We start from the raw sequence: 144,179 nt of genomic DNA on the forward strand, positions 1-144,179 counted from the left end.
ACTGTTTGATCTACTATATTAAACCATGCTTTTCATATATGAAGGTAACCTGATCCTGAGACAGACAGGATAAATCACCCTTATATTTCTAGGATTTGAACTAGAGATGGAGACTAAAAATCATAAAGACAGGTTTCAGAGTAGCAGCCGTGTTAGTCTGTATCCGCAAAAAGAAAAGGAGGACTTGTGGCACCTTAGAGACTAACCAATTTATTTGAGCATAAGCTTTCGTGAGCTACAGCTCACTGCATCCGATGCATGCAGTGGAAAATACAGTGGAGAGATTTTATATACATAGAGAACATGAAACAATGGGTGTTACCATACACACTGTAACGAGAGTGATCAGCCCCCACTTCAGCCCCTGCTCTCCTGCTGGTAATAGCTCACCTTACCTGATCACTCTCGTTACAGTGTGTATGGTAACACCCATTGTTTCATGTTCTCTATGTATATAAATCTCCCCACTGTATTTTTCACTACATGCATCTGATGAAGTAAGCTGTAGCTCACGAAAGCTTATGCTCAAATAAATTTGTTAGTCTCTAAGGTGCTACAAGTACTCCTTTTCTTTTTTAAAAATCATAAAGGGCATGATCAGTGCTTACAGCAGATCAGAATAGCTCACCTGTTTTGATGGCCATTGTGAAAGATCTAGAGCTTATGTTGTGATATGAATTCTTTTTAAAGAGAAAAATCATATTAAATAACAATGGCTGAATCAGGCTAAAAGAGAATCTCCACAAGCTGTGAATAGCGTGACCAATAATCTCAGTCAGTCATGAACAATTTTGTGGTCACAGACAGAAGGGCAACATAATCACAAATACCTAGCTAGATCTGAAATTCAATCCAGCAGAAGGCATTGTTTTAGGAAAATGTCTTTAGAAGTTCTTGAATGTTTATACCACTGCTCGCAGTTTTATGAATTTATGACAGCTTTTAAGAACTGGTATGTTTCTTAAGGTGCCATGGTTACAGAAAAACCCATGTTTATTAGTGCCAACTCACTGTGACTATCCAGGGCCAGATTCATCAGTTGGCTGTGGATACTTTATGTTGCAGTGCAAATCAGCCATAAAGATAGCTTAGCTAGTTGGTTAAACTGTAGTGGCACAAAGTAATCGGAGTGTACTAGTGAATCTCGGCCCCGGTGTCAAATTCTACTCTTGTCAGAGGTTAGGTGACCAAGTGCTTGCACATTCAGTTACACAATACTTTTTTTAATCATTAACCCAATAACTTTAATCAAACTTTCAAGCTTGGAAAATTTCTGCAGAATTTAGTCTTCATGTAGGTTTTTCATTTTTAAAATCACACACATGTTTGGGAAGAGCAGAGATTTCACACCTGCAGGATGAGGCATGAACATCTGCAGGGGAGGAGGGAATTCCTGGGCCAGTGCCCAGCTCTTGTAAAGGACTGGAATTGGGGAATTTCTAAAGGAGTTGGCGCACTCTTGGACAGTGCCTCACACTGGACAGTCTTTGGGATCTTTTATGAGGTTACCTGCAGTGGAAGCCTCTATGCTATAGCAGAAGTGAATGGAAGATCCTGAAGTAGAATGTATGTACATCCACACGGTCTCCTGTGCCTCAGTGATTGTCTCTCTGATATCTCCATGATTCTACAGATTAGGCCTCAGTTGGTTCAGAAAGGGGCAAAAACTGTTCCTCCAAGAAAATCAAGTTTGTCTGCAAAGAGTTCTCCAACCATCCACCTTAGAGATGCAATACTCAGAAGAATCGAAAGAACCTTCTACAAGGGACAGATGGACAACAGGACAGTGTGCTGCCTTCCTGGAGCCAAGACACAAGACACCACTGTAAGACTGGTTAGGATTCTGAAGTTGATAGGTGAGGATCCACTGGCGGTTGTTCGTATCGGCACTAATGACAGTGTATTGCGGGATATCTTGCAGATAGTAGATGACTTCAAGGAACTTGGAAGCATGCTGAAGAAGAATAATTTTGAAATGATCGTCTCTGAGATTCTTCATGTTCTACAAGTGGAGGAAGACAGTCAGCAGAAGATTGTTAGCTAGGTAAGTTGTGTAGAGTTCTGGTTTTGTGGAACATTGGCCCACCTTCTCTGGGGAGAGGAGGAGGTATAGTTTGGATGGCCTCCACTTCAGTAGAAGGGGAACCAATCTTCTTGGGGACAGGCTGACTAGAGTAGTCAGGAGAGGCTTGAACTAATATCAAAAAGGGAGGGTAAAAAAAGGGAAGATATTAGTACTCCGCACAAAACTGAGATGTTGAGAACAAAATTAATCAAGGAACCAAAGGACACAAAGAGAAGTAATTCTTGAATTGCCTATACACAATGCTAGGAGCCTGGGAAATAAGAGGAATTGGAATTGCTCATTTATTAGCATAAATTTGATCTAGTTGGTTTTACTCAAACCTGGTGGGATGAGTCTCACAACTGGAATGTTAAAATCAGTGGTTACAATCTATTTAGGAAGGATCAAGTGGGCAAAAGTGGGCGTAGTGGCACTTTATGTCAAAAATAGCATTTTCTCTTTCCAAGTCACTGGTAGCTCAGAAGAAAATGATCTTGAATGCTTAGGAATCAACGTCCTAACAGATAAAGCACAGGATGGATACTAGTTGATGTCTGCAACAGACTACCAAATCACATTAGGGAAGAGGATGACTGGCTTCTTATGCACCTATCTATGAAGGATAGGGAAAAAAGCTGCCTGATCACAGGGGACTTTTGAATGACACATGCTGGAGGTCTCATACTGCCATACTACAACGTCCTTGGAATTTCTAAATGTAATAGATGACAACATCCTAACTCAAAAAATGTTGCTGCCAACATGGGGGAATTATTGTTAGACCTTGTCCTAGCAGATAAAAAGGAACGGTTCGCAGAACTAAAAATTAATGGTAGTTTAGGTACAAGTGATCATGACTTGATCACATTTATAATGTGCAAGCAGAATAAAGTCCAGATCAGTATTTAATATATTTGGTGCTTTAATTGGGCCAGTTTCACAAAGCTGAAAACAATTATGAGCCAAATCATCTGGGAGGAAGAATTTAATCAGAAAAATTTAAACGATAATTGGGAATCATTTAAGAACTCCTTACTAGATGCTCCAAAAGCCACAATGGAGGAAGAAGGTCATGCTGGTTAAAAAATTGGCCTGGTTTAGAGGGGAAGTGAGGGCAGGTATTAAAAATTAAAAGAAAACTGTAACAAATGGAAGAGAGGGGAAGTTGACAGTAATGAATATAAATCAGAAGTTAGGAATAGTATAAAATTGCTCAGGTACGCCCAACTGGCACAAGGAGAAATCTATAGCAGCAGAATTAAGGACAATAATGAATTTTTTAAGTATATTAGGAACAAAAAGAATCCTGACAATGATATATTCATTCAATACTAAATGGAAATGTAGAATTATCAATAATGATGCAGAAAAGGCAGAAGTGTTCAATAATTTTTTCTATTTTGTATTTTGGAGGGGAAAAGGTGATATAGTCTCATTATACTGTGATGATAACACTTTTTCCATTCCATTAGTATCTCTAGAGGATGTTAAACAGAAGTTGCTAAAGTTAGACATTTTAAAATCAGCAGGTATAGATAACTTGCATCCAAGAGTTGGAAAAGTGCTGGTTGAAGAGCTTCCTGGACCAATAATGTTAATTTTCAAAAAGTCTTGGAGCACTATTTTAAAAAGGGTAAACAGAATGACCTGGGTCATTATAGGTTTCTCAGCCTGACATCAATCCCTGGCAACAAAGAATGTCAGCTGTACTTACAGGACAGAGGACTCTTATCCTGGTACTCAGTGGCTCTGAAAAAGATTTGGGGGTTGTGGTGGATAATCAGCTGAACATGAGCTCCCAATATAATGCTGTGGTGAACAGAGCTAATGTGATCCTGGGATTCATAAACATGGGAAACTCTAGTAGAAGCAGAGAAGTTATTTTACTTCTAGATTTGGCATTGGTGCAACCACAGCTGGAATACTGTGGCCAGTTCTGGTGCCCACAATTCAAGAAAGATACTGATAAATTGGAGAGGGTTCAGAAAAGCCATAAGAATGATTAAAAGATTAGAAAACATGCCTTATAGTTATAGACTCGAAGAGATCAATCTATTTAACTTCACAAAGAGAAGGCTAAGGGGTGACTAGATTGCAGTCTATAAGTCTACATGGGGAACAAATATTTAATAATGAACTTTTCAATCTAGCAGAGAAAAGTGTAACATGATCCAATGGCTGGAGATTGAAGCTAGACAAATTCAGACTGGAAATAAGGTGTACATTTTTAAGGAAGAGTAATTAGCCATTGGAACAATCTACTCAGGGTTGTGTTTGACAATTTTTAAATCAAGATTGGATGTTTTTTCTAAAAGATATGCCCAGGAATTATTTAGGGGAAGTTCTGTGGCCTGAGGTATACAGGAAATTAGTCTAGGTGATCACAGTGGTCCCTTCTGACCTGGGAATCTATGAATCTATACCAATTTGACAACATAAGGACCAACTCTTCCCTTCTGTGGAGAAAACGACAAGAGAGATTCCTGAGGGACAGGAATATTCTGAGATTTACCTCACAGTGTTTACTGTAATTCATGCTTTCCAGGGAATTTGGAGTTCCTAGAATGGGAAGGGGATGCACCATGTCTCTGACTTCTATGTTGCTCCACTAGTGCCCTTTTCCCTGGCAGTATGACTTCTTCAGGAAGCATGTAACAATTGGCCAGAGGATGATCAGTAGCAGAAATGAAAAAGACAAAGTGGTTAATACAGCTCTGAGCTGTACCAACTCTCTCCTGGAATTCCATACAGAAATTTGTGAGGGTTTTGCAGGTGAGAATGCCATGACCAGTCCCATGCTTCTCCCTTCCACCTCCAAACCTCTGGGAACCCCTTCCACAGGGAGAAATGGAGGGGGATGTGCTACAGAGGTGACATTGCATTCCTCACCACCTTCGGGGAAGGGAGAGGAAGATGGAATGATGATATAAGACCCCATACACCTTCAGATCCCAGGGAGATGGACCATTCCAATGTCAGTAAAATTGTGTATTTTTCAAAATGTACTACATTGGCCATATTATCTCATCCAGTGTGCAAACCCGCATTTTCTAGATGTAACAACTACCTCATTTTCCCTGCACTAGAGACTTTTTACTGAGAAAGAATTGACTAAGTAGAGGAGAACCCATTGTCACTTTGGGTCACAATGGGAATCCAACATTTAGAAATAATAAACCAAATTCTGTTAACTTTTGTACTACACACAACTATTTCTTTATAAAACATGAAAATTTTGGATCAAACACCATACTTGATTAGATGAGAAAGTGGGTTCCTAAGTTTTGATATGTTAGCTATGAAACAAGTTTTCCAAAAGACACATGTGAAATAGAGTACATGTTTTCTGGTCATCAAGGACAGTTGTAGGGGGAGGAAAGGAGACTTAATGCCAAATTTCTCATCAAATAATGATGGAGAATGTGTGACCTTCTCAATAATGTATAGCAGCTATATTGTGAAGACTGGTGGCAGAGTATGCTCCAGCTGGCATTATTTCAAAACCTACCCATAGACTATTCTTCATCAACATCTGCCTGAAAGCCAGCTAAATTAACTCAGCTTCCTCGCATATTCTCACCTTAACAGAAAGGGCTGAATACTGCTAAATTTTGAAGGCTAGAAACATTTGCATTTCATAGAATGTTAAATATGATATTAAATCTTGACTAGTAAAGAGATTGTTATGGCATTTTTATCCATGGATTTGCTATGACTAAATATAGTAAAGTATGTTTTTAGGGAGAAATGGGTAATGAGATACTATGAAACAATATAGACAAGGAATATTCAAATATTACAGTTCTTAAGGGGCAAAATGATTAAACAGTGAACATTTGACGTTACGTAGAGATCCAATCCTACAATTCTTTCATCTTGTGAATAGGCATTCCGCACAGCTGGGGTCCAATTGAATTCAGTGAAATCGCAGGATCTGGCTTTAAAAGTATAAGCACATGGCCAGTTTGTTGAATGCTCTTTGTTTTCTGCACAGATGCAGTGGATAACCCAGAGAATGGTAACAAAGGAATAGCAATGCACATTAATTTTTATTGACACTGGTAATTCCACAAAAAGATGATTTTTCTAATTGGAAAAATCAAAATTTAGAAACTTGGAGAAATAACTTCATGTTAAACAGGCAAAGCATGTACTGAAACCTTTTCATCATCATTATCTTCTTCAGGTAATCCTGAAACTTGGAAAATCACAAAAGAAACGTGAGTGCCAGAGGAGAAGCACACAAAGATGAATATAGATAAGTATTTTTATAATCTACTGCGCAACTATTACAGCTTTTGAAAATGTAAATATACTTTTCACACACGCAAATATTTACATGTGTTTTGTCCACACTCTTTGAAAATGGAGCCTTAGAGACCTAGATTAAATCCATTGTAACAGAACTGTGACTAACCAGGATTACAATAATCACTGTACCGTCCACTATGGCCAAGTCTTAAAATCATGACTTCAAAAGTATAGCCCCTTGCCAGTCAAACTAAATGAGACGACTCTTTCTCAAAAAGGTGCATAATACCCGTGAACTGGTCTGATCTTCCATCCAATTAGAGGTAGCTAGAACCCACCTGGCTGAAAGGAGAGGTAGGCGTTGGCAGGACATTCTCCATGAAGAGTCCACAGCTATGGAATTTGCTTCACCACCAGAGCTCAGATTTGTTAACGCCAGGATGTGCTGTATGACCCATCTTTTCTTGGGCATAGGGGAACAAGCAGATTAAGATGTTGGGATATATTGTGTTTGTTTTTGGGTGGTTATTGGGGGGAGAGGCTAGTTTGATTTTACTATATGTATGGGAAGCTCAATGAGTGTTAGATTATTAAAATGTTGTGCTCAATAATATTGTTTTAAAAATTGTGAAGTCCCAGACTTTGACATAGATGCTGCTAAATAAATTAGGACAACCTTTTCTCACATTAAGTAGTATCTTATTCTGGGCCAGCTATTGCCACATTTACTCATGCTTACTCTAGAGAAGTCCCACTGACTTCAGTAGACTGACTTGCAGAGTAAGGTAATACTCCGCATGAGGACAGGTATCAGTATCTGGACCCCCCTGAGTAACTCTCCTGTTCTTGGATATTATGTTATTTTGCTGACTTTTTGCTTTATTTGCCATGTTTGTTACATTGGAAGAGATACTCTGGGGAAGACACTGTGCTGCGCTTCTCAGGCTTTAAGCCATCTCTGTTCCCTTCCTATCCTGGGCTGCTCCAGGGGCTGAACTTTGACAGTGGAGGCTGTAGTTATATGGCAACATCCATGGGCTGCTCTCTGGGTTGTGGTACTGCCTGGAATCTCCATAACACAGCATGGGGCAGCCCAGCCTCTGACACATCCTTCCACCCCAGCATGTCCCCTATGCCAGGACTTCCGAAGGGGTCCTCAGAAGGCAGTTTTATAGCTGGGAAATTCTCCCTCAGCTCAGACTGAGGTTTTTAAAGCCAATTTACTCTACTCTAACCCTTTTACCAGGTGTACAGGGTCCCTTGTGAGGGTGAGGATCTTACCTTCTGTTTCATTGTACTGAGTTGTAATACTTGATCATCACAATTATACTATGTCCATCACAGGGGTCTCTGCATTTCCCCACCTGGTTTCTGGGGACTCAACTCATATATATAACGATATTTCAGCCACATTATTGTTAGTTTGGGTTCTTCTCAGAGAATACATTTATTCCATTACTGTTATTTTGCCTCCTGTTCTTCATTGCTGAAGACTCTAAATGCTGGGATATGAAATTAAATATAATTTTTTATATTTTTAATTATTTTATAATTAATCTTTTGTAGTTAGAGCAGCTGAAAAATAAAACATCTGAAACCACTGCATAAATAAACCATATGACACCTTTAAAAGCTTTAACTTACACTATTTTTAGAATAAAACTAGCATCTGGGCTGACAGCTTGAAAGCCAAGTTTCAGCTTGATGTAAATTTAAAATGTCCATGATGAAAACTGCCGAATAACTGGAAGTTTATAATGAAAACCTGATCTTAAGTGACATTCAAAATATACAATAGTTAAGCCACAGTATTTATGATACTATACATCACACATTTGTAAGATGTAATCTTCTTTAGAATGGGTTTACCAAGATCACGTCTCAGTCACGTGAAATGTTATTATAAATAGAACTACTTAACTTGGTTGAATAAAATTACATAATAACTTGGCAACACCACTGACTTTGAAGGGACCTGGAAAAACACTGATTGCTATATTCCTACCTCATGGTGCACATGTAATACCACGATGTTTTGTAATATTAGCTGAAAATAATGGAGACTTTGTAGCATATATACAGGCCGCCAGATTGTGGTTAGCTCTTCTTGGGTGAGCAAGTAGAATGGAGAGAAGAGGGGTCCAGGACCCTTCAATGGCCCCTTGCAGCCTGGAACCTCTGTGATAGTGTCCCCATTTCTAACATATACAAAAATAATACTGACCTCAGATTTAGGGGGTTTGCCTGGGTTAATTAGTTAATCTAAATGCCCTATTCTGAAGATCTAAAGCATGATGGCCCAAATTCACCCCATGCTACAGCAAGCTAACACAAAATCAGTGCACCATTTAAATCCCACATAAGCTTGCAAAATAGGTGTAAAGTTGGATTTAACTAGGGCACAGGCCTGGGCCGACCCTCTTCACTGTTGTAAATTTTGTCCTTCATTAGTTCAAAGTATCAGACTACTTTGCAAAGGCACTCATACAATGTCCTACTTCTAATGGAGAAACTGGTGTATCACAAAAAGGTCTGAGTTTGGGTCCAGAAGCCTACCTGAACTGTATGACTCTTTACTTCTGTAGAGTCCTCTCTACAGTTTTTACTAAGTAGCCAGAAAGAATCTAAGCTTATCTGAATTGTATGAATGTTAACTCTTGGAGAGTCCTCTCCACACCTATTACTAAGAAGCCAAAAGGTGACTCAGCCAATGATCAGATGGATTGTTGGAATCATATTGCTGGGGAGAGGCGCAGCTATCATCAATGAAGGAGCTGTTTCAACAGATCTAGGAGTGCCCTTTCCTGCCAGTTGCTGGGGATCTGTGGGAGCTGAAGGCTTAATGGATAACCTTTTCCACATTACTCTATGTCCCACCACCTCGAGAGCATGATTCAATGAAAGTTCTACAAGAAGTTTTCTCTCCTTTTTGGCTTTTTCCTTCAAGGTCAGGTGTGGTAGAGTGGAGGAACAATCTGAGTTTAGCTTTTCACTAACTATCTTTAAAAAGTTATGTTCTATCCACCCAGCTAGAATCAGCCAACAAAATTTTGTGCGACCGCAAAACGTTTCCAAGAACAAAATCTAAAAGGTAGTTTGGTTTGGTTTGGGTTTTTTTAGGATCAGGGAATTTTCTGTTTCAGGATTGGTAATAATTGTGACAGAGGCCTTTGAACAGCCATTAGTTTTAATGTCTGGGTTCAATTACAAGTATTTTATAACCCAAACTAAATTCCTCATTTAGATAAACAGTGGAAAAGTCCAGGGAGTGTATCACTGTCAGATATTATTTCAAAGACTGGGGAAGCTGGAGATTTTTTATGTGAAACATTTGACCTCTGGGGGGGGGAGAATGTTGCTTTTAAAGAGAAATTACTCAGGAATAAACCAGTTAGATAAACAGATTTAATATTCACCAGTGATATACTTAACAGGTATTTGTGATTGGTGTAACACATAATTGTTAAAAAACAAGAATTCTGTGAGGACAAATGAGAAAAAATGTAATGAAATGGTAAAGAGGATGCAATACAACATGGATTTATCAAAGGTAGATCATGCCAGACTAACTTAGTTTCCTTCTTTGAGAAAATTACCGATTTTTTTATTTTTTTTTTTAGATAAGGGAAATGCAGAAGAACTAATAGACATAGACGTCAGTAAAGCATTGATATTGTGCCACACTAGAAATTATTAATTAAATTAGGGAAGAGGGGAATCAATACAAGCCTTGTAAGGTGGATAAGGAATTGGCTAGAGGGGAGAAGGCAGTGGGTTGCGCTGAAAGCTGAATAATCTGAGCGGAGGGAGGTTACTAGGGAGTTCTTCAAGGATTCGTCTTGTGACAAACCTTATTCAATATTTTTATTAATGACCATGGCACAAAAAGTAGGAGTGGGCTAATGAGTCATCAGCAAATTTCTAAGTTGGGAGACATTGTCAATACAGAGGAGGATCAGAGGAAGATCTGGATGACCTTGAAGACTGAAGTGACAGAAATGGGATGAAATTCAATAGTACAAAGTGCAAGGTTACTTAGGTTCTAATAACAAGAATTTCTGTTACAAGATGGGAGGGGGACGTCATCAGTTGGAAGTGCAGAAGAGGAGAGAGACCTGGATGTGCGAGTCAGCAAGATGTCTATGAACCACCAATGTGATGCAAGTGTGAAAAAGGCAAATGTGATTCTAGGATGTATTAGTTGAGGCATTTTTAATACCATTGTATAGGGCACTAGTAAGACCTCACGTGGAGTACTGTGTACAGTTCTGGTCACCCATGTTCAAGAAAAATGAATTTAAACTGGAATGGGTACAGAGAAGAGCTACTAAGATGATCGGGGAATGGAAGGCCTATTTTACTAGAGGAGACAAAGAGCTTAGATTGTTTAGTCTAGCAGAAAGAATGCTGAGGGGGGATATGATTGCTCTCTATAAATACATTAGGGGGGATATATAGTAGGGAGGGCAATGATCTTTTAGGCTAAAGGACAATGTTGACACAAGAAGGACAAACTGGTCAAGAACAAATTCAGGCCGGAAATTAGAACTTAATTAGTTGTCAGGGAGAGCTGGACTAATTTATAAGTGTAATTGTAAGACAGGTTTGTGTATGATGGTGTGGGGCAGGGCTCAACAGCCCTGGGACTCCTCTGGTTTATGTCTTCTGTTCCTAAAGCTCATGCTTCAGGGTTTCAGCCAGCCACCAGAAGGGGTCAGGATCCCCTCCCTTCTAATGTAGTCTGAGTTGGGTTTTTTTAGTCTCCTTCCTCTGAAACATAAGGAGAGGACCACAGCTGGAGATGGAACACTGGGATGGTAGGCCAGTGCTCTGAGGTGGCAGTGAGCTTTCTCTCTCAGGTGCGTGGCTGGCTGGCTCATGCTCAAGGTCTAACAGATCACCATATGTGGGGTTGGGAAGGAATTTTTCTCCAGGTCAGATTTTCAGTGTCCTTGGGGGGTTTGTGCCTTCCTCTGCAGCATGTGGGTTTAGATAATCACTTGCCAGGATTATCTGGTTGTATCTCACTTAATCATTTCCTTGCCATTGCAGGGGCCTTGGGCACTGGTGTACCTCAGTCCCTCCTATCCTCTGCCAGTGGCACATAATAGTCTAGTCTCCTGTGGGTTGTAATACTTTGATCTCATTTTGGTTGTTGGGTTAGTGTGTGAGTGCTGGGTGGTGCTAGTGGTGGCGTGTGCTACACAGGAGGTCAGACTAGATGATATAGTGGTCCCTTCTGGTCTCTGATTCTATAATTCTTTAAAAAACAAGAACTCTGCGAGGAGAAATGGCAGAAAATGTAATGAAGAACTATTGGGTTAACAATTCCTCAGGAAAAGATGGCTGTGGTAATGCACGTACATACAGGGTATTAAATATAGTCTGGCTAATAATGGACAAAGGTATTTGACAATATATGACATTTTTTCACAAATATTTGGGTGACAACTTTATTTGTATAAATGTTTGAAGAAGAGGTTTTATTAGTGTGAATACTGGTATTTGTGTATGAATGAGCATGTTCATGTGTGTTGATGGGTATTTCTGTCAAAAGTGCTAGCATGTTATTCACCTTGGCTGAGCTGTCTCTACACTAGACTTCTTTTCTGAGGCATGGTCTACACTAGTGGGGGGACTGATCTAAGTTACACAACTTCAGCTATGTGAATAATGTAGCTAAAGTCGACGTACTTAGATCTACTCACCGTGGTGTCTTCACAGCGGTAAGTCAATGGCTGACGCTCTCCCGTCGACTCCGCCTGCGCCTCTCGCTCTGGTGGAGTACTGGAGTCAACGGGAGAGCGCTCAGTGGTCGATTTATCGCGTGTAGACTAGATGCGATAAATTGACACCCACTGAATTGATCGCTGCCCGTCGATCCAGCAGGTAATGTAGACAAGCCCTGAGTTTTCTCTGATGCTACCACTGGTACAGCCTGAGCCTGTGCTAGGCATAAGCGGACTAAGCAATTGCTTAAGGCCCTGAGTAGCTCAAGGGGGCCCCCTATTAATTATTAGTATGTGTCATGCGAGGGGGGGGGGAATATTCCTGTTTAGAACCCACAGCGAGCTGGTGCCAGCACTGGTACAGCTCAGTCAGTGGGAGTAGTGTTGATTATTCACTGTGTAGTCTAATTGTGCTCAGAGCACTTCTAAGCCATTTGTTTTAAACATGGCCAGCTGGTCTACTGTAATACTCCTTGTAGAGCTCCACTGCTGACAGCAAAGGTGGGAAACCTTAAGGAAGTCTAGTGTAAACAGACCCTGTGTGTTTGGGTTTGGGTGTTAGGAGGCAGTGAGAGATTCGGAACAGATTTTAAAATAATTGACTTTTTCAAGCAAACAAAATAAATACATTATCATGAGCTTCAGTGAGGAGGAGATGGCAAGACAGGCATAACAGGTGATGGTTAAGCATCAGAAAAGTCTGTTATCTTCTAGAGGCACTTTGCACGTAGTCTAGACCCAGTGCATGATGCAAGATATCTGCAGTCTATTCAGAAGCAGGGATGGGAGATAGATCAGGACCTGAGACCAAAATGCCCTATATTCTATATGTATATGGACCTGTGACCACCATTGCAACATAAAAGGTGGGCTAACTGGGGTGAGAGTAATCAGACCCATGTTGCCATTGTTGGAGAGAAATGTGAGGTCAGCCAACAGCAGCAGTCAGAGGGAGGGAGGTCACAGATAAAGTGGGGCACTCCGTATATATACCTGAAGTATTCAAAACCCTTATGATTTGTTCAGGCATCCCTCCTGTTTATAAAGGTTAGAAGGCCACCTGTTCAGGAAGCAGAACCCATACCACATAACTTAGGTGACCAGTCAGACTCACAAAATACCAAAGTCTGAACACCAAAAGGAAAACTTTACCCCAGGGTTGGCAAATCCCCATGTAGATTTATATACGTTCCTTTTTTAAAGTTTGTTGAACAATTACAAACAAGGATCAATTTTGAGAAAATCCTCATCATTTTGAAGATAATTTGAGAGCAGGGCTAAATAATTTTTATCTAAACAAATTTAGAGCAATTTGGTCTTAACAAATAGTTCAATCAGCTCTAGTAATAAAGCCTCCCTCCAAAATGTGAAGGATTTGATTAAACGTGAACTGAATCCAAAGTAGTACGCGTGAAAGTTGCCAGTTGCAGCTGCATTGGAGTGGCACAAAAAGCCTATAAAATAAACCCGTAAGACTCACAGAGCTCACTGAAGTCAATAGAAAGGCTCCCATCTAAGTCTTCCTATACGACTCAGTAGGTGTTAGATCAGATCCATATTACCATAGACTGTATGCTGTTCCATCTTAAATGCTTCCAGGCAGCCTACATTCATCCCAGTCAATAACCAAGGATAAAATTGTTGAAAGTTCTGACTTGGCTGGGTGAGTAATAGTTTGTGATAAGCTAGTTCAGTATCTCAGTGTTTTTATGGTGTCACTAAAATCTGTCTTTCTGCTGCCAAGGTGTCTGGCCCACTTCAGTTAAGGCTGATCTGAAAACTGCTTTTGCTTTTCTCTTATGGTCTCTACATTTATCTAAAAGAAAACACTCTTTTCAGAACTTTGTTAGCAGCACAGGACATTATATCCATTGATAATATGGAATTTCCTTCTACAATATTAATGACTGGCTATATTCAAATTAATAATCAGTAATATGATTCATTGTTTATTTTCTTTTGAAACTGCCAACGTTTTCAAATGTGTTTATGAAAATGTGTTTATGAAAAGCACATACCCCATGCATATTATGAAAAAGGATTCACTGTGACAAAATTATTTCCCCATATGTAAAATCAGGATAATATTTATCCACTTTTGTAAATTGCTTTAGGATCTATGGCTAAAAAGTGCTATACAAGAGCTAAGTATAATCATTATTTATTTCTTATTTACTGGAGTGTTTCATTAAATGGCAACCAAGATACATGGAAAGGTGAAGTATTGTACCTTTAATGTTTAGACACCACGTAGGATGTAAATGCTATGAAATTCTCAACACTTTAACAGTTTCAAGGCGCCAGTGCTGCAAAGATTTACATATGTGTTTAAATTATTCATGAGACTACTCTCATTGATTTCAAAGATATTAGTCATACAAATAAAAACAAGCACAAACATGATCTGACCGTAAATAAATAATTATTAAAAAGGGCCCAACGTTTGGGAACTCTTATATTTGTCATCATGCCTACGAAGTACGGAAGAATTCAAAAAATAGTCAGGAAATAAGACTATAGCAGTTTGTAATGCTACTTTTATGAAAGATGCTATATTAAAACGTTTACGTTGTTACTATTAGCATATACTGCTGGACAGCCACAAGAGGGAGCCATAGCCACAGTTACATTATATGAACAACTACAATACAAATACTTTGTTTTCTTCCCTCCATATGTACAGATTAGCTTTGTATAGTCACCCCTTTCTCCTTAGCAGCTTAGACAATAATAATGGTAATACAAATAGTGTTTCACTGACACCATGACTAGCACGTTTTGTTTGTAATTCCTATCACTAAGACTGTGCTAATAATTCAGTTTAGGACTCCTTTAAAGTAATAGAGAGAGTTTATTAATGACTTTCTCTTTTTCTCATTTTATTGTGTAGTAACATCAGTTTAAACATTTTTGCTTCCTAAAACAAAAATCAGGTAATTTTACTAATCTGTAAATAAATGAAGATTAGGCAGTCCTCCATATCCTAATAAGCCTTTACCCACCTTTATAATGCTTTGTAGGGAGAATTTAGAAAACCGAAGCAAACTCCTTAATACAAAACAATTAAGTGACTTGATGTCCTGCCTCAGACTATTATAGACCAGCACTGTCTGGTATGTTCCTCATTACGGTAAACTTGTTTTTTACATGCTTCTCAAGTAGGAATTGGCCTGAAAGACCATGCATAAAATCTTTTACAAGGAAATAAAATAGATTCAGGGTCAGATTCACCAAAGCTGGCACCATCTTTCCTCCTGCACTTTAGTGAGGGATTTACCCTGGGGACAAGTAGGCTGTGATATGGCTGTCACTCTCCCTGAGACTTTTCATTGCTGAAGGCTGATGGAGAATTTACTGAGTGAGCACATATCCAAACCATGCCCGACCCTGAGACAGCATCAGCTTTCTGGGAACAGTTGGCCTTTTGTGAGCCCTCTATTGGAGGAAAGACTGACCACTTTCTACCACTTCACTGTCTCTTTTTGATGGATTTTATCTTGTCATGGGCCTTCTTCAGGGTCCACATGAACAGAAGCAAGCATAGTCCTTGGATTAATATGGTCTATTATTTATTAATAGCCTCTATCCCTTTAATTTTTTTTACTAGGAGACTGGGGAAAGTAATTATCAAATACTTAATAGTGCAGAAGAGAATTAATTGGATGTTTCCATCTTGCAGCTGTATGTAAACCACCAGAACAAAAAAGAAGGAATTGGTTTGAAAGCTTGAACTGAAGACAGCTTAAACAACAAGTAGTCCTTGTGGCACCTTAGAGACCAACAAATTTATTTGGGCATAAGCTTTTGTGGGCTAAAACCCACTTCATCAGATGCATCTGAAGTGGGTTTTAGCCCACAAAAGTGTCTGCCCGAATAAATGTATTAGTCTCTAAGGTGCCACAAGGACTCCTCGTTGTTTTGGCTGATACAGACTAACTCGGCTACCAGTCTGAAACCTGAAGACAGCTTGTAACTCAAAGGAGAGAAAGGCAAGCCACAAATAATCATGCAGCAGTAAGATGCTTTGAAAACAACTTACAAAGTATTATATAGCTTTATGCAGAATAAAGAGGAACAGAGCTTTCTGAAGAATGCACTCTTTTCCTGTTTCACCTAGTCTGCTTCTACCCTCTCTTCTCCCTACCCTTCCCAGGGGCCACCTCACTAAGTCCACATCTATTATTTAAGCCTCCATTTTCTGTACTGGGAACTGTAAGATACCTAGCCGTATACTCAATCAATATATGAGGAATAAGAAAAAGTATCATGGAGAGAGAGAGAGAAACACAGGAAATAATCAGATCAAAAGGTCGACCCCCCCCACACACACCTCCAGCTGGCCAATGATGCCTGCTTCCATCATCCACTTGTTAAATTTTCAGACAAGTACCTTTTTGCTTTCTTCCATCATGCCACATACGCTTGGGAGAAGCTCCCTGTAAACATCAACAAAGCTACCTCATTGTCCACCTTCAAATCCCTCCTCAAAACTCTCCTTTGACAATGACAAGTCTGCTGGTGTGCTGTGACCACAGCCTCTGATGCTGACCGGTATTGTCTCATTGTTTCTTTGTACGCTTGCATCAGTCTCTCTGAATCCATCTGTTGTCTTTTATCTTATACTTAGATTATAAACTCTTTGGGGTAGGGATTGTCTTTTTTATTCTGTGTTTGTACAACTCCTAGCATACCGGGGTCTGGGTCCATGACTGGGCTTCAGAGTACTACAATAATCCAAAAAATAAAATAAGAATACATCAGTAATGGAACAGAAGACCCAGACTAACACTTCTGAGGGCAGAGTCCACATCAACTACCAAGATGCATGGTGATGCTCCAGTTTGCATCAGGATCTGCAGCATCACTGCAACTAGTAGCAAAGCAAATGAGGGAAAGCAAAAGTACAAAATTGGTCAAATCCATCCTTAGACTTATTCCACCAGCATTAATGGAGTTGAATTAGGGGTGAATTGGACCCTATTTGATTTTCAGTTTATGCCTGTCAGGGAATTTATTATCAGAATTGGCTGAATTATAAATTTGAATAAATCATCCAGTGAATTTAGCTTTTTTTTCGCCATTCATGAATCTTAAATACATACTGGCTTCTACTAACTAATATATTTATTTGCAAGCATTTGATAAATACTTTTGTGAACATATTTCAGTCCATTGGTTGTTTGCAAACAGCTCACTTGCATAGTTTGCTGTTGGTAGTGTATGACTGGTCACCTATATTATGTGGAATGGTTTCTTTTCCCTTATTGGATGACTGAAACTTTTTAAACAGGAGAAGAATATTTGTGAATTATTTTTTGAATTATTCAAGCATCTCTTTGTCTAACTGAAAGGAACTGGAAATAACACTCCAAATCAGGTAGGATTGTCCTGTTATGAAACTGGGGAACATTTTCTAGGACACTTATTGTATTGCAAATATTCATAGTTGGATTGCAGATATACATTATGTTCAGTTTAAAAAGTGTTTTTATAACTTTGTTAGGAATGGGGGAAATGTTTGTTTTGCCTTAAGTAAGATAATCTTTTTTTCCCTCTGGTAACAGAAAAAACAAAAGTTGGGATAAAGTTTTGTGTCTGTTGCCACAGATATAATGGATGAGATCCTCAACTGGTGTAAATCAGGATTGCTTTATTTACATCAATGGAGCTACGCCAGTTTACACCAGCTGAGGATCTGGGTCAAATTGTTTATGGAGAATAGGAAAGGAATTTTCATTTTAATATTGCATTGGATTTTTGTGAACATGAGATTGGTAGGAAATTATTTCAGTGCTTTTGAAGGAGTCTAAACTTGAATATTTATATCTCAATAGAGATGAAGTAAATAGTGTGAATTCACTTGAATACTCTCCTTTCTGTGTTTGTTTCTTTTTGCTTCATTTTATTAGGATTTTCTATACTTTGCAGTTCTGGGGCAGGGGTGGGGGATGGGGGCAGAGCCCCCAGCTAACGTAAATTGGGAAAGGTCCACAATGCATCTGTGCCATCTTACTCCAGCTGAGTCCCTCTCATAGGAGCATAAACTCCAGTACTGAAGTTGTTATAATTAGGGTTGTCAACCCTCCAGGATTGGCCTAGAATCTTCCAGAATCAGCATTGATCTCCCAGTGACTATGGAAAGCAATCTGGAAGATTTTAATAGGATATTTTAAGAAAATGACATTACGTCATGTTGGGGGGGGAAATCTCCTGGAATAGCTTCAGTCAGAGTTGGTAACCCTAGTTGTAATGCCCATGATTATGTGATTTCTTGATAACAAAAGGGAAAAGATAAGCACGTGAATGCTTGGTGTTTGTGCAACTGTGCTTGATTATTTATATTTGTACAAACTACTGGGAACCAAACATGGTGAGAAATCGAACCTGAAAGTTAAACAAGTTATCTTTTAGTAAAGCCAGCTCTTAAATGAAATTTCAATTTAACTTAGTAAGAAAGAGAGGGGAAAAGCACATTCTTAATTAAATTTAATAAATTTAAGTTTTGAGTTAACTGCCTGTTAACTCAAAAAAAGCAAGCAAAAACTTAATTAAATGTTATTCTACCACTTCAGTATCTATTGCAAATTTAATTCAAAGTCTCTGCTCACTGAATCCTTACATGGAGCCTATATAACTCTTTACATCCACCACACACCCCATCCCACTCACTGGGATAATTACTGGGGTAATTTGAGTATTGCCAGTGTTCACAAAAAGTATATGCTCTGTCTTCATCTGAAAAAATCACACATTGGAAAGATTTCAAAAAAGTGACACATAGCTCATCTTTGCGCTCCCTGATATGGCTGCTATGTTGGGCCATTCTCCAGGCATAGAGTAGCCTGAGGGCAATTCTAATTTAGACTGGCTGCTAATAGCTTCAAAGAGCCAAAACCAATCCATGCTGCTGCATGACATGGCAGCCATAGTTCCCTTCTGACTCTGAATGATTCCCACCCCCTTGTGCTGCCACCACCTTTACAGGCAGAATCTGCCAGCACTGTATTGAAAAGTGGCTGCATTGCATCAGAGGATCTAGCCCAGAGGTGAGCAAACTATGGCCCACGGGCCACATCCGGCCCGTGGGACTGTCCTGCCCAGCCCTTGAGCTCCCGGCCAGGGAGGCTAGCCCCCAGTCCCTCCCCTCCCCTGTTGGTACACCGCCATGCAGGCAGCATGGCTGGCTCTGTCTGGGCAGCAGGGCTGCGAGCTCCTGCTGCTCTGGGCGGCATGGTAAGTGGGTGGGGGGCAGGGAGCAGGGGTGGTTGGATAAGGGGCAGGGAGTTCCGGGGGGCAGTCAGGGGACAGGGAGCAGTTGGATGGGGTGGAGGTTCTCAGGGTGGGCGGTCAGGGGACGAGGAACGGGGGGGTTGGATAGGGCGTGGGAGTCCCGGGGGGCCTGTCAGGGAAAAGGGAGGATAGGGGTTAGGGGGCAGACAGGGAACAGGGAGTGGGGGAGGTGGATAGGGGGTGGGGTCGCGGGGGGAGCGGTTTGGGGTGGGGGGTCCTTGGAGGGGGCGGTCAGGGGACAAGGAGCAGGGGGGGTTGGATGGGTCGGAGGTTCTGAGGGGGGCAGTCAGGGAGCAGGAAGTGGGAGGGGGCGGATGGGGGCAGGGGCTGTTTGGGGAGGCACAGCCTTCCCTACCCGGCCCTCCATACAGTTTCGCACCCTGATGTGGCCCTTAGGCCAAAAAGTTTGCCCACCCCTGATCTAGTCCAACCAGTGTGTCCTGTGTCATGAAGATGAATTCACATTTTCTCATAGTGTAGCATTGCCAGCAACTATGCAAAGGCTGTGGAATAGTTACTAACACACTTCCAGTTTGTTGGTTAAATGGACTGAAGATGAGAAAGTGCCTGCCAAAAGGCAATATTATGTTCTCATTTGGCAATTAAACATTGTATGTATAATTGGGGTTATGTTTCCCAATGTGCATTACTTTGCATTTATCTACATTGAATTTCATCGACCATTTTGTTGCCAAGTCACCCAGTTTTGTGAGATCCCTTTGTGACACTTTGTCGTCAGTTTTGAACAGAACTATCTTGAGTAATTTTGTTTCCTTTGAAAACTTTTCCCCCTCACTGTTTACCCCTTTTTTTCTAGATCATTTATGAATATGTTGAACAATATTGGTCCCAGTACAGACCCCTGAGGGACACCACTATTTATCTCTCTCCATTCTGAAAACTGACCATTTATTCCTATCTATTGTTTCCTATCTTTTAACCGGTTACTAATCCATTACAATATCTTCCCTCTTATCCCATGACTCCTTACTTTGCTTAAAAGCCTTTGGTGATGGACCTTGTCAAGGCTTTCTGAAAGTCCAAGTATACTATATCCACTGAATCACCCTTGTCCACAAGTTTGTTGACACCCTCAAAGAATTCTAATAGATTGGTGACGCATGATTTCCCATTACAAAAGCAATGTTGATTCTTACCCAACATATTATGTCCTCTGTGAGTCTGATAATTCTGTTCTTTACTATAGTTTCAACAAGTTTGCCTGGTACTTTACGTAGGCTTACTGGCTTGTAAATGCCAGGGTCACCTCTGAACTCTTTTTTAAAAATCGGCATTACGTTCGCTATCCTTCAGTCACCTTCTACAGAAGCTGATTTAAACGATAGATTACGTGCCAGTTAGTAGTGCTGCAATTTCATATTTAAATTCCTTAAGAATTCTTGGATGAATACCATCTGGTCCTGATGACTTATTACTGTTTATCAATTTGTTCTATAACCTCCTCTATTGACGCCTCAATCTCGAAAAATTCCTCAGATATGTCACTTAAAAAGAATGGTTCAGGTGTGGAAACCTCCCTCTGCCGTGAAGACAGAGGCAAAGAATTCATTTAGTTTCTCCACAACAGCCTTGCCTTCCTTGATTGCTCCTTTAGCACCTCAGTTGTCCAGTGGCCCCACTGATTGTTTGGCAGACTTCCTGCTTCTGATGTACTTAAACATTTTATTTTTGCTGTTAGTTTTTGTGTCCTTTGCTAATTGCTCTTCAAATTCTTTTTTGGCCTGTCTAATTATATTTTACACTTTATTTGCCAGAGTTTATGTTCCTTTCTATTTTTCTCTGTAGGATTTGACTTCCAATTCTTAAAAGATGTCTTTTTGTCTCTAACCTCCTCTTTTACTCTGTTGTTTAGCCATGGTGGCCTTTTTTTGTCCTCTTACTGTTTTGTTTTTTTTTTTATTTGGGATATGCAGGTAGTTTGAGACTCTATTATGGAGTTTTTAAATCGTTTCCATGCAGCTTGCAGGCATTTCACTCTTCTGACTGTTCCTTTTAATTTCTATTTAACTATCCACCTCATTTTTCTGTAGTTCCCTTTTTTGAAGTTAAATGCTACTGTAATGGGTTTCTATAGTAGGTTCCCTCATTACAAGGGTGTTAAATTTAATTACATTATGATTGTTATTACCAAGTGGTTCAGTTATATTGATCTCTTGGACCAGATCCTGTGTGACTCTTAGGACTAAATCAATAATTGCATCTCCCGTTGGGTTTCCAGAACTAGCTGCTCCAAAAATCAGTCATTAATGGTGTCTAGAAATGTTATCTCTCCATCCCATCCTGAGGTGACATGTTACCTAATCAATATGGAGATAGCTGAAATTCCCGCATCATCAATGGATTTTCTGTTTTTGTAGCCTCTCTAATCTCCCTGAGCATTTAATAGTCACCATCACCATCCTGGTCAGGTGGTCGGCAGTATATTCCTACTGCTATATTCTTCTTGTTCAATCCTGGAAATTCCCTTGAGATTTTACTCTATTTGATTGTATGCTTTATTTCACATATAATGCCACTCTCCCACCAGCATGACCAACTGTCATTCCTATATATTTTATACTCTGATAGTACCATTGGTTATCATCGCTTCACCAAGTTTCTGTGATGCCTATTATATCAATATCCTCATTTAATACCAGGTACTCAAGTTCACCAACCTTAGTATTTAGACTTCTTGCATTTGTAAACAAGCACTTATAAAATTTGTCAATATTTTGTTGTCTGGCTTCACGTGATGTAACTGAATCAGACTCTCTTTCATTTGACTGTTTCTCTTCAGTTCCTGTACTTTGTAACTTCTATCATGTCCTCTTTATTAGGATATAGAGTATCCCCTTTAAAAATTCCTTACCTAATGGATGTGTCAGAACCATGTGCTTCACACGTGTCGGCTTTCCCCTTTCTCTTACTTTAAAAACTTCTCTAAGACTTTTTAAATTTTACCTGCCAGTAATCTGGTTCCGTTTTGGTTTAGGTGGCGCCTTCCTCCTTTCCCAAAATGTTCCCCAGTTCCTAATAAACCTAAATCTCTCCTCCAAACACCATTGTCTCCTCCACACAGTGAGACACTGCAGTTCTGCCTGTCTAACTGGCCCTGTGCTTGGAGATAGTTGCATTTCAGAAAATGCTACCATGGATGTCCTGGACTTTAATCTCTTACCTAGCAACCTAAATTTGGCATCCAGAACCTCTCTCCTACCTTTTCCTTTGTCATTGGTTCCTACAGCTTCCATGACCACCATCTCTTCCCCAACAATGCACATAAGCCTTGGTAGACGTTTCAAGAGGTCTGCAATCTTTGCACCCTTCAGGCAATTCACTATGCAGGTCTCCTGGTCATCACAAATCCAACTATCGATATTTCTAATGAACGAAACCCCTTTTACTATTACCATCTCTCTTCCTAACAGCAGTGGTCCCCTCCCTTGGAGAGGTGTCGTCAGTGTGAGAGGATACCAGGAAATCATCTGGAAGGAGGGTCCCAACTATGGGATCATTTCCCTCACTCCAAATTCTCCTTCCCCAAGACTTTCACACTCCTCAACAGCACAGAGGCTGTCATATGGGGGATGGGACTGTGCTGTGTCCTGAAAAGTCTTATCTATGTACTTCTCTGTCTCCCTTAGCTTCTCCAGGTCAGCCACTCTGGTCTCAAGAGCCCAAACTCTTGTCTCAGAGGGCCATGAACTGCCTGGACCGAATGCACACATACACCAACCATACATGCTGCATTCAGTGCAATAAATTGGATAGCCCCCATTCTGCTGCTGGACTTCTGCCTGTCTTATTTTTACTTTTTTGTTTGTTCTTTATGTGTATGTGTGTTTTTCTTTTACATGTGACTGTAAGTTTTGAGAAACAACACTCTAAAGAAAAATTGCAATTCCTGCTAACTATATAATACCGAATAATAACAAGCAGGAGTAAGACTGAGTTTGTATTAGTGGTGTTGTATCAACATTTTTCTTTGAGGTCCCATAAGTTTGTGAAGGATTTAAGATCCTGCTTTTTAAAAAAATAAGTTTCTAACTCTCCCCTGCATTTTGCTCTGGGATTTTATTTTTTATCTATTAGTCTGTGGCTAATGGGTGTCTGGTCTAAATTTGAATTCCTCCTCCGCCTCTTTGGCTGCTGACAGAAGTTACTCTCTGTGTTAATTTTGATATAATAAATGGGCCTAGAGCATCAAACATCTCCCTCTTTTGTCTCCTGTCTCCACAACAGCTGCCAGACTGTTGAGGAGGTTGTCCTACTAGATCCCTTCCCATCAACAAAAAAAGTAACAGAACGCCACTAGCCATCACCTTCAGCCCCCAACTAAAACCTCTCCAGCGCACAATCAAGGATCTACAACCTATACTGAAGGACGATCCCTCACTCTCACAGATCTTGGGAGACAGGCCAGTCCTTGCTTACAGACAGCCCCCCAACCTGAAGCAAATACTCACCAGCAACTACACACCACACAACAAAAACACTACCCCAGGAACCTATCCTTGCAACAAAGCCCGTTGCCAACTCTGTCCACATATCTATTCAGGGGACACCATTACAGGACCTAATCACATCAGCCACACTATCAGAGGCTCCTTTACCTGCACATCTACCAATGTGATATATGCCATCACGTGCCAGCAATGCCCCTGTGCCACGTACATTGGCCAAACCGGACAGTCTCTACGTAAAAGAATAAATGGACACAAATCAGATGTCAAGAAGTAGAAAATTCAAAAACCAGTCAGAGAACACTTCAATCTCCCTGGTCCCTTGATTACAGACCTAAAAGTCACAATATTACAACAAAAAAACTTCAAAAACAGACTTCAATGAGAGAGAGTTGAATTGCAATTAATTTGCATACTGGACACTATTAAATTAGGCTTGAATAAAGACTGGGAGTGGATGGGTCATTACATAAAGTAAAACTATTTCCCCATGCTTATTTCTCCCCCTCCCTCCACCACTGTTACTCACACCTTCTTATCAACTGTTGGAAATGGGCCATCCTGATTATCACTACAAACGGCTTTTTTCTCCTGCTGATAATAACTCACCTTAATTGATCACTCTTGTTATAGTGTGTATGGCAACACCCATTTTTTCATGTTCTCTGTGTGTGTGTGTGTATATCTTCCTACTGTATTTTCCATGCATGCATCCAATGAAGTGGGTTTTAGCTCACAAAAGCTTATGCTCAAATAAATTTGTTAGTCTCTAAGGTGCCGCAAGTCCTCCTCATTCTTCCCAACACTGTGACTGTCTCCAGAACTACAGGGACTGCTACTCTGTCCCTGTCTGCAGGAAGACCTAGCCTCTGTCTGCCTCTGCTGCTGTTCATAGTTTCCCCAACCAGTCGCAAAGTGAACTTGACAGTTTCACAGATACCCTTAATCAATATGAATGAAACTGACCAGTCTCATCAACTTCAAGCTGCTAGAAAACCTATGTGCAACTGTAGCTGTCAGAGAACAGTGCATTGTTCACATTTGGAGTGGAAGCTCTACAACCACAAGGGCTAGAACTTTTCTCCTTAAATGAAAGCTTAAATATGACAGAAATTGATGACTTAGCTCCCTGAAACCCTCCTCCCAATTTTTTAAAAACAACCCTATGGGGCTCTTTATAATAAAACTAGTGCTTTATGTTAGTTTCAGTATAATCAGCCATCTGTCCGACCTCTCTGCACCTGACAGTCCATAGTTCCATTCCAAGTTCCCACCCCAAAACTGAACCTGAGATAGCTGTGTTGATGATGGGCTCTGGGCACCTCTCTATTGAACTGTGGTGAATTTTAGAATGCCACTGAATCTGTGGTGCTCCAAATCCTGGTCTTGTGTTTTCTGGACCATGCAAGAATCAGTGATGTAGTGCAATGGCAGTGTGGGCCTAGAACATAAATAAGCAGGCTCCACGTTAAAACTGAAAAGCATGTGGTGGGGTCACTCTAGGCAGTAGGAGGTTTTAGGCTTCAGAGCCTGGTACAGCTGGTTAACAAGGAAAAGAGGGGGAAAGAATTAGGTACTTTGTTTGAAGTGACACGTGCTCCCAGTTTCCAAACCATCCAATCTTCATTTGACAATATTAAGAACTATGTCCTGGTTTTTAGTTTTTAAAAAAATGCTGTCTATTCTGATGGGAAAAGAGAAGCTGGCAATCATGCAGCAGCTATTTGGTAACACATTTTAGATTGATTGATAAGGAAATATTATTGAGTCACCTGGAAATAAATTAATAGGCTGGGGAGAATGTATGGAAATTGGGGACAAACCTACCCTCCCCACTGTTTATTGTGCTCAGAAAATTAAAATATTGTAGCAAGCTAAAACAGAGTCAATTATGGACACCTCTCTCCCTCCATTCTACCTTATTCATTTACCTAACTGTTTTATACTGCCACCCATCACCACAGTATCTAAGTAGCTTCCATGAAAAATCAATCTCAATAGTGAAGTCTCCAGTGGACTTCCTCATCTGTGGTACTTTCCCCTTTTCAGCATAAAAACTCTGCATGGTTAGGGTTTGTTTAGATTTTATTTATTTCCCCTTTTTTTGGTGGGTTCGTCAGGATTTATTGGGTATAAGAGGGTGCATCCATGTTGTATCACTTTTAAGGTGGACAGGGTTTTTGGAAAAGGAGGAAAGCTTTGCACTATTTCCTGAAGATGGTCATTTAGGGTTGCCAGGTATCCACTTTTTGACCGGAACATCAGGTCAAAAACCGCTGACCAAGCGGTTGAAAGTCAGGTTGGCGGCGCAGGCAGGCTCCCTACCCGTTCCACGTGACTCCTGGGAAGTTGCCAGCATCTCCTTCTGGCTCCTAGGCGGAGGGACGGCCAGGGGGGCTTTGTGAGTTGTGCCCCTGCCGCCAGCTCAGCAGCTCCCACTAGCCAGGAACCATGGCTGAGGGGACAGCGCCTGCAGGGCTCAGAGCCATGTAATCACGCCTCTGCCTAGGAGCCGGAGAGAGACATTGCTGCTTCTCAGGAGGCACCTGAGGTAAGCGTCGCCCTGAGCCCACACCCCCTCCTGTGCTCCAACCCCTGAGCCCCCTCCTGCACCCCAAACCCTGGCACCACCCCAGAGCCCTCACCCCACACACACACACCCAGCCCCTTGCCTGGAGCCCTCTCCTGCACCCCAAACTCATCTCTGGCTGGCCCCACCCTAGAGTCCACACCCCAAGCTGGAGCCTTCACACCTTCCTGCACCTCAACCCCCAGTCTCCTCCTGCACACCAAACCCCTCATCTCCAGCCCCACCCAGAGCCCGCAGCTGGGGCCTTCACCCCTCTCACATCCCAACGCCAGCCTGGTGAAAGTGAGCAAGGGTGAGGGAGAGCGAGCAACAGAGGGAGGGGAGTGGAGTGAGTGGGGATGTTGGCCTCAGAGAAGGGGTGGGGCAAGGGTGTTGGGTTTTCTTCAGATAGAAAGTTGGCAATCCGATGGTTATTGGTGAGGGCTCTGGCTTCACCTGTCTCCCTGGGAAATTCGTTGCCTAGCCCCATGCCGCTGATGGGGCATGCCTTGTCCCCAGCCCTCATACGCTTCAGCGTGGGCTTTGTGAGCTGCAGTCCCCGAAGGGCAGCTATCGCGGTGGTTCGTGGCCGGAAACTGACTGGGGTTTGATCCCCAAATTGCTTTGAAATGCGGGGGAGACTTAACCTCCATCTGGGCAAACGCGGGTGCGACAGAGGAAAGGCTGGTTTGATTATGGGGGCGGAGGAGAAATCCCCTCTCCGGGGAGAACGAGGGATTCCGCGGCCTTGTGAGGAAGGGTAAAGGGAGGGATTCTCTGTCTGCGGGGAGGGGCACACGGCTGGGGAGAGACCGACGAGGCTCCCTTCCGAGTCAGAGCGCTCTGCTGACAGGGTGCTGCTGAGGGAACGCCCCACGGGTGCCTCGGAGAGACCCCTTCGCAGGCCCCGCCCGGGCGGGGGAGGGTGTTGCAGAGTCCCTGGGCGGGCTGTACGCCCATGACGTAAGGTGTTGGTTCCCCCTCTGCCCCGGAGCGCTCGAGCCTGCGGCTGCGCAGAGCAAACGGGCAGTCCCTGCAACGTGACCGGGGCACCGCGGCATTTCTTACGCTGCGGAGTTTCCGTAGCCGTGTCCTCCGCTGCCTCCACGCCGCGCTCGTGTGTCGCCAAGCGCGTTTCTATGAGCAGCCCGTAAACAACATGGCAGCTGTGCCGGCTCCTTGTCCAATTCTTGGGCTGTAGGCGGCTGTGAGGGGCGCGGGCAGCCGCGGCCGCCCGGAGCGCTAAGGGCAGCGGGCAGGGTTCCGAGAGCGGGGAGCGCGACAGGTCTGGGCGCGGGCTTCCAGTGCGGGCGGCAGGGCCGCGCTCCCCGCGCCGAGCCGTGCGGGGGTGTGTGTGTGCCCGCGAGTAGCGCCCGCTGCGGCACCGCGGCTTGTGCCCGCAGTGCGCTGGGCGCTCTGGGCAGGGGTCCTTAGGGGAGCTGGCTGGGGGGGGGGCTTGGAGGTGACTGGTTCTCTTCCCTGGGGTGTTGAGTGGTTTTGGGGAGGCGGTGGGTGTTTGGGGGCGACCCGGTTGGAGTAGGTGATCTAGGGGCTGGTGTCTGTGGGCGCGTGTGGGGAGGCCGTGGGTTGCTGGGGTGATGAGTTTGGGGGTGTGATTGGGGTGTAGGGGCTACTGGGGGGGTTAAGGGGGCGGGGGAGTTGTCGCAGACCCGGTGCGTGTTGGCTGGGCGAAGTAGCGATGTCACTGCAGACCCCGCCGGCTGCCACAGCCGGCTCAGATCTCCCCGCCGTTACCGAGAAAGGGTCCTTTCTGGGTTACAAAATGGGCGAGGACAGTTTTGTTCCCCCGTCAGTGGAGGAGGAGGAAGAGGAAGACGGGGAGAAAGAAAAGGAGAAAGAGAAATTGCCTCCTATCCTGACTGCATCTAATACTGCTGCTGGGGTATGTGGAGAGCAAGTGCCTTTTCCTGTTGCCATAAGGCTCTTGACACAGATGCTTTGTGAATCATTATGAAGGGGATTGCGTGACCTGTCACTTTTCGTTAAAGAGCATAACTCAGATTTAATCAAATTTTTTTAGAAGGGCTTTAAAACCAGAAACCAAAATGATTAATTTTTTAAAGTTTTTTTTTTTAATTTTACTTTATTTTATTCTTAGTAGATAGACATTTTTTCTTTTTTATGTTACTTGCTTTGGGGTGTTTTAAGTTTTTGTTTTTTAGAAAGTGTACCAATAATCAGTGAAGTAGCTGTGAATTTTAAATTTGCATGTGGTTGTTTGTTTTATAGTGACGCTTCCATTTTTTGTTGGACGTGAGTGAGGTCTTTGTAATATACTTATAGTAAATTTACCATCTTGAAAGTAATATAATGCTAATTATTTTCAACCCATTGCATTGTCTGCAGTATTTAAAGAATTTATTTAGAAGATTCTCTTATGTTCTTCAGTCTGCTTAAACAAAGATGACAAAATATTTTTGGTGATAAAATTACTGCTGTATGGGTTAACGTAGACCACTTTATAAATATGTGAAACAAAAATGGCCATATTGGGTGAGAACAATGGTCCATCTAGCCCAGTATCCTGTCGTCTGACAGTGGCCAGTGTCAGATGCTTCAGAACAGGGCAATTTATCAAGTGATTCATCCGCTGTCATCCAGTCTCAGGTTTTGGGGTTGTGTCCCTGACCATATGGGCTAATAACTTCATGGAGGATAGGTTCATCAATGGCTGTCTAATAAAATTGAGGATGAAGAAAGATACTTACATTGAAAAAATTCCATTTCATAAACCTTATTATTTTAGTGAAATCTCCATACTTGTTGGAATTTTAAAGTTTATTTCTGATGAATATATAACATTTCCCACCATGTAACCTTGATTTCCTGGCTATAATCTGCCATTTAACTAGCTCAAGTAACCATGGGGACTATTTTCATAGAATAAAGGAGCAAACAATTTCACTAATCCTCTAGTGTCAGAATTCTGAGGCCTTTTAGTTGAGTAGATTTAAATGATGACTGAATTATTAGAACTCATCATTTTACACAATTTAATTTTTAAATTGAGTGACTGCAATGTTTATGACACTGACAGTCTGCTTTCACTCGCTGGTCTTTAATACTATGTAAACTTCTCTGCACAATTCTGCCAGTGCACCTTGGTTTTTGTGTACAACCAAATTCACGGCCTCTGGTTTATTAAAAAGATTGTCAACTTTGTGAATCACTAATTTGCACAAATATGGACTTGGATAAGATCCCTAGTTTTATTTGTACTTGTGAACTCAAGTCAGAATTAGTAGGAGATAATCAGAGGCACAAATGCCAGTGCTAACTCCTGTTGAAAGTCAGTTGGAGTCAGACACCCAACTGCCACTTGGCCTGAACACATGAAAAGAAAGACAGAGAGCAAGGAGTGTGGCTTAGGTGAGGCCACAGCTTTATTATTTAACTCATCTGGGATCAAATTGTTACAGTGCAAGTCATGATTCCTTAAGTTACTTCTACCTGTTGGAAGGCTGCCATCAGCTCCCCACCCCTCCACAGCTAGTCTCTGCTTGTTGCGAGGATCCCCACCACCTTCCCTTCATATGAAGGTTATGGGGCTGAGGAAAGGGAATTGTCTCCTTGCTCTACCAGATGTTACCTGCCCCAGCCCATTTACCTAGTTTCTTTACATTCATTTCCATTTCATCAAGGAACTGGTCCTCCTCTGGAATGATTACCTGTATTGGATGCCAGCCTTAAGGAGACATCAGCAATTAGCTTGGCTGACTGCCCACACACCTGAAGCTGAGTTCCCAAATAGCTAACAGTTCCTTCCCCAGTGGCCAAGAAGGAGAGCAGATGTACCCCATTACCTGAATAATTCAGGTACCAAATGTATTTTGGGTGGATAATTACCAATCCTCCCAGATCCTATCTAGATGCTTCATATGACTACTGGCTTTGTCAAGCTGTACAGGAAGCTTTTCAGACAAGTCTACAGTCACACCTTGGGCAAATGTTGTGAATCTGTCCTACATCTCTTTGGGCTCCGATTAGTAAATCAATCCGCTAATGAAATCCCAAATTGTTTTCACCCAAGTGTACTAGAATCATTTTAGGTGGCTGTTTCCTCACTGCCGAAGAGTATAAGAGGATCATAAGTTGGTTCCAGAGCATGTCCCTCTTGCCATGCCAACTCAGATTCATCTCTCCACCAAGACCCACCTGTGAACCTCCTGGGCAACTGTGCTTGCTGCTTGCACAGATCCAAACATAGACTCTCATGACCCATTTCCCAGCTCTCTGTAGAGCACTCCGGCATTCATACTAACTCAGCTGCCTCACCACTGATGCTCAGCCGCATACTTCGTGGAGGAACCGGCTACCTGCCTGTGTGCCACACGTGCAATCTTATCTCTAAACATCTAGTCACTAACTCCTGTGACCCAGTCATGGGATCCTGAAGGTTTAGCACACAAACCACTGAATTATCCTCCCAATAGGAACCTCCATACTTTCATATGCATTTGGATGTCACCAAGTATAGGCATAATCTCTTAGGTTCCTATTCCTAAATTGTGCTGTGGATTAGAGCTTGGCAAATAGTTTTTTTTCAGTTTTGCCAACAAACCAAAAAATAAACTAAATTATTGTTTTTGTCCTGAAAATGTTCTGAATTTGTCAGCAGATCATGTGGGTCACCTTCAGAAAAGCACATGTCTAGCCATTCCTCTTATAACCTTTTAGCTTAGTGTTTAGGGCTCTTATGTGGAACGTGGGAGACCCAGGTTTGAATCCCTACTCTGGAGCAGGGACTTGAATTCTGGTCTCCTATGTGAATACCCTAACCCAGGGGTGGGTGCGCATCCGGCCCTTCAGATGTTTTAATCCAGCCCTCGAGCGCCTGCCGGGGAGTGGGGTAGGGGGCTTGCTCTGCGCAGCTCCTGGAAGCAGCGGCATGTCCCTGCTCCGGCTCCTACACGTAGGGGCAGCCAGGGGGCTCCGCATGCTGCCCCTGCCCCAAACACTGCCCCTGCAGCTCCCACTGGCCAGCAGACAGGGCCAATAGGAGCTGCAGGGGCAGCGCCTGTGGATGGGGCAGTGTGCAGAGCCACCTGGCCGCACCTCCGTGTAGGAGCCAGAGCAGGGACATGCCACTGCTTCTGGGAGTTGCTTGACTTAAGCGCCGCCCGGAGCCTTCACCCCTGACCCCCTCCTGCACCCCAATCCCTTGCCCCAGCCCTGATCCCCCTTCCACCCTCAGTCCCACCCTCCTGCACCTGACAGTCCACACTCCTAGCCGGAGCCCTTGTCCCCACACCTGCACCACAACCCCCTGCCCCAGGCCGGGTCCCCCTTCCGCACCCTTAACTAATTTCTGGCCCTACCCCAGAGCCTGCACCCCCAGCTGGAGCCCTCATCCCCTCCCACACCCCAACCCCCAATTTCATGAATATTCATGGCCTACCATACAATTTCCATACCCAGATGTGGTCCTCAGGTCAAAAAGTTTGCCCACCCCTGCCCTAACCCCTATGCCATAGGCCAGTGATATTAAGACCTCACTGGTTCAGGAGCCAAATTAGCAATCAGCATTACCCAAAAGAGCCACAGTAGTGTGAATTCATTGTTTCATTCATTTATTTATTCATATTAAAACAGTATGATGGGACAATATTTGATTTATTGATTAATTCACAGCAAAATGGCTGACCAAGTAATATTATTTTATCAACTACAATTATTTTATCAATTGTTTAATAACTTAGTAAAAGCATCCTGATTGGTTAATAATTAAATCACACAGTGTTTTAATATCATGTGCTGCAGAGAGCCACAGGAGACACATTAAAGAATCACTTGCGGCTCAGGAGCCTCAGTTTTAGTATCATTCCTATGGCTATTGTGCTCTTAATCTCTCCTGTTAAAAGCTGTTTCACTTTATATAAATACGTAACTATTCATTGGGCCAGAAAGCGAATCAGAACAACTTTATAGCTTATTGATTAAGGTGCTCACCTGCGAGATAGATGTGGATTCATCCAAAACGGCATTTACAAAGAATAAACAATTCATCCATAAAAATTTGCCCAGCTCTGCTTTTGATGTAACCAAAGGAAGGAAGGAATGGGATCCTACTTTATCAGGGGGAACATCAATGACATGCGCTTTGACATTGCCATAAACTGACAATCCTTTCCCAAGGTAACTCCTCTGTGAAGAAAGAGTGGCACCTTCATTAATGCTTTGATTGTGCAAATCTCAGCTTCCCCACACTCTTGAAATATTATATTTCACTTTGCCATCCTTTAATTGATTTTTGACACTTTGAAATTTGTTGTGTGAGACCCATCAGTTTGCTTCCCTCCTTCTTCCCTTTGCAGATCTCTAAATTCTGAAGACCTATCTAGATCCTTCCTTGCTGAATCCCTTAATAGCCCTGATCGAGAAATAAGTAACTTCCTCCACATCCTCAATGTACACCTGAATACTGAAGCTTTAAGTTGCACTAAGACAAAATGGTCAATCAAGAACTAAGCAGCCAGAGGTCTAGCTGCACCAGAATAGCTTCCTTATTGGCTGCCAGCACCAACTCTCAAATTCCATCTCCCTCATACTCTGAGTAACTCGAATGGCCAGTTACTAGTGTGGACTTCTTCCTGAATCACCTCTCTAGTCCCTGACTTCATTCTTGCAAGGAGTCTCTGCGACTGGAGGGAGAGAAAAAAGAAAAGGAGTACTTGTAGCACCTTAGACACTAACAAATTTATTTGAGCATAAGCTTTCATGAGCTACAGCTCACTTCATCGGATGCATACAGTGGAGCTCTGTAGGGTTATGCTCCCATCCTCCCGGATATCCAATGAGCACTGCTTGCCCGGGTGAAGATCCCAGAACGGATGCCCCCCAGTACATTCTAATCAACTTCCAGGTCCAACTGTCATCCATCCTCCCTTCATGGAAATCCTATTGCACTGACTAGGGGATTTTCCAACACTCAAAACCTCCATCTCTTTCTTTTCCCTAAATAAATAAGTTCTGGCCATAACTGAGGAAATAGCCAGCTGCTAAGTGCAAAATATCCATCCCAAGGGCACCACCCAAGGTGGAAGTTGAAGATGACCAGGCTTGTAGTTCACGCAAACTAATCTTCTTGGACGCCCCAGTCCTTCATAGCCAACTCCTACAATCCTTGTAGTTTATTAACAGCGAGTAAAGATATCTTCCTGTCTCTGATGCAGACTCCAGACAAGCCAGCCAGAGGCTCACTGTGATTTCTTTGCTGGTATTATTCAGCGGGCTTGTATCCTCTCTTGAATCCACACTTGCTGCACATAAAAGAGTATCCAAGTGACTACCACCTGCAAAGTTCGTCTTAACCAAACTGTAACATCTGTACTTCAATTACCCAATGTCAGGTCGGGAAAGGTTTCTTGTTGCCACCCCTGACCCCAAGCTGTGGCATGCTCTCTCTTGCAGGTATGTCCCTATTCTTGGACTCTGTGTTTGTGTATATGTATAAACCCTCTCTGGGCTAATCTTATGCTTCTTCCCCAGGGACAGCTTCCTCTCTCTGCCCCACCTCCATGTGGACTGCAAGTCAGGGTCCCTTGACTGAAGTGTCCCCCAATATCCATAGTCACACTCTGTAAAGGGTCTTCTGTTATAAACACGGCTACTGCATATATACTTTTCCCACCCTCAAGTAGGTATCCTATATTGTGCAGTACTCCTTAAGAGCCTCAGTTTCCCCTTTCAGCTGAGATCTTTGTCACAGCAACACTGAGCTGTGCCTCGATTTTGGCTAGGATTGTAGCCGCAGCAACACTCAGCTGTGTCTGTTTCATTGTTTTGGCTACCTCACCACTGTGCATGCTCTCACGCTGCAATGTGGGAGAACCCAGGCAGCCCTTCTACCCCCAGGAGCCATACACTCAGGGAAAGCAGCTGCTGCGCTGAATTGCACCCTCACCACACACATGTGCTCTTGCCCCACTGAGGGGGAGTGCCAGAGGCGAGCCAGCTTCCCTTTCCCCCAAGGGGCTACCCACTCACTATTCTGTGGTGTGGGGAGCCCAGCCACCCTGCTCCTGCTGGGAATCACTCGCCCTTCCTCTTCTGGCTCCAGCAGCTGCTACTGTAGGCTGCCTCTGCGTTGGCCCTTCACCCTGTCCCTTCTTCCCATATGCATGTGCTCTCCTGGCTGGCAACCACACCACACACGCTTTTGCTCTTTGCAGAATGAGGGAAGGAAAAGGCACAGCCAGGTAATCAAGGGGGCCCATTCAACCTCCTCTGGCCAAGGAAAAACCAGTGAAAGGCAAGTACACAATACCATCTATAGTTTAAAATCAAAATCATGTTATAGCAGGTGTGAAGTGTATTATGCTGAGGTTAATTGATACTGTCAGAGTGCAGATATTATAACTTAAATCTATATCTGATTTAGTGGAGGTTTTAAGAACAGGTTAGATGAACACCTGTCAGGGATGATCTAGATAATACTTTGTTCTATCTCAGTGCAGGGAACTGGACTAGATGACCTATCTAGGTCTCTTCCAGTCCTACATATCTATGATTCTATTATTCTTATGTAGTTAATTCAAGGAAGATGTCATGTCAATGTGCTGCACAAGTTTTTTAAAAAGTGAATTATTGTTTGTCCTGTTAAAACGGCATAAAACATTACAGTGAGATAGTATAGATATGTCTGCGACTTTCATACTTCATTCAGTTTTGATAGTCTTGTTTATAAAATGGTATAAAGGAGATTTAAATAGATTGATCTACAGCAATAAACCCACTTTAGTAGATGCATAAAGGACTTTTATAAATAATACATTTACTTAACACTTTTTATCTTCAATTACTTAAAACATTAATCATTACAGTAGTCTTAAGTTAGATATTTACTCATTTTGCATATGGGGAAACTGAGACAGAACAGTTAGATTGTTGAGTCACATAGTGGGAGTTGATTTCAGACCTACTCAGGAGTTCCTGACTCCTAATATTGTGCTTTCATCCACTTCATGCCTGTCTTATATGAAGAGTGACTCAGAAGGCTTGAGTTCTTCATACTAGTAAGAGAAGGTGTAATAAAAGTGTGTTAAAATAATTAACAATATAAAGAAAGTAGGCCATCGAATTCACAACTTTAGTCTTGCTTTCCTAAGAATTGTAGGGGTGGAGAGCAGGTGAAGCTATGAAGTAATGAGGAACTTTACCTCTGTGTGCAGTCAAGGGAACAATGTTGGGGATCTCACCACTGATAGGACTTTAAGCAGCAGCTCAGAGATCCATGCAAAAGGAGTCCTGGTACAAGGCCTGGTCTTCTCCATGGCCCTGGATTTCTCTTTATGTAAGCATGGAGATAAATTTTCAAGCTAAATAGACAAAATTGGTAAGGCTGCTAAGGTCATTGGTTATGAAGCAAGTACTTTATAAGCTGCTTTGATGAAGCTGATGAACCTTGGAAAATTGCTTTGCTGCACCCTAGTGCTCACTAAACCCAGATATCTGGTTCCAGGAGCTTGTATAGTGTGCTGCCAGATCCAATGCACCAAAGAAGTTCTTTTAAACCCAAATTTCTTGTTAGTGCATCAAAATCAATGTTACAAAACACAGATCAGATCTTATAAAACACTTGTAAAAGAAAAAGGAAATTCTCAGACCCAACCTTATTAAGTTACAGTGAAGGTTGCAAGTTCGTATAACAACTTAAGAAAAAAAATCCTTATTAGAACTTGTAGTTTTACTTAAAAAAAACCCCACCACTGACCTTAACATGCAAGGAATTTTTAAGTTGAAGTTTCCTTGCTTTAAAACAACAAAAAAAAACCAACCCCAAACACTGTAAATGTGAAAATGCAGTTAACTTATTCCAAACAACATTAACTTTGCTGCTGTATCCCTGTATATATGATCTGTCCAAATTTATAGGACAATCTTACAATAGCACACCTGACATCTTCTGCAATGAAATCATACTCCTTCTGCAATACTCCACTAGATTTTTCTTGTACTTGGTATATTGTGTCAGTGTGCTAGACAATCTCTATGTATTTGTACAACTAACCTGGCTATACTGTCGTGTAATTATTCTTTGATGAACCAAACAACTCCTTGGATGTACATCAACCAGTTACTGTACTAGTTATGAAAGTGCAGCAGATCCAACTTCCTGGTCTCAAAGGTTGATGAGAAAAAGTATACCTTGCTGTCTGCTACATTACCATTTTTCTCATGAAAGCTTGTTGTCAGAGGTGTCAGGGCTCAAGGGAAGGCTGTCAGCACGTAGGTAGTATATTTCGTAATCCTGAGCTGTGGCACTTAGAATCATTTGGATGAAAGGCTTACGTATACATGGCTGTAGCCCTTTGTATTGTGACCCTTCATGGCCATAGGTGAAGTGGAACTACAGAAAGAGGATTCCATCATGACTTATTCTCTTCCCTAAGAAAAATGTTGGGCGCTTAAGAAACTAGTACATGAGTGCATTGATCTGACATGCAGTCAGTTCAGACCTTTGCCATGCATCAGGGCTTCTGCCTTAGGCATGGATATCAATAGTTCTGTCTGGCTGTAGGTGTCCAGATTTCAGCAAGAGAAAGTTTAAGAACTTGCCTTTCACTAAAGAGAATTTGTTTGAGGAGCAGGTGGTGGCCTCTGCAAAGGAAACAAAGGGCACTCTGCAGTCTCTGGGGCCTGTTTCACCTTCACTTTCTTTCTTCAAGGGAGGAAAAGGAAGGGCTCTGCTTCATAAGCAGGTATTCCATTGAGTGCCTTACCCTTGCAGGGAGTTCAGCCTTGATGCCAGAAACTGAAGTGTCCTAAGCCCTCTTTCAGCAAATGTTGTTATTTATAGTACCACAGTTCAAAAAAACCTTGACAAAGGTTCAAGTGTGTTGAGTCCACCTGCCTTTACCAATAGTCTGCCAGGACCTCCTGAGTGGAGGAGGATGGGAAGCATTTTATCTTCAGTGGCGCCTGTTCACCTCAGATATGTGAGTCGTGAGCATTGTTTGGATCTGCAGAATCAGGAAGGGCGAGTGATGCCCAGCAGGAGCAGGGCGGCTGGGCTTCCCACACCACAGAAAGTTGTCAAGATCTGCCTCTCCTTCCCTGTAGTGCGGTACAGTTAGACTCAAAAGGATGCCTTTATTTGCTGCTCACAGGAGCTGGGCTATCTTCTTCACCTGTCTTAAGTCTAATTTATGCACACTTATATGCACATTGGTAACTGCTTCAGTCTATCATGAATTCCTTGAAGGTAGGCTGTCTGTCTGTCTGTCCTCTTGTCAGATTCATGCAGGGGTTTAACTCAGGGGTTCTCAAACTGGGAGTCGGGACCCCTCAGGGGATCACGAGGCTATTACATGGGGGGTCGCAAGCTGTCAGCCTCCACCCCAAACCCTGCTTTGCCTCCAGCATTTATAATGGTGTTAAATATATAAAAATATGTTCTTAATTTATAAGGGGGGGGGTCCTCATTCAGAGGCTTGCTATGTGAAAGGGGTCACCAATACAAAAATTTGAGAACCACTGGTTTAACTCTTTTGAAACTCTTCATTACTAAGCCAGTGCTATAGTGGGTTAAATGTGATCCTAACAAAGATGATGATAACCCTTTTGAATCACTTAGTTCCAGTGAGCTTAAATTTTGTACATGGAAGTCCATTTTTTTCTGATGGCAGTAAATGAGCTTTAGACCCTCGTGACTGACCACCTTACAAGTTTTTATAAGAATGAGATTTAGACTTATCCAAGACACTCTCCAAGGAAGTGTCAGTTCCTCATTAGCTCCTTTTCTGTGTTTGATGTTGAAAAGTCCTTGATGCTCTGCTTGGAGCAGATTAATGTCATTAGACTGTTCACTTAACTTTTTGTTTCATTTGATACTAGCATTCTGGGCAATGCTGTTTTCCAGAGGACACTTTCTTGTGGTTCAAAGGGATGTTTCTTGTGGTTCACATTGCTGTTCCCTGGCTAGCTTGAAATTGAGAAGGCCCTGAAAAGTGTTATACAGTCAGAGATAAGGCTGCTACCACATCCTGTTTCAGAGATGTTTCCATTGCATTTGTCTACAAAGTAGATTCATGGTTCTCTGTTGTTCATAATTGAACTCAAGTTGTCTGGCTTTGTATTCTGCATGCCGCAGGACTTGATTGCAAGGTGGCCACCCCAAAAGAGTTTTTCATTTCAACGTGTTCCTTATTTTCAGCTGACCAATTCTTACATGTTTTTTCCATCAGGTTGTAGATTTATTCTACAATCTTGTATGTTATACATGATAAGTTTTGAGAGGTATCTTAGTTTTTTGTTTTTAACCTTTAAGATAGAAAGAAAGTTTGAATGATAGCCTAGCATGTTGCATGTCAACTTTTCTGTAACCTATTTTTAACACTTCTGGCATGTCAGGGGTTTACAATAGGAAATTGAAATTCGTCAGTCTAGAGGTCTAGAGATGTCTTGTGCTGTTCTAAATTTGTTCAAATTTGGCTGAGCCATGGAAAATGGCCACTTGTGCAAGTGCAGTAGAAATTTCAAAACCATTTAAAATTTTCCAATTCCTGCCATGCTTCAGTGTGTGATTTTCTGGGCCTTTCTGAGCCCACTGTAGTATTTCAGAATGACTGTGTGTATGTATAGCTTTTCCCAGAACTCTAGCTATATAATTTTTTTATACCTTTTTTTGGTAAGGAATGAGAAAACTTGGGTTTTAAAAAATGGGTGGAATAATGCATTTTCAATATTAATTATTATTATTTATTATTATTTTTAGAATTACAGTTTTGGAGTTCTGCAGATTTATATAAAAGGTTATAATTTAATGTAGAAACGCAAAACAATTCTATATTTGTAGTGGTCAGAGCATTGGCAAGGTTTGTGGGCCAAATTCGTCATTGGATTAGTGTGAGGACCAAATTTATCACTAACAAAAGAGTAAATTCTTGAAGTGAGAAGACCTTGAATCTGCCTATGCCAAATGTGGATTGAGCCTTGAGAGTTCTAATAATCTTCACTCTGCTGCTGACTTCCTGTGTGATCTTGTGCAAATCACATAGCTTCTCTGAGCCTCACTTTATTTGTTTGTAAAATAGGAATAATATCACCTTTACACTTCTATGGAATTTTACAAAGTGTTGTTTCTCAAGGGAACAAAAATAATAATCTCCCCCTTCAAACAAGTTGACATAAATAGTCCTTTGCATGTTCCATCATACTGATTCACGTAGGCTCTCTGCTAATTTTTAAAGTTTATTTGCATACAACATTGATGGCAATGGTTTATGCAGGTTCCTCACTGGCATCAGATGTTCAAGCAGCTTCTCTTGTTGTCTAACTACAATAGCTAACCTTTTATTTGTAAGCTGAGTGGTAGCCAACATTGAAAACTCAAGTTATTGGCCTTCTGATTGGCCTGTAGATTAACATTACCAGCAGGCAGCCCACAGTTCATGGCCACATGCCTAAGTTCAGGTGCTCAGGGAACCTGCCCAGGGACCTGCTGGGGTAGGGGCGCCCCTCCCTCTGCCTGAACCCAGCCCCGGTCCGGACCTGTTGAGGGAGGGGCGCCTGACCTGTGGCCCCAGCCCTGAGCTGCCACGGTGGGGAGAAGTACCTTCCCACCCCCCCACCCAGGTGTTGCTGTGGGAAAAGCGAGCTGGGGGGGAGTCCTCTCTCCACGCCATAGCCCCGGAGCACCCTCCTGCACCCCAAACCCCTAATCCCTGACCCCACCCCAGAGCCAGCACCCCCTGCTGGAGCCCTCACACCCCTTCACCTCAACACTCCACCCCAGCCCTGAGCCCCCTCCCACACTCTAAACCCCTCAGCCCCACCCCTCCCACATGAATTTTCTTACGTGCACCAGTATAAAGGTGTCACACATCACCTCCATATTGATGGGCACATAACAAAATTCATTCCGCACATGGGTGGGGAAAATTAGAGGGAACACTGAAATTGGGAACATTTTTAAATATCAGATTTTTTTTAGGTTTCTGCTCTAAAAACAGTCAGAATACATAAAGGTATTTTGATATAGGAATGTGAGACACACTGTTGGATATGAACTCAGTTACATGCAAAAGAGAAATATGAAGGTAATTATTAATTAGGATACAGTGAGTTAGGATAATACAGTATAGTTAAATCATTTTAGTCATATCTGCTACTCCCAATTTATCTGCAGAACTCTTAAGTACATATGGGTTTTAAAACATGAGGAAAATGGGAAGGAATCTTACAGTGGCTTTTGTTACTCAATTTGAAACAAATTTGTTCAAAAATATTTAAGTATTACTCATGGATCTGTTCCTCATTCAAGAGGCATGTTGTTTAAGTGTTCCATAGAATAATTCATGAGTAAAGTTACTTTTGCAATAATAGATATTAGTGCTTTACTATTATTACTGCCTTCCTAATTACAGGGATTGGAAAGAGGAGCCAAAAGCCAATTTTCTACTTTTAGCAATTTTATTTCCACTATCAACCAAAAGAAAGAAGCAGCTGGAAGCAGCAGCTCACCTACACAACTTGTTATACCCAACATCAAAAATGGTAAGAGAATAAAATGCCTTGTTATTTAGTTAAATTATTAAATTACTCTGAGAAATGTTCAATATGCTGCAATCATTAGTTATCTGTATTACCATAGTGCCTTCAAACCTTGACTATGTTGAGTCTAAATTGTGGTAGGCACTGTACAAGCATACGTTAAACAGTCCAATGCTCTGAAGAGCTTACATTCTAAAAGACAAGACCTAACAGGTCTGTGAGACAAACAAGTGGGCTGAGGGATGGAGAACGGAGGACAAAGTAATAGTAATTAATCAGAAGGTTTAGTGTAGATTTGCTATATGCACAAATTGCAGAGCCAGTCAGTAGCATGTAATCACAGCTTGCCACCTGCCTATCCATTGTCAGATGGCAGATTTTGTAGACATCATAACTACATGGGTTTTAAAGATGAGTTTTAAAGAGGTACTTGAAGAAGAATAATGTAGATATTCTGAAGGAGAAAGTGGGCTATACCTTGCAGGATTGGGTCCTATATTACTTTAAAATGATGGTATCTGCATCCATGCTGGCTATAGTGTGAGTTCTGTACTAGGTGTATTAAAAAAAATCTAACATTAAATTTCGTAGCTGTTCTTGAGTAGACAAGTACCTCAAATCATTGATCTGCAAAAGGCAAGGCAATTACGAATCTGTAAATCACGTATTTGATCTTAAATTAGATATTTTGGACAGGATTCTCCAGTCTGCTCAGGTTATTTTGCACAATACAAACAGAGCAAAGTAGCCTGAAAGTAGTCAGAAAAGGCTAGTGGAGGATTATCCCAGTGTAGAGTTGGGAGTGGGTGCGTCAGGGACAACATGTGGGTAAAGCCAAGATGGGAGGTGTTTTATGAAGCAGGTCAGAGCTGTGCCCTCTGCTCCACTGGCGTAGGTCAATTCAGGATTTCTCTGTGCAGCCCTAGCTTAACCCAGGGTGACGGGTCCTGAAACAAGAAGCTGCAGCCAGCTTCCTGTGGCCCTCCCTCTCACCCTTATAATTGTAAATAAAACCTTCCAAATGTAAACTGAGTATAAACTGATGCAGTGCTGTTAAATCTGAAAGAGCTCTGAAAAAGGTAAAATTATTCATTCAAATCAGTGCAGTGTTAACTCTGGAAGCTAAAGATGACAATTTGTTAATATAAAAACAACAAGGAGTCCAGTGGCACCTTAAAGACTAACAGATTTATTTGAGCATAAGCTTTCGTGGGTAAAAGCCTCACTTCAGATGCATGGAGTGAAAGTTACAGATGCAGGCATAAATGTACTGACACATGAAGAGAAGGGAGTTACCTCACAAGTGGAGAACCAGTGTTGACAGGGCCAATTCGATCAGGGTGGATGTAGTCCACTCCCAACAATAGATGAGGAGGTGTCAATTCCAGAAGAGGCAAAGCTGCTTCTGTAATGAGCCAGCCACTCCCAGTCCCTATTCAAGCCCAAATTAATGGTGTTAAATTTGCAAATGAATTTTAGTTCTGCTGTTTCTCTTTGAAGTCTGTTTCTGAAGTTTTTTTGTTCAAGTATAGCTACTTTCAAATCTGTTATAGAACGTTCAGGAAGATTGAAGTGTTCTCCCACTGGCTTCTGTGTGTTACCATTCCTGATGTCTGATTTGTGTCCATTTATTCTTTTAAATAGGGACTGTCCGGTTTGGCCAATGTACATGGCAGAGGGGCATTGCTGGCACAGGATGACATATATAACATAAGTAGACATGCAGGTGAATGAGTCTCTGATGGTGTGGCTGATGTGGTTGGGTCCTCTGATGGTGTCACTAGAATAGATAGGGGAACAGAGTAGGCAACAAGGTTTGCTACAGGGATTGGTTCCTGGGTTAATGTTTCTGTGGTGTGGTGTATAGTTGCAGGTGAGTATTTGCTTCAGGTTGGGGGGGTGTCTGTAAGGAAGGACTGGTCTGAAAGTAGCTATACTTGAACAAAAAAACTTCAGAAACAGACTTCAAAGAGAAACAGCAGAACTAAAATTCATTTGCAAATTTAACACCATTAATTTGGGCTTGAATAGAGACTGGGAGTGGCTGGCTCATTACAGAAGCAGCTTTGCCTCTCCTGGAATTGACACCTCCTCATCTATTATTGGGAGTGCACTATATCCACTCTGATCGAATTGGCTCTGTCAACACTGGTTCCCCACTTGTAAGGAAACTCCCTTCTCTTCATGTGTCAGTACATTTATGTCTGCATCTGTAACTTTCACTCCATGCATCTGAAGAAGTGAGGTTTTTACCAACGAAAGCTTATGCTCAAATAAATCTGTTAGTCTTTAAGGTGCCGCCAGACTCCTTGTTGTTTTTGTGGATACAGACTAACATGGCTACCCCCTGATACTTGACACTAATTTGTTAATATTAAATTCGCTGCTAATCATTTTTAACAGAAATGTGCAATTAATGTGCTTATTTCACAATCCCAAACCATTTCCTTTGTCTTGCTGGTGCCACAACCCCCAGTTGTTTCCTTTTCAGCTATAAAACTCCAGCATTGTGAAAAACTGTACAATGCAATCTTCATAGAATCATAGAATATCAGGGTTGGAAGGGACCTCAGGAGATCATCTAGTCCAACCCCCTGCTCAAATCCCTAAATGGCCCCCTCAAGGATTGGAATGACCCCCTCACAACCCTGGGTTTAGCAGGCCAATGCTCAAACCACTGAGCTGTCCCTCCCCTTGTGTTGTCAATACAAAAATCTCCAGCACATTGAAAGTTGGAAGAGTAAAATAAATGTAATATTGAAATAAGTAACACAATGGATATAGTACCTTTTCTGGAATTCACGTCCATATTTAAATTTTTAAAAAATCTCAAAATTTCAATTTATCTGTAATTGACAGAGAATATCTTGTCCTTCACTTGAGTGCCAGAAGAATTTAGGTCCAGCTTTTTGAAGGGAACATAGACGCCTGGTTATAGTTATTACCCCAGCAATAGTGATTTTTTTTAACTTGTATGTATTCATTCAGAAAAACACTTATTTTGATTATGACTATATTTTCTCCTTATTATACAATCAATCCTGCAAACACTTGAGTAGACTCACAGAATTTGCTAGAACTCACATATTCGCAGAATCAGGACCTAATTTCATAATATTCTGTTATGATGAGGGTAGGAATTTTTTCAAAACTTGTTTGATTGTGTCTTTCATAGATTGTACCAGATACTGATATATAACTTTATGCTTTGGAAATCGCTCATTGATATAAACCCAACATTTTTAAAAGCTTTTCCTTGGTATTCCTTTATTTTAATGAGAATTATGGTATTTGTTTAAAAAAAATACAAGTGAATGAATACATTAAAACACCTTAATAAATTAGTTAGTGGTATGTAATATATACCATGAAAAAGATGTGATAAGGCAAGTACTGTTGATAACACAAATTATGTTTAAGTACAATTGGTATAATAGCAGCTACAAAGATTTAATTGATATAACAATACGATACAATAAATATCTATAATGAAAAGTCTTTTTAATCAGGCTGTTTTTTCTAGTTTTACTGTGTAGTTAAAATATAGATAGGGTTTTTTCACTTTGGCTGACTGGAAAGGCTGATTGCTCAATGGTTGTCAAGTTATTTCAGAAATGCCACTGTTCTAGATCTTTCATTTTTAATATCTTTGTAATAATCACTCCCCCTATACCAGTAAGGTTTTGTTCCTCAGAGTTTTCACATTGCTTGTTGCATATTGGTTAAGGTTTTACCTAATGTAACTAAGCAACCAGCTAAAAATGGTTACACAATATTATAAGAAAAGAAAACATTATTGCTGCTTATCAATTCAGCACATAAAGTTCCAAGTATTAGCTGAATGGAACTCAACTACCAGGTTTTTAATTCTGAATATTTTTGTACCTTTACAGAGCATTATGATATTGTGGAGCAACTGTGCATTCTTTGTGCATGGTGAGGGTGTTTAGAATATCAGTTTGAGATTAATTTAATATCTCACTGTCCTCTTTGTTGCTGATTACTGCTTTTGCCTTCAGATTGTTTACAAGTTCAGCTGTGAGAACAGGCAAGAAACACTCTCGAAAATCAGTGCTACTGATACTCAGGGGTCTGAGAACAGGTCTCATCTGTTATCGTCTCATGAGTGGTATCTGAATAAGTCACATCAGTAGTTTGGCTCTACCGTTACTGTGAGTGAAAAGAACCGACATTCTTTCTTCAGCTTCAGCTTCCTGCTGAGATTAGTGGAATTGGCAGCAGACTAGGAATAATACTTTGGTGTTTGGTTAATTAGAAAAAATGTAAACTCACAAACAAGTTTTAGTGAAAATGGATACCTATTGGATTGCAGATAAAAGATTTAGATGAGCTTAGGTTTAACATGCATTTATTGTACATGACATCTTTTTGTATAGCATCTTTCATCCAAACAATACCTCAAAATCCTTATACATAATTTAATAATAAAAAGAGAAAAAAATTAGTAGTATAAATAAGGGAGAAACAAGATATTTGAAAAGAGCGAGAGGGTCAATGAAATGTGTTTTAAGTATGATGTGTTATAGTTTGTTTGATCTAACTAAGCTTAGCAAAGGCAGGGCAGATTGAAAAATCAAGATAAAATGTGGAGTTAGAGTAAAAGACCTCAATGAAACCCTTTTTCTTCTATTTGGAGAAGATGTTCTAACATCATAGTGACTAAAAGTTGGAAGGTAGAGTAGACACAGTAAAAATGATCTGCAAAGAAGTTAGAGTTGAATTTGTAGACTTTGATTACCTCTGCGTCCTATTTAATTCAGTAGAAGGATTCTTAAAGAAGGATGACCTCCCTTTGTCCTGTGCTTTATTGTAGACTAATGGAACCTTGGTGCTGCAGTCCTGATGATTCAATAGGTGACATTCTTCTCTCCAAGTCAATGACAAACCAGTGATTGAGTGCCAGATCACGGAGTTGCTAAGATGCCATCTTTTTAGAGAGAACAAAAATGAAAGTTTTGATTACACATGATCATTCTAAAATTCTTCTTTGAGTAGTGTCCCTGTGGGTGCTCTGCTTCAGGTGCACATGTGCCTCTGGAGCCATTGATTAGAGATTTTCCGTTAGTAGCATCCATGCAACCTGCTCATGTGTTCTGTACAACCTTATGGCGTATATAGGGCTGCATGGGCTGAGGGTATATAGGGCTGCATGGGCGAACCACCTTCAGTTCCTTCTCTACTACCTTGGACTCAGATGGAGCTCTAGCATGTCTACGTCATGTGTACCTGAGTGTGTTTACAGTTGTTATTTAGTTAGTGTTAGTTGTTATTAGTATAGGAATAGTTAGATAGCTTTGAAAGATATCAGTTTTTCCTCTCCCCCTTTTTTTCTGAGGAATTGATCTGCCATGCCTGGCTCACCAGGTTTCAAATGCTGCCTCTCTAGTTGGGAGGCTGTCCCGGTCAGTGATGGCCACTCCAAGTGCATGCATTGCTTGGGATGTAATTTTTGCCTGGCTCTCAAATCTAGAACATAAGAGAATCAGGAGACCAAATTGAAGCAGCTATTGATCGCCTCCAAGTCAGGTCAGGAGACCGCCCTCAAACATATGTGTCTGAGCAGATCCAGTGCTCCTTTATCTTCAGCTAAGGTATCTCCTAGGAAGGGAAAGAACTCAGAGGACTCAGGGAAGACTCCAAAAAAGAAGAGTTCTGTCTCTCATCACAAGGAGTCAGCTCCCAAGAAGCCCTGATCTCCCACTAGGTCTATGGTGTTGGAAACCTTGACCTTTCAACTTGGTACAAATTGGTTTCAACTTGGTGGCAAACTCTTCCTCCAGAACCAGTGAAATAGGGAGAGCCCAGAGCACTTCAGAGAAACAAAGCTTCAGCAGGGCCCCAGTACTGACCATGAAGGACAGGGAGGTACAAGACATGCATTCCTCCAGAATGGCACTGTCTACCTCAGCCTTACCAACAGTACCTTCACACTCGGTTCCATCATTATCAACAAAATTGAAGCCTTTGGCACCAGTGCCTACAAGCTCCAAACCAACAGTTTTATGTGCTGTCTTAGTACTGACCCACTTGGTACCTCAGAAATTCTGCTACAGCAGGGACTTGTCAGTGTTAGACAAGCAGGAGTCCCCACTGCTCATAGGGACCGAACAACTCTCAGTGCTGTGACCCCAGTCTCCAGATTACCATTGCTTCCCAATACTGCAGAATTCTCTGCCCTTTTCTGTTGGGGCCCTCCCAGTGGATAACATTGAGGATGCTGAAGGAAACATTCAATCAGACTCCTCCTTTTCAGTGGAGAATTCACCTCAACATCATTCCAGGACCCCATATTTTGACAAAAACCCTCATCCATATCAGGAATGGTGGAATCAGCCCTGAGTAATATCCCTTCTCCTCCATGGGCTTTCCCAGTTGCTATACTGGGATCCTTGGGTGATGTATCGGCGGAAATTTACCAGATCTCCATCTCCGTTTCAAAGGGACATTAGGGCCACGCAGTCCCCTATACTAAGCCACCACCATGAAGAGACCTTAGAGGAATAGGAGGTTAGGGTGGACAAGGAGGCTACCCCTCAATCCCCTATTTCATCTCCAGATGAGGCACCATTGATGGCCAACAATTTTTGTCAATTCTAGGACCTTGTGAAGAGGGTGGCTAATGCCCTCCACATACCTCTTGAGGAGGGTAAAGACTCTCAACATGAGCACCTGGACATTTTGCTGTCAGCAACACCCACCCAGGTTGTACTACCAATTAATGCAGTGCTCCTGGATCCAGAAAAAAATGTGTAGCAAACTCCTGCCACCATCATACCAACTTGTAAATTGGCGGATAAAAAATACTCTGTTCCTACAAGGGACTCAGAATTTTTGTTTTCTCACCGCTAGTTTAGTTCACTGCAGATAGATGCTGTAAACGAGCGGCATCAGCAGCAGGTCTAAAGGCGTATTTATCCATGACCCTCCAGTTTTAGATTGCAAGCTATTAGGTGATCATGAACAAGTATGATTACACAAATTACAAGAAGTTTGCATCCTTTATTGAATATCTTCTACAGGAGCATTTCAGGTCATCGTTAAGGAGGGTCACTTATTAGTAAGGCAGCTTGGGCAGCCCCTGGACAGCTGCACCAGCCACTGCTGGGCAGTCTCTGGCCGCTGTCCCCTACCCCTCTGCAGCAACAGGAGTTTGGGTGTGAGAGGGGGCTCAAGGCTGGGGGTTGGGATGCGGGAGGGGGTGAGGGCTCTGGGCAGCACTTACCTTGCGGGCTCCCCAGAAACGGTGACATGTCCCTCCCTCAGCTCCTAGCTCTGCATGCTGCCTCTGCCCACAGGCACCGCTCCCACAGCTCCCATTGGTCTTGGTTCCCAGCTAATGGAGGCTGCGGAGCCAGGGCTTGGGGCAGGGGCAGCGCACGGAGTTAGGAGCGGAGGGAGGGACATGTTGCCGCTTCCGAGGAGCCGGGTAGGGAGCCTGTCATCCCTGGAACCCCCTCCCCCAGCCACAGCGGGCGTCCCAGGCTCCATGCTGCCGCTCACCCCTTTCACCCCCCTTCCCCGCACCAGCAGGGGTCACAGGCTGCTCCCCACTGAGCACCCGTGGTGCCCCCCAGACTGCCCCCAAGTACCCATGGCACCCTCTGGGCTGCCCCCCCATGAGCACCCGTGGCAGCGCCCTCTCGCCGCTCCAAGATTTAGTCAAGGGTACATAGTGCAGGTCACAGGTCATGAATTTTTGTTTACTGCTTGTGACCTGTCCATGACTTTTATTTAAAATAGCTGTGACCAAAACGTAGCCTTACTTATTAGCCAAAACCTTTCTTCAAGTGTCCTTAGATGCTGCAGATTATCTCCACAGCAATTGTCATGCACAGGACATCTTGGCACCAGTCATCAGGGTTTCTGAGAATGGTTCAGAATACTGGTGAAAACCTCCTGTTTGATGGTCAAAAACTCTTCTCAGGAACTACAGACAAGTCCCTGCATATACTGAAGGACTCTAGGGCCACGCTAAGGTGTCTGGGTATATACACCCCCACAAAGCGGAGATGGGCGGGTCGTGTAGTCTGCCGGCAAGACAATAGGTGGACAACCCTCATCAGTGACTGGATGTTCAGAGACTACAACCAACCTTTGGGCAGACCGAAAACGCTCTGGGCTGATCCCATGACAAAAGTCTTGGGCCAGAAATGGAACGAATGTGCTCACAACAAAATGAATGGTGTGACGTCGACTTGTGTTCGTGGAAGGATGGATGAAGACAAGCTGCACAAAGGTGAAACAACAGAAGATTTAGCAGGTCTTAAACTGCCCAGTGATTGCTCCCAGCTCAGTTCTACAGTTTTCGCTAAACCACCAAACCTGCTAGAAAAAGACAAAGGTTCCAAAGGAGAAGAGCATTTCACCCTTCATCACTGAGTACCCAGTCATCATCGAAACAGCAATTTTCATGAGTTGGTCAAGGGTTTGATTCCTCCCTCACCTATAGTTTGTAAGCTGCAACCCTTTGCTCACTTCCCCACTTTTGGAGACTGCCTTTGCCATTTCCAGCAGGTCTTATGGTATGTTGCAACAGACAAGTGGGTTGTGGAGGTAATAACTTCGGGCTACACCATTCCCACATTGCCACCCAGCAGCAGCTGTTACCTGCCCACTCCCTGTGACCCATAATCCACAGAGGTTCAACGTGGATCCTTAGCTAGGTGTCATGACTACCCTGCTTCTCTGTTCCTGAACTCTCCGTATTTATCTCAGCTCTGACTTGGATTCTGATTCCTGATTGACCCCTGGAACTGCAACAGAGACCCTAGTACCTGGTATTGACCTTTGGCCTGATTTCTGATTGTCTCTGACCCTTGGCTCAACTCCTGACTCTGACTCCAGTTTGACTCTTGACCCTGATACTGGCTCTGACCCCTGGCTTCAGTTCCGGAATCTCAAGCTCCTGCCACTAGTCCTGCCTACCTTTGCCCAGAGTCTTGACAAGTACTATGTTATCAGTTAATGTTCAGAAGATGATACCTGGATTAATTTTTTTAATGTTACAGATTACTACAAATGGAAGAAGTACTTCAGATTGATTTCCCATCTTCAGCAAAAAAGAAGCAGTTCAATGGTATTGAACTTTGTTTACTATGCCAAAGGAGTTGTAATGAGGCACTGGTTAAAACGTCAGCATCCATCCAGAAATAACTGGAATCCATCTTCAAATGGTATGCATATAGTTACATAACTTACATTACTTAACATAATTACAATCCCAGAGTAATTTGTTACAGTATCCTTGTTTTTCTTTGGTCTCAATCATTTTTAGGCATCAATGGGGAGACAAAGAATACCAGCTAGTAGCTGAATCTTTGGAGAATATCACCTCGGAGGACCTGATTGAACATAACACTTGGCATTGTGAACCACATTTTTATAGGGAAAAAGTTGTGATATGCTGTAGAATCACACACCCAAACACTCGTTGCCCTTCAAAAATGCTAACTAGATGTCATCTTTGAAAAGCATACTGATGTATTTTAAGTTGTTTCTCAAAGGGTACAGGACTTGCAAGACGAGTTCCACACATCCAGTGTACATTCCGTATTCAGTGACCATTATTGTCGATGATGGAGAGCTACAATATCACAGAATGGATCATGAAATTTAATGAGTTTGAATTGGTGACAAAGCCAACTTTTGGACTAGTGCAGTAATGCATGAAGATGCTTGAGACTTTGCTGCTCTTTATTCGATCTGCTAATTAGAATTTGTATCTCACACTGGAAGACATAGCAAAATTCATTTTTGCTTTAGATTTAACCAGCTATTCTGGGATGATTGCCTGCTACCTCGCTGAAATAAGAGGTGTGAAAAGTTTGACCCTGACATGGGAGGAATTTCAAAAAGGAAATTGGGCTGCTAAAAGGTCACCAGTTCCCTTCTGTTATCTTATTATCAAACTATCTTACTGGACGGTATTAGATTCAGCTTCCAAAGCCTCTTTCCTCACTCTGAAGGTTCTCGGAATGCATGAGACAGTCACTGATGATGTCATAAATTAACTGGAGGCATTAATATATACCAAGTTTACCATTTGAAGACTAACATTACGACACTTACAGAACTACGTTGATGGATGTTTTCTAAGAAGCAGATAAACTGAGAAAAATTGCCATTGATGTGGGGTACTATTTATACTTGGTGTCATGAGGGCAAATTATCAAGCAATGGAATGGCGCTGAGATGATCGACCATATCCAAAACTGCCCTCCCCTATTGGGCATGGTTGGGTCTTGGAGAATGAACTGATCATACCAGTTATGTGTGAATTACCATGTGGTCCCAGATCAGTACTTCAGCTAATCAAATGCTCGTGTGCAAAGACCAGATGCTCACCATCCTGCAAATGTTTGGCCAGCAGCCTGCCTTGCACAGACATATGCAAGTGCAGCTCAGACAAGGATCAGTGTGAGAATATGTCTAGCAATGGTGCCCTAGACGGAGATGACACTGATGGTGACTTTGATAAATAAATGTTTTCAGTCCTACATGTCAAGGCTAACTTCACTAGAATTACAAAAGATCAGTGTCTTTTTTTATGTAAGCAATGCATCCCTCTGTTAAGGTATAATTTTAAAAATGTTGATTTTAAACATTTTCTCAAATATATGTTTACATAATTGTTCTAGGTTTATCATGTTTGGTGCCTTTGTGTTGATGGGGGAAAGGGCTCTTGAATGATATCCAACTGGAAGCATTTCTGACAGCACTGTATTATCAACTGTATTATCAAAATTTCTACCAACCGGAGGACCTGAAGCTGGGTGCCAGGGGAGCAGTAAGCCCCCTTACCATGTCACAGAAGTTGGCACAATTGAAACTGTGATTCTGTAGGTTTTTAGGAATCAAATGATACCTCCATCACCTTTCTATCACTAATTTGCCCACAGAATGAAATTTTACTATATTGTGTTCCCAGATTTATGCTAAAAAATTGTGGTAGAGCTGTGAAAAATATAATATAGGGCTGTCGATTAATCGCAGTTTTAACTCACGCGATTAACTCAAAAAAATTAATCACAGTTTAATCACACTGTTAAACAATAATAGAATACCAATTGAAATTTATTATAAATACTTTTTGGATGTTTTCTACATTTTCAGATACAGTAAGAGCTGTTTTATTCAGTATGTTGGAGGAATGGGGGGTGCCGGTAACTGAAAAATGCCAGTTAACTAAGAGGGAGGGAGTTTGGGTGCGGGAGGGAACTCAAGACAGCAGGTTGGGGCGCGGGAGTGGGTGCGGGCTGCCTCCGCCTGCAGGCACCGTCCCCACAGCCAATGGGTGCTGCGGAGCTAATGCTTGGGAGTACAGCAGGGGCAGCCTGCCGCACCTCTGCCTGAGAGCAGCCAGGAGAGGTCGCCGCTTTCCTACCCCAAGCATTAGCTCCGCAGCTCCCTCTGGCTATGGGGACGGTGCCTGCAGACGGAGGCAGCCCGCACCCACTCCTGCATCCCAACCTGCTGTCTTGAGTTCCCTACTGCACTCAAACTGTATGAGCGCCCTCCGGATCCCCGAATACCCTCCTGTGCCACACCCGCTGCCCCGAGCCTCCTCCCACAGGCAAATTCCCTCCCAGAGCACACACTCCACACCCCCTCCCGTGTCCCTGCTCTGGACCCACACCAACTGGCCTATAAACCGGAATTTCACTGAAGATCAGAAATGCCAGTTTATAGAGCTTTACAATTGGTGAAGTGCTGGATAAAAGAGCTTTTACTGTATATTGATTTCAACACAGAAGACAAAGTGTACAGTGCTCACTTTATATTATTATTTTTATTACAAATGTTTGCACTAAAAATTATTTTAAAAGTACTAAGTGCAACTTACAAATGTCAATTTTTTTGTTGCATATCTGCACTCAAAAACAAAATAATGTAAAACTTTAGAGGCTACAAGTCCACTCGGTCCTACTTCTTTTTCAGCCAATTGCTCAGACAAACAAATTTGTTTACTTTTATGGGAGATAATGCTGCTGAAAGTGAGAACAGGCGTTCACATGGCAATATGTAGTTGGCATTGCAAGGTATTTACAAGCCAGATATGCTAAACATTTGTATATCCCTGCATGCTTTGGCCACTGTTACAGAGGACATACTTCCGTACTGATGATACTCATTAAAAAAATGTGTTAATTAAATTTGTGACTCAACTCCTTTGGGGAGAATTATATGTCTCCAGTTTTACCCACATTCTGCCATATATTTCATGTTCTAGCAGTCTCAGATGATGACCCAGCACATGTTGGTTGTTTTAAAAACACTTTCACTGCAGATTTGACAAAATGCAAAGAAGGTACCAATGTGAGATTTCTAAAGATAACTACAGCACTCGACCCTAGGTTTAAGAATCTGAAGTGCCTTCCAAAATCTGAAAGGGACTAGGTGTGGAGCATGCTTTCAGAAGTCTTAAAAGAGCAACACTCCGATGCAGAAACTGCAGAATCTGAGCCACCAAAAAAGAAAACCAACCTTCAGGCCACACTGCTTTGGATCATTATCGAGCAGAACCTGTCATCAGCATGGATGCATGACCTCTGGAATGTTGATTGAAGTATGAAGGGACATATGAATCTTTAGCGCATTTATCATGCAAATATCTTGCAACGCCAGCTACAGCAGTGCAATGCAAATGCCTATTCTTACTTTCAGGTGACATTGTAAACAAGAAGCGGGCAGCATTATCTCCTGCAAATGTAAACAAACTTGTTAACCTGAGCGATTGGCTCAACAAGAAGTAGGAATGAGTAAACTTGTAGGCTCTAAAGTTTTACACTGTTTTATTTTTGAATGCAGTTATTTTTGTACATAATTCTACATTTGAAAGTTCAACTTTCATGATAAAGAGATTTCACTACAGTACTTGTATTAGGTGAATTGAAAAATATTATTTATTTTGTTTTTTACAGTGCAGATATTTGTAATCAAAAATAAATATAAAGTGAGCACTGTACACTTTGTATTCTGTGTTGTAATTAAAATCAATATATTTGAAAATGTAGAAAACATCCAAAATATTTAAATAAATGGTATTCTATTATTAATAGTGCGATTAATCGTGCAATTAATTTTTTTAATCGCTTGACAGCCCTAATATAATATAAATATTGAAGCTGGTCAGGCAGTAAGTAAGCTTCACTAAAACATTCAAAAGAAATGAAAATTTTTGGCTTAATTTGAAATGTTTTTAAATGAATTTTTTTTAAAGGTTTGGGAGGGAAAATACCATTTTCTCTCGTTCCTTTTACTTATTTTCACTGCAAAAAGGGAGAAGGAGGAAAGTAAAATAGTGAGAATGTGTTTTTTCCACAGTGAAATTTTAAATTTTGATATTTGTCAAAAATGGAATTTTGAGCAATATGGAAAAAAATTAAGCTAATTTTTATATTGGTTGAAAAGGCATTTTCTGTCAATTTCACGTATGTACGAGTTCCTAGTTTACAAAAACAATGTTTAGGTTCTCTTTACAGATTACAATTTAAACTTTAGTCCTTTTGCATAGTTCATATGCCTTTGTGTTTTGCAAGCTAAATCAATCAGTCTTGCTTTGTAAATTATGTATATGATTACAATACATTTAACACTTCTTTAAAATTTTTCAATAAGTGAGAGATCTACCACCAATTTGCCTTGATGTTAGGCAAAAGCAGCGCATCTCTATAGATACACTACCACCGGAACCGAAAGCTCCAGTCCCTCCAGAATCTTCCCTTCCCATCCGAACCAAAACTATGAAAGACTTCCAGTAAGTATACAGTTAAAACCAATACAACTCTGTTTTGGTTTTTATTGACTGACTTTCCATTTCATTTAAGTATGTATGTATGTAATATATTGATTTTCTGGCTGACCTCTCGTGATGGGATCGGTACAAGACAACAGAATGCTAGATAGAATGTAATTTTGTAAGTTATTTTGGCTAGGATGTTGGAATTAATACTTCTGTGACTGTGGAAATTGTCATGATTCCTTGCTCAGCTTGGGTTTTATGCATCACCTAAAAGATAGCACCATCAGCAGCTCAGTACCACATGCATTTTTTCTACCATTACTGTTTTCTTGGAGGGTGGGGGAGTGAAAGAACTACTGATATTTAGTGGATATTTAGTTTCAATTAGAGAAAAGATATACTGGGGTATTCTCATGATACAAAAGCTCTTTCGATATTTAAACCACATCTCTGAAGCTTTGCTGTTTATCATCCACTCATTTGGGGTCCGATCCAATCAGGAGCTGGGCATCCTCAACTCTGACTGAAGACATTGTGTACCAGGCCTTTAATTTGTAACTTCCTACGTTTTTGGTCCTTTGACAATAGTTAATAATATGAGCTGTGCCACCTCTCACTTAGATGTTTAAAATGTAGAAATATTTTTTTCATATTATGTGAAAGGACACTGTTGTCGGCAGTTCACTCTTTTTGTAGTTCATTTTTATTTTTTTTCTTCCTCCTTTCTGTTGATGATAGTGCTATTTTAAATAGCGTAAGTAAGCTTGAAACCATACTGGGGAAATCCCCTTCGTTCTAGTTCCCTTATGTGAGAAGCATTGCACTTAACAGGCCTTTTATTTCTGTGGACTTAGATCAGAGTCCTTACAGGTGAGCTTTATACTGCTGCCCTCTTACAATTTAGCAAAAGGACAATATCATCACTGTGCCAAATCAATTTGGCTTTGTTCCACTTTCATATTTACTCTCTCTGTCAGAACACAAACCTAACTGATCTTATTTATCAAGGAAAAGTTCACAGTTGCTCTTACTGACATATGAGTTTATCTTCTTTTAATAAGTTGGTTGCTTTTTGTGTGTGTTTGAGATTTCTCACATTCAGTAGGAGTGCAAAAGTTCTGATTTGTCAAGTGTTTCTTTACTTAGTGCAGAATGAGTCAGGTATCACAAAGGAATTGATAAAAGAGAATATTTGGCCAGAACTCAAGTGGTCAAAAAACTGAAACGTGACAAGCCTATCTACCACACATTTTATAAATTTTGACTAAAATTTTCAAAAGTGTCTGTGACTTAGGAATCTAAGCCCCATTGACTTTCAGCAAAACATGCTCCTAAATCCTTTAAGCACTTTGAATATATTACATCTGTTTTCACATTTACAGTGTGTTTCATCAAAATAAACAAGTTTATTTCATATGAGTGAATATATAAAAATGTTTTATGTTGTAGAGGAAAAAATTAATTGTGATTTGTATCACTAACATGTAGGGCCAATGTTTTCTGGAAATTGGTGCAATTACTGTTTTTTTTTTTTTCCAAAATGACTTTTCATTTCCGGAATTGCCCTTAATTTTTGGAATTGCCATTCAGAGGGTGAGCAGGGCATGCAGGGTGATGTCCACAGCACCTGTCCCCCACTCATCTCCCCTGCACACAGCTGGCTCCTTCCCTCTGCCACCCAGCACGTAGCTTTCCTGGCTCTGGCCCTTAGTGCCTGGCATTTTTGTAAAGCAGTGGTTATCAAAGTGTAGTGTGCGCCCCCATAAGGGGGTTCAGAGGACTGTTCAGGGGGTGCATGGTGGGGGTAGGGAGGGAGCGCCACGCTTCCAGCCCCACTCCGCACCCAGACCAGCTCCACCTCCAACACCTTTTTGTTCTCATCCAGTCCTGCTCTGCCCTCATTCCTTCTCCGCCCGCAGACCAGCTCCACCTCCAGCCCCAGCTCCTCCCCCATCCCCAGTTCTACCCCAGCTCTGCCTTCTGCCCAAGCTCTGCTGCTGAGGAAGCCTTGGCTATGCAGTAATGCGGGGTGGGCGCAGACAGATTCCATTACTGGTAAGGTGCGGGGTGCGACTGGAAAAGTTTGAGCACCATTATTGTAAAGGATTGCATATTGCTCATGTTTGTCAATAAGTATATTTTTTATTAATATAAAGCATATCAAAAATGTCTGAAATATATAGCTTTGAAAATCTGAAATTACTGTTTTCATTGCTGGAGAACACTGGCCCTACTAATATGGAAATAAGTTGTCGATTGACTTTGCTTGAATGTTTTTACTTTTATTTTCAAGGTATTTAGAGTTTTCCATTATTTCAGACATTAGTTCTTTATGGCTGTTTAAAATGTTCACATAACATATCCAACTCCCAGCTTTTAGCTAGGTGTGAATCTCTGAATTTTATGGTTGCAACAATGAATGTGATCTTACATATGTTATGTAAAATTTAGGAATTTTAAAGCTTGTAATAGAAGCAAAGATCAGTACCTGTAATGTTAAATTAACAGTTTTACGAGGTTACTTACTATTTTAAATTATTTCTACACATTGCATAAGAATTGATAATACATTATTCTATTACTAATTTGTTTTAAAATACTGAAATATAATCCACTGATTTAATAAATATTATGATCAGGTAGTGCTGAAATATATTTTGCACAACCAATTTCAAATGCCTCCATACTTTTGGAGCGTCAGTGTTTCTAGATTTTCAGGTAAAATATTAAAGTAGAAATTAACTTGCACACGTCAATTCTTAAATTCACCCTTCTCATAAATCTGTTTAGAGATGAAAGACACTGGAGTAATAGTGAAGTATGAAGTACAAAGTCTATTTCATAAAGTGCTTAATATTTGTACATAAACTTGTGTGATATATATTTATTTGTGAATTTTCTTTCTAGGGAGGATATGGAAAAAGCTAAGTCATCAGGAGATTGGAAAGCTGTACATGATTTTTATTTAACAACATTTGATTCTTTCCTGGAGTTAAATGCTGCATTTAAGGTAGAAAACAATTCAGAATGCTGCTTAGCTCTTTCTATCTTCAGGATGCTATAAATCCATCACATAAAATTTATTTTTATCTTTGTTTTCTTAAACAGACTAGACTCATAGTATTATCTTGTTTACCTTACCCATACACTTTGTAGTTATAGTATTTCATTGTTTCATTTACTAGTTCCATTTATTATTTGTTTTTAGTAAACCATTTGTCCATTATTCATGTATTAGTAAAGCAATGTTTCAAGGACATTTGTAGGATTTAAAACAAAAGAAATTCAAAAATTGGTGTCCTGAGAATTAAAGAAAATGCAAGGACTTTATAAAAGCTGTCTCTGTACAACCCATTTCTGAAAGATTAACTTTGCATTATAGTAAATGAAACTATATACATATTATTTTGTTAAAATTTGTAATACTTTAATACTATGGAGTTGCTTTACTATCTTTTTAGACTATTGTTGATTTAGATTCCATTGCTGGTAAAATAGTTATCTGACAGCCCTGGAGACTGAAGCCCTCAATTCCCTAATCAAATACAGTATGGTTTGTGGCAACGCTTTCTTCCTTGCATTGCTTTCTTAATGTGCCTCAGTCCAGTTCTGAAAGGATCACATCTATGGGTGGGTACTTCAGTCTCCATGTAAATTCTTCTTATTTTTTTCAGAATCTGCCTGTGGCAGTGCTATTTCATGTAAACAGTGGGATCTGAATTGAGGGTATTAATTCGTGTCACACAGGTTATCTAACAGATATTGCGTGGTAGTAATTTTGTTGCTCTTGACTGTTGCTGAATTTGAATTTGAACCAGTGACTAGAAATGGTAGACTAAATCACCCATCAGCTGACACATCTAATGTAGTCCCATTATTTTAGACTTTTGATAAATTGGAGCCAGGTGAACTTTGCTAACATAATGTATTCTTGCATTAGAATTTGAAAAGATACAATATCATATCTGACCTGGTTTCTTTTTTGTTGTTACAAAAAATTATCAATTTATTTGTTTTCTCTGTACATACTTTTTTCTAAACTTGATACAGATGTTAGCACACCAAAACTTTTATTTTTAAGGGAATTTTAAAATGACATTTGAAATAACTTGAGTAAAAAATGCTTATGATTTGAATTTGTAGAAAGATGTCAGTCTCCCTTTCAGTACCATTGAAGACTCTGGAATCAATGCTAAATTTGTGAATGCTGTCTATGATGCCTTACTAAATACTGTAAGTAAAAAAGATGTTTTTAAAATGTTTTAAAAGATTCACAATTATGAACTGAGGAATCTGCTGAAATTGAAAAAACTGTGCAAGCTTACATGAAATCACCATAAAATCCTGAAAACTGCACTCTACGGATAGAACAACTTTTAGTTAATAATATTGTTTATATTTTGGCAGAGTCTAGAGGCCTCAATAAGGACCAGGATCCCATCATGCTATATGCTGCACAATCATAGCAAGGCATGGTTCTTTGCCCCAAAAGCTTTTTATCTGGATTGAAAAAAGATACAGAAATGAGTGTAGGAAGCAATGGGGAAGATGGAATGAGGGTGACAATCATATGAATATGCATGGGCAAGTTAAATGTGCAAATGATGGGTTCCAAATAATTTGAAAGTTATTTTTTCTTTAATAATTAAGTGTACAATATAGGCTATTCTTGACCACTTATTAATATAGTCAATTTTTTATTCTTTATTTTATTGTTTTTGTGTGACCTTTGGTGTCTTGCTCAACAAAAATATTTGTATCTGGTATAGTGAACTTAATATTACTGTTCAGTAAAGGATATTGTGTAACCATTAGTTTGCTTCTAAGCTATCTGTTTGCATGGTACCAAACTGTTCTCTTTTGAGAGGCATGAAAGAAAAAATGGTAATGAGGGCTTTTCCCTCACAACATCTGAGGTTCTTACTTAGGCTCAGATCGTGAAAATGGCTTTTGCAGGTAGATTCCTGTGATTGTGCAGGACACCACTGATTTCAAGCAGGCTGTACATTGTGTATAAAGGTCCACATGTGCAGTGTTCTAGTGAAGTTAGAAGGACCCTAGCCCTGGCACAGCGTAGGGCTCTGACCTCATAATCAGATTGCAGGATTGGGGACTTGGACAGTAGAAAGAGAGAACCTTTTCTTACATACTAACAAGTAGTCAGGAAAACAAGATAATAGAAAAAGAAACCATAAGATAATATATAATATGTAAGAGACACTAGTGATACCAAAAGTTAAACTTAGTTGTGCAATAGAAAAACATATTGTTTCCCAATGTATTGATTCAAAACAATGGTGCAATCTTTGTCTCATCACTTTCACCGGACTCCCAGTCTAAATCTATCTCTCTAAGTTTGGATGTTATACTTTTTAGATGATGTAGCTTTTTATTAAACATATTTTTTTCCATGTTTGCATCCAATGGAAAAGTTTTGTGCCTATTTAATAGGGCTTAATATAAGATAAGGTATTCTGGTAACTTAAACGATATTTTATATAACCAGACAGAGAGCCTAGCTAGCTGTGATTTGTCGAGGGTGGTCTCTGATTTTGTTTCTTTTCTATGCATCCAGCCTTGATAATTTGTATTACTTTAATAATCCTCCTATGGTGTCACATCTAAATAAAGATTTGGGGAAAATGTAATAAACTGATAACGTTTTGATTGGGAAGTGTAGCTGTGGTGAAAACACACTTGCTCCCCTGATTTGTTTTTCTGTTTCAAATTCTGCTAGTAGTATTACCATGCACAGCTTTGAAAGATCTGCAAACTAAAAGATTTAAGTTTATATATGAAAAGAAAAAAACTATGTATTGGACTTTTTCTAGACTGACTAGATTGATGGGATTTGCCCTTCCTAATTTTTACAAATGTAATCAAGCTATTAAACAAGAGCTTCTGTTGACTAGAGCTAGAATCATCAAGAAGTATTCAGCAGACCTTGGGCATTTAACTTTTGTAGAGAAGGTAATTTGCATGGAGGAAAAAATTAGGTCAGCTTTCTTATACAATTAACCTAGTACTAAAGTCAGCATAAGGTCATTCTTTCTATTACCATTATAAGAAAATTGGTATTTTAATTCTAAATTAGTAAAATGGAACCCTGAAGACTGGAAATGGGGGAAAGTTAAGGTAGCATTTATTACATATTCAGTAACTCATTAAGAAATTGAATATTATTAGTTCTGCATACATATTTAGTTGTCATGTCCTAAAATGAGAGAATTTTAATAACCAATTTAATAAATCTTGCCAAATCTAATTTACCTGTAGACCTAGTATTCAAAATTCAACTAGCTGAACTAAATATTCATCTGAAAGTTGTAAGTAAAATAATGTTACATATGCAATTTTCATTGAAGGTTTCTCACAGATCACTTTAAAATCAGTTTCTCTCATAGAGTGGGTGGAATTAGAATCTTAAACTTCACTGCTCAATTTAGATCAGTGTAGGTCCGTATGTGCGATATTCCTCATTTTAAGTATAGGGATAACCACAAATACAGTACTGTGGTAAAGTCAAATTTTTAGAGGCACCAAAAGTTTACATTTCCTCCTGGTTTCTTTGTTCAACAGTAAAAGCCCTAATTCTTCTACTGATCTATTAATGTTACTTTATTGTGAACAGAGGGCAAAATGCAATAAACATTTACATGTGGATAATTTTATGCACCTGAGTAGTCCCAGTTGGAACTAACCTGGGCATTTCTCTCAATGAAGGTAGCAGAATAGTATGGATATAAATTTCCCCTTAATGTTAATTGTATTGTCATTAGTTTGGGTTGTTTTAGTTATATATTTTCTGTGAAGTAGACAAAATAAATAGTTGTGTTTTATTGTGGAGTAAAAACTATTCCTAATCCTTTAAATAAGAATATTATCCTACTGTCATGCTTCAACAATTGTATTAGATGAAATGTAAAAAAGAAGTGTACTCTTTAACCTAATGCTGTTTGTTTTTTTTTCTTTCCATTCTTCCTAGCCTCAAGATATTCAGAAGTCTGTCCTAAAAGGAATAATTAATGGTCTGTTACAGGAGTGGAAAGGGTAATTATAACCAACATTTGCACACATTTACATTAGTGAAAAATCTGGGTTTATTGTACTAGTATATTATCTTTCTTTAATACATGACAAGGATCTATTATGTTTTTAGACCAAGAATGAAAAATTATTTGAGTTACATCTTATTTGCTTTATAAGTTTCTCCTTTAAAGAGACACATCTGCTGATCATCTAAATCTTAGTCAAATCCCCTCTGAGTGACTGATCAGAAATAGCTGGAGCTCTCACGGTATTCCTACACTGTAAAAAAACTTAAATTGGGTAGGAGAGACAAGGAGGGTGATTGGACCAACTTCTGCATTAGCTAACTCAGGTTGTAAAGACATGGCAAACTCGGCATAGCAGTTCATGTTCAACCCCAGGCTTCCTTCTAAGGCTTGAACTCAAGCTGCTAACTCAAGATAAAAACCTGGTTAACCATGTCTTCACTGCTGATTTAACCCAAGTTAGCCAGCATGGGTTAGCAAACCCAAGTTAACACACAGGGTTTTTTTTTCTTTTCCTTTCTTTGTTTTTTACAATGTAGATATATCCTCAGTCATGGTGGGCACTGGTTCAAGAGGACCGCTCCCCCACTTCTTGCTAGAAATTTCTTAGGAAATGGGTACGCGGCTCTGGAGCTCCGTTGTGCTTTTCCAAAAAACCTTTATTTTCCAGCTGGAAACCCTCTTTTTCTTTTCAGCTTTTTGCTTTCAGAATCTCTTCTCTCTGCTGCCTCTCCACAATGCAAATTGCTCTTCAATTGCCAGGGTAATACTTAAGCAAGTGGCTTACAATGGTTAACAATGGTGTTCCAGACACAGAATTCTTTTCCCTGCTCCACTCTTGGTCATTACTGCTTCTTTTGGTTGATAGATCTCTGCTGGATAGAGGGGAATGTGATGGATAAGCTACTTCCCAATTCCCACCAAAGTGGCTCAGCAAACAGTAATAGCTTAAAACAGAAGAGCCTGAAGAGGCACACAAAAAATTCAGTGAGGGAGGCAAGTCTCAGCAGTGACAGTAACAGCAGCAAGAAAGTAAATGAACAGCAAGAAGTAGCAAAACCACACTGATACACCTCTCACAAAGCTCAAAAAGGCAGGTAGGTAAATCCTCTACCATGAAGGGCGATGAGAGCATCCATGCTCCTCTAAGATAAAAAAAAGAGGGGTAACTCCTTCTTTTCCTACACTATTCCCAGCTCCCCATGCGTCTCCCATTCCATAAGATTCCCCCCACCTCTAAGATGTGGGGATGATTTTTAGTAAATATTTATATTAACTAGTATTTGGGTCCTTTGTGTTGGGTGCTGTACAAATATAGAAAAGAGAAAAGATGCTAAGATAGCTAGCTGGCTGACATTGTTCCTGTTCAACAAGGTCCCCCTCACTCAGAAAGTAGCCAGAATTTGGTAAGGGTCTTCCCAAAGGTGTCTCTCATTCAATTATTTAATGGAGAGCAATGGATCGTATATGCAATGAGCACTAAAAGAGCTTATTCCTCCCCCTCTCTCCTTCTGAATCTGTAGACTCTTTCTGTCGTGGACATAAGATCCATGATTGGATCTTAAGATCCAAGATTAAAGAAATACAAGAAAAATTTAGGAGCTTTGGAAGTGCTACTTGATTCCTCCTCCAACTCAACCACTTCCTTTCACTCTCTTTCCTCAAAGAACAACTGTCTGAATCTATTCTTTAAAATCTTAACTAAGCTCCCAAGAAAGACTTTTTACCCCATAGAATACTGCAGTAGTATGACTAAAAGTATGACTAAAAGGATTATTTTGGCTCTTGAGTCCTCACCAAAAGAAGGCAAGAAAGAGTCAGTTAAAGCCTAGGTGGTCATATATTTTCCTGCTACCACATGGACTTTCCTTTGAAATGATTGCTTAAGGAACAGTAAACTCAGAATGGGAGCAGCCATGAAAAAGCAATTGCCTAAACTAGCAGATCAATAACTTTTGAATAAGCTGCAAAGAAAGGAACTGTCTACAGTGCCCAAGAGTGATGGTGTTTTGACAGGCATGATAAAGGAAACAATCTTCTTCATTGAGAAAGATTTCTTTCGTAAGCACTATGTTGGACAGGAAGGTCAAAGAACCATTCCAAGGAAATTCAGGCCTTAGTATTATTTTTCCAGCCCTCTGTCTCTGTCATCTACTTTGCTGGAGCATCTGTATTATAGTTCAGGAAACTTGGGGTGGGTTTTTCAAAAGTGCTCAGCATTGACCTCCTCTTGTCCCATTAAATCCAGTGGGAGTTTTATCATTGACCTAAATGGAAGCTGAAGTAAGCCAATGCTGAGAGCTTTTGAAAATTCCATCCTTGAAAAGCTACGGCCTTCAAACACAAAATAATGCAGGCCATCTTGAAGACTTCTCATCTCTTCTTTCATAGTAGATGCCACCATTTGCTCAGTTTGATTCTCCACAGGATCACTGATCCCAACCATCATTGTCAGGAAACAAACATAGCTGTGTTTATGGAAAGCTAACCACCAAAGCAACTGGTAACCCTTTAACACCTTTCCATGGAGGAGGACCATTTGGTGAAGCTCTCAAAAAGGTCATGATTAAAATCCCTTGAGGACAATTGACCCAAGAAATATAGACCATTCAGAAATTGTAGGCTGTCTCTTCACACATCTCCAATAGATGCTACAAGAATGAATTCACTTTTTCTAAACTATGAAAGCCAATGATTACAAAAAGCACACCAGGATTTCTGCAACATTTCCTATATCAGAAACAAGTGGGCAGTTTGATTATACTTGTAATACCAAGGACATTTAAGAATGATTCCTGCTTTCTGCTCTCATGAGAGGGATTCATCAGAGACTTCTACTTCCAGACTCTTACATGGACTTACCTTGTGGGATTTACCTCATGGCTAACACTTCCTCAGAGTGTATCATTATCAAAAGTCATATTAGTTGAGACTCATTACAGCATATTCCATAGGGAACAAAGTAACCCCCAGGATTTCAGACTTAGAAGTGTATCTCATGTCTTAGTATCCTGTTATTTTACCCTAATCTAAAATGGCCCCAAAAAGAAAACTGATATATCTCAGATTTTTGGTTTGTTCTCAAGATTTATCTTAAGAGAACAGAGCAGTATTGCTGGTCAAGTTTTTCTCTTTTTTATTAGTCTTCAACATAGGAGTCAGAAAATCCAAACAGGACAAAGTCTCTTCTTGAATCAAATGCTTTGTTAGTAAAACATTGCAGGCCAAAGGTCTCTCCTTGGAGGGACTGTGGACACGCTCCTCTGAATCAGCTTCATTTTCATGGGCAGAGAAATCTTAAACATCAATCAAGGAAATGTATAAAGCAACCATTTGCTTCCAAAAGGAGTTCTGGGTATCTCGTCGTACAGTGTTTCATAGGAAGGTGTTCAGTGAAGTGGTGCTTCAGCAATTTTTTTCTATGCTTTCCAGTGTTTCTGGCCTAACCTTGTTCTTCCCTGCCTGTCTACTTTTCACTTCTGGCTATGCTTTCTATGCAAAGGATCAATGGACAAGTCTCTCTAATAAAAGACATGTTCTTTCTTGTCAATTTCTCTTACCTGGGCATGTCTGCTGATCCTTCTTTATATTGTTTCAGGAATACATAGGGTCAATCAACTTGGTGTATCTTCAAAGGGTTCTTCAGGATCATATTGAGATCCTTTTAGAAGACATTTTCCCTGTGTACATAGTTATTTACAGTAACATGCTTCTTGCTTATAATAACTTCGGAAGAACTCTTTATGGCAGAAAGTAGGTGGATGGTGGGTTCCTCAGCCTCTGGTTTACAATGATAGACTACTTTTGCTTCTCCTAACCGATCAGTGAAAGAGACCCAGAGTATGTATAGATTGTAGAAGATCAACAGATATGGTATCTTTGGAGAAGCAAAACTGAGAAGTTAGATACATGTTTTCATTGACTGTTAATTTTTTTATACTTACATATGATTTTGGTATAAATCTGTTTGTTCTTAGGCCACGAACAAAAGATGATCTTAGAGCATACTGTATACTTCTACAGGTAAGAAAAATAAAAGCTTTTTAGTAAAACACATAATCTGTTTAATGCATGATGTACAATCCTGTATGCAATCAAAGTGTAACTAAAGTGTACTGTAAATTAAAAAATATAAGTTATTTATACATGTATATAAAAAAATACATTAAATGGATTTATATTTAACTTCCTTGTATATGGAAACTATGTTCTGAAATATTTACAGCTACCTTACAGAAAAGTCTACTGCTGTGGGTTTTTTCTTTTAAAATTTTAAATTGATATGAAACATAGAGGCTTTCTTTCCAATTAACATGCAAAAAACAATACAAATTTACTGCTTGGAAACTGCCATCTTGCAGGATGAGAGAGCAAAGTGGGTTATTTTATTTTCTACCCATCCCCTGCTCTCCTGCATTGATCTGCCCTTGTGCCCACTTTCCCAACAGGCTACATTCTGCATATTTTGAGCAGTTTTGTTTCAACAATTAAATAAGGCTGTAATGTTGCACGAAACATACAAATAGTGTCGATAAATACATCAGATACAGAGGTAAGAATGCCTGAGTCCTATTTATACTAGCATTTGACTGTTGCTGCTACTAGTGGAGTTGCTCCGGTGATGAATTATATGTCCAAATTTTACTAACGTAGATGAGGCTTGTGGACGTGTTTTGTACACAAGAGAGCAGTTCACCAGTATTTGGGGATAAAATCAGCTGGGAATCTAATTCATGTTGGAGAAAAGTTTTTCAGTACACCAGCGAGGGGAAGCAACTGTGAATTGTGTGAAATGTAACCTGCTGTGATAGTGGAAATGTGATCAGTCCAGTGCAGGGGTGATGATAGAAATTAAGACTAATGCTCTAATCCTGGAAGATGTCAATCATTAGAATCTATGTGGAGAAATATAGTTGTATATAATATTGAGCTGTAAGGTCAATGCTAGCCACAGCCGTAAGAATATTAAAACTTCCATAAGCTTATCCAACATGTTTTAATTGATGTTCACTTATAGCGAAGTCTTCATTAAATAAACCTCTGCTTTCTGTTTAAAATGTAAGAGCATTTTAAATGTTTTCTGTTGCTATATTGAAGTTGTACATATCTTTTGACTTTGAACAGAAGTTGTAAATAAAAAATATCTATTATTTTATAATCTTGACTCTATCACAGCAATTTTCAGAATGATATTTTCATCCATGATTGTATTGTTTGGAAAAGTGTAATGGCTTTTTTCTTTATACAATTTTGGTACTAACAACATGTTTTTAATATCTTTTGCAGAATCCTCAGTTTAGTAACACATCTACTTATGTCATCTATGCTCACTTGCTAAGACAGATAGCAACCTTGGCAGAAGCTGACCATCATTTCCTAGCTCACTGGTTTAAAAAGTAAAAAAAAAATACTTTCCATCATATAGGATCACAATTTTTAGTGTACTTTCATTTTTGTATTCTGACAATTATACTATATTAATTATATTAACTGAAAAGTTTTATTTTTTTAAACATATATGGAAGGAGCAGATTGTGAGGTACATACATAGTTCTCCTATACTCATGGAAGTTACAAGGCTATGTTAACTTTTGCACAGATCCCACTGGTGGAAGCGTAGCCCTGTTGGAGCTGTGTTAGTAGGGACCACTAGGGGCTGTAGCCTCATCTGGATACAGGGTTTCTGTCTGAATGAGCCTGGCCTTGCAGGTTATCTGCTAGGTTTGGGGGCAGCTTTTCCATGAGGAGGTAAAAATTTCCCTCTCAAGCGGAAATTGGTTAAGAAGGTAACATGAAGATTGACATTTTTCACAGTTACAGCCAGGATAGAAAAACCAAACAATACTAAAAATTTGAACTTTTTATCTTTTAAAAAGATTCATAGATATTTAGGTCAGAAGGGACCATTATGATCATCTAGTCTGACCTCCTGCACAACGCAGGCCACAGAATTTCACCCACCACTCCTACAAAAAAAACCCTCACACCTATATCTGTGCTGTTGAAGTCCTCAAATCGTAGTTTAAAGACTTCAAGGAGCAGAGAATCCTCCAGCAAGTGACCCGTGCCCCATGCTACAGAGGAAGGCAAAAAACGTCCAGGGCCTTCCAATCTGCCCTGGAGGAAAATTCCTTCCCGACCCCAAATATGGCGATCAGCTAAACTCTGAGCATATGGGCAAGATTCATCAGCCAGATACTACAGAAAATTCTTTCCTGGGTAACTCAGATCTTACCCCATCTAATAACCCATCACAGGCCATTGGGCCTATTTACCATGAATATTTAATTACCAAAACCATGTTATCCCATCATACCAAGATTTTGCACTTCTCTTACTATATACATGGAAGCTATGTATTGTACAACATAAAAAGTGTTTGTAGAATACTTAATCTATACTCAAGAGTGCATGACGTTCTTTTCAGTGTCTCTGTTCAATGAAGCAAAATATCTCTAAATAGAAAATTCCAAAAAGCTGTCAGGATTAAAAGACAAACTTTACAGAGAACAGATAATTTCTATCTTTCTATTTACCACTTTAATAAAGAGCCAAAGGAAAGATGTAACTTGTGATACAGTAATCTGAAAAAGATGTAGAGACTAAAGCATATCTAGAGTACGCCTGATGCATTCAGTAGAATTGCTATATCCTTTAAAGAAAAATATTGCCACATGTCAATGTTTAGAAGTATGCAGTTGTCAATAAACTTTATATTGGGAATTTTGTCCATTATGTGGTAATTTATTATAGTGGGCTTCAGTGGGGGCAGTACTAGCATAAGAGTAACTTCAGTGTGTTTCTTCTAGGATTTCGCAGAGAAGGTTTAAGCAGTTAGTAGACAGGTTGCTGCAATTTATTTCTTTACGTCTGTTCCCTGCAAAACCTGAAGAATTCCCACCCATGATAAAATGTACCTGGTGGATTCCATCAGCAACCAAAGTCTTGGCTTTATTCAGTAAGTTTTTCTCACTAAAATTGATTATTCTTAGTTCATAATTCTGTTAGGATATATGGGCTTTTTCTTTTTACCATAGAGATATAAAATGGCAACTGACAAAATAGATTCCTCAGTCAATCTCATCAACAGACCATGATGTTCCCACAGCACTTCAGTTTTTACCACTGCATACTGAGAAGAATGCAGCCCTGTCTACACCTACCAAATGCTTTTTCCATTATCCTAGAAGAATGCCTTTAAACTGTACCCAAAAGCAAGATTTTCCCTGCAGAAGTGATCTAGTCTACATAACTATCACTTCTTTCCTAATCCTGTATGTATATTTAGGGAGAAGGCGCATTCTTATCTTGCACTTCAGGGGATGAGATTTTCTCTCACAAAATTGTGACCAATTAAGTTTTAGTCAAAACTCACAGGTGCAGATAGGAATATATTGATATCAAATGATTATACAAAAGGTTTCTCCAGCAACTGAATAAAACTGTAATGTTGTAGTAAGGATACATATATTTTTACCACATAAATACATATAAAAAGATATAGGTAGTCTGAACACAAATCAAATTGAATGGTCAGCATTTAGCCTGTTTTCCCTTAAAAGAAAATAGATCAAATGAATGTGAGATACTCTCAGTCTCATAGATAGCCCATACCAGTCTCACTGATATTTGCGGCAAATTGCTGACGTATAAATCCACCAATCCCACTGGCACAAGCCTGTTAGCAAACATGCATGTGGATTAGCAGATCTTAAAAATTTCCAACATGCAGCATTCAATTTATTTCACATCCAGTGAAAGTCAGATCTCGTTATAGTGCAGTATTTTATACACGTTTTTTATTGTGGAGTGAACAGATATTTACAAACCTTAGTATTAAATTTGGAATTGCTAATCCAATGTATTGCTTGACTGATCGCAATAAATGCATTGCGACTCATAAATTTGGGCTTGTTGAAAGGAGTCATCATTTGCCATGAATATTAGGTCAGTTATGGGGAGTGGTTTCAAGTCTACAGTGTGGGCCCTTTTTTTCCATCAAGACAACAGTTGATTAAAGATCAGATCCCCAAGTAATGACAAGTTGGCTAAATCTTGTTCTCATTTAGTATCTAACTATTTCACTATGAAGCTTAGACAAGAATTGGAACTCTGAAAGGAAATAGGTAGGGCCTGGAGTGCATCCATGCCTTTTTTCCCTTTACTAAGACTTCATTGAACTTATACATGTAACATAAAAACATATTATGTCAATAGATGTGTTTGAAATATCTAGATAAATTAAGACTTCAGGGTCTTGAAAAATAAGATAAGGAATCAATTGATTCCTTAATCAAAGGTGTCCATTGGTCTGGTGACTATACTTTACTCTTTATTTATGGCTTATATGAGTAGACTACTCTTTGGTTTCAGAGTAGGAGCCGTGTTAGTCTGTATTCGCAAAAAGAAAAGGAGTACTAGTGGCACCTTAGAGATTAACCTAAGGTGCCACTAGTACGCCTTTTCTTTCTACTCTTTGGTGAAATCCTGGCCCCGCTGAAGTCTATAGGAGTTTTATTACTCTTTTATGGGGCAAGATTTCACCCTTATATTGAGGTACAGTCAAACTAAGATATTTTTTCAGGAAAGCAGTCTTCTATTGCTGATGAGTAAAATACTTTTTAGATTTCCATTGGAATTTCAAGGTTGGGTTTTTTTCCTTAAATTCTTACAAAGTATTTGGAAAAAATGGAAGCAGAAAAAAATTACCTTGGAATTTTGGTCCCTGTTTCAAGTCACTGATCACAAGCATTAGCTGGTACTTTAATTTCAATGACAAAATCTGTTGGTTCTTCATAAAATACCAAAAAAGTAAATTAAATGATACATATCAATTGCATGTCAAATTTCCATATGTCAGAGACATGTTTGAGATAGCAAAAAAAAGCAATTTGAGTCCCTAGACTTATTATTTTTTAACATTCAAACTGCAAAATAAAAATATTTTAAAAATGATCTTGAGATTAGCACTTGTTTGTCTAGTTTCTCTTTGATTATAATGGTTTGTAAAGTATTCTTATTAAGTATTGGTGTGCCAGCATGACAATATTTATTTTAGCAGAGTGATAGCAGTGCTATAAGTAAGGTTCAAAAGAGATTGCTGTATAACAGCTGATTTTTCTAAGTGCTCTGACATTCACACAGCTTGAAAATTGGTGTGCCTCATTGGGACAGTAGTTTGAGAGAGTTCCTAATAGTGATTCTGTATGTTTTCTTTGTAGATGCTGCAAATAGCCTAGCTAATCCTGCTATTATTCCATATATGGATTTTTATAATTCTACTTTGGATCATATTGATCTCATGGAAGAGTATCATAACTGGCAGTGTTATGGAAACTCTCACAGGTAAAAGAGAAACTGGCAAGAGTCAGGTTTTGTCTAACAATGAATAAAAATAGATTGTTTTTTTGTTGTTCGTTATAGGTTTGTCTATTTATTTTAAAGTTCAGCACCATGTCTTTTTCAAATAGATAGTTTTGACAGTTTCAGTAAAATCCTGACCCTACTGAAGGCATTGGAAGTTTTGCCATGGACTTCAGTGGGGCCAGGATTTCACACTTTGATTTAAATCAGATAAAAGGTAAAAATTGTAGACAATAATATAAGTTCATTGTTTGCTAATATTGACAGTACAAAAGACAGCTAGTGAAATCTAATTACAGTAGAACCTCAGAATTACAGACACCTCAGGAATGGAGGTTGTTCTTAACTCTGAAATGTTCATAACTCTGAACAAAACATTATGATTATTCTTTCAAAAGTTTACAGCTGAACATTGAGTTAATACAGCTCTGAAACTTTACTATGCAGAAGAAAATGCTGCTTTTAACTATCTTAATTTAAATAAAATAAGCACAAAAACAGTTTCCTTACCTTGTCAAATCTTTTTTTAAACTTTCCCTTTAATGTTTTAGTAGTTTACGTTTAACACAGTGCTGTACTGTATATGCTTTTTTTTGGTCTCTGCTGCCGCCTGATTGTGTACTTCAGGTTCCAAATGAGGTGTTTGGTTGACTGGTCAGTTCGTAACTCTGGTGTACGTAGTAACTCTGAGGTTCTACTGGACAAATTTTTTAATATGAATTATTTTTATCATGATACAAATTATTTTTGTCTGCCACACAATAAGAGAGACACCTATTAATATCAAGTGGCATTAACCATTTTATATATAAAACATATCAGACATTCATATACTATATGTGTCCTTCCAGAATTTGGCTCTGATCCTGCCAAGACTTAAACACATGCTTAACTTTACAGACTGTGATCAATTTCACTGAGGTCAATAGAACTATTTTCAGTGCATAAAGATAAATGTGAGTAAGCCTTTGCAGGCTTAGGGTCTTTCTTTAACTGTCACTTTTGGCAACAAGTCTCCTGTTCTAAGTAATACTTCAGGTTATTAAAGTGGAAGAAAATGTAAACTTCAGTTTATTTTTCACTGTTAGGCTGTTTTATTTTTTGCATTTTGCTCAGCTTGTACAGTGAAATTAAGACTTTAGATTCTCATGAGACAGCACAATATTTGGGTTACAAAAACAGAAGAGGAATATTTATTAAAATTTTCGTTTGAATTTAAAAAAAAATCTTTAATGAAAACTTTTTTCATTGATTTCACAAAAGCTTGTTTTTACAAAATGAAAATTTTGGATCAGATTAGACAATATATCATCTCATTAAGGATTTCTGAAGGGATCTTGGTGGCTTGAATCAAGAGAGACTAATTACATCTTTCTTTATTTTACTTTTTATTTTTTTATTTCAAAGTACACTGAAATGTTCTCAGTAAGTTAAAGATACTAAAAACAAATGCGGCCTTGTGTTTATATATGTGCTATTTGTATTGACTTTAGTAGGAGCTGAAGAAAACCTTAAGGGCAGAATTTGTTTGCACCATTACAGGTATTTTAGATCAGGCTTCAGTGTGATGCCTGATATTTGGATTTGGAAATATAAAAGCATTTTACAAACTTTTAGTATCATGGAATCTTGTCGTACAAATATCTTCAGAAAACTACAGAATTTCAGCTGCAAATTCACAGGTATGTCCCAGAACTGCTGAGCTTCAGGAACTTCCTAGGAAACAATGCCATTTGGGTTCACAGGAGTGCCGCCTCCTGGCTCTGAACATTCAGAACCAAGCTTTTAGTAGGGCTATTTGGCCTTCACCCCACCTCAGTTCTTTCCTTTTCTTGGCTAGCTGTAGACATTGGGACCTATTGTCTATAGCCAGACATGTTTTGTTTGGCTTTTGGCCATAGTGTAGTTTAGTCCAGCTATATCACTCTTGGTATAATTTTAATTCTTTTTTTACTTTGGGGTTTTTCCCTTGTTTTTTCCCTTGTTTCTGCAGTATTACATAGTCTAAATCCCCAGTGGGGCCTCAGAACAGAGGACTGTAGCCAATCTGGACAAGCATACCAGTTTCAAACTGTGTTTTTTGTGTGTGTAGTCTTCACCATTCTTGCGACCAAAACCAGCTCCAGTAACTCTGACTGTTTCTCCTCCCTTCAGCTTATATCTATTATGATCTGCCTGGCTTGGGGGTGGAAAAAAATAGTAGGTCAGTTTTGACTACTGATGTTCACGTGGCTTCCGCATCCACTAAGCAACATATTTAACAAATTGCCTGAGAAACCTGTGCCATTCATTAATTTCTAGTCATCTTTGGTGGTTGGGGACCATTTGGTCCATTTCCTTGCAATGGGGAGTGAAATTACCATGGATCATTGGTGGTTAATGTTTGGTTGGGCCACACAATCCAATTCCATGGGGCAACCCAGTCTCTCTTCCCATATGCTTACAAGGGTTTCTTCTCACTAAACACTATTCAGAGCAGAGGAGCATTCTCTGTAAAGTCTGAAACTACAGAAGGAAGGTGCCTGATCAGCACAAAGGGGATGTTCTGTCTATTCAAGATCATTTCTCATGTAAAAAAATCAGGATAGATCCATGATGATATGAAGGCTAAAAAAATTAACAGAGTTAATGAAGAAATTCAAATTACAAACGCTGATATTTGCTTCCATCATTCTTATCTTTTCTCTATGAAGCCTGTATAAGGCTATCAACTTTTTTAAAAGATGCTTACATATCTCATTCAGACTTACCAACACAAATATTTAAGTGCAGGCAACAGACATTACTGTTTTCTGATTTACCAGTTGTTCGGCTGTGCTTGCACCATACTTCTGATATTAAGGTATTCCAGTGTACCTGTACTTGGAGAACTGGCTGGTTTGCATTTGTATACCACAAACCTTAGAAGAATTCCTGAAAGTGACATGGGTATTGCTTCATTTCTCTGGTACCTACTCAAAAGATATCTTCTTATATTGGTGCAATCCTGGCCATTTTTTATCCTGAAGAGAGATTTCAGGATGTTTTCTAAGCTACTATTCCATTAAAGAATAATTATCAAATGTCAGTGAGTTTCTTTCTAACGTGGTTAAGTCTTGTGGCCTCCTGCACCTATGTCACAGGACCTAGTGGTCCCTGCCTGTGAATGAAGCCAGTGCAGTACTAGTTAGCTGCCCGTTAAATTCTCAAAACAAGGATGATATGAGAGCACTTCTCATCATCCTGTTTTATACCTCATGATCAGGAATATACAGAGGCAAACCTTGGAAAAAAAAAAAGATTATTCACCAGCAAATGTAGTTCTTTAGGAGGGTTGCCTCTGCGTATTCACACTCTGCTCCCACCTTTCTCTCTTCTTCACAACTTTGTTCTCGCGGGATTATGGAGTTCATTTGGTGGTTGTGGGCTCCATAATCCTTTGTATAGGCTTGAGTCTCAATGTTCAGAGCAACAGTGGAGTGTTTTCCAGAAAGTTCCTGAAACTCAGCTGTACCAGGCCACACATCCCATAAATGTGAACAAAAGAAATACACTCAACTTAAAGTTATTGGTAAGTAATCTTTTTTGTTAGGTTTTATAAAAATTCTTGATAGAAATGCTGTGCTGATGCGGTTCACATACATTTCTTATTTTTTTTGTCTGTTGTTAATGTAGCTGTAAATTTTTGTATTGTAACAGGACATGTGGACCACTTCATCAGTCTTAGAGTTAGTTTCAAATTGATTTTTAATGAGTGGTGTAGAATATTTAGTAAGTTCATTTTTAGTTTACATGGTGAATCAATGTTTCTTTAGTGAATGATGTCTCTGTTGACTAAGAATACTAACTGTTGACTTGTGGCCCATATAATGTTGTTAAAGGTGAAGGATGAAAGAAACTTTAGGTATTATATGAAAGATGACACTGTTTTTTTGGCAGATAGTACAGTGGACTAATACACTATCCTTGCATGTTGGGGGCCCAAAGTCCAAATTCCTGCACAAGTTCCAAGGCAAATTTTGTTTTGGGAGGGAGTGTCATACTTCACTGTAGTAGCTTTATGATATGTACAATGTTCTACACAGTTATCAGAGAATAGGCTAAGGAGACAAATAACTTTACTGCATGTCATGACTGAATACTAGCAGAGCCACATGAGGAAGCTTGGACAGCATCTACATGCTCTGTTCTTTGCTCAAGTTAGTGCTGTCTATGCCCTCACTTTCATGAGAGCTTAACTTTAACAAAGAAAACTAACAAAAGAACCATAGGTGTTTGTCACTTTGGGGATTCTTGAGTGTTTATCATTCTTAATACTGATTGATTGAAAAATAATGTTACTAATGGCCTGATCTTTTCAGAAGTGCTGGATACCTGCAGCTCCAAATGTCAATCAGGCCCCAGCAAATAGCATAAAATACAAGTATTTACATTATGTGCTTTAATTGACTGGAAAATAGTAGACATGAGACATCTTTTTTGCAATCAAAGTCATTTAAAAATTAAGTTTTTTTTTATTCTTTAGCTCTGCTTAACAATTCAAATTTAGTATTTAATACCAAAGATACTGTTTGCGTACTATAGTGGCTGGCTTTCTTCTTCAGTCACGTGAAAGTGCAATGATGGTAGATGCTACAATAAAGATTGAAGGTCTATTGTGAAAAAGTATATACAAATACTTTGAATGCTAAGTCCTTGTTAGTTAACACTAAAATGGTCTGCACAAGATTAAATTAACATCTGTGCACACAATGCAGAAAGAACAATAGCTATTTCAGAAGAAGAGTTATTTACAAATAACTCTTATAAAAATATTAACGGAGGGGAAAATTACTAAACTGTAATACAAAGATTGATTCTTGTTTTATTATCTTTAGTAAAAATTACACCTTATTTAACTTCCTGTCTATTTTGCCATTCAGGTTTTCTTTCTGTCAGTATCCATTCATTATTTCTATAGCAGCAAAAAAAGTTATTATTCAAAGGGACTCAGAACAACAGATGATAAGCATGGCACGGGTAAGTAACTTTGTGATAAATGATGTTCAAGTAAAAATAATGTTATACATTTTAATCTGTTAAACATTCTGTAAAATTATTCATTGCAATCTCTGAAATTTAGGGCTAACCTCATAAGAAAAAAAAATTAGATCATTCTGTAACTTCTAGTCTGCAAAAGGCCATGAAGAATGCTTACACAGTGTTCTTGTTTTAGTTTGCTTAGGGCTGCGGTAGCTTCATAAATGTGTTTCTACAGTATAATGTGCTGTTCTTTAGTCTTCTGCAATATATGAATCTTTCTTCACCACTCCCATGAGTGACAGGCAGGCCAGATTAATGAGGAAGATAATTATGAGGGAATACATTGCCCTGAAACGCATTGTTAGTTGTCAGTTTTATTCTGCTAATGTGAACAATGATAGATCGGAATACAAGAGTACATATACAGGTCACAGGACACAGTGTTGGATATAAGGGAGAAGTAGCTGTTAAGAGGAAATGGTGGTAGGTACTGAGGGCTGATCTGGCTTCTTAAGCAAAAATGTTGTGTTGTAAAATATTTTTTTTTTTTATTCCAAATAGCAAAGCCTGGTGGACAAAGTCTCTCGCAGGCAGAGACCTGACATGAATATGTTATTCCTAAACTTGAAAGTGAGAAGGATGCACCTTGTTAGTGATTCACTTGATGAGGTACAGAAAATGGAAATTAATTAATGTTTGTTGAAAAGTATCTGTAACATTTTTAATTCAGTCTGATAGGACTTATTTCTATAGTGAATCTATTTAAAACATTTGTAATGGTAGCTGAGGAAACTAACCACATTTTCAGTCGTTGTCTCCTGCACATTTACCCACTTTACACACACAGTTATGTGCATTTTATGTATGTACATGCTAACTAAAAATAAATTTTAAAAATATTAATGTAAAGTTAACCCATTAATAATACTGTGCATAATCATCAGATTATATTGTATCATATTCCAAGGTAGGAGTTCCAACTTCTTCTAATGCTTTAGATACTGTGTGATTTCTTCTTTCACGACCTTCTCTCCTCAAGTTTTATAGTGTAGGAGCACAGTGTAGTAAAATCTCATTCTGTGGTGGGCAAGCTAGTGTTACCAAGATAAGGGGTGAGGGTTGTTTGATTTGTAAAAATCTACAGAATCATAATTGCAGTGGCATGGCAGGGGAGCTCACTTCTCCTCTAGTGGTGTTCCCCAAGGGTCAGTCCTAGGACCAGTCTTATTCAATTTATTCATATATGATCTGGAGAAAGGGGCAAACAGTGAGGTGGCAAAGTTTGCAGATGATACTAAACTGTTCAAGATAGTTAAGACTGTGAAGAACTTCAAAAAGATCTCACAAAACTAAGTGATTGGGCAACAAAATGGCAAATGAAATTTAATGTGGATAAATGTAAAGTAATGCACACAGGAAAAAATAACCCCAACTATACATACAATATGATGGGGGCTAATTTAGCTACAACTAATCAGGAAGAAGATCTTGGAGTCATCGTGGATAGTTCTCTGAAGACATCCACACAGTGTGCAGCGGCAGTCAAAAAAGCAAATGGGATGTTAGGAATCATTAAAAAAGGGATAGAGAATAAGACAGAATATCTTATTGCCCTTATATAAATCCGTAGTACGCCCACAACTTGAGTACTGCGTACAGATGTGGTCCCCTCATCTCAAAAAAGATATACTGGCATTAGAAAAGGGCAACTAAAATGATTAGGGGTTTGGAACAGGTCCTATATGAGGAGAGATTAAAGAGTCTAGGACTTTTCAGATTGGAAAAGAGGAGACTAAGGGGGGATATGATAAAGGTATATAAAATCATGAGTGGTGAGGAGAAAGTGAATAAGGAAAAGTTATTTGTTCCCATAATATAAGAACTAGGGGCCACCAAATGAAATTAATGGGTAGCAGGTTTAAAACAAATAAAAGGAAGTTCTTCTTCACTCAGCGCACAGTCAACCTGTGGAACTCCTTGCCTGAGGAGGTTGTGAAGGCTAGGACTATAACAGAAAAGAGAACTGGATAAATTCATGGAGGTTAAGTCCATTAATGGCTATTAGCCAGGATGGGTAAGAAATAGTGTCCCTAGCCTCTGTTTGTCAGAGGGTGGAGATGGATGGCAGGAGAGAGATCACTTAATCATCGCCTGTTAGATTCACTCCCTCTGGGGCACCTGGCATTGGCCACTGTCGGTAGACAGGATACTGGGCTGGATGGCCCTTTGGTCTGACCCAATATGGCCATTCTTATGTTCTTATGGGTCTCCCACTCCAGGTCCTGCAGTTGCTGGACATTTTGATAATACAGTGTGGTCAGAAATGGGTCAAGTTGGGTATCTTTCAAAAGTCCTTTCTCTAACAAACACTATGGCACCAAACAGGACAAGTCTGGAACAATTATGTAGCTATACATTAAAGAAAATATTTAAAAATAATTTTTTTAAATTATACTTTAACACAGGCTTGTCAAACGTGACAGCCCTCATGAAGTTCTGTTGAGGCTCTTGACTGACAATAATGTGTTATCGGTTAATGCCCAGAACGTGATACCTGGATTAATATTTTTAAGGTTGCAGATTACTATAAACGGAAGGAATGCTTGAAGTTGATTGCCATCATCGGTTAAAAAGGTGATACCATTGAAATTATGATTCCATAGATTTTAATGACTCAAATGACACTTCACTTACCTTTCTATAATTAACTTGCCCATAGAATTACACATGCTCCAAGATTATTAAATACTTTAGGCTTTCTTCTTCCAATTTCTTACCCAAATTTTTAACCCACTGCTGCCATACCCAGGACCCAGTTACTCAGAGAGAGCATGGATGAGAGCTATTTGGTGCCTTGACTCCCAAGATGGCTTCCAAGCCTGGACAGAGACCTCATGAGTCAGGAGGGAGAGTGGCCAAACAATTATGATTAGCTAACTCTCCCAGTCTAGACCGTTATTTTCATATAAACTTGAATTATGAATTAGAATTCAGTAACTTTATGGATTCATATTTCACTTGAAATAATAGCTGTAGAAATAAAATAAGCACATTTGTGTTATCCAGAAGTTCTGTAATATTAAATATGTTGGGAGTCTCTGATTTATTTAATTTTAATTTTTTAATAGCTGACACGGAAGAGGGCAGATTTGAAAAAAAAGTTGAAAGTTACATTTGTAGGGGAGGCTGGTCTTGATATGGGTGGCTTGACAAAAGAATGGTTTCTTCTCCTTATTCGCCAGATTTTTCACCCAGACTATGGTGAGTCCTCATAATTTACTTCTTTAAGATTAACAAATTAAAAACAGGATGAATTAAAAACAGGGATGGATAGGCATTTTTAGTTTTTCAAATGTTTAGCCATCCACCTTGGATCTTTTTTTTAATATTCTCTATTGGGTCACGTAGCCTGAGCCCTCCAAGCCCGAGTCGGCTGGCAAAGGCCAGCTACAGGTTTTTCTTTGCTGTGTAAACATACCTTCAGTGTCTGTAAGCTGAAGCACAATAATTGTGTATAGATGTGGGACTTGCCTGCATGAGGGCCAGCTCCTTATTTGAGAATTGTGAACATGGTAGTCAGTATTGTGCTATCCAGTGGGTCTCTGTCTCCTCAATTTCTAAATCACATATCCCAAGGCCATTATTAGAACATATTTTGCTCTTGTTTTTTCCAGCAATTTTGACTCACTCTAACTCTCTAATTTTTGGCTCCATAAATATGGATCTTAAATACAATTCTTTAGCAAATTGACTTTAACATTGTCAATTTCACTATTGTTTGGTGATTTCTGTGAGACAGCCCACAACCATGCCTTACATGGCAATACAGCTTGTGACATTAGTGTCAGTGAATATGTGCTGGCATCCTTCAAGATTGCCAAACAACTACCTGTACTGCTGTGGAAAGGAAGAAAAGTATCTAGAATGAGGGCACTCACTGATATACACACACTGTTAGCTAAAAAAAGGATGAAGAAAGCGTAAGACAAATATATGCTTTGGGGGGATTTTTTTCATTGCAGATAAATAATGTTGTGAAATAATTTTTACATTCCACAGGTATGTTTACATATCACAAGGATTCACACTGTCACTGGTTTAGCAGTTATAAATGTGATAACTACTCTGAATTCCGATTGGTTGGAGCTGTATCCTTTGCTGTCCACTTGAAGGTGCTACCTGCATAGTATTTTAATCAGTTACTAAATGTAAAAACAAAAAGCTAGGAAGTTCTGATTAAGTATAAATATACAATATCAGAATTAGTTTTTATTATGCTTTTATTTTTCAGTAAAAGATCTCTTTTTTTTGCTTTAAAAAGCTAAACAGAATACACTGACTAGTGATTCTTGTAGGAAAATAAGGAAAATACATATTGTGTGTATGTATACATATACATTACATACAAAAAACTACATTAAAATAATGTAAAGTCAGGAAAATCAAGCACTTCAAAGTTAGGAAATTAAGAATTAGATTTTTTTTAAAGTATGGAACTCCTATTAGTAACCAGTTTAAAATCTATTTTATAATAATAGTTCATAGACCGTAAAGTTTCATCTGTAAAATTGAATGTTTGGTTGAAAAAAGTAATTTCTTGCTGACTGTTAAACCAGTTGACATATAATCTAGTATAGGTTACTCACACTGCTATTATAAATGACATAACTTATCAACAAAATGATTAGCAATAAATAAACTGAATTTTTTTAAAAAATCATTAAACAGTATAGTCATTACAAATAGAATGAATACATACAGTAAACAGGATTTAATCTGCTAAATACAAAAAGAAAAACAGCCTGGTGGAATAGGCAGTAAATCGGATGGCTTATATATTTGTTTATTAGAACTGGCATATTTAGTAAATGGAAACCAATAGCCTGGTCTTATATTTAAACTTTGTATAAGGAAAATATCCCATGCTTTACCCAGTTGGCTGCCTGGCACAGGAAGGTTAAACTAATGGGATGTAATAACAAATCTGGCAGTAACCAGTAACAATCACAAAAGACGGGCAGCTTCTCTTGATGGATAATTAACTTCTCAGGTACAGCAGTAATCATATTGATTTGTACAAAAATGTGTAAAATCAACCTGATTTCTCATTAATAGTTCCCAAAAACTCTGGATCTTTGTGCACTCCCACCAAATATGCCTGAATAGGCCTGCTGGTGACCTACACTGTCAGCATAAGTTTGTCTTAATGTGTTTAATTTTTATGGAAACATTGGTATGTTAAGACCTCTGTAGAATTTTTTAGATTAAAGATACCCATATCTATAGTTTCATTTTAACTTTTTTTCCATATTATAGTAGTTCAAAAAATGTTTCATGCTGTATTAGAATCTTAAGTATGAAGCAATTCAAGTGTTGAATAGAAGTGCATTATTTGATCATGTTAATATTTTTTAGTTTAATAATTCTTACATTAGACAGTAGACTCTTAAAAGAATGATGGAAATGTTGAAAAAGGAACATATTTTCTTGCCTTTTCAGTTTTGTTTAATACTTACAAAATACTCACTAACAGTGTAAAATATTCTTCCAAAAGTGATTTAAAAAGAATAATAAGAATATGATTTTCTACTTAACATCTGACATGTAAAGCTTATGGGACTTGCCGTGTATAACAGTATCACCTTGGATATTCGCTTCCCACCTTGCTGTTATAAGAAACTTTTGAGTCCTCCCATTGTTCCCTGTGATCAGAACACACCTGTAGGCATCAGTGATGTTTCATTAGATGACCTGTGTCATATTATACCAGTAAGTAAAAAGCAGTATTTTAAAGGATAGTTTATTTAAATAATAATTGGTTTCATTTATGGGTGCTTGGGTGCTTCGGTTTCATTTAAATGTTGCAGAACATTTCATTTTATAAGCCCCTTTTTTATATGCTTTCCAAACGACTCACCATTTTCTCTCTTCTTGAAGATCTTATTTATTTATTTTTTGCTTGTAAAAGATTGAATAAAATTTTCCCTTCTGCCATTTAAGTTATGGGAATTAAAAAAGCAAAACTACACACAAACTCATGAAACTTCACTTCTAAGAAATTTACTATGCAGAACGCCACTCTAAGAGACCAGTGCTATATTTTGCAATCCATGGTATCACTAGATGCAGTAAAACTCTCAACGGTGTACATGAGTCAGTTCTGGATCTAAGCATTCTCAATGAAGTTACAAATGGCCTCGGCCATTTAATTGACCTCAGTTCCTCTATAGCCACCTGCTAGATCATTATCAGTCTTCATTCCTATGGTTTAAAAAAGCCCATAAAAGTTTTGTAATGGCCAGATTAATTTCTAATAATTGTAGTGGGGTTAGTTTCTACAATTGAGTAGCAATATTCTGAAATCTGCATCAGCACAAGATGATATATCCTAAAAAGAGTTTGGGAATCAAAAAAGGGTGCCCCATGCAGTTGGAAGATGTCGCTACCCTATCATTAAGGCACTTTGTATGCTGATGGGTACTTGCATTAGTATTATTTTTTTGTGTGGCACCATATTCCAGGGTAGGGGTAAGAAGCATGAGCTCAGTCTTAAACTTCCCACCTGGATTGAAGTCTGACCTGCTCAACTCCTTTCTTCAGAAGTCTCAGAATCTTCGACTTTGAAATCAGAGATGATCTTTCGGTCCAGCTTCTCCAACAAAGAAACCATCAGATCATAAATTGAAGACAAGATCTTCAGATCTTATTTTTCCTGCCAAGAAACCACTTTATCTATCAGTAGGTTCCATTTTTGAATACTGAGAGTCATAGCTCCTCTTGCAGTCATATTGAAGAGGAAGGGGGAGGCAAAGCATTCCTCCAGATACACATACGCAGGCCAGACAGTAGATTTACCAAAGTGCATAGGAGCCTAAAGATGCATATAGGCGCCTAGTGGGATTTACAAAAGCACTCTGTGAGTTAAGTGCCTAACTCCCATTGACTTTGAGTGAGAGCTAGGTACCTAACCTACTTAGATATTTTTGTAAATTCCAGTAAGCACATAGCTGCATGTTTAGGTGCCTATTTACCTTTGTAAATCTGGCCTATGGTGTCTTCATGCCACAAAGAGAAGTTACATAAGCATAAGATGGGCATGGAATGGGCTATTTAGTTACCATCTGGACACACTGAGCCTTTCACTCAGGCTTATCACAGTTATTTGGGCATTTTGGGAGAAATACATTTCTCCCTCAGTAAAATGCCTCTGAATCCTCACTGTAGAGGGATAACATACAATAACAGAACCACGTGGTGTCAAAGGAGTACTTTTTTTTTTTAAATCGAAGAGCTGCTCTCCCAATATTAGCATCTGATCTTGACCCCAGTGTCAAGAGTGTCGTGATTATTTAAACAACATAAAGCTGGAAACTAAACTTCAAGTAGCAGCCCTACAAATTTGCAAAATACATACATTCTGGATGCAAGCATTCCAAGCAGTCACTCCCCTGGTAGAATAAGAGTTTAGTCTCTGTGGCACTGGGACTCCAGCTTACTTATTACAGACCTGGATACTAAATTTAATCTACTTGAATAAGTGTGATATAATGGTGGTAGGCAAAATACAGAAGCAGCCCCTTCTCTATGAGCTCTTTGTTTAGTTGTACCTTTCTTTCAAAGGTAACATCTGGGGAACAATTACTGATAAATCTCCCTTTTTTCCATTTGTTTAAAAAAAATCTAACAGGGTTTTTTAGATCCATTTGTAGCTGATGTTTGAAAGATGAATTCAGTATGAACATATTGGAAATAAGTTCCTTTGCCTGGTGAGGGGAAAAATTCAAAATATAGTTATTAGTAGTTGAAAAATAATTTCTGCACATGTGGAGTAACAGGTTGCTTTATGTATAGTATGCTTTAATGTGCAATTTTGCCCATGGTGTTTCTCAGTAGTAAATTGTTGTACTTTAAAAGGACAAGGTGGAATTGTAGCTAATTTAGTAATTTTTTCCCCCCAGGAGTTGGCCCATGGACTAAGTGAGCTTCTATCCTATGAAGACAACGTTGAAGAAGACTTTTATTCAACTTTCCAGGTACTGTAGGAACACAGACTCTACAGTTTATAGTAATTATTGATCCATCTCAGGAGATTTATTCATAGGTAGAGTAGTCCATCATAGAGAGTGATTGCTGCTTGTCTGGAGTTCAGTGGGGTTGGGGTTAAAGAACTATAAAGCTTGCCCTAGCTTTGAAAGAGTCGGTTTAGCCTGGAAGGTTGGCCCAGACAAAGGCTTGCTGTAGCTTTGGAGGATTTAGTAAATTTGGGATTGAAGTTGACCTGGAAGCCTGATTTAGGCAGAGACCTACCTAATTTGAAAGACTTTACCTAATCTGGGGGCTAGTTTTTGGCAAATGCTTGTACTAACTATTTGATATACTCCAGTCTGGAACACTGGCTTAAAGAGAATCCTGATCCAGTTATGAAAGATTTGGTATGCCATGGGAGTTTTAAACTTAGCAGAGGCTTGCTCTAATCTGGAATGATTTAGTTTAGCCAAGGAAGCTTGGGTTTAGGCCTGCAACAGCCTGAAAACGGTTGTTAGGCCTGACAAAGGCTTGTTAATCTAGTTCAAGGCTTTTTTGCTTTAGCTGGGAATTATACTGTCATCAGCTGGTATGAGAATTTTTATAACCTAAATTATTTTCAATTTTGTGGGACCTACAATTAAAAGAGAGTTTATTTCTTCTAATATATTTAATCTCCTAAATCCTTTTCTGCATCTTTCTCCTTTGTGGTATCTGAGCCTTACCACACAACTAACACATTTTAAATAGTATATTTGTTTGTTAAGAAAAATACTAAAAAGTATAACGCATAATTTTTAAAAATCTCTCAGAAATATGCAAAACTATTGATAAATGATTTATTTGCCATAATGGACCAAAGGTGTTACATGTACTATACCATCTTCTCTCTTTCTCCAGGTTTTTCAAGAAGAATTTGGAGTCATAAAATCTTATAACCTAAAGCCTGGTGGTGATAAAATTCCAGTTACGGCTCAGAATAGGAAAGGTACACTAAAGATATAAATATGCCAACTGCAATGCACCAAACTTCACTTGTAACTATAGTTTTTGTTATTTAGCTGAGTAGTAAAAATAAAATTCAGAATGAACTTGCTAATGCTATGTAAAGTAAAATGTATTTTAAAAGTTTTAAATTATTTCAACTCTGTTTAAGATAATACAATAAATGATAGTCTGAAATAATTTTATTAATATCTAATATAAAGGGTATCAAATTTTTTTTTTTTTTTTTTTTTTTTAGAATATGTGCAGCTTTATGTTGACTTCATTCTCAACAAATCAATCTACAAACAGTTTGCAGCTTTTTATTATGGATTCCATAGTGTCTGTGATTCATATGCATTGATGGTAAGAATAAGATGAAAAGTCTTATAGTAAACTTTATTTAATATTATCTTAAAGTTTGGTTTACTTCTATTATAAATCTGTGACAAAGAATTGAAAATGACTGATCTGAATTAGATAAATAAACTTTAATAATTTAACTGACTTTTTTCAGTGTTCATAGAGGCTCTGATTCAGCAAAATATTTAAGTAAATGCCTAATTTTAAGCATATGAGTAGTTCCACTGTGATCAATGGGCCTTCCTGAATATAACCACTCAAGAAAGAGATCTTGGAGTCATTGTGGATAGTTCTCTGAAAACATCAACTCAGTGTGCTGCGGCAGTCAAAAAAGCTAACAGAATGTTGGAAATCATTAAGAAAAGGATAGATAATAAGACAGAAAATGTCATATTGCCTCTGTATAAATCCATGGTATGCCCGCATTTTGAATACTGCATGCAGATGTGGTCATCTCATCTCAAAAAATATATATTGGAATTGGAAAAGGTTCAGAAAAGGGCAACAACAATTATTAGGGATATGGAACAGCGTCCATATGAGGAGAGATTAATAAGACTAGGATTTTTCAGCTTGGAAAAGAGACAAGTAAGGGGAGAGGGGTATGATAAAGGTCTATAAAATCATGACAGGTGTAGAGAAAGTAAATAAGGAAATGTTATTTACTCCTTCTCAGAACACAAGAACTAGGGGTCACGAAATGAAATTAACAGGCAGCAGGTTTAAAATGAACAAAAGGAAGTATTTCTTCACACAATGCACAGTCAACCTGTGGAACTCTTTGCCAGAGGATGTTGTAAAGACCAAGACTGTAACAGGGTTTAGAAAATAACTAGATAAATTCATGGAGGATAGGTCCATCAATAGCTATTAGCCAGGATGGGCAGGGACAGTATCCCTAGCCTTTGTTTGCCAGAAGCTGGGAATGGATGACAGGGGATGGATCATCACTTGATGATTACCTGTTCTGTTCATTCCCTCTGAAGCACCTGGCATTGGCCACTGTTGGAAGATAGGATATTGGGCTAGATGGACCTTTGATCTGACCCAATATGGCCATTCTTATGTTCTTATGACCAGAAAACTATTTGAGAAAAACACTATATAATTGCATTAATATTTAGGACTCTGCAATATTACGGAGTTGGAAAGAATAGTGTTTTCATTGGAGAATCTTAAAGGTCTTTAAAGATATTTAATGAATTTCCTCTCACAATACTGCTAGTAAGTAACCAGTATGATCCCCCTTCTATAGACAGATAATTGCAACAGATTAAGGCCAAGATTTTTTTTTTTTTCTAATGGGTAGGATTTTTAACAGTTAGGATTCAGTGTGGCCTGGTTTTTCAAAAGTGCTTATCACCCAGCAGTATTCACTAAACTTAATGGCTGCTCATCTCTTTTGGAAATCAGGCCATTTATTTAGGAGCCTAAATGTGAACTCGAAACCTTAACTTTATATACCAGTTTTTTAAAATCTTGTCTTAAGTAACTGCAATTCTATAATAAAACCACAAATGGAACCTCTGTTTCCTCACTTTAGTCTTTAGTTTTAAGCCAGTGATTCCCAGGTGTGCAGAGCTAGATCCCCTCTTCTGTGGCAGGTTTGCAGAGGTGCCCCTCTGTCTCTCATGATTAAGGTTCCCAACCCTCCAGGATTGTCTTGGAGTCTCCAGGAATTAAACATTAATTTTTAACTAAAGATAATGTCATGTGATTAAACCTCCAGGAATTCATCCAACCAAAGTTGGCAACCCTACTCAAGATATAGCCCAGGTGATGTCACCTAGTGTAATCCATTCTCTTCCCCTCTCTAGCCTTATTCTTATTCTATCCTTATAATCAAAGGGTGGGACTACTAGGGTCTGTTAATAAACAGTTCTTTGGGCATTTTTGGTGAATTTTAGGTTATTTTCATCTTAGAAAGTAATGGGAGAAAAAGCAAAGAGAAGTCACCCAAAACTCAGCAGAATGAACATAAAATCCTTCAGTAGACCCCACACTGCTGGCTGACATGAAAAACCATCCCTTGAAAATAATATTGTTCCCCATTTTTCCCCTGAAACTTCCCTTTTCTCCCTCACCTTTCCCCGTGGCTTACCTCTTCCTAGTGACCTACCTTGTTTTGGCTGCAAAAAATACCTCGTGGCTGCTCAGTTGCCTCCTCCCTGCTGACTGCTTCTTTTCAGTGCATACAGGATCTGGCTCCAGACTAAACCCTTTACTGAGCTGAACACATCTCTAGACCATTAGAGAGGATCGGAACTGGAAGCCCAGTATGTGCAAGTGAGAAAGGATGCCAGCAGGTAGTAGAGGGAAAAGTGGTTGCCTGTCATGCACACCTGTGATGCTGACCATGACCTGAGTTACCTTGGGCAGGTTTTCTAAAGCGAAGCCTGTTCTGGCCAAATGAGGACTAATGGCAGATATACTGGTGGCTTCCCTCCTCTGCCCCTCCCCCATTTCTAGTTGGATCGTTGAGAGGGAGTTGTGAGGATCATGCAGTCTTGTGTACTTACAGGAGAGTAAATAATGGGTACAGTTTTACTCAAAGAGAACATGAAGAAAAGCCAGATAGCCATCTTAAAAGCCATTCTGGGTCCCTCAATTTCAGCCCCCCACTTATGGATCATCCCTACAGTGGGGCAGGAATCTGATAACTTCTCCGGCACCACTTCTCTCTTCCAGTCTTTGCTGGCCTCTTCAGCTGTTATATCAGTTCCCTTTCTCATGAACCATGGGGCCAATCAGAAATTGACAGGGAGAAGAGCTGACACTGGAGCTTAGTCTCCATTAGTTTTTCACCACTTCTGCAACCTGATAGTTCAGCCACATAGTTTGCAAGTAGCCACAGGGCAATGTTGCATGTTTGAATATTATAATAATAATAATAACACTAGGTGGTAGACAATTGTCTTAATTGGAATTACTTAATTAGAGCTTATTAAAGATTTAAAGATTCATACAGTATGATACAGAATACTACCCTCTGTAAATTATGAAGAGATGGCATTGTTCTCTTTTTAAATATATAAAAATAACTGAGATGGCAACTTGCTCACTTCCAACTAACTTTTCAAAATTTATTCCTTTATATACTGGTTTAGAACAAAGACCATTTATTTGTTGGGAGGGGAAAAACTACTTTCCCACAGTTGATTGTGTGTGTTCTGTTTTAATATTTTAATTTATTTAAATTAATACTTACGGAATTTTTATGGTATTTTAATTTACATGATTGTTACGCTAAAGGGATTTCTAACCCCAGTTATTGTTATTAAAAACATCTGTTCCAGCAAGCATTTCCAAAGGAGTTAAAAACGTCTTTGAATGTGTCATTTTTTATAAATTACAGAAAATATTTGTATTCACAAATACCTCTTATTAATCACAGAACATAACTGGATTGTAAGCACCCTTTATCAATTATCCAATCTTGTTCATTATATCATACTTCTATAGTAATAAGTATTCTCTGTTAGTGCCAGGAGTCCCTTGACATCTGTTTTAGATTAAAGGAGTTAAATTATACACATTTCATTACTGAGTACATGCCTTCCTTTATTTTCTTACTCAATAAAGTTTAACTTAAGCACAGAAAAAGGATTTTAGTTAATGGGTTTGGTTATACGGGTTTTACGATATCCTGGAGATTGAATATGACTGACAACCAGAAATCCCAATCAAGGAGTATCTTTCCCACTTACTGACCAGAGAGCAGTGAATTTGGTGAGATTGCAACAGAAGGCCCTCTGGTCACTGGGACAGTTAATTCCTTCCTGGACAGGGAAGAGCCTATTAAGGTGGCTTGGAACCGGTTTTATGGTACTGTGGCTCCTAATCTGACCAACAGCATGTCAATGAATTGCTCCAAGGTCTAGCTTCTGATTGATTGGGAGCTTTTCGGGTCCTGAAATTAAGATGTCACAGGTTCATACGTACTTGTTCCCTGCTCCCTACATTTGCAGGCACCACACTAGTACTTCAGGAAGAAGGGGGAAAGATTTAAAACTAGTAGTGTTTTCAGGGCGAAGACTCCATTCTCAACACCTGGAGCATCGGAATATTATACAGAAAGAACCAGATGACCTAGAGGACTGGGGTAATAGAAATTAGATGAAATTTAATAATATCAAGTTCAAAGACATGCACTTGGGGAATTATAATACCAATTTCTACTACAAGCTGGGGCTCAGCCTTTGGAGGCAACAGAAGAGGAGAGAGACCTGGGTGTGTGGGTTCATCCCAGGATGGCTATGGCTGTCAATGAAAGGCAGTTGTGAAAAAGGTAAATGTGATCCTAAGATGTATCAGGAGAGGTATTTCTAGTAGAGATTGGGAAATATTAACACGATTGTACAAGGCAGTGGTAAGACCTCACCTGGAATACTGCATACAGTTCTGTTCACCCATGTTCAAGAAAGATATATTCAGACTGGAACAGGTGCAGAGAAGGGTTATTGGGACAATTAGTGCATGTGGGGCCTATCTTATGAGAGGAGGCTGAAAGAACTTAGTTTCTTTAGCCTAGCAAAATGAAGGCTGAGTGGGGGATGTGAGTGTGCACAAATATATCAAGGAGGTAAACACCAAAGAGGGAGAAGAGCTAGTTAAATTAAAGGAAAATGTTGACAGAGGAACAAATGAGTATAAATTGTCCATGAACAAATTAAGGCTCAGAAATTAGAAAGTTGCTAACCATCAGAGGAACTTCCCAATAGGAGTAGATTGGGCAAGCAATCTAATTCTAAGATAGAACTTGATAAATTTATGAGTGGGATTGTATGATGGGGTGACATGCTGTGACAGGAGGGTTGAGCGTAGTGGCCCAGAGGTGTATTCTGTATTTTTTTTCCTCCTTCCTCTGAAGTATGAGATAGGACACTTGACAGGATGGGCCAGTGCTATGAGGCATAAATGGAGTTCCTTCTCAGATGCTTGGCTGGTGAGTCTTTCTCACATGCTGAGTGTCATACTGATCACCATTTCTGTTTTCAGGAATGAATGTCCCCAGGTTAGATTGGCAGGAATCGTGGGGAGTTTTGCCTCACTCTGCAGCATGGCATGCATGTCGATTGTTAGAATCATCTGAGTATATCTAACCTAATCAATTCCCTGCCATCGCAGAGGCCTTGAGTATTAGTGCTACTCACTCCTTCCTGTTCTCTAGCTGTGGCATACAATAGTTTACTGGTGTTGGGCTCAGTACAGGGTAATTGGGTTCAGTTTAGGGCCTGTGGATGTGTAGGAGGTCAGACTCAGTGGCCTAAATCTCTGACTCTAAGTAAGTAAGTAAGTAAGTGTAAACATTAGGAGGAAAGGGGAATAAAGGTAATAGTAATAACAACCCACTAATGGATATTAGCCACATTTATCTTGCTTGTTAGTACAGGATTTTAAAATTAAGCGCTGAGGAATTGATCTTCCTGCAAAATAGTAAATACTGGAGTTCACATATCAACTTTTATCCATGAAAAATGTTCATAAGAAAATAACATACTTTGTCTACAATACATAACAAAACATCTACAATTTAATTTTTCGATTCTTAGTCTGAATCGTATTAGTATCATTATATATCTTTTAAAAAAGTGTTCTGCCAGCAAATGTTATGACTTTTTGGCAGCTACTTCGTCCAGAAGAGGTTGAAATTCTTGTTTGTGGAAGCCCTGAACTAGATATGTATGCTCTACAGAGAAACACCCAGTATGATGGCTACCTGAAAACTGATCTCACTATACGGTAGACTTAATTTTTAATCTTCTTAATATTCATATAGAAGAACAGTATAGACTGATGCACTAATGGGAGCAATTAAAATCTGAATTTCAATATAGTCATGAAGTACTAAGATATAAGTTTAGTTTTAAAAAGGTTATCTCAAAATGACATTAAAATACTGTAGTCTTATTTCCTTTAGTAGGAAAAGTTATATTAGTTGAACCTCCTTAGCTATGCCAAGTGTCTTTAAAAGGACACAATTGGTTTAAGTCTAGTCAGTTTCAGGTACTACACTAAGATACTGTGTGGTTTTACATTATTTTCCTATATTTTAAAATGTTATCTCTCTTCTCTGATGATGTGTGAAAGATCCACACAAACTGGGGCAACTGTCTATACACAAAATATAAAATGCATAAAAAACTGAGAAGAAAATATTTCCATCTGATCTTTCTGTAATACCTAGTAACCCTTGGCATTTCTTGTAACTAATAGGTTTTAAACAACGTTTCAGACAGAAATGTAAATATGTATCTTTATATAAACCAACATTCGAAAAATAAGGGTTTGTAAGATACAGGCATGTAATCTATAGCTCAGCCAAAACATCTCTTCCCTTTGCCTCACTATGCCAGTTATAAAATCTGGCTCCAAATAATGGCGGGGGGGAGGAGTTGTATAGAGGAGTGTCACTAGCACATTTTTGATAACACAGTGTTTGAAGATGTACATAAATACTTTTTGCTTTTAAGTTCACCAGTTAACTATATATTTATGGGAATTTTTATATTAAGTGACAATATCTGAGCCTAGGGTGTAGTGATAACTTTACATTGCTTTTATCAAGATATTAACTTTCCCCTTCCCTAATGAATCCTGTAGATACTTTTGGGAGGTAGTACTCGGATTTCCTCTTGATCTCCAAAAGAAGCTGCTGCATTTTACTACAGGAAGTGACAGAGTACCTGTGGGAGGGATGGCTGATTTGAATTTCAAGATTTCAAAGAGTGAAACGTCCACTAACTGGTAAATAATTTTCAGTTGTATTCTTAAATATTTTAACAGAAGAGTCTTACTGTAATTTTGTATGTACTGTAAAGAAAAAGCAAACTGATTGAGAAACTATATTAGTTCCTTTAGCTTGGTTTACAAATATTATTAAAACCAGGTATTGTTTTACAAATATAGCAGATGTTCATCTAATACAGTGCTAGCTCTCTAAGCAATGTGTAACTCTGAAGTCCAGTTTCTGCTTTTTAATACAAGTGGTCCTTTTGCTTCAGTTCAGAGAAGCAATTTGCATTAGTCCTTGACTGGGGCTGAGCTGGTGAAAAATAAACTACCATATTTACCAGGAGTTCTGCTGGATCCATTTGGGTGTTCATCACTATGGATACCAGTCTCCGCAGCTTGGAGGATGCTCTTGTTTCTTACAGCTGATCTGAATCAAGCTTTTTAGCGTGAGCCCTGAACAGACTGACCATTGCTTTGGGATCTCTATCGAGTAAATGGACAGACGGTCCAGAGGTTCTTCTCTGTAGGTGAAACAAGAGAGTCTGTAACATAAAATTAAAGGTTAAATATTTGTGTGCTCTGCTGGAACCTTTTATATCCTTTTGAACTCATGCGGGAAGTTTCTCATTCCTTACTAGCAAGCTAGTTTTTTGGATGGCTGTTTTCTCCGGAAGGTTAGGAGAAATTCAGCTCAGTTAATTTGGAGAGCTATATAAAGAAGCTTACTATCACCAGAAATTCCTGGTTCCACTTTGCATTGTCAAGTCTTCAGCATCACAAGTAATCATAGATTTGAAATAAGTACAGTACATGAGATCTTTTTTCAAAAATTCATTTATTATAATTGGCCTTATCATAATATTATAATGCTTCTACTGATTTTTAGATCAACAGACTCATGAATCCAGTAATATGTTAAAGGAATATCAAGGCAAGAAAATTGCGAGCTGACTGCTAATCTGTTCTTAACTTGGTCCCATTTTTAAATTCTCAAAATTGTATATGATCTTACATATATTTGGGTACACGCAACACATATCTTCCTGTTGTCTGGTGCAGTGGCACAATTTAAAAATGGAGTAGTAGCTTTTAAATAAAAGGTGTATGTTAAAATAATGTAGGCCCTATTCCTACAATGTCATCTTTGCAGTCAGATTCTTGCACCCATGCAGAACCATATTGGCTTCCATGTGCCTCTTCATAAGCATAAGGATCCACCTGCATGGATCATATTACAAGATCCAGGCCGTAGTAATGGCCAAAATTTTCAAATCTGAGTGCCCAATATTAACCTCCTACATTCATTGGATATGTACCTCGTAGTGAAAGTGGCCTGAGTTTTAAAGATGCTGAGCACCTGCAGCTCCTGTTGACTTCAGTGAAATGCGTGGATTCTCAATGCTTGTAGACATCTGTAGCCCGGCCTTCAATGGCCTAAAGGCTGTGATTTTTCAAAGAAAGTTTTATGCCATTTCTGAGAGCATTTGAAAATCCCACCCCAAATACGAATTTAGAAACTTAACTTTAGACATCTAGCTTTGGAAATTTGCCAATATGTCCAGTCAGTTTCATACCTCAAACTGAGCTGAACTGTAATTCCATACATATTCCACTACTGGTGCATGTGCAGCCCCTGCACTTGATTTTGGGATTCTTTTGGCTACCAATATCCATATGGGGCCATGCCTATGCTCTTGGTGTCCTTGTGCCTCCCACCTAAGTGTTTAAGGGTAGGGAAACCCTACCCATCCTTCAGTTCCTTCTCAGTGCCCATGGCTACAAGTTGGAACTTCAACAGTGGCTGAGCCTCTTGATCACTGTGCCCGTTCTGTTGTTTGTAAATACCTTCATGTTAGGATTAGCTTTTTACTTAGCATTTCCTTTCTCTTTGAAAACAACAAAAAATCTCTAAACGACTTCACCTGGAACCAGGGTTAGTCCTTATAGCAGAATAGAAATTTCCACGATTTTAAGAATTGTCCTTGTGAGGCAGTAACACCACTTAATGATGGGTATATGGGTGTTTATGCCTTACCAAAGGGGCACGTTCCTGAGAGAGGTGCCATTTTGCAAATCATTCTTGAAGCAAACACCAAAGGGAAGAGAGACTCTCAAGAAGCTTCTTTTACTGGAGAGGTCTATGCCTCTTCAGATATTGGAGTGGCTGGACATGAAATTCCTGAACAGTCCTCTTCCAAAAGTGCTCCAGTCAGCTCTTCAGTCTACTCTCTGAGGCACATGTCTAAGGGACCTTCCTCTCTGGCTGGTAAAATATCTGAGGTTGGGGGAGAAAGGAGCATTGCACCTCTAAGGGCCACAGATCTAGATGCCCCCTTACTAGGTCCTCTGATTCTGCTACTGAGAAGGGTAGTTCAAATGAGTGGGTATCTCTCTGGCACCCAGTCCACACCAGTCACCATATCCTAGTACCAGCTCCCACAAAGCATCATATATCATCTAGAACTGACTTGTCATTGAGGCTGCTGGTACCAGTCTCTTCCATTCACTTGGTACCACCATGCTCAGTACCAAGACCCTTTGCAGCATCAACAGACCTCACACCCTCTGCAGGACCATTGTTGTTGTTCATCTAACTTCCTTCTGAAGTACCAACCACTACTCTGTCTCTTCAGTACTGAGCACATCTGTGGTACCAGGTAGACAACATACTAAAGGCTTGCCTAGCACCTGAGCTGGTACTGCTCCTCCATTAAAAGAGTAGTAGTTTTTCTCCTCCTCTCATTCATAGAATCATAGAATATCAGGGTTGGAAGGGACCTCAGGAGGTCATCTAGTCCAACCCCCTGCTCAAAGCAGGACCAATCCCCAATTAAATCATCCCAGCCAGGGCTTTGTCAAGCCTGACCTTAAAAACTTCTAAGGAAGGAGATTCTACCACCTCCCTAGGTAACACATTCCAGTGTTTCACCACCCTCTTAGTAAAAAAGTTTTTCCTAATATCCAACCTAAACCTCCCCCACTGCAACTTGAGACCATTACTCCTTGTTCTGTCATCTGCTACCACTGAGAAAAGTCTAGAACCATCTTCTCTGGAACCACCTCTCAGGTAGTTGAAAGCAGCTATCAAATCCCCCCTCATTCTTCTCTTCTGCAGACTAAACAATCCCAGTTCCCTCAGCCTCTCCTCATAAGTCATGTGTTCCAGACCCCTAATCATTTTTGTTGCCCTTCGCTGGACTCTCTCCAATTTATCCACATCCTTCTTGTAGTGCGGGGCCCAAAACTGGACACAGTACTCCAGATGAGGCCTCACCAATGTCGAATAGAGGGGAACGATCACGTCCCTCGATCTGCTCGCTGTGCCCCTACTTATACATCCCAAAATGCCATTGGCCTTCTTGGCAACAAGGGCACACTGCTGACTCATATCCAGCTTCTCGTCCACTGTCACCTCTAGGTCCTTTTCTGCAGAACTGCTGCCTAGTCATTCGGTCCCTAGTCTGTAGCTGTGCATTGGGTTCTTCCGTCCTAAGTGCAGGACCCTGCACATATCCTTATTGAACCTCATCAGATTTCTTTTCGCCCAATCCTCCAATTTGTCTAGGTCCCTCTGTATCCTATCCCTGTCCTCCAGCGTATCTACCACTCCTCCTAGGTTAGTATCATCCGCAAATTTGCTGGGAGTGAAATCCACACAATCCTCCAGATCATTTATGAAGATATTGAACAAAACCGGCCCCAGGACCGACCCCTGGGGCACTCCACTTGACACCGGCTGCCAACTAGACATGGAGCCATTGATCACTACCCGTTGAGCCCGACAATCTAGCCAACTTTCTACCCACCTTATAATGCATTCATCCAGCCCATACTTCTTTAACTTGCTGACAAGAATACTGTGGGAGACCGTGTCAAAAGCTTTGCTAAAGTCAAGAAACAATACATCCACTGCTTTCCCTTCATCCACAGAACCAGTAATCTCATCATAGAAGACTATTAGATTAGTCAGGCATGACTTTCCCTTGGTGAATCCATGCTGACTGCTCCTGATCACTTTCCTCTCATGTAAGTGCTTCAGGATTCAGAGTAACAGCCGTGTTAGTCTGTATTCGCAAAAAGAAAAGGAGTACTTGTGGCACCTTAGAGACTAACCAATTTATTTGAGCATGAGCTTTCGTGAGCTACAGCTCACTTCATCAGATGCATTCCACGGTATGCATCCGATGAAGTGAGCTGTAGCTCACGAAAGCTCATGCTCAAATAAATTGGTTAGTCTCTAAGGTGCCACAAGTACTCCTTTTCTTTTTGCTTCAGGATTGATTCTTTGAGGACCTGCTCCATGATTTTTCCGGGGACTGAGGTGAGGCTGACTGGCCTGTAGTTCCCAGGATCCTCCGTCTTCCCTTTTTTAAAGATTGGCACTACATTAGCCTTTTTCCAGTCATCTGGGACTTCCCCCGTTTGCCATGAGTTTTCAAAGATAATGGCCAATGGCTCTGCAATCACAGCCACCAATTCCTTTAGCACTCTCGGGTGCAACTCGTCCGGCCCCATGGACTTGTGCACGTCCAGCTTTTCTAAATAGTCCCTAACCACCTCTTTCTCCACAGAGGGCTGACCATCCACTCCCCATGTTGTGATGCCCAGCGCAGCAGTCTGGGAGCTGACCTTGTTAGTGAAGACAGAGGCAAAAAAAGCATTGAGTACATTAGCTTTTTCCACATCCTCTGTCACTAGGTTGCCTCCCTCATTCAGTAAGGGGCCCACACTTTCCTTGGCTTTCTTCTTGTTGCCAACATACCTGAAGAAACCCTTCTTGTTACTCTTGACATCTCTTGCTAGCTGCAGCTCCAGGTGCAATTTGGCCCTCCTGATTTCATTCCTACATGCCTGAGCAATATTTTTATACTCTTCCCTGGTCATATGTCCAACCTTACTCTTCTTGTAAGCTTCTTTTTTATGTTTAAGATCTGCTAGGATTTCACCGTTAAGCCAACCTGGTCGCCTGCCATATTTACTATTCTTTCGACTCATCGGGATGGTTTGTCCCTGTAACCTCAACAGGGATTCCTTGAAATACAGCCAGCTCTCCTGGACTCCTTTCCCCTTCATGTTAGTCCCCCAGGGGATCCTACCCATCCGTTCCCTGAGGGAGTCGAAGTCTGCTTTCCTGAAGTCCAGGTTCCGTATCCTGCTGCTTACCTTTCTTCCCTGTGTCAGGATCCTGAACTCAACCAACTCACGGTCACTGCCTCCCAGATTCCCATCCACTTTTGCTTCCCCCACTAATTCTTCCCGGTTTGTGAGCAGCAGGTCAAGAAAAGCCCCCCCCCAGTTGGCTCCTCTAGCACTTGCACCAGGAAATTGTCCCCTACGCTTTCCAAAAACTTCCTGGATTGTCTATGCACCGCAATAGACAATCCAGGATGCAATAGCAGGTTGGGGTGACCATCTCATTCCCTGGAGTCCTTTGATCCTTACACACCAGAAAAGGATTCTAGAGCGCATTGCTACCGTCTAAAGCCCAAAATTCTAGGAGAGACACTATGCCTTGACCCCCATGGTTCAATATCCGTACCAGGACCCCAGCAGTCATACTCACTCTCATGGCTCCCTGTTCAATATTCTTACCAGCACCCTGGCAACCATCCCTCACGCACAGCAGAGCCCATCTGAGAAGTATCAGTGATTCCAAACAAGGAAACCATCAGCTTCTGCTGCATCATCATTTTATCCACCATTGCTATTGAAAGCCTTGGTCACAGATGCCTCCAGTCTAGGGTGGGGAGCCCACCTAGACAATCTTCAGACACAAGGTCCCTGCACTTCTCAGGAAGTCTAGTTGCATATAATACTAAAATACCTCCTGTCTTTTAGGGAGCTTTTAGACAGTTCTGAATTCCTTAAGGTTCACCTAACAGCCATTTCAACTTTCCATCTTCCCATTTGATTCAGAGCTAATCAGCATTCTCACACCTCACAGTAGGTAGATTCCTGAAGAGCCTTATAAGGGTATATCTCCCAGTCAGGGACCCTCCTCTTCCTTAGGATCTTAACCTCATGCTGACAGGTTTGATGGGTCTTCCCTCCCCCATCCCTTTGAGCCCCTAGCTACACATTCCCTCTTGTCCATCAAAACAGCCTTCCAGATTGCAATAACAGCAGCTATCAAGGTAGGAAAAATGCATATGCTCACTGCAGAACCTCCATAGACAATATTTCAATGAGACCTCACCCAAAGGTGTTGCTAAAGGTAGTCTCTGACTTCCATTCAACCAAGTAATACACCTGCCTGTGTTCATTCCCAAGCCATATGCCAAAAAGGAAGAATTATAGGTTACTCCACCAGGGCTTAAGCAGCTTTTACAGCTTTTTAAGAAGCATTTTGATACTAGAAATATGTAGGGAAGCAACTTCGGAATTCCATGCATACATTTTACCAAATATTACTCCACAGATGAAGCATCAAGATCTGATGCTCCTTTTGGCAGAGCTATCTTACTGTTAGACTCCAAGCACCCACCTCCTGTGATATAGGTCACTGCTTGTGAGTCACCAACAATGGAATATATATGGACAACTAACCTAAAAGAAAACTGTTACTTTGGTTCTTTAAGATGTGTTAGCCATTTATATTCCACAGCCCACCTTCCTCACTACTACAGAGTCTCATAATACTTGGATTCTGTATTGGCGAAGAGTCTGAGGGTTAGTTGGGGTTTCCTCACCTTTTGTGCACTGAGGTGAGAGTCACAAGGACACCGGTGGCCAAAAAGAATCCAAACTCGGCATGGGGCACATGTGCACTAACCATAGAATACATATGAACAACACATGTTGAACCCCAGTTACTGTGAGGTAAGTAACACTTTCTTCGTGTGGGTTTGTAAAAGTAATGCACGTAAATTACAGCAATACAGGTAATATCGTAATGCTATAAAATTTATGTTAAAAACAAATGGTGCATTATTTTTTTAAATATTTTTAGGTTACCTGTGGCCCACACGTGCTTTAACCAGCTTTGCCTCCCTCCTTACAAGAGCAAAAAAGAACTGAAGCAGAAGCTGATCATTGGAATTTCAAATGCAGAAGGTTTCGGTCTAGAATAATTTGAAAGGTTTAAAATACAGGATTTTTTATGTAGCACTCACTTTCCTCTTATTGTGCCTTTAAGCTTTTCATGTTTGTCTCTTGATACTGTGCCAGTCTTATCCAATTTAAAACATGATTTTTTTAGTTAAATGCAAAGTTCATTTGTTTTTGCTGTATGGCAATACATTTACTGCTTTTTTTTTTCACAAAGTAATTTTCATAAAATACAGAATGCTGCATTACTTGACAGAAGAAAGCTGCCAGAGGTGACAAATTCCAGGTTACAGTTTTGAGTCTGATCATTCTTGGAGCACTTTATAATTAATCATAATTTACATCCGGATGCATGTTCCACTGGGAAAGGAAACATAAAAGGTGTATTGATTAGATAAGCCAAGTGGCAGAATGTCTTCAATTAATACACGCAGTAGCAAAGTGTATAACTGCCATTCATGTGAGACACGGGGCCATATTTTCATATTGAGACATAAAGCAATTACAGCCTAGATGAAATGTATACAGTTTTAATGTTCTGGCTTTCGTTATCAAATAATTAAGCAGGATATTTAAAAAGCATGTAAATAACTGCCTGTGGAAAAATAGAATTTTGATAGTGCCATTAATTGCTAAAGATTTATTTTTACAAATACACAGTTTTAGATGTTATATATTCAGCTTTTACAGATCAACAGAATTGATTTGTACAGGAATGTTAAAAGTACTATTTTCAGTATAGCTGGACTCAAGGACAAACTTTAAGTATTAAACAACCTGCATGTAAATCTTATGAAATTGGCAGCAAACTAATCAGTTTGGCTGTAGATATTGTAGTTTTGTAACCATGGCTTACTTAAAGAAATTGGATGTTGACAGGTAAATTCTAAATCTCTTTGAATAACTTAAGAAATAAGTGATATCCACATCACATGGAAAAATATTAAAATTTTAACTTGTGTACAATGCTGTCATTTGATCAACAACTTTATGCTAGAAATCTTTTACTAAAAGTTTATTAGAGTAAGCTGTGACAAAAGTGAATACAAGAACATATCAAAATGCTGTATCTTTCATTTAACTTGAAGGTCGGTATTTAGACAATGTTTTGGTTTTTTCACTGCACACTAATAAAGTAAATGTAAAGATATTCTTGTCTGAAAGTTTTAGCAAATTTGGAGCTGAGGAAGAAACTGGTTGTAAAATGCAGGCATAATTACAAGTCCATTTTTATTCACAACCTGAGACAGTAGCAGCATACAGTATAGTATATTGTATTTTTTTACATCAAGTAATACCTACTGTATGTTCTATGGATTTTGCAATGGAACTTATTTGCAATAACAAAATATATAGTAATTTTTCTGATACTTTTCTTATTCTGGCTATTTCTTCCTTTCTATACTACTTACACACAACCAGCAGATTTCTACATTGGTTAGTAAACTAATCTGGCTACTCTGTAACCTTAATGCCATTAATCCTTTAGTAGATAATTACACATTTCATTCTGTTCTGATCCTTAAAGAAGGTAGTGATGGTTTTCCATTTTTATTTTATTAGGAATAGAGATTAGTGGTAGGATTTTTGAAAGCATTCAGCATTGGCCTAACTCAGCTCCTCTTTAAGTGAGTGGTAAAACTACCATTGACTTCAGTGGAAGCATATTTAGGCCAGTAATTGTTGCTTTTAAAAATACCACTCTAGAATTATATTTTTAATCTGAAAATGTAAAGTGAATCAGTTACACAAATCACACTGCTTCACCACTGTACTGCCTGAACTAAAAAGACATTTAAAATGGGTAAAATACTAATAAGCACAAAAATGTGGGTGTATTTTAGAAGTCAGAATTATGTATATTTTTATTAAGTAAACTGGAAGCAAAATTTTTGTTTCTAGAGGGGGTGGTTCATGGAAAGTTGTCTTATGCATTTTTGTTTATGAATTAATAGCTCTACAGTTTCTCATGTAAAAATGCACATGTCAATATTTTTATGACTCAAGCCCACATTTAATAACTGAAGCATTGTTTCTGCCTATCATTAAGATAAAAGCTTTACATTTTAATCTTTTATCATAAAATTGCACTTTGCCTTGGTTTAGTTTTAATTATTAAAAGCTTTTTGGGTTTACTGTGTAATATTACCTCAAAATTTTAAAAGCTATTATATTTGCATCCATTTTTAAATAAATTAGAGAACTGTCATTGAATTACATTTTATATTTCCTGACATTAAGTTAAATAATTGTAATTTTTGTATTTGTTAAATGAAAGCATTGCACAATATTTATGAAATAAGCCTCTGATCTCCTCATTTAACATTGTTTGCTCAACTACATTTTGTTTTTTGTCTTGCAATGTAATCCAACAAAACCTTCCTCCTCCTCCCTCACCCCCCTTTTTCTCTCTACAATTGTTTTGTACATTACCTAAGAAAATCTGGTTTGTATACATTTGTTCATTACTGGGTACCTATTTTTATGTATTGAAATTGTGAAGTCATTAAATCAAACACGTTTCAATTTCCAAGTCTGACCTATTTAAGTGCAGTATTTTTTCCATTGAAACATTTTCTTTGCACTAGCAGTTCATAATCTTCTATTAAATCTCTGCATGTTTCAATGAATAAGAAATCTTGACTTACTAATACAGAGGTACCCACCAAAAAGCCCTAAAATAATATTCCATATTCTATCTTGAACTACCGATGTTGCAATGCATACCATGCTAGAAACACAAGAATGTAAAATAGTGTTGATCCTGAACCGATTTCTCCTTATTTCCAGGAACAATCCTGATCCCTCAGCTTCAGGGCTGTTCTAATTTGTGATGATAGAAACTGGCTCAGATGTTATCATGCTCCAGCCATATCTCCTCTCAGTCCCACAATGACTCCTAAACCAGAGGGGAGATAAGGGTAAGGAGCAAGAACCATAGAACTAGGTTCTCTGCCTTTGCGCTGCCTGAGGATTCCCCTATGCAGGCATAATCTCCAGCCAGCTGTTAAAGCCATCTTTCCTTCCCCTTTGCACTACTTGAGTGGCACACAGGGGACATAAGGGACCAATATCTGAACTATTTATTATAAATATCAGAGTGACTTAACTTTTAGGTCTGTATTCAATGAAGAAATGTTTTATTTTCTAAATATGCTGTTTCCTCATGAAGCTCAGCCGCTGGTATAAATCCTACTTCCAGCAAATGGAGATGGGGGGGAGCAATTCTCTTCTGACATCACTCTGTCAGATGACTTGCCCTAGTATCCTGTACCTGCTTTCATTTACCTTGCCAAATTTGGCTTCTCAGCCCTCTCACTGAGTCTTTCATCTGGTGAATGCAGGTTGTTAATCTTCACCACTGGTCACTTTTAGATCCTCTCAATTGATGGTACTATATTTATTATAATAACAGTACTCACTATGGACATGAGCCTGGTAGAAATAGACACTTAGGGCATCTTGTAATCTAGGACTGCTGGCTGCTGACAGAGAAGATTCTCCTGGTCAGTTGGCTAGAAAGTAGTGCAGCTGGTAGGCAATTTACCACTTCAGCTAGGATCCAAAGTTCTAGACAGGAAAAATTCAAACAGACAGTAGCATAACCATTTGTAACTGTGTTGGCCCCAAGACTTTAGAGAGACAAGATGGATGAGGTTGGTCCCATCACAGATATTACTTCACCTGCCCCTTGTCTCTCCAGTATCATAATCAGTAGGTCAGGGAGCACAATGTAAGAGCATGGCAGCCAAATCCTCTTTTCAGCAAAAACGAGTTTTACGTATTCCGCATGGTCATCCATGTTACCAGGGGTTCTGAACTCCAGAGCAGACAGACTTCTAGAACTAATCAAGGGAAGGAAATGCACCAGTCAGCATTCCTCCTAATTTGCCACAAATGGAGTCCTCAGATGAGTCTGATGGCTTTATGGTCAAACATAAAGAAAAATGTCGTCTTCTCCAGAATCATTAGTTATCATTATCATTAGGAATACGGGTGTTCTCTTTTTGGAAGTTTCACCCAGGATATCTTCTGTTCTACCTCCCCATCAAATGAGCAAACAGTTAGTCGAGTCTTCCTGATAGCCAATGATGCTTTGGTTATGAGACTGACTGAATCTCTGCCTAGATCATTCTTTAATTCTTCCCTTCAAATGGGACATTCTGGCCTAAGATCCAGTCCACCATGAATACTGTGATCAAATATGTTAGTTGGGCTGGTTTATGAAGTGAGACTCATTAAGGAGGATTTTACAGCTATTTGCATGTAAGTAGTCTACATTCCCTGTATGTTAATCTGGGTTCCTTAACAACATCAATTTAAATCCTTTAAAAATGTGATTTTTTTTAACACTCTTGCCTGAATATGGGCTCTCTTTAGGTCCAAATTGCTGCTAGTGGGGCTTTAAAAGCAAAACGGAGCATTCTTCTGTGGCTTCTGATCAAGAAGTGGTGAGATTTTTTGGTTGGCTGGGTTATTATTAAAGCTAAGGAAGAATAGAATCTCTGTTCTAGCTCAGTGGTTCTAAATGCACTCTCAGAATCTCCTTCTGAACACCTGAAGAAGTTCTGAGGGATTTTGACTCTTAAAACTGATCTTCTGGCCAGGAGAATGTAGGAGCATAGGGTTTTGTTTTTGCTGGGGGGTTTTCCCCCTGCAAGAATCTCTGCCAGATTTTCCATAAGGACATGTTAGTGATTAAGACATTTGTTTTCCAAGATGGTTTCTCCTTTTCTGTTGGTACCTTTTGAATAACTGTCTGACCAATCCACCAGGATTCTCTCTCCTGGATCTCATTTTCATAATGTTTGTTTGGTGAAAATTCTAAGCTCTTAACAATTTTTATTCTCCAAACCAAGTGGTAACAGGATGGAGATTTGCACCATGCACAGCAGGGGATCATGCACCACCTAGTGACTTGGAACTTCCCACAGTGCTTAACTAAAGAGTACCCCACAGGAGACACAGCGTTCCAGTTGCTAACTCAAGCTCTTTTACTTCGACTGATTTAAATACAATGGCTTTAACTAAAGACTATAAAAGGAAGATGGTAAGATGATTGTGTTACAGTGTAATAGTTACTAATATAGCCAAATTCCCAGCAAGATGTTCATAGCAATAGAAAATGTTTGTTTGAAAAATATCTCATTCTACAACGTATGTATGGGAGGGAGCAAAGTGGAGAAGATGGAGGAGTGGTCTGTTTTTGTAAGCAAACCCTTTACTGACAGGTTTTAGAGTAACAGCCATGTTAGTCTGTATTCGCAAAAAGAAAAGGAGTACTTGTGGCACCTTAGAGACTAACCAATTTATTTGAGCATGAGCTTTCGTGAGCTACAGCTCACTTCATCGGATGCATACTGTGGAAATGGCAGAAGACATTATATACTCAGAGACCATGAAACAATACCTCCTCCCAGCAGGAGAGTGAGTTTGTGGGGGGGGGGGGGTGAGAAAACCTGGATTTGTGCTGGAAATGGCCCACCTTGATTATCATGCACATTGTAGGGAGAGTGGTCGCTTTGGATGAGCTATTACCAGCAGGAGAGTGAGTTTGTGTGTATGGGGGTGGAGGGGGTGAGAAAACCTGTATTTGTGCAGGAAATGGCCCACCTTGATTATCATGCACATTGTAGGGAGACTGGTCGCTTTGGATGAGCTATTACCAGCAGGAGAGTGAGTTTGTGGGGGGGGGAGGGGCGGAGGGTGAGAAAACCTGGATTTGTGCTGGAAATGGCCCACCTTGATTATCATACACATTTTAAAGAGAGTGGTCACTTCGGATGGGCTATTACCAGCAGGAGAGTGAGTTTGTGGGGGGGGGGAGGGGCGGAGGGTAAGAAAACCTGGATTTGTGCTGGAAATGGCCCAACTTGATGATCACTTTAGATAAGCTATTACCAGCAGGACAGTGGGGTGGGAGGAGGTATTGTTTCATGGTCTCTGTGTATATAAAGTCTGCTGCAGTTTCCACGGTATGCATCCGATGAAGTGAGCTGTAGCTCACGAAAGCTCATGCTCAAATAAATTGGTTAGTCTCTAAGGTGCCACAAGTACTCCTTTTCTTTTTGCGAAACCCTTTACTGTGTGTTTGGGCTTCACCTAGCAAAAAGAGGCTTTGGGAACTACTGCAATACTAATGTTAAATAATAATTACAGAGTATATTGTATCTAATTTTATACAAATGAGCAGGGCCCTGCCAAATTCATGACCTATTTTGGTCAATTTCACAGTCATAGGATTTTTAAAATAGTCAATTTCAGGTTTCACATGTTTACATCTGAAATTTCAAGGTGTTGTAATCATGGGGGTCACGACTCAAAAGGGGATCATGGAGGGGGTCACAAAGCTATTATAGGGGGGTTGTGGGATTGCCACCCTCACTTCTGCACCACTGCTGGCAGGGGCACCGCCTTCAGAGCTGGGCAGTGCCCAGCTGTAAAGCCAACACCACCGCCAGTAGTAGCACAGAAATGATGGTTGCGGGGCATGGGGGTGTTGTCAGTTGGGGGGGGGCAGGGCCAGCCTCACGGGCAACCGCTGGGCTGGGACTAGCAGCTGGAGCCTGGTGCACGGTAGGTGCCCCCAGCCCTGTCCCTTCCCTACAATAGCCAGATATCACAGAAGGATAAGATTTCACAGTCCATGAGGCATTTTTCATGGCCGTGAATTTGGTAAGACCCTACAAATGAGAAAAACAAAATTCTATAAAAATATACAGATTAATAGTTCAATTGCATTTCTTGATGCTTGGATGCTGCACCCTTATAAATCAGTACTTTCTTACATAGCTAGTTTCTAGTGTCATTGATTTCTATGTTTAGAAATTTGTAGTGAGTGGCATAAACAAATGGAGTCTCTTTTCATTTTCCTGCCAAATATTTCCTCCCTAAGAAAGTGGTGCCAGATCACGTAGAGATGTGACCAGACTTTGTCTAAGGTCATCTTGTATATATAGTACTTTGACTCTAAACTATGACTATAATCTAATCTGATAACTAAAAGCCACACAGCCCCAGATTCAAACTTGTGCTCTTGCACAAAATCTTAACAGCATTTTAACAGGCTCCTCTATCAACTGATTGCCACATCTGTCACCTGTAGCATACAAATGAGAAGTTATTCTGCCTTAACATTAATGAGGTCAGTTATTAAGGTTTTGTGCTAGAGCACAAGTTTGATGAAGTTGGGGTAGATACTGCTTTTTGCTGTTATCAGTGGTGGTGTAGGCAATGTGAAAGTGGCAAGGAGTGCAGGAGACTTTAACTTTTCACAGTTTTGAGTGGAGGGAAGTATTCTGGTGCAACCTTACCTGTCAAAGTAACGCACATTGGAAAAAATAATCTCAACTATACATACAAAATGATGGGGTCTAAATAGCTATTACCACTCAAGAAAGAGATCTTGGAGTCAGCATGGATAGTTCTCTGAAAATGTCTGCTCAGTATGCAGTGGCAATCCAAAAATCTAACAGAATGTTAGAAAACCTTAGGAAAGGGATAGATAATAAAACAAGATATAATCAGGGGTCACCTAATGAAATTAATAGGCAGCAGGTATAAAAGAGACATAAGGACGTATTGTTTACACAACGCACAGTCAACGGGTGGATCTCATTGCCAGGGGATATGTGAAGGCCAAAAGTATTGCCTGTTCTGTTCATTCCCTCTGGGGCACCTGGCATTGGCCACTCTCGGAAGACCGGATACTGGGCTGATGGACCTTTGGTCTGACCCAGTCTGGCCGCTCTTATGTATAACTGGGTTAAAAAAAGAATTAGATAAGTTTATAGAGGATAGGTCCATCAATGACTATTAGTCAAGATGGTCAGGGACACAACCTCATGCTCCAGGTGTCCCATAACCTCTGATTGCCAGAAGCTGGGACTCGGTGACAGGGGATGGATCACTTAATAAATTCCCCTGTCTGTTCATTCCCTCTCTGTCAGAAGACAGGATATCTGGCTAGATGGACCACTGGTCTAACCCAATATGGCCGTTCTAATGTCACTAAACTAAGCTTTTTTTGGTATCAAATTTTTAGGTTTTTTGTTTATATGTAGGAATGGTATATCTCACTAGGTATGTTCTCAGGGTCAGAGGGGAGATGATAACGACTGAAATGTAACACACACCCTTTCTGAGATGTTGCTTAATTTACAGAAAATGATTTTCAGTTACAAATGTTGCAGGATGCTCATTGTCTGAACTAAATAAACCAGTTTATGTAAAAAAAAATTAAATGTTACCCGCACATGCCCTCACATGGGTCAACATCAGGGTTTGAACCCTGGACTTTCCAAGCCTCAGACTCTTACCACTCATGGTGCATAAGTAATTGTTAGCTTCTATTTAGTAACACAACGGAAAGATGACTTGATACACACTTTTCTAGTGGGTTACACAATTATTTGGTAGGCATCAGTAGCGTAATGGAGAGCAAACAATTGTGTAACCCACTAGAAAAGTGGGTTCTGTCCCTGGCTCTTGGAAAATAGTTTAGGTTTAGGGGGTTAGCAATAGCCAAAGCAGAGTCAATCCTATCTGACAGGCAATGAGTCTGACTTGGCCTGTTGTGTTGAGTCCTAGCTTCTATTCCTGATTGTGTCTGTGACATTGTGTAACCTCTCAACTTATTTGTATAGAGTGATGTATCAGTTCATGCTTGACTGCCATCTGAGATTGGGGCTCAGGCTTGGTTGGGTGAGGTGCATGGGAATATAAACCACAGAGAGTTGAAACTTGAACTCAAGGTCTCCTCTTTCCTAACTCAGGAACTTTGCCTATGGCTAAAGGGACATTTGGGGGAGAGGAGGTGTGCCTGTCTCCCTTCCTGCCTCCATCCCCAGTAGAAGATTACCTGACTAGATACACTGAATCATCACCATTCAATGCATTAAATTCATCATGATGCATTTCTTTTCAATTATGGCGAAAGAGCATGATACAGACAAACACTACATACTGGTATTTATAAAGGATATTGCATTAATTAACACATGAGGAGCAAATCCCCAATCTCAGAGTATTTTACATTTCTTCCCAAAGGGGTTTAAAACAAAAGTGAGACAATCCAGTGAGAAACTTCAAAAAAAGGGTGATTTTAGAACTCATTCTTTCTGTAGCCATTGAATTCGCAACAAACTGCTTTGAAAGATTCAAATAGTAGATTATATTCCATTTTTTGCTAGTTGAGATTTTTACAAAATAAAGTTTCTTAGAACTCCTGTTAAACTGAAATCTTCTGCTGCCTCCTTCCCTATTCTGTTGTGACCAGTAGCAGCATAATTAGCTGGGCTGTTGCTTCATAATCAGCATATCTGCTCTCTTCCTATTTTCATATATTCTGTTTAGACTTAAAATTTGAGGGGGATTGATATTACTCCCTACAACATTTGCCTTTTCTCCAGAAAGGAGAAGACACTTCATAGGTCCTCGCTCTCTCCCTCAATTCTCTATAGCCCATCGCTAGTGCTGAGGATTTTTAAAAGAAAAAACTGTCAAGTGAATTATATTTGAGGATTCAATGACACTTGATAGCTGAATACAGGTAATGGAAGGTGCTTGATAGGGATTAAGGTTATTCAGTCCTTACAAAAATGAAATGGGAAGCAAGAAAAAGAGACTCTCCATTTTCCAGATGATTCCTATGAAGCAAAACGGAGAAGCATTTACTAAGTTTAAGGTTGCAGAATAGTTTCCATATTCACCTCTTTTCACACACTTACCAAAATATTCTTTTTTGGACTGAAATTTCCCATGCTTCGTCTTTTATCACAGATTAATTTTATTTTTCCTTTGGAAAGTCTAAACGAAATCTCCTCAGCAGTTTAATTTACAAGTTCCACTTGATTTTACAAGTTGATCACCTCCCCACATATATTTTCCTTTTTTTCTTTTTTTTAATTAAGTGTAATTAAAAAAGAAACACTTCTACAATACTATATTAAAGTTGTAAGACCAAACATGAATCAGGAAATTCCTAACTTTAAAGTTGCTCTGGCAAAATTAACCACTATGTTGAGCACACAGTATGTTCTCTTCCTCTTTTTTTATGTAAACCTTAATAGTTTTGCTTTTGTTAATATCTACCATAAAGTATACATCACGTGCAACAGGACTGAATTCACATTAACTGAACTTTTGGGATCTCTTGACCCCATTGCTTGATTGTGCAACCTTATCAAGCATTAAACTTTTTGTTTATTTGATCTTCAACAGTTTGCAATAGGCATTCCATACACACTGCAATTCTCTCATCTCTGTGTTTTTGCAGTTCTGAATCTGAAGACATAATTATTTGTCATATTGTAATTGTGTAAATGTACTGCCTGATTTCACCACCTCCTCTCCAGGACATCACTGGAAAACACAAAGGCATCCAAATTTGAATCTTTCGTGGTGAGACAGTATTCCCAGTTTCAGTATTCTTGCTTCTCAACGTTGACGTTATTGCTTTGGAGTTTTGTGGGGGGAGCGATTTTGGAGAGGGTTATACCATGGATTGCTAATTTTATATGCCATAAGCATGCAAGGCACATCTAATTATACATTGTTAGCATTAATTCTTAAAAGGTGTGTCATGAAAAAAGATTTACTTCTTACACAGCACTACAAATTCCTTAGCAATTTCTCTTAGCTGTCATTACATTCAGTATTAAATCTACATTCTTTTCAGATTAATACTGCCTTTCACAATCTTCAAGTGCTATTTACTGTCATTCATAATAGTCCAGACATGTAAAGTGATTAAGAAATGCAAGTTTTCATTTATGAATTATTTTTGTACTATATGTAAGTCTAAAATCTTGAGTCAATCAGCAATGCATAACCAGAACTCCCCGAAGAAGTTCGAAGGTACTGAAGAAGACATCTGGGATAGATAGAAACCTTCCTCTTTCCACGAAATCCAAGTAATATATTTTGAGAAAAAAGCACATTTAAAATGCTCTTAAATAGATAAAATCTGTAAACCTGTGTAAGATCCTTATTGTGACCATTACCATAGTATTAAAGTGCCTCATAGTCTAATGTATTTATCCTTGCAAAATCCAATGTGGTTGGGGAAGTACTGTTATCCCCATTTTACAGATGGGAACTGATGGACTGAGAGATGTCGTATGTTTACACTGCATCTGGGAGCGTGCTTCCCAACTCAGGTATACAGATGTGTTAGCTCTGCTCAAGCTACAGTAATGTGCCAAAAATAACAGTGTAGGAGGATATGGTAGGTAGCACAGATAGCAGCGCAGGCTACTCACTGAGTACAAACCCACTTGGGTGGCGTGTCTGTCTCTCCAAGCTGGGAAGCATGCTCCCACCTGCAGTATACACATGCCATAAGTGACTTGCACATTGTTACACAGAAAGTCTGTGGCAGTACAGGGAATAAAACCCCAGTCTCCCAAGAGAGTGTCCTAACCATTGGTCCATCTTTTCTCTGGTTATAGCAGTTATACATGTGCACAGACAAATGTCATGCCCTAAGCATGGTACAGTTTTCATCCCAAATGCTGCCCCCTTTCCCACATTCGTGGAGGGCCGTTGCCACACAACTTCTTCCTTCCCACTGCACACACCACTGAGGATGCCTGGGAGTCAGCAAAAGGGAGACTGCAAGTGGGTGGTGGCCAGTTGTACAAAGGGCGCTCCTGATTTTACCCCATTCAGTAACAATTCGGCCTGGGCAATAAGAGAGGCTGAGGCCAGAGAATCTCTGTAGTGCCTTATCTCTGTGGTGGAATAGAGGCTTTTCAGGGTATCTCTACACTGTGAAGTTGTCGTCAAAACTTTTGTCTTTCACGGGTACTTAAAAAAGCATCCCTGCGAAAGACAAAAGTTTTGCCAACGCAAGTGGCAGTATGAAAGTGGCTTTGTCGGCAGGAGCACTCTCCTGCCAACAAAGCTAACGCCGCTCACGGGGCTGGAAGTATTTTGTCAGCAAAAGTGCCAGCAAAGAGCGTTTACACACGCTCAGGGGTAGCAGGTTTGTAGAAATTTTGGTGGTGTCCAGAACCCGCCCCCCCCAACTCTGCCCGCCACCTGCCTAAGGCTCTGGGAGGGAGTTTGGGTGCGGGGAGGAGGTCTGGGGTGCAGGCCCTGGGCTGGGGATTAAAGTGCAGTAGGGGTGCAGGGTGCAGGCTCTGGGAGGGAGTTTGGGTGCTGGGTGCAGGAGGGGGTAAGGGGTGCAGGCTCTGGGCTGGGGGTGGGGGTGTAGGAGGGGGTGAGGGGTGCAGGCTCTGGGAGGGAGTTTTGGAGCAGGCTCTGGGCTGGGGCTGGGGGTGTAGGAGGGGGTGAGGGGTCCAGGCTCTGGGAGAGAGTTTGGGGATAGGAGGGGTGCAGGGGTGAGGGCTGTGGGTCTGAGAATGAGAGGTTTGGGGTGTGGGAGGGGGCTCAAGGCTGGGGTAGAGGATTAGGATGCAGGGGGATGAGGGCTCTGTCTGGGGCTGGAGTTGAGGGGTTTGGGGCGTTGGAGAGGCTCAGGGCTCGGGCAGAAGGGCAGCCTGCCCTGCTAGTAGTGAATGGGGGGCACTAGGACCTTGCAGCAGCAGTTGATGCGGGGAGCCAGCAGAGCAGAGTCAGCATGAGCTGCAGGCTCCGGGGCCAGGGGAGGTGAGCGGGGGCAGCAAGTGGGCGCCGGGGAACATTCGGGGGGGGGCGGCAGATGGGGCAGGGGGAGAGACCTGGCCCCAAACATCGGTGGAGCCGGGCCCCCGGGCCCTGAGTATTGCTGGAGCCCGGGCGCCACAAGTGTATCAAACTCGCCGCCCCTGCACATACTGACTTTTAGCGACAAGGCTATGTTAAGACAGCCTTGTCGCTAGCCGTGGTGTGATGTAGACAAGCCCACTGCGCCTATTCCGAGGTCTTTCCAGAGGAGTCTTTTCTCTCTCATGCACTTCACCAGCATCTAGTCCACACTTCTAAAATAGTCAGCTTTAGATTTCAATGGTGAACTTCAAAGGAAATAAAACAATTCCATTGTTGAATACCTACATTAACCAGGCTAAGAGATTTCAATACAATAATTTCAAGCTAACTCTCCTATCAAGTTAACAAATCCTTTACAACTGTGTCCGTTTAACTCCTGCACCACTGTAAATCCTGATAGTTACCAGCATGGGGCATGATCAGCCCCACCACTTGGGTATGTCTACACTACGAAATTAGGTCGATTTTATAGAAGTCGATTTTTAGAAATCGATTTTATGCAGTTGGTTGTGTATGTCCCCACTAAGCGCATTAAGTCAGCGGAGTGTGTCCTCACTACCTTGGCTAGTATCAACTTATGGAGCAGTGCACTGTGGGTAGCTATCCCACAGTCTCCGCTGCCCACTGGAATTCTGGGTTAAGTACCCAGTGCCAGATGGGGCAAAAACATTGTCGTGAGTGGTTTTGGGTACATGTCAGTCACCCCTCCCTCCCTCTCTCCCTCCGTGAAAGCAATGGCAGACAATTGTTTCACATCTTTTTTTCCTGGGTTACCCGTGCAGATGCCATACCATGGCAAGCATGGAGCCTGCTCAGCTCACCGCTGCTATTGTGAGCATTGTAAACACCTCGTGCATTATCCTGGAGTATGTGCAGAACCAGGCTAAGAGACACCAGTATGAGGAGGATTTTGATGAGGACATGGACACAGATGTTCCTGAAAGCATGGGCCATGGCAATTGGGACATCATGGCGGCAGTGGGGCTGGTTGATACAGTGGAACGCCGATTCTGGGCCCGGCAAACAAGCACAGACTGGTGGGACTGCATAGTGTTGCAGGAATGGATGATTCCCAGTGGCTGTGAAACTTTTGCATGTGTAAGGCCACTTTCCTTGAACTTTGTGAGTTGCTTTCCCCTGCCCTGAAGCACAGGAATACCAAGATAAGAGCTGCCCTGACAGTTGAGAAACGAGTGGCGATAGCCCTATGGAAGCTTGCAACGCCTGACTGCTTCCAGTCAGTCGGGAATCAATTTGGAGTGGGCAAGTCTACTGTGGGGACTGCTGTGATCCAAGTAGCCAATGCAATCATTGACATTCTGTTATCAAGGATAGTGACTCTGGGAAATGTGCAGGTCATATTGGATGGCTTTGCTGCAATGGGGTTACCTAACTGTGGTGGGGCGATAGATGGAACACATATCCCTATCTTGGCACCGGGCCACCTTGCCAACCAGTACGTAAACCTCAAGGGGTACTTCTCAATGGTGCTGCAAGCACTGGTGGATCACAAGGGATGTTTCACCAACATCAACGTGGGGTGGCCGGGAAAGGTGCATGACGCTCGCATCTTTAGGAACTCCAGGCTGTTCAAGCAGTTGCAAGAAGGGACTTACTTCTCAGACCTGAAAATTACCATTGGGGATGTTGAAATGCCAATAGTTACCCTTGGAGACCCAGCCTACCCCTTGCTCCCATGGCTCATGAAGCCATACACAGGCAGCCTGGACAGTAGTAAGGAGCAGTTCAACTATAGGCTGAGCAAGTGTAGAATGGTGGTAGAATGTGCCTTTGGATGTTTAAAAGCTCACTGGCGCTGTTTGCTGACTAGGTTAGACCTCAGCACAACCAACATTCCCATTGTTATTGCTGCTTGCTGTGTGCTCCATAAATATCTGTGAGAGTAAGGGGGAGACTTTTATGGTAGGGTGGGAGGTTGAGGCAAATCACCTGGCAGCCGATTTTGCGCAGTCAGACACTAGGGCGATTAGAAGAGCACAGCTAGGTGTGCTACACATCAGAGAGCCTTTGAAAACCAGTTTCATGACTGGCCAGGCTATGGTGTGACAGTTGTGTGTGTTTCTCCTTGATGCCAACCCGCCCCCTTTGTTGATTTTAATTCCCTGTAAGCCAACCACCCTCCCCCCTTCAATCACAGCTGGCAAAGAAAATAAAGTCACTATTGTTTTGAAACCATGCATTCTTTCTTTACTTATTAAAAAAAAAAGGGAGATAACTGATAAGGTAGCCCTGGTGGGGTGCGGGAGGAGGGAAGGACAAGGCCACATTGTTTATTGTAGCCACGCTACAAATCAAAACTGTTTGAATGACAGCCTTCTGTTGCTTGGGCGATCCTGTGGAGTGGCTGGGTGCCCGGAGCCTTACCCGTGGCGTTCTTGGGCATCTGGGTGAGGAGGATATGGAACCTGGGGAGGAGGGCAGGTGGTTATACAATGGATGCAGTGGGGGTCTGTGCTCTTGTTGGCTTTCCTGCAGCTCCAACAGATGCTTCATCATGTCTGTTTGCTCCCCCATTAGCCTCAGCATTGCTTCCTGCCTCTGCTCTTCGCATTCACTTAATGCTTTCCTGGCCTCTGCCACTGAATGCCTCCATACATTCAGCTGTGCCCTACCAATTCAGGAGGACTGCATGAGCTCGGAAAACATGTCATCATGAATGCATTTTTTCTGCCTTCTAATCTGCGATAAACTCAGGGACGGAGATGATAGGGGGAGCATAGACCATTCGCTGCCATGCATTGTGCTGCAATGATTCCAGGCTACTGGCTTGGCATGTTAAAGTGTCCTACCATGGAGGACGAAATAAGGCAGCCCTCCCCAGAAACCTGCAAAGGCTTTCAGAGTACCTCCATGAGAGCTTCATGGAGACGTCCCTGGAGGATTCCCGCTCCGTCCATAGACACGTTAACAGACTTTTCCAGTAGCTGTACTGGCCGCAAATGCAACCCAAGTTTTACAGGGCAAATCAAACATTAAACGCTATTGCTTTTAAACCCTGTACTGGAGTTACAAATGTGCACCTAGAGCTGCCTTCTCCGGCTTCAGGGTCGGGGATCCCGCCTTGGAAGGGTATTGGCTCCAGGGTGATGAAAAGGTCTTGGCTGCCAGGGAGAATGGATTCACCACTTGCCTGCTGCGCATTCTCCTCCTCCTCCTCCTCCTCCTCCTCCTCCTCCTCTTCCTCATCCACAAAATCCTCCTCCCTGTTGCGGGAGACTCCCCCCTTGCAGGTGTCCATGGACGGTGGGGTGGGGTAGTCATAGGGTCCTCTCCTAGAATGCCATGTAGCTGATCATAGAAGTGGCATGTATGGGTCTTTGACCCGGAGCGACCATTTGCCTCCTTTGTCTTTTGGTAGGCTTGCCTGAGCTCCTTAACTTTCACAAAGCACTGCTGTGTGTCCCTGTTGTAGCCTCTCTCCACCATGCCCTGTGAGATTTTGGCAAATATATTAGCATTTCTTCTTTTTGATCGGAGTTTGGCCTGCATAGATTCTTCTCCCCATACAGCAATCAGATCCAGTGTCTCCCTTTCAGTCCATGCTGGAGCTCATTTGCGATTCTGGAGGAACTGCATGGTCACCTGTGCTGCTGAGCTCGCCACTCTGACCAAACAGGAAATGAAATTCAAAAGTTCCTGTGGCTTTTCCTGTGTACCTGGCTAGTGCATCGGCATTCAGAGTGCTGTCCAGAGTGGTCACATTGGAGCACTCTGGGATAGTTCCCGGAGGTCAATAACGTCGATTTGCGTCCACGCTTCCCCAAATTCGACCCAGCAAGGTCGATTTTAGCACTACTCCCCTCGCCGGGGAGGGGTACAGAAGTCGATTTTAAGAGCCCTTTAGGTCGACGGAACGGAGTTGGTTGTGTAGACACATTAATTATAAAATAGACCTAACGCAGCTAAATTCGACCTAACCCTGTAGTGTGGACCAGGGCTTAGAGTCCAACAATTAAAGTTATCCACCACAGAAAGTTGATTGTGTTAAGCAGCCAAACAAATGTCTGAGGAACAAGATTATTACTATGCTAACCATGGACTACATGACACACTCTTAGAGCAGGGCTCATGCTAGGTGTCATGGCACAGTCAAGCATCTGTGTGTGGCATCTCCCTTTTTTCTGATAAGCATGAGCTGTGTCATGACAAACGGCATCTTACATGTTGTATAAAAAATTGTTATTCTTGTGTGCACTTACACATGATGTAGTAAAAGTGTTAAAATAAGCCACGTATTTCCTTCATCCAGAAAGATGACACTTTAAATTCTGCCAAACTGGTCATAAGTGTAGTTCTCACATCACTCATATTTAATTTTTTATTTTTTGTTGAGAAAATTCTGAGTGCTCATCTGAAGAAAATGGATAATATTGGAATAAGATTACCTGAGTGACAAAATATCTCATTTTTCCGCCATTAAAACTACAGATATCCAGCACAGGAGTTACACACCATCTCAGATATATGAACCATTTCCATCAGTCGACTGTTAGGATGTGTGTTCCTGTCATCCAGGAGATCCTGTATTCTAGCTGAAGTTATAAGAAGCCCCTGCCCTCCAACTACCTGTGTACCCACCAGGTCACAGAACAATTTCTCCAGCTGATTTGACATTTAGATTTTTTTCCCTCTTTTCTCTAAACCTCCTGTTTTCTCCATATTTTCTTAAAACCTTAATGTAGACTTATGGAGTCCCATTTAAGTAACTAAAGATTGTCCTTTATAGTACCATATGGTATAGATAGCTTTCTTGGTAGCTATTATGCCATCCAGTTAAATCAGTGAATTTCAAGCCCATCCACCCTCCACTTGCAATTTTTCACAAAAACAAGGTGGTTCTAACATTCATAAAGCACTTTCACAGTTTCATATTAGTCAAATTATTCCTCTGTTTCTCCTCATGATTACTTTAGTGATTAGCAAGAGAGTCAGGCTTCATATACTGGACGTGGAAGGAGTCCTCAATCTTCTCTTAAACAAAATTGAGTCCCTTAGAGAGTTCACTGTTTATTTTATAGACTGCTCTCCAAATGCTAAGGAGTTGTTTACACATGAAAATTAATCCAAAGTAAAGTCGGATGCGAATTTAAAGTGGATTAACTATTCCTGATTAACTCAATGTGTGGCTATTCTTATTTCATAATAGGAACACTTTCTTCCAAATTAGTTTAATCAACTGGTTTAAATTAATTCAGAATAAGATTGTCCGTATATGGAGTTATTCAGGAACAGCTAACCAGGAATAATTCCCCACATAAACAAGCCATAAAGGTTAAAGCAGTCTCAGTCCAAGAGCTGTCTGAATTGATCCGTTTTTTTTTTTTTTTTTTTTAATTCAAACCTGTTTTAAACAGGGCTGGGTGTTAGTACCAGATGCTGGCACTTACTCAGCAAAACACCTCACAGCATGCTGCCATAATGGGAATCTTTCTAAGGCTGCCATTTGGGAGTATGCTACATACTTTTACTCAGCAGTATTATGTCATTGATGGAGCTAAATTGGCTGTGTGTCTTTAAGTACTAATGTACTCTTCTGCTTTGGAATTGCTTGTGTGGTAATGCTGAGAGAGATAATACTGACTGGAGTTCTCTGAGATTCACGCATTGCTTCTGCACACCTGCATTTCACCCACTGTCTCCTCCAGCCTCGTCTGAGTCTTATGCTAGAAACTGATAAGGAGAGAGAAACCAAAAGCATTTGGGACTTGGATTTTTCAGAACTTGCTGCAATTCACAGGTTAGTGGCCACATGCCTCCCTTGTAGCCAGCTATTTGAATAGGCGCTCATACAGCTCACGATCATTGTGGTAGGATCAGCAGAGAGAAGACATCTAGAGATCTCTGGTTGCTGAGAAGTAACTTTTGTTAAAAGGTTTCAGAGTAACAGCCGTGTTAGTCTGTATTCGCAAAAAGAAAAAGAGTACTTGTGGCACCTTAGAGACTAACCAATTTATTTGAGCATGAGCTTTCGTGAGCTACAGCTCACTTCATCGGATGCATACCGTGGAAACTGCAGCAGACTTTATATACACACAGAGATCATGAAACAATACCTCCTCCCACCCCACTGTCCTGCTGGTAATAGCTCATCTAAAGTGATCATCAAGTTGGGCCAGTTCCAGCACAAATCCAGGTTTTCTCACCCTCTACCCCCCCACACACAAACTCACTCTCCCGCTGGTAATAGCCCATCCAAAGTGACAACTCTCTACACAATGTGCATGATAATCAAGTTGGGCCATTTCCTGCACAAATCCAGGTTCTCTCACCTCCCTCCAAAAAACACACACACAAACTCACTATCCTGCTGGTAATAGCTCATCCAAAGTGACCACTCTCCCTACAATGTGCATGATAATCAAGGTGGGCCATTTCCAGCACAAATCCAGGTTTTCTCACCCCCCCACCCCCATACACACACAAACTCACTCTCCTGCTGGTAATAGCTCATCCAAAGTGACCACTCTCCCTACAATGTGCATAGTAATCAAGGTGGGCCATGTCCAGCACAAATCCAGGCTCTCACCCCCCACCCCTCTTTTTTCCGGGACACACACACACACACACACACTCACTCTCCTACTGGCAATAGCTCATCCAAACTGACCACTCTCCAAGTTTAAATCCAAGTTTAACCAGAACATCTGGGGGTGGGGGGTAGGAAAAAACAAGGGGAAATAGGCTACCTTGCATAATGACTTAGCCACTCCCAGTCTCTATTTAAGCCTAAATTAATAGTATCCAATTTGCAAATGAATTCCAATTCAGCAGTTTCTTGCTGGAGTCTGGATTTGAAGTTTTTTTGTTTTAAGATAGCGACCTTCATGTCTGTGATTGCGTGACCAGAGAGATTGAAGTGTTCTCCGACTGGTTTATGAATGTTATAATTCTTGACATCTGATTTGTGTCCATTTATTCTTTTACGTAGAGACTGTCCAGTTTGACCAATGTACATGGCAGAGGGGCATTGCTGGCACATGATGGCATATATCACATTGGTGGATGTGCAGGTGAACGAGCCTCTGATAGTGTGGCTGATGTTATTAGGCCCTGTGATGGTGTCCCCTGAATAGATATGTGGGCACAGTTGGCAACGGGCTTTGTTGCAAGGATAAGTTCCTGGGTTAGTGGTTCTGTTGTGTGGTATGTGGTTGTTGGTGAGTATTTGCTTCAGGTTGGGGGGCTGTCTGTAGGCAAGGACTGGCCTGTCTCCCAAGATTTGTGAGAGTGTTGGGTCATCCTTTAGGATAGGTTGTAGATCCTTAATAATGCGTTGGAGGGGTTTTAGTTGGGGGCTGAATGTGACGGCTAGTGGCGTTCTGTTATTTTCTTTGTTAGGCCTGTCCTGTAGTAGGTAACTTCTGGGAACTCTTCTGGCTCTATCAATCTGTTTCTTCACTTCCGCAGGTGGGTATTGTAGTTGTAAGAAAGCTTGACAGATATCTTGTAGGTGTTTGTCTCTGTCTGAGGGGTTGGAGCAAATGCGGTTGTATCGCAGAGCTTGGTTGTAGATGATGGATCGTGCGGTGTGGTCAGGGTGAAAGCTGGAGGCATGTAGGTAGGAATAGCGGTCAGTAGGTTTCCCGTATAGGGTGGTGTTTATGTGAAATTGTTGAAATCATGGTGGCATTCCATGGGTCTCGTCCCCTAAAGCACCCTACTCTACTTGCGCTATATTGATGACATCTTCATCATCTGGACCCATGGAAAAGAAGCCCTTGAGGAATTCCACCATGATTCAACAATTTCCATCCCACCATCAACCTCAGCCTGGTCCAGTCCACACAAGAGATCCACTTCCTGGACACTACAGTGCTAATAAACAATGGTCACATAAACACCACCCTATACCGGAAACCTACTGACCGCTATTCCTACCTACATGCCTCCAGCTTTCACCCTGACCACACCACACGATCCATCGTCTACAGCCAAGCTCTGCGATACAACCGCATTTGCTCCAACCCCTCAGACAGAGACAAACACCTACAAGATATCTGTCAAGCTTTCTTACAACTACAATACCCACCTGCGGAAGTGAAGAATCAGATTGATAGAGAGTTCCCAGAAGAGTTCCCAGAAGTCACCTACTACAGGACAGGCCCAACAAAGAAAATAACAGAACGCCACTAGCCGTCACATTCAGCCCCCAACTAAAACCTCTCCAACGCATTATTAAGGATCTACAACCTATCCTAAAGGATGACCCAACACTCTCACAAATCTTGGGAGACAGGCCAGTCCTTGCCTACAGACAGCCCCGCAACCTGAAGCAAATACTCACCAACAACCACATACCACACAACAGAACCACTAACCCAGGAACTTATCCTTGCAACAAAGCCCGTTGCCAACTGTGCCCACATATCTATTCAGGGGACACCATCACAGGGCCTAATAACATCAGCCACACTATCAGAAGCTCGTTCACCTGCACATCCACCAATGTGATATATGCCATCATGTGCCAGCAATGCCCCTCTGCCATGTACATTGGTCAAACTGGACAGTCTCTACGTAAAAGAATAAATGGACACAAATCAGATGTCAAGAATTATAACATTCATAAACCAGTCGGAGAACACTTCAATCTCTCTGGTCACGCAATCACAGACACGAAGGTCGCTATCTTAAAACAAAAAAACTTCAAATCCAGACTCCAGCAAGAAACTGCTGAATTGGAATTCATTTGCAAATTGGATACTATTAATTTAGGCTTAAATAGAGACTGGGAGTGGCTAAGTCATTATGCAAGTTAGCCTATTTCCCCTTGTTTTTTCCTACCCACAACCCCCAGACGTTCTGGTTAAACTTGGATTTAAACTTGGAGAGTGGTCAGTTTGGATGAGCTATTGCCAGTAGGAGAGTGAGTTTGTGTGTGTGTGTGTGTGTCCCGGAAAAAAGGGGGGGGGGGTGAGAGCCTGGATTTGTGCTGGACATGGCCCACCTTGATTACCATGCACATTGTAGGGAGAGTGGTCACTTTGGATGAGCTATTACCAGCAGGAGAGTGAGTTTGTGTGTGTATGGGGGTGGGGGGGTGAGAAAACCTGGATTTGTGCTGGAAATGGCCCACCTTGATTATCATGCACATTGTAGGGAGAGTGGTCACTTTGGATGGGCTATTACCAGCGGGAGAGTGAGTTTGTGTGTGGGGGGGTGGAGGGTGAGAAAACCTGGATTTGTGCTGGAAATGGCCCAACTTGATGATCACTTTAGATGAGCTATTACCAGCAGGACAGTGGGGTGGGAGGAGGTATTGTTTCATGATCTCTGTGTGTATATAAAGTCTGCTGCAGTTTCCACGGTATGCATCCGATGAAGTGAGCTGTAGCTCACGAAAGGTCATGCTCAAATAAATTGGTTAGTCTCTAAGGTGCCACAAGTACTCCTTTTCTTTGTTAAAAGCTTCATCATTAATTCAGTCCTGTATGTGGACCCACAGTTGTTCTGGGAGTGTCATAAACACAGTGTTATAAACACACATCATGTTCTGGTGTGCCAGATCTTGCATTTAGATATCTGTACTTTACATTAGTTGACTGTAACTAGACCACTAGTGAATTTTGGTGGAATTATGTCTCTTCCACACAAGGGTCAAAGGTGATAAGCAGGAGATCCTTGCTTTAGCGAGGATTGGATCCTCCCAGTGGATTATCAGTAGGGTGGAAAGGTGTCTGCTGGCCCCTTACATTTCTAAATGAAGGTCACTTTTCAAGGTATCATTATACCGTGATAACAGCGTAGTTATCATGGTATCATACTTCTCAATTGTGTCTAAGGTTTAGCTTCTGAACCAAGTACTTTGTCATATTTTTTGGTTGTTAGTGAAAAACAGCAAACAATCTGTGGACAGAATCTCTACCAAGTTCAGAGGGGTGGTATGAGAAGAATGCGGGAAAGTATTGGTTAAAAAGTTAGAGCTTCATTTTACTGTCAGTAAATATTACTTATTCAGAGCATCTACGCAGCACTGGTCTTTGGGCCTAGTGAAGCTGGACTGTGGTGTTTCACTTCTGTGAAAGGGTACCAGCCAGAGTCTGTGCAAATTCTCTCTCATTTATTCTGAAATAGCATTCTATTGTCCACTAAACACTCTGTCTTCAAACTCTGTCTTTTCATTGTAGGTGTTTGGGTGTCCAACAAGTATCTTCTAAACTATTTAGTCCCTGTTTAAGACAGCAAATGGCTTTTATACATTGACATGGAATTTGGGAATCTTGCTCAGGTCATGTATATTGTCAGCTTCACAGATTGTGATTCACAGTGCTACCATGGCAAATGCAGGTTATGAGCCAAGTCAGCTATTTATATTTTTCAAGAGAGCCAGATCCTCAGCTGGTAAAAATTGGAACAACTCAGTTCATGGCAATGGAGGAAGGCCAATTAACACTACCTGAGGATCTGCCCCATAGTTTTAATTTTTAATTTAATCTCACAGTTCTAATGTAAAGTACTATTTTATTAGGTTAACTACATCATTTGAGAGCCCTGATGCCACTGAAGATTGAAAGGACCTAAATTCACAGAATCTCTGAAAAGATTTAATCTACAGGATTATTCTGAGTGTTCGCCACTGCCCCCCTCCCCCAATAGGTTCTTGAACGAATGTTAAACTCCTTTTCATTATCTAAGAAAAAAACCCAGCAAATTAAATACTTCTAAAGATATGAATAATACATTCCTAAAATAGAACAGAGGTTCCAGTTAATGTTATGATTAATACATTGACACCAAGCTGTTTATAAAATGTCCCAATCAGACACCACAAAGTCCATTTTTATTTTTCTTCAGTGCTATGCTAGAATGGATTTACGGGCTCTGCCACTTTCATCTTGGCTGCTATACCTAGATGGCCCAGTCATATCTGGAAAGTGACATATTTTATCAGTGCTTTAATGAATTTTTAGAACTGGAACACAGGAATAGAATAGAGCTGGCATCTTGTTACAAGCTATCTCGGCAAAGATCACTTGCAAATGTGCTATGGACCGTAGTTTGGGAACCTCCTGAATTAATCTTTCTAGACTGATGTCTTCAGCCTATTCTGCAGATATTTAATATGTTTTGAAAGATTCACCTGCTGCCCCTTGCAGCAAAGGTGGAGCTGAACATCATAATAAACGTATTAAAATATAATAGATTGAATGTGAAAGACTTTGTTCTTAAAACTATTGAGGCTCCTTTACAAGTGCTTAATTTAATTTATAGCTACTGCTAAATTATATTGAATTTGTTTATACGAACACTTTGTATACAGGTTAGCAACTCCCCACTCCAAACTTTCTAATCAGAAACCTGGGTCACATTAAAGGAGATTCAATTAAGATAGGTGGGAGCGGGGGTTATACTCTCCAGATAATGCAAAGGCGTGGTGAAGATTTCCCCATCGCTGTAGCATGTTACAAATAGTCGATCTATTGTATGGTGGATTCTGCAGTATAATAACTACTTCTGACCTTTGCCCTTTGCATTAACTGAGAAACACCACTTTCCCAATTAAAATAATTAAAGTCCTCAGCTTCTTGTAGTCTTTTTTGCCATCCTTGAAACCTGAAAGGACAAATCACGGAAGGCTAAATTCTCCACCCCACCTAAGGTGCAGCCAGTGGAGATTTAGGGAGCTGGTCACAGCTCCCTGATGCTGTGCTGAATGACTCCCGCATAAGTTAGAGCTATTGTGGAGGACTGCAGTCAGGTCCCTGACACAGGTGGCCTTATGCCACTGTACAATCTGGTATAACAGATTTTCACTCCACCATTCCCCTCCCTGGACCCAGCAACCCCCACGATCCCCCTACAGCGGTGGGCACTCTAGCCTGAACTCAGCAGGATGTAGCTAATCAGTCTCATAAAGCAGTGGAATATGTGTCTGAGAAACAGATGTCAATACTCTGCCACCCTGAGGGTTTTTCCTTTTATTTCAAGATGTCTCACAGTGAGAACCCCTTATTCCACTAACAGTACTGAATTCTATGAGATGACTCCTGCAAGTAATTGCTCACCAATGGGTGTAAGGGATAACAATCTTGTCCATTGAGGGAGTATGGAACTATGAGTAAGGAGCTCCTGAATTCTATTCCTAGTTTTCCTAAAGATATGTGTGTGGCCCTGCATAACTCACTTACCTTCTGTTTCCTTCTCTCTAAAATGGCCTAACCCTTAGAGCAGGGGTGGGCCAAATGGCCCGAGGACCACATCTGGGTATGGAAATTGTATGGTGGGCCATGAATGCTCATGAAATTGGGGGCTGGAGTGCGGGAAGGGATGAGGGCTCCAGCTGGGGGTGCAGGCTCTGGGATGGGGCCAGAAATGAGGAGTTCAGGATGTGGGAGGGGGCTCTGGGCTGGGGCAGGCGGTTGGGGTGCAGGTGGGAGGATGAGGGCTCTGGCTGGGGGTGCAGGCTCTGGGGTGCAGGAGGGTGGGACCGAGGGGTTCGGAGGGCGGGAGAGGGATCAGGGCTGGGGCAAGGAGTTGGGGTGCAGGAGGGGGTCAGGGGTTCAGGCTCCAGGCGGCACGTACCTCAAGCAACTCCCGGAAGCAGCAGCTTGTCTCCCTTCTGGCTCCGAAGTAGAGGTGCGGCCAGGCAGCTCTGCGCGCTGCCCCATCCACAGGCGCTGCCCCTGCAGCTCCCATTGGCCCCATCTGTTGGCCAATGGGAGCTGCAGGGGCGGTGCTTGGGGCAGGATAGCGTGTGGAGCCCCTGGGCTGCCCCTACATGTAGGAGCCAGAGCAGGGACATGCCGCTGCTTCCGGGAGCTGCGGGGAGCAAGCCCCCAACCCCACTCCCCGGCAGGAGCTCAAGGACCAGATTAAAACATTTGAAGGGCCAGATGCGGCCCCTGGGCCATAGTTTGCCCACCTCTGCCTTAGAGGATATGTAAGGTGCAATGTGAATTAAGAATTTTAAAGATGTAATGCTGTGTGTAAGGGCTAAGTATTTTATTGTGTGTTTATATTTGATTTATATATTTTAATACCATTATGTCTTCTTTCATTATTCTAGCTAGAACAAGAGCCTTTTTAAAAAACTAAAGAATATCAGTCTTAAAGAAGAATTTACAGAATCTATAAAAGAAAGGCAAACAGGTTACAATAAGAAATGCAAGGTTCAGGCAGCCAAACAATCTTAATACTGTTCTATGCTGCCACCACTCATTAACCACACAAGTATGATTAAAGTGTTTCAGTGTTTTTAGTCCAAGAATAATCAAATCTTATTTTTAAAGGCACATTAGTTTTATTCATATTTTTCCCCTTATGTTACTACAGTGCAGAGTTATTTCCATACCTAAACATGTTTGTATTTCTTTTAAATATAATCTTAACTCTGGATTTCCAGGGTTTGTAGGGCTTGGTTTGGGAATAATTCCAACATCCTTGTGATGATTTTTGCTCTTCAATTACTGACGTATACTCTCAATCTTAACTCCATTTTATTGTCATGCAGCTTCACCCTGAAAAGTCAAGCTGTAAAATGGTACCTTCTCTCCCAACATCTCGGGCCTAGAGGCATGATTCTCATTACACTTACTCCAAGATAAATCAAGAGTAAATCACTGGTGTAAGGGAAATTGGAATCTTGCCCTCGGTGTGTATTCAAACTCATATCCTCTCTAAGGATAGAAACAAAACTAAAGTTTTACTACCTTTTCCTCCAGTTAGCACTGCAGAGCCAGCCTAACTAAAGGACCATCAATGGGATCCTAGTCCTTTTCACACATCACCAACAAAACAAATAAGTAGTTTCCAATGTCATTTGCAAATAGAGGGGTTGCACAGATATAAATGAAGCCAGAATTTGCCCTGCAGAATATTGACAGAAGGCACTAATTTCAAATCCCAGATTCACTTTGCGGGGGGCTGACTCTTTAAGTGTGGAGGGGTGGGGGAAATCTTTTGAATTGTAAACTGAGCCCATTTGTAAGGAGGTCACTAAGAAAACATCAACATGGGACTGTGTGGTACCATTTCTACGGAGTGCCTTTTTAAAGAAGAGCTTTTAGGATGACATCAACAGGACTCCACTGGGAATTTCATGGGCATGCCTACATGATTCAGCCACCTGATTCCATTAATATATCAAAACTTTTTTAAACTAGTGTGGCTCACTCCAAAGCAGATATTTTGTTATCTGAGATGTTAGAGATATTGAGTATTTTAACGTTTGGTACGATACAAGTTTCCTACAGGTATTTGGCATTACAAGACACCTGTTTGACCTTCATTTAGAACTCACGTGTCCCTCACATGGTAGGATATAAGGTGAAGTGATATTTTGGGCCTGATCCTAGGTTCTTTACACATCTAAAACCTCTACTGTATTCTGTGTTTATATGAGGAACCAAAGCAACACCTTAAGCTTTGAATCTGAATCCCTGCACAGGTGTTCATAACAAAACCATGATTATAAGGAGTATAATAGCTCTTTATATGCATTCACGTTATATGGCATATTTATTATCAAGTTATTGTTACAACGTTATTTTGAGAGTATTTAACAGATGAACATCTAAAAATATAGGACCATATAGCAATGACCTTTTAAGAACCACTTTGCAATCCCTTTTTAAGTGCATTTACTATGTCCCATGTGAATATGTTTGATGGCACTGTTGGGGAGGGGGGGGATTCTGTCCCTCCTAATTCTATGAAAAAGTCCTAACATAATGTAATGCAAAATAATCTTTCCGTGGAATTTTTCAACCCAGCTATAGAAGTCTATGTCAGGCGTATAATTCTGTATTAACAATTCTATTGAGCAGATATCATTCTTGATTAAATTCAGTGGGGGGTTACAGTAAATTTTACAGGACTCTATTTAATTTCTATGGAATCCTATTGGCGTCTTTCTTTATTGTTTTCTGTAAGAATTTTGCATAACAAAATGTTTATAATTTTAATTTTTCTTTTGTCATCCTTCTGCAGTTTGTGTCTCTGGAGGCTGATGATGATCTGAACAGTGGTGAGAAGGAAGGATGGTTTGTGGTTAAGGTATGTTGGGCACATCAGTCAATCTTTCTGTGCTTCAGTTCCCCATCTGAAAAAGGGGGATAATACATTCCTGAGAGGGTTGTTGTGAGGATAAATCCATAAATACTCAGGAGGAATTCAGGTGGTGGGAGCCAGATGAGTACTTAGATAGTGGAAAGTGCACTACTGATTCCTGAACAATCAGAAAACATTACTGGAACTAAATCTTGCTTCAGAAAAATTACTGGTTCAGAAACAGAGCTCTGGAATGGGTGATATAGTACAGAGGAGAATGAAGATAATTCTTGGTTTGTGGCTGGAACTGAAATAGCTATGTAGTTAGCCACAGCAAAAATTTCTGGAAGCCAGAATAAATAGATTCCAGTTTTTTCTAGGTCCTTCCTTTGAAAAATAATTACACGTACGTAGCTGCCAACTTCTGTTGGCTCAGTTATTAGTCTTCTTGCAAACTCAACTCTAACTCTCCATTAGTGATTACAATAGCCTTTCTTTGTCTTTATATGGTTGTTTCGTATCCCACTGGAGCTAACTCAGACCACTCCCAATTACATTTTTATAGGTTAGGGAATGACAAGCCTTGTGATTCTGGGCATTGGTCCCACTTTTAAAATAGAACATAGCCTTTCCTGTTTACATGAAAGGTGTGCTAAACCCAAGGCTGTAGTCTGCTGTTAAAATTTAATATAATCAACAAAGAGTGATGTTTAATTAGTAAATATACTAAATAACCCCTTTTTTCACCCATTGATAGGCCAAAAATACTGGAACTCATCCTGCTTCCCTAGCATTTGGTTCATATTTGGCTTATAAGTTTGTTCTTAGATAGTCAGTAGGCACCGCTGAAATGAAGAATAAATCTTTGCCCCAATGTGCACATTGTTTATATAGAAGGGAGTTCAGATCTCCTCATTGGAGGATGTTCTCTCAGGGACGTAGTCTATTAGCATTGCATTTTTGAGATTGCTCTGCATGCACCTGTATTACTGGCATCTCTTTAAGCAGAAATTAATCAATTTACAAAGTGATGTGTGACTATTTAATCATGTGCAACTTCTGAGGATTTTCAGTCTTCAACATACTGCAATGATATATGTACTGTGGAACATAATACTGTACTTTTATACTTCCAAGATAATAAAAACTAAAAATACAGTGGTGGTTCTCTCCTTGGTTGGTACAATGTGGTGTGGCATGGAGGAGGAAAAGCTGGCAGACGCATATGGGAACAAAACTAAGGAGCTGTATGGACAATTTAGGAAATGTTAACGTGGATTCAGTTCTTCTTCTCTTCTCCATAAGATTAGTATTGCCTCATCCAATGCCTGATGAAATCACTGGAAAGACTCTTGTTGATTAAAAGTTGCTTTGGATTGGACCATACTAATATACCGGGAATTGGACATATCCCATTGCATAAGACAAACTATATTGCATATGCATGGGATTTGTATTTTTGATATCAGGTTTTCGAAAGATTATGGAATTATTCAAAAATAGAATGCACATGGTTTTCTTTTGTTCACACTTTACTGAAGTTAACTGAGAATGTTATTGTTTTGGAAGCACTTTTGTTAATATTGAAACAACTTCTCTTATTTCAGCTCTCCTCTTGCATAATCTCTATTTAACCTGAAGTTCACTCAGTCCTCTGTAAAATTCAAGAAATATTGTTCAGGAGGCAAGAGTAAAATAAGATATTGGTAAAGAATTCAGGATAAGTGCAAAGTCTTAAGCACGGAAATAACAAACTAGTCAGTCACCATTACTTTGCATCATTTTGGTTTATAGAACAAGCAAAGGTTGGGTCTGTATGCCGATGCAGTTCTTTGTTTGATATATTCCGCCAGACTGTTTGTACTTGACGGAGAGAAGTTCTGTTTGGCTGTCTACCAGTACTTCTCTGAAGAACCCTCTTTGCTTCCTGAGGAGGAGATCTGTGTAGAGCATGTAGGGTGACATTCCAGAGGCCAAACTGTCCATATAGTAACGCTGCAGAGGTCCAGTGTGTTTAAACTTCTACTGCCATTAGAGATATCAGTGAACCTGAGATTGCTCATGTGAACTCACAAGGACGGCAGGACAGGAGACTCAGTAAGTGTTTAATTTCCTAACAGGAACTAAAACTGCACCCGAAAATATAGATAGTTAACACAGTGACTGGCTGGCAGGAATGGCAACATTTTGACCAAGGAAAACTTGCCAATGTTGCTGTTTATTTGTATTACAATAGCACCCAGACACCCTAACTGAAATTTGGGCCTCATTGCGCTAGGTGCTGTACAAACATGATTAGTGACAGTCCCTGCCCCAAAGAGTCAGAGTCTAAATAGACAAGAAAGACACTTGGCTATGGGGAAGCAGCAACACAGATCGGTGAAGTGCCTTGCGTCAGGTCACTTAGTGAATCAGTGGCAGAGCCAGGAGTAGAACGCAGGTCCCTTTACTCCTCGGCCAGTTCACTATCCACTGGGCAGTGCTGCCTCTAAACAGGGATTAAGTGTAATGTAAGTAGTGCATAGACTTTGTGCTGGCTCTCTGAACGGGGCTCTCTGAACCCTTTGTGAATGCCATTTTATTTTAAATCAAGGAGCTATATGCATTTTAAGAAAGCTATAAACTTGTGACCAGATCCCACTGATATTTCATGTATACAAACTAATTATGTTTTTTTTTATTTTTGTGTCTCTGTATTTTCTGAGCTAGTATCCTGTGTGATGCTCTGGGGATTGCCCACATAAGGGGTTCTTTCACCACCTTCCCTGTAACCCTGGGTGCTTCTGTACTGTGCAGATTTGGCTCAGAGCCCTGACACTAGCAGTCTGCCACAGCACAATGGCCTCACTCTGGTTTCTACCAGCCTGGTTACTCTTTTGCAGTGACACCAACAACCCTTCTGATCTTGAGTCTCCCCATCTCCTCTATCGCCCCTGTAGGGTCCAGTCCCTTTCACTGGATACTCACAGAAGTTATTAAGTTTGCTGCTGCCAGAGAGACAGAACACACAGCAGACTCGTAGCTGAGGACTTCACCTTCGGTTTAATATGAAGCATTGAGATGATTTTATAATAAAACAAGAGTAAGTTTATTACAAAGAACAGACATTTTAGTGATAGTAAATAAGAGTTCATGACACAGGCACGGTTACAAGTCAAACCAAACCAAAACCGCTTCTAGTGACTAAAACGTAACTTCAGCAAATTACAATCTTTGTCTAAGCAGGCTCCTCACCTATAGTCAGTTCCCAGAGACCTCAACCCCGTTAGTTGGTCTCTTGTGTCCCCCAGGAGATCAGTGCCAAAATGGTTTCTGCTTCTGCTTGTAGTTCCCAAAGTCTACTGACTGTTTCCAGAGCCAGGAAAGCTTCTTGGGGTTGCAGGCTCCATCCCCCAGTATGACTATTAAGCAGTCTTCCCCACCACCACCGGTTTAGCTTTCTGACTTTGTTTACCCTTTCTCTGTATCTACACTTTTCATTATCCTCTGAGGTATTACCTGGCCCAATTTACACTGGAGACTCAGGAAAACTGGTAATACAACATTCCTATGTCTAGGACAGACTGGACTTATGCACTGCTTGCAAAACACCTTCTAAGAACATACTTCCAACACACATCTATCATTCTTTATACACCACCCGTACATACATCACACAATAATTTTAATTCCCAGCATGTTACTGATTTGGATATGATACCTTACATGACAGCTTTCAGATGCAGAGTATGACAAGAGTGTGTTAGGGCAAGTAGTGTGTCAGGCCGATGTGAGTTACAGGATGAGGTGCTCTCTGGCAGTGGGACTGAGGGACTCCCTGGGTCACAGCTGTACAAATATGCTATCAACAAGACAAGGAGATGATAATCTCAGCCATCAAACCAAAAGCAATTTGCTCGGTTTTCTCACTCCTAATGCTCCACGAAGAATTTCAAAGGCATTTGCTATTGGTTTGCTAACAGCTGCTTCTGTTTCTTTTATCCAGTAGATTCTAAAGCCCTGATCCAACTCCCATTAAAGACAATGGAGAGATTCCATTGATATCCCTGGGAGTTGGATCAGGCCCCATATAGTCTATGTTCTGTCTCTGGAACATTTACACTGATACAAAATACAAATCCTGGAGTTTGCTAGGGAGGAGTTCTGCATAGCACCTAATGTAACAGGGTGTGCCACTATAATATAAATATTGGTTGATAATATTTGTGTGAGGGTTCACAAATGAGCACTCTACTAACTGTTTGCTTCTGCTTCATTGTACATGTTAGTTTGGGTGCTAGCATTTAGAAAAGCATTTAACATCTGCTAAAGTAAAATAGCAGAAAATAATTAATTAATTTGAATATGAATTATGCTGATATTGTGAAGGCGGTGAATGTTATAAGCATTGCTTGGTCAGTTTTTATAAATGTTTGAGAACAGTTGCAAAATGACTGCATGTAATATTTTTAATTTCTAAAATATGTCCACTGAGATTTGAAAAACAAAATAAACCCTTCTAAGAATTAGCTGACAATAGGGCTGTCATTAACAAATGTTCCCAGTATTTTACCACAGCCCTTGGTTGACAGATGATGTGACAAAAGGAAGGCCATCTTATAGTTTCATTTTCTGTAAGTTTGCATTTAAACAAGTTTGAATGCTTGAAAGAAAACCTGGGATTTTGAATATCTTAACTTTTTCACTAAAAGTCAGTGCATTTTCATTTCATTGCCCACGGCACAGTAGTATATCTATGGTAACCTATAATGGTATCTGGGAAAATGTTCTGAAATATGGAACTCCTAGTGAAACAAGCCATTGCACTGTTGAATAGGGAGGAACTTAATAGGTTATAAGAGAGAATCAGAGAATCAGTGACAGAAGCTAAAAGGAAGTTGACTAAAATTCAAAATATATAAAGATAATGTAGTGTTTTATAGCAACTTGTGGGTTGATCATATACCACACAGCAATCCTTGACTATATAGCAGTGCTTCTAATATAACTGGAAATGTGCAGAAACCCTCAAAAGTGATCACTGCTTCCTGCTCAAAATAGGATGTGTGCTGCAGAAGCTACAACAAAGGCTTACCGCTCATCAGACACCACATTCTCCTATGCCTTCACTCAGCTCCGTGCATTTTCTATTAAAGAATCAGAGTTTACACACACTACAGAACTTGCTAGAAGCAGCTGGACTTACCTGTTTGCTACCACACTTTGGACAGTTAGCACATTTCACAGATTCTTCATCAGTTTGATTTGTGTGCCGCAGCGTGCTCTACAAATCAAGACCTGAAATTCACTGCAGTGCAGAGGGCCCTATGCATTTCTTAAACCCAACTTCAACGATCTAAGTGGTGTTTAAGTGGTGCAAAGCCCTGCACAGATACTCTACACTGGAGTGAATTTCACCCTATTGACTTGGAATGAATCGAGTCCTTATGTGCAAAGAAAGCAACAAAAGATGTTTTGGAGCAAAAGTACACTTTCTGCCAGCTGCTTCCTTTCATGTGTCTCGTGAGCTAACTATGCAGTGAAGTAGCATTTTCCACCAGGGTATACTCTGTTGCCCCATATGATTTCCTACACTCGGCTACAGACTCGCCTTTAGTTCTGCTGGCAGCTTGTAAAGTAAAGAAAGAAACATGCTTTTGATTCTGTGATCCCTACCCTTAGTCTCCAGCCTGTAATGATAGAGAAGCATTTCAAAGTCAGATGCCTTTGAAGTATTGTGATAATCAGACCTAAAAGAGGGGAAGTGATAATACTTCACTAATAGAATCATAGGAGAAACAGTGCCCAGGTAAAAGAAGCATATGGATAAAGAGAAGGTTCGTATTGAAAATGGCTACAAATACTCTGGCAAAGCATTGGCAGTAGACCAAAACCCCAACCGGGGTTGCATTTTTGAGCAGATACCCTAGAGCAGTGTTTCCCAAAGTGTGCACAGCACCCACCAGTGGGATTCAAAAGGCAAGCCAAGGGGGTGCAGGCAGCTTTCTCCATTGTTCTGCAGCATCTCAGCTTTCAATAAAAAAAGAAAAAAAGGAGGAATGCAATTAGTCTTGTACTCCTGAAAAGAGGGGAGGGGGGAGGGCATGTAGCTTTTCCAAAGAGCAGGAAATGTTGTTCTAGACAAATAAAAATGTTTATTTAACCCTTTCTCTATATAGAAAAATGATGGAAAGAAAGATATGGGAACCAAAAATCCATAAACTGACACAGAAACTGTATAAATTTCCAGTAACTTGGTTATATGTGGCTTTGAAACCTGGGCAGGTCACAGGTAACTCCTGTTCTTATCACCAGTGTAGAGTCTTGTTTTCTTCCTCTCGTCCCTAAAGACAGGTTCCCATAAGGCTCTGATTCAGTAAAGCCCTTCAACGTGTACTTAAAGTTAAGCACATGCTTAAGTGCTTGCTGAATTGGGGCTATACTGAATATTTTACTGTTCTACTTTTTGTTTTTTGAGAGAAGGCATGTCATAGCCAGTCAGAATAAGAACCACTTAATATGGTAAGTTTGTTTATAAAATGTACAGTTCCCAAATAAAACAAAGAAGCTAAAAAATCAGAAAACTTAGTATGGTTGTTCAGAAATGGTGGCATTTTTGTTTTCATGGAGATCTTTTTCTGGATCAAATTTGTAAATACATTTGAAAGTATCTGCTTTTTCTTGTAAATATTTATTAATTAGTCATTTTCCAATCCCAGTAAACCAATCTAATTAATTTTCCAAGCTATTTTTACGTCTATGGTACAAAATTTGCTCATAAGATAGTGGAAGTAATGATCCAAAAAAATGTTTTCAGCAGCAAGTGGAGACTTACTGAGCAAATATTCTGTTCCCAATTATTCAGAGCCATTCTGAGCTCCCTGTTTTTAATCACTTCACATAGACAATTAGTAATGCACTTAGTATTGGAGTAAGCTTCTTTAACTAAAGCATGGAAAATGTGGTTATGAAAACATTTGAAGTCTGTGACTTATTTTCTGGATAGACATGTTAACTTTTTAGCTAACATTGTTTGGATTTTTTATTTTTAGCCCAACACGTGCTAAAAGAGGGCAAAAATGGTTTGTGAATCAGATCCAAGCAATTTCCCAAGATATTTCATCATGATCAAGGCAGACTTTTATCAGACAAGACCATTTATATTGGCAATTTTTCAGAGGTTACCATTCTCAAATCAGGTTATTTACACGGCTAACTCATACTTTACTCTGGACATTGATTCAGAGATTGCAATCATATAGTAAAAAGCAATATGTTAAATTTTAACTGACCTTTAATAGACTTTTTAGTTTCTCTCTGATGTATAAACTCAAGTTAGCTATGAAGAGTCAATATATATTTTTAGCCCTGCAAATGTTAGCAAACAACTGAAGGTTAACTGAAAATTTTGACTGCCCTAGTTTTCAGTTTCATCTTCCTAGGTATTATTAAATGTAATATGTATTTTAATCAAATAATAGAATTGATTCACTTTTTACCCACAGTATGAAACTCTTTCTTGATTGCTAGCTAAAAGTACAGTAGTATAGTGCTCATCAGTTAAATGGGTTGAACTGATTAGGAAGTTAATTTTTACTTTTCCCCCCCATTTTTTTTCTTGAATTTGCCCATAAGTGTGTGATGTGATGTGAGAGAAAAAAAATTTCCTTTTAGCTGAATCCCTCTTTGTTATGAACTATTGTTCTGAATCTGCATTATGTCCAGGACACCCAAAATTGTGCAGTTAAAGGGACCCTCAGGTTGAAGGGCCCCCAAACCTTTGCCACAGGTCATACTGAGGTAAAAAAACAGAAGGTGATACTTTTCTGAGCTGCCTTCAGTATGCCTGTGCGCTCTGCTAGGCTCCTTGGACTTTGCTCCTTCTTGATCAGGGTAAAAAAGTAAGTGGTGGTATCTCCTAGACATCATCTGCATTAAATTGTGTAGGTCTGTGATCCTCCCTCTCCTTTCTTACGTGAAGAGGAAGGAAATAGTTCATGCTGACAGATACAATGCCATCCACTGCATAGCTGAGTTAACCCCTCCCTGAGAAGAATGAATAGTTCTCACCTCTGATTGCTGCTGTCCAGGTTCCCTGCAGACTCATCTCTGTATTATTTACACTTATTTCACACTTTTGAAGTTTTCTGCACAAACATATCACCTAGACACTTTTTTTTATAATAAAAGCTGAGATTCTAGCAAACAAAATAGTAGCTTTGGAGAGGCACTAATAGGATGTAGGGCTGTGTACTGGCTGCTTCTGAGCTCTGACACTTGCAAATTAAAGAGCCAGCCCTAAAATAGCCCAAAGAATTGCAAACATAGGCTGAGATCCTCTAGTATGATTTATGTGGGAACATGCCTATGCCCCCGGAGTCCCATTGAAATAAATTTGGGCTCTGTATGAGCACAAGGTTCTGCCTGCAGGGTTTCAGTTGCAAGATTGGGGTCAAATTTGTTTTAAAATATTTTATTTTTCTTGTTCTGAAAAGGAATAATATATAATAAGAGATAGAAATGACAAACTACTTTTTTATCCTAATTTCTTCACCTGATGGGAGATTACAACTTAAGACAATAGATTTTTATAGGAAAAAAATGTAGGGACTTAGGGAAGCCAAGGGACTCAGGCTTCTAAAATGTTACCTTTTCTTCTAGCAACAAATATACATGTATTTAACATAGCTCTGAAAAGCTAAGAATCCTTTTTCACCAACATCTCTCTTCTTTCCTCTTGACCAGTAATATCCTGAAGCTTACCATTTTGTCTGGTCTGTCGCCGACTGCACATTTGGTATTCTGAACATGTCCTTCATGTGGCTAACGGGTTTTGGCTGTGGCTTTATAACTGGAAGCTGTGAAAACACAAAATGTTCATGTTCTGCTACATGAGCCAGAATGTGATTTTGAGGCCACAGTGCCACTGAGCAAGTATAGCACACAAGAAGGAGATGGACACAAACTGTAGCACTTACTGCACATAAAACTAGCCTGAGGAAGGAATGGGGAAGACATTCTGCTTTTCAACTAAGTGAGAAACATGGCAAACCGTATAATACTCCATTCTATGGTGGCCACATACTTACTACAGCAAGAAATAAAGGTATTTGCAGACCCCAATGACCCAAAAATCATTTAATGATTTACATGCAGCAAAATAAGTGTGTCCCCTTAAATGGGCCCCTGTATAGATGCCACTTATGTGTAACATCCTACGTACATTGGCTGTTGTCTCAGTGGTATAATGAACTAGGATATACATGCTGTTTGCACACATAGGTCTACACAGACTCTGTTAGGCTGCCTTGAAAATATCATTGCAGACTTCATTGCTAGGCCTCAGATGGTGTCTAAGCACCCACAGTGACCAGAATTTGGGGCCCAAGTTTTTCCATAGGTGCACAAATATTACTGAGATTTGGCTTCTCAGTTATATGTGTACTTAGGATAAATCTGTCTCTAAAATATTTCCTTCTGTCCCAAAACTTTCTAAAACTGCAGACTAAAAGAAATATAATCTACAGCTTCATTCCCTGCCAAGACCAATCCTGATTTACTTCAGGGCATACAGAAGATCAGTCTGAGTTGTGCAGGGTTCAGTTGTATTTTGCTTTTCAGAGACCATTTTAATTCTTCACGGACTCATATATGGGGTTAAAATAACCTGTGAACTGGTCTTTTCACTATGTATAGTTCCTAGATGATAGAAACACTGTGAGAAGACGAGATTTCATGCAGGTTTCAGCTGCATAAATGGCTGTCTCTGAGGTCAAAAATATGTAACTAAAAACATGAACAAAAATACTAACACTATGATATTCAGGTTTACCTGAATAGGCCCCCATTCAGCAAGGTACTTAACCTTACACACATGCTTAAGTCTCACTGAAGTCAGGACTACTCACATACTTAAAAAGATTCATGTATTTAATACCTTGGAATCAGGGCCATAGTGAGAGGTTGAAGCTTATTGTGGTTCCCATGGAGCACTTGTGAGGTCTCAGCTGGAGTACTGTGTCCAGTTCCGGGTACCAAATTTAGGACGGATGTGGACAAATTGGAAAAAGTCCAGAAGGAGAGCAACAAAAATTATAAAAGTTTTGGAAAATCTGACCTCTGAGAGAGGTTAAAACTGGGCATGTTTCCTCTTGAGAAAAGAAGCCTGAGGGGTGACCTGGTAACAGTCTTCCAATATGCGATGGGCTGTTATAAAAGTGATGGGGATCAATTGTTCTCCATCTCCACTGGAGGTAGGACAAGAAGTAATGAGCTTAATCTGTAACAAGGGAGATTTAGGTTAGAGATTAGGAAAAATTTGCTAACTATCAGGGTAGTTAAGCTCTGGAATAGGCTTCCAAGGGTGGTTGTGGAGTCCCCATCATTGGAAGCTTTTACTATTGGGTCACCCTCACAGTTATATAAGTATGGTAAAATTATAATCAAGTAGTAGTAGAAATAAAGATAGATATCAGAGTTATATAGGTATTGTAAAAGGTTCTGAATATCAGCTCCATGCTGTATTATTATGTTGAATTTCATTCTGTAACAAATGCAAGGCCAAAGTGCAAATTATCTCAGGCTGGTACAAGGACTGAGTTAATAGGCCAGGGGTCGGCAACTGTTCAGAAGTGGTGTGCCGAGTCTTCATTTATTCACTTTAATTTAAGGTTTCGCGTGCCAATAATACATTTTAACGTTTTTTAGAAGGTCTCTCTCTATAAGTCTATATATTATATAACTAAACTATTGTTGTATGTAAATAAGGTTTTCAAAATGTTTAAGAAGCTTCATTTAAAATTAAATTAAAATGCTGATCTTACGCTACCAGCCCACTCAGCCCATTGCCGGCCTGGGGTTCCGTTCACCTAGGCTGGCAGCAGGCTGAGCGGGGCCTGCGGCCAGGACCCTGGCTGGCAAGAGAGTGGCAGCCAGAACCCCAGACCAGCAGTGGGCTGAGCGGGGCCGGGACCCCAGACTGGCAGCAGGCTGAGCGGGGCTGGTGGCTGGGACCCCAGACCGGCAGTCGGCTGAGTGGCTCAGCCCACTGCCGCTCAGCCCGCTGCCAGCCTGGGGTTCTGTCCGCCAGCTCCTGCCAGCCAGGGTCCCGGCTACCGGCCCCGCTCAGCCCACTACTGGTCTAGAGTCCTGGCCCTGTCCACATAGAGTACGTACCTACCTTCTCCCTGGTTCTAGCCATTCTTTTCCTCTCTCTGCACTGAGATGAGGGTGGGAGTGTGCTGAGAACAGGGCTGGAGGTGAAGGAGCAGGCTGGGGGTTGGGGTGCAGGGTCTGGCCAGGAACTAGAATGAGGGAGGGGGCTCAGGGTTGGGGCAGGAGGTTTGGCTGTGGAGCGCTTACCTGGGCAGCTCCCATTTGGTGCGAGGGGTGCAGGTGGGAATGTGGGTCTGTGTGTGTGCAGGAGCTCCCGTTTGGTGCTCACGGTGGGAGTGGGGATGTGCGGGGTGCAAAAGTCAGGGCATGGGGTGGGGGTGGGGGCTGGGTATGTGTGGGGGTGCAAGAGTCAGGGCAGGGGGCTGGGGGCTGGGGGGGGGCTGGGTATGCGTGGGGGGTGCTGGAGTCAGGGCTGGGGTTTTGGGGGTGGTGCAGGGGTCAGGGCACGGAGCTGGGATGTGGGGGGGGGGTGCAGGGGTGAGAGCAGACGGCTGGGGGTGTGTGAGGGGGGTGCAGGGGTCAGGGAAGAGGGCTGGGGTGTGTGGGGGGTGCAGGGGTCAGGGCAGAGGGCTGGGGGTGTGAGCTGGGGTCGTGTGGGTGCTCCCAGCCCCCTGCCCTGAGCAGCTCATGGCAGCGGGGTGGAGGAGATATGCCCTGATTCCACCCCCTTCCCCAAGATCCCTGGAGCAGAGAGCACGCTGTGGCTCCGCTTTTACCTCTCCCCCTCGGTAGCAAGAGCTGTCAGCTGATCGGCCGCAGGGAGGGAGAGAAGGAGGGGCAGGAACCCAGCACGCTGGGGGAAGAGGTGGGGGGAGGGGTAAGCTTGCCTGCCCTGCAAGGAGAGAGCCGTGGACGGGGTGCGGAAAAGAGTGGGCCGAGCCGGGCAGGATTTTTAGTGGCACACTGCTGTCTGCCCAGGTCCGGCAGACAGCAGCATGCCATTAAAAATTGGCTCGCGTGCCATGTTTGGCATGCGTGCCATAGGTTCCCGACCCCTGTAATAGGCTATGCAAGGAGATAAGAATGGCCAGTATAGGACAAAGAGTCTGTGCTGGAGAGTGATAAAAACTTTGAGAAAACAATGCTGTTCTTTGAAGCAACACCCTGATGCTCTTCCTCCCCTGCGGGGGCCCCTTATCATGCCTATGTAAATCTTTGTAACCAAAGAGGGAAAAACAGTGGGATGAAACTTGTTAAACCCAAAAGAGTCCTGAGACTGTGGTTTTAAGTAAAAGAATGAATAATGAGTGCATGGAATTGAATGTCTGAAGCAGGTAAATAATTGGTTAGTAAATGGTGCCAGCCTAATCCTAAGAATTACAACCTTGGTATTGATAGGCCAAAGAGTATACAGAGTGGAGATAACCGGATGACCCCTGGAGGACGAACCGGAATCCACCCAAAACGCAGCAAGGAAGAACAAGAAGATAACACCTAGCCGTCATGGAGCCGTCATGGGTGTACCATCTGCTGATTGATGGTCATCTCAATTGTAAATTCAGCATGATGAAGCAACTTCCATAGACTTGTATTGAACCAGAGACCTATAAAGACTGGACCCCGGGACTGTGTTCTTTGAGTCTGGTTCTGCGACCACCCTCCAGGAGCATCGGATGCGCATCTGACAACGACTCGGCTCCACTCTCGTGTCCAGGCCACCTGGCCAGTGACTTGGCATGAGCAACGTCTAGGCTGGTAACTATAACAACCTCTTTGCAGAACCTGTGTGAATGTCTGTGTGTGTGAATGGATCTATATAGAAATTGTATATAGTAATGTTTTATTGTATTTACAATAAACGTGGTGGTTCTTTTGCCTTATCCCTCTTATAAGATCCTATTGGTATTATTTTATTAGTGTAACATAATTGGTGGAGAATTGCGGAAGAGGGAATATTGGCATCCATCCCAGTTATTGTAAACCAATCAGTGTGCACACAACGGCTCATAGGAGCACGGCATTATTGGTTAACCTAAGCTCACTGGCCTCCGAGAGGTAGGAACGCTATAAGAGATTGGTACCTAGCTCACTGACCTCCGGTAGGTAGGAGCTTCACAGAAAAACTGAGAATTTTGTTAAAATTACGATTATGGTATTCAAGCCGGATTGCTCAGTGAACGAGATCAGGAGTAATAAAGAGCCGAAAGGCCCAGCACAAACTTGCTGAACGACATCGAGGTAGACAGATCAGTAAATCTTGGCTGAGTTACTCACTGAGCAATACCGGGGTAATAAAGGAAATAAAATAAGCTTGTAAAAATGTTTAAGAAAAGGCAAGGTAAGCCAATAACGGAGGGAGGAATGGAATTAACATACACTCCAGCCTCCCACTTCGTAAAAGAGATTACACCTTTTAAACAAGTTCTTCAAAGGTACGGGCACAGTCCATGGACTGAACAAGCCCTTGCAGATGTATGTTCTATTTCGGACTTAGAGGATAGATTGGCTCAATACATCCTTATGTACAAACCCTCCAATGCGGCTAAAAGAGCTGCAATTTGGTTATTATGGGAGGTATGCAATAACAGCTTCCTCCGCCTAAGCACATGCAAAGAAAAGAAAGTGTCACTAAAAGAAAAAGTATCCCAATTGGAAAAAGGGATAGAAAACTGGAAAATAATGGCCACAAATTCCCAAAATCAAATGGAAATCATAAAACAAGCCTTACAAGAAAGTGAAGGCCAGGAAAGATTTCTAACAAACCAAATAGAAAACTTTAGAAAACTAGAAAGTGAAAACCAAGCTTTAATTAAGGAAAATCAAATCCTACAGGGGATGGCAGGAATACTCTCACCTCTAGACACTTTGGATATGACTTGTAATCTCTCAGTGAACTTAACATCTCATTCCATGTGGAAGCAGAGGTTGGTAAGGGAAGGACAACAGAACTTTCAGTCTAGCTTGTTAGTGAAAATGGTTGGTCTCTCTTTAAGACAGAGTGCAGCCTTGGAATTGGTAGCAGTTAAGGATCTGAAAACTGGTGAACTGGCTCCTGTCTATGGTAATGCAAATTACTTGGCTGGCAGGGAAAAGAAGGACTTGCTAATAGCCCCTAGCAGAGAGAGCACACCCAATCAGCCAGTGAATTCTGTTAAGCAAGGGAAATCAGGGCTTGATCCTTCAGGACAAGGAGGAAAGAGAGACCTTAATTTTGCAAAGGGAAGCCACAGGTTGACCCTAAAAGGCCCAAACCCCAATGGTATTGAGCCAGAGGTATGGCAAGACAAACATGACTTTAGATGGACACTTGCAATGAATTTGTTGTTATTGCTCATGGTAATTTTTGTAACTAATGTGTTGCTATTACCAAGAACTGTAAAGATGTACAATGTGCCTAATCTTTTGGAAAATCCCTTGAATATGTTAAAAGTGATACATAAGAACACACTTTATGTTAAAAGGCCTTGTTATACTGATGATGCAAAGTTAATGCCTGTAAACAGTACTGAAACTTTTCACAGGGAAAAAGACATAGCAAACCTGATGTGCTGTATGAAAAGGGAAACTGAGGCACACTACCATATTGCTTTCATGGCTAAATGCCAAGATTTCTATACTATGGACAACATCGTCACCCCGAGCACCAGGGGCATGCTGGGGAGGACCCTGAAGGCAGCCATCCACTCACTGTACATAGAAACCCTGAAGTGTAAACTGGACCAGGGTAAAGCCTTCGAACTGACCAGCAAGTGGGACGTCAGCAATCACTTCCTCGCCGGGGGTGGCTTCACCCGTTTCGCCGACTGGCGGTTCATCCACCATGCCCAACTCAACTGCGTCCCGCTCAACGGAGCCGTCCGCCACGGGAACCGAGACAAGCGTTGCAGGAAGTGCAGCTACTCCAATGAGACCCTGCCCCCATCCTGTGCAGCTGCAAGCCCCACTCCAGAGCCTGGCAGCTGCGCCACAATGCCATCCAGAACCGCCTGGTGAAAGCCATCGCACCGCGCCTGGGGGAGGTCACTGTGAACTGCGCCATCCCCGGTACTGACAGCCAGTTGCGACCTGACATGGTAGTCACTGACGAGGCCCAGAAAAAGATCATCGTCATCGACATCATGGTCTCCTTTGAGAACAGGACCCCGGCCTTCTGTGAAGCCTGAGCTCATAACCTGGAAAAATACACCCCCCTGGCCGACACCCTGAGAGCGAAGGGCTACAAGGTACAGATGGATGCCCTGATCGTCGGAGCCTGGGTGCTTGGGACCCCTGCAACAAGCATGTGCTGTGGACCTGTGGGATCGGTCGACACTACGCACGGCTCACGTGGTGCCTCATGGTCTTGGACACCATCCTATGGTCCAGGGACATCTACATCGAACACATCACTGGCCACCGACAGTACCAGGAGGTGTGAGCCAGTACGACATCGTGCATCAACTATGGGAAAGGGACTGAGAGACTTTTTCCATTGGACCATATGAACTGGAACCATAAACTCACTGAACATTAAATCCCACCAAATGAGGGTAAATCCATCCTCATCATCGTATCCACTCATTATACTCCACACCTGAACATAGCCATTATATGGACAACATACCCCCATATCTCAATGTCTGTACTTTGACCCGTTAAACTTTTACCCCCAATCAGGGAGATTGCAGATTATGTATTCCTTACGCCACCTGTTCCTAAACCGAATTTCGCACCCCTTGATAATCTGTACCTTATTCCCTGATAACGAGAAACTTCTATGCTTAAACTCTGTACCGTTTTCTTTTTACTTCAACATCATCTTAATAAAATTATTATTTCTGAGAGGGGTGAATTGCTGCTTAGAAAAGCTCCTGTGGAAAGAAATCCTCATGATAGTCTTTGCAAGCAGTTTACTGCAACTGAAGGGTGTGAAAGTGATTTAATCAAGAAAGTTTCAGTTCCTAACAGCCAGAAATTTTCTGTTGTGAATGGATCCACTGACTTTCCTTTTGAAAGATCCAGTGTGGATAGCTTTGAGAAGGTCTCAGATGGAGTGAAAGCTGGTAAGAAAGCTGAACAGTCCTATAACCAAGTGGCTGGGTTTGGCCAGCTTGTTGGGGAGACAAGGTTGGTGAGAGAGGAATGTCTCCATGCTGATTCTGTAAGTGAACAGTCTGTGTCTCAGGTTCAGAGGGAAGACTGGGTAGCTGAGTCTGCAGAGCAGAACAGCTGAGCAGTTAATCTCTCGAGAATGGAAGGGGATGAAAGATGATGTAGAAACATGGGTCAAGAACTGTGTACAGTGTGCTAAGGATAGGGCTCGACCCCCACACCAACCCCAGATGCTCCATCAGTGGAGACTGGGTCCCTGGCACCGCATCCAAATTGATTTTATTGATAAATTGCCCAGCAGCAAGGAAGGATTTTGTTACCTCCTTGTAATTATAGATGCATTTTCTGGGTGGGTAGAAGCTTTTCCCACCAGAAACAACAGTGCTCAGACAGCTGCCAAAATTGTCGACTCCGATAACGGAGGGTCTTTTGTCGGGGAAATGTTTAAATTTATGCTTAAAGCTTTGGGGGTCACACATAAGTTCCATGTCCCCTACCGACTGCAATCATCCGGTCAGGTAGAAAGAATGAATCGCACTATCAAGGAAGCAGTCCGAAAAGTTACAATACTGGTAAAAACTGATCAAATAAGCTGCCGCTGATTTGGGCGGCTATCCGCAGCAGCAATAGACTGCGGACTAAAATACAGCCCTACCAACTCCTTTTTGGACAAGCCATGAGACTGGCCATCGACCCTGACCAAATTCTGGAAACAGAAGGGTCAGAGGCCCCCAGAAACCATGACTATTGGCAGTGGTTAAAACAATTACAGGAAGACAAAACCACACTCCAATTCAGGGTAACCCAAGCTATCGAACAAATGAATCAAAAATGGACCAAAGAAAACCAGGGGACCCCCAGCTATGGGAGGTAGGAGATCAGGTAATGTATTTAAAATTGGGCAAAAGGGATCACACCTTGGAGTCAAAATGGTCAGGTCCATACTCCATAGTGGATCGCCTCAGCCCTCTTATCTATCGCATAAACAAGGAAGGTAAATTGAAGTGGGTCCATGTCTCACAAATCAGATTGTTTGGCTAATATAATATCACCAC

General features: G+C 40.7%; 1 protein-coding gene across 1 annotated transcript; it reads left to right on the plus strand.

Moving 5' to 3' along the window:
* The first annotated feature begins 28,069 nt into the window (after nucleotides 1-28,069).
* HECTD2 (HECT domain E3 ubiquitin protein ligase 2) lies at nucleotides 28,070-101,680 on the plus strand. Its single transcript, XM_077821395.1, has 22 exons — nucleotides 28,070-28,273; nucleotides 40,758-40,887; nucleotides 49,914-50,078; nucleotides 54,523-54,661; nucleotides 57,554-57,656; nucleotides 58,790-58,879; nucleotides 61,632-61,696; nucleotides 65,679-65,724; nucleotides 66,988-67,097; nucleotides 68,511-68,659; nucleotides 70,923-71,046; nucleotides 75,966-76,062; nucleotides 76,627-76,734; nucleotides 79,194-79,326; nucleotides 80,125-80,213; nucleotides 81,676-81,834; nucleotides 84,024-84,098; nucleotides 84,991-85,078; nucleotides 85,334-85,440; nucleotides 91,064-91,179; nucleotides 92,041-92,184; nucleotides 99,122-101,680. Exons 1-22 carry the CDS (start codon nucleotides 28,070-28,072, stop codon nucleotides 99,240-99,242), a joined length of 2,562 nt encoding a protein of 853 aa, XP_077677521.1. The 3' UTR covers nucleotides 99,243-101,680.
* Nucleotides 101,681-144,179: the final 42,499 nt, after the last annotated feature.

The sequence above is a fragment of the Eretmochelys imbricata genome, chromosome 7 (assembly GCF_965152235.1).
Source record: "Eretmochelys imbricata isolate rEreImb1 chromosome 7, rEreImb1.hap1, whole genome shotgun sequence".
NCBI lineage: Eukaryota > Metazoa > Chordata > Testudines > Cheloniidae > Eretmochelys > Eretmochelys imbricata.

What these genes read in the sequence shown, in the direction of transcription:
- HECTD2 (XM_077821395.1), top strand. Translation starts at nt 28,070, where the DNA reads ATGTCACTGCAGACCCCGCCGGCTGCCACAGCCGGCTCAGATCTCCCC. An exon ending in CATACTGTATACTTCTACAG is followed by an intron (nt 65,725 to 66,987) that starts GTAAGAAAAATA and finishes TATCTTTTGCAG; the next exon opens with AATCCTCAGTTTAGTAACAC. An exon ending in AAAACTGATCTCACTATACG is followed by an intron (nt 91,180 to 92,040) that starts GTAGACTTAATT and finishes TGAATCCTGTAG; the next exon opens with ATACTTTTGGGAGGTAGTAC.